At 44.4% G+C, this 143,625-nt stretch overlaps 8 protein-coding genes across 10 annotated transcripts in view; 6 read left to right on the top strand and 2 right to left on the bottom strand.

Moving 5' to 3' along the window:
• Window positions 1-17,169, top strand: part of susd6 (sushi domain containing 6) — a 30,536-nt gene extending 13,367 nt beyond the window's left edge. The window contains exons 3-7 of the mRNA XM_056580670.1: window positions 8,709-8,903; window positions 10,171-10,365; window positions 10,656-10,794; window positions 13,090-13,646; window positions 14,558-17,169. Coding sequence (XP_056436645.1) covers window positions 8,709-8,903; window positions 10,171-10,365; window positions 10,656-10,794; window positions 13,090-13,646; window positions 14,558-14,583 — 1,112 coding nt within the window. The 3' untranslated portion in view covers window positions 14,584-17,169. The remainder of the gene's footprint in view (window positions 1-8,708; window positions 8,904-10,170; window positions 10,366-10,655; window positions 10,795-13,089; window positions 13,647-14,557) is intronic.
• Window positions 17,170-17,260: 91 nt separating this feature from the next.
• Window positions 17,261-24,252, top strand: srsf5b (serine and arginine rich splicing factor 5b). Its single transcript, XM_056580668.1, has 8 exons — window positions 17,261-17,362; window positions 17,651-17,788; window positions 17,905-17,975; window positions 18,159-18,296; window positions 18,790-18,862; window positions 20,478-20,551; window positions 20,725-20,832; window positions 21,206-24,252. The coding sequence occupies exons 2-8, from the start codon at window positions 17,663-17,665 to the stop codon at window positions 22,086-22,088; spliced, it is 1,473 nt and encodes a 490-aa protein (XP_056436643.1). The 5' UTR covers window positions 17,261-17,362; window positions 17,651-17,662; the 3' UTR covers window positions 22,089-24,252.
• Window positions 23,299-28,579, bottom strand: slc10a1 (solute carrier family 10 member 1). The gene is made up of 9 exons (XM_056580671.1): window positions 28,278-28,579; window positions 27,928-28,013; window positions 26,613-26,810; window positions 26,382-26,468; window positions 26,063-26,175; window positions 25,193-25,394; window positions 24,650-24,828; window positions 23,741-23,940; window positions 23,299-23,619 (listed from the first exon to the last, which is right to left on the bottom strand). Exons 3-9 carry the CDS (start codon window positions 26,802-26,804, stop codon window positions 23,522-23,524), a joined length of 1,071 nt encoding a protein of 356 aa, XP_056436646.1. The 5' UTR covers window positions 26,805-26,810; window positions 27,928-28,013; window positions 28,278-28,579; the 3' UTR covers window positions 23,299-23,521.
• Window positions 28,580-44,273: 15,694 nt separating this feature from the next.
• rngtt (RNA guanylyltransferase and 5'-phosphatase) lies at window positions 44,274-111,904 on the top strand. The gene is made up of 16 exons (XM_056581496.1): window positions 44,274-44,697; window positions 45,467-45,576; window positions 45,833-45,936; window positions 46,041-46,129; window positions 48,236-48,311; window positions 49,356-49,611; window positions 50,770-50,879; window positions 51,421-51,522; window positions 64,796-64,931; window positions 68,179-68,250; window positions 74,550-74,714; window positions 88,036-88,104; window positions 98,402-98,502; window positions 103,211-103,277; window positions 109,205-109,328; window positions 109,944-111,904. Exons 1-16 carry the CDS (start codon window positions 44,634-44,636, stop codon window positions 110,114-110,116), a joined length of 1,818 nt encoding a protein of 605 aa, XP_056437471.1. The 5' UTR covers window positions 44,274-44,633; the 3' UTR covers window positions 110,117-111,904.
• A 15,679-nt stretch (window positions 111,905-127,583) lies between these two features.
• LOC130374624 (cannabinoid receptor type 1A) lies at window positions 127,584-130,190 on the top strand. 2 transcript variants are annotated; one of them, XM_056581495.1, is made up of 2 exons: window positions 127,584-127,816; window positions 128,269-130,190. In XM_056581495.1, exon 2 carries the CDS (start codon window positions 128,277-128,279, stop codon window positions 129,687-129,689), a length of 1,413 nt encoding a protein of 470 aa, XP_056437470.1. In that variant the 5' UTR covers window positions 127,584-127,816; window positions 128,269-128,276; the 3' UTR covers window positions 129,690-130,190. The 2 variants fall into 2 exon arrangements, with proteins under 2 accessions (XP_056437470.1, XP_056437469.1); XM_056581494.1 differs by having other exon boundaries at window positions 128,228-130,190.
• Window positions 130,191-132,427: 2,237 nt separating this feature from the next.
• LOC130374623 (akirin-2-like) lies at window positions 132,428-134,862 on the top strand. Its single transcript, XM_056581493.1, has 5 exons — window positions 132,428-132,956; window positions 133,093-133,221; window positions 133,692-133,835; window positions 133,926-133,997; window positions 134,351-134,862. Exons 1-5 carry the CDS (start codon window positions 132,779-132,781, stop codon window positions 134,359-134,361), a joined length of 534 nt encoding a protein of 177 aa, XP_056437468.1. The 5' UTR covers window positions 132,428-132,778; the 3' UTR covers window positions 134,362-134,862.
• Window positions 134,863-135,574: 712 nt separating this feature from the next.
• Window positions 135,575-141,889, top strand: LOC130374620 (probable arginine--tRNA ligase, mitochondrial). The gene is made up of 20 exons (XM_056581489.1): window positions 135,575-135,610; window positions 135,826-135,899; window positions 135,989-136,091; window positions 136,294-136,380; window positions 136,481-136,578; window positions 136,657-136,712; window positions 136,873-136,956; window positions 137,049-137,125; window positions 137,311-137,469; window positions 137,813-137,919; window positions 138,369-138,464; window positions 138,749-138,809; window positions 138,967-139,043; window positions 139,255-139,379; window positions 140,107-140,174; window positions 140,440-140,549; window positions 140,691-140,786; window positions 140,920-140,994; window positions 141,177-141,240; window positions 141,742-141,889. Exons 1-20 carry the CDS (start codon window positions 135,575-135,577, stop codon window positions 141,826-141,828), a joined length of 1,740 nt encoding a protein of 579 aa, XP_056437464.1. The 3' UTR covers window positions 141,829-141,889.
• The window catches only part of LOC130374621 (CMP-sialic acid transporter-like), a 4,207-nt gene continuing 1,718 nt past the window's right edge, over window positions 141,137-143,625 (bottom strand). The window contains exons 4-9 of one of the 2 annotated variants that reach the window (XM_056581491.1): window positions 143,523-143,625; window positions 143,339-143,405; window positions 143,069-143,245; window positions 142,818-142,952; window positions 142,356-142,526; window positions 141,142-141,811 (exon numbers count right to left, since the gene is read on the bottom strand). The exon at window positions 143,523-143,625 is cut by the window's right edge and continues 50 nt beyond it. In XM_056581491.1, the coding sequence (XP_056437466.1) occupies window positions 142,390-142,526; window positions 142,818-142,952; window positions 143,069-143,245; window positions 143,339-143,405; window positions 143,523-143,625 (619 nt within the window). In that variant the 3' untranslated portion in view covers window positions 141,142-141,811; window positions 142,356-142,389. Of the gene's footprint in view, window positions 142,527-142,817; window positions 142,953-143,068; window positions 143,246-143,338; window positions 143,406-143,522 lie in introns of both variants that reach the window. The other variant, XM_056581490.1, reaches the window with a different exon arrangement.

Raw genomic sequence — 143,625 nt, 5'->3', positions numbered from 1 at the left:
TTGCATTAGAAGACGTGTGTGTGTGTGTGTGTGTGTGTGTGTGTGTGTGTGTGTGTGTGTGTGTGTGTGTGTGTGTGTGTGTGTGTGTGTGTGTGTGTGTGTGTGTGTTGAACATGTACACGTGCGTGTGTGTGTGTCTTTGTGTATGCGTGAGTGTCGCCGAGCATGTACACGTGTGTGTGTGTCTGTCTCTTTGTTTTCCTCTGAAAGCTGAGAGGATGGAATGTCTGCCTTCCAGCTGTCCCTGAGAATCAGAGAGAGGGAAACAAGTGGGGGGGTTCTCTGTCCCCCTTTAACGTCCACCCATCTGCTCCCACTGGTTTGTGTGTGTGTGTGTGTGTGTGTGTGTGTGTGTGTGTGTGTGTGTGTGTGTGTGTGTGTGTGTGTAATGGGGGTCACATAATGGCATCCCCCCCATCCACCCACTGTTTGGTCTCGCATTCATATTTATCCCTTCACATGCAAAGTTGCCCTGTTGTTCTTTTCTAGAGGCACGCTGCTTAAATCTGCATCGGTTCCCTCCCCCTGCCCCCCTCCATTAAGTCACAGGAGACAATAGATTGTATTGGCAGCACACGTGGCCGTGTGTTCAATAGATTTTTTGAGTGTGTTGAGAATTCCATCACTTTTCAGTTTTTCAAAGCACACAGGCACTGCAGGCTGGGGTGTGCGAGACAACGGGACAAGAAGATGCCTCTCTCTCTCTGGCTTTTGTTGGAGCAGAGTTTCCTGTTGACTTAACAACATGGTTCTCAGCAGAACGCTACTGGGCATAGCTGGACGGGTGTAGCTGGACAGTGTGTGTATGACGAAATGAATGCCTGAGCTGTGTCTCATGCACGCACACATACATATACACACACACACACACACACACACACACACACACACACACACACAAGAGGCCTTTTCTCGTACATGCATATAAGGTGTTCAAAACACAGATAGAATGTCAGTTCCAGGGACCGAGGCCTGCTGCCTACCAAGGGATATAGATATACACACTCAGGCACTCACTCACACTGTTATGCCTGAGTACTCACTCCCTGTATCTGTGTGTACTAAAGCATTTGCTTTTTGTACAAATGTGTGGGTGACTCCCTACCACAACCACCCCCACCCACCACACACACACTCCACCCATCCTCAGGGCTGTCCGCCTTCCAACCCCCTAGAGGCCCCAGCAGATGGAAGTGTGACGTGTGTCTGTGTGTGGTGTGTATGTGTGTCTGTCTGTGTCTGTGTGTGGTGTGAATGTGTGTGTCTGGTGTGAGTGTGAGTAAGGGCTGGCTGATAAGGCAATAATGCTCAGTCCCAATATACTGTGTTAGTAATAGAATATTTCAATAACCAAATATATCACTATAGAGCCGGTTTTGTGCTAAAGAAATAAATTCATTGTCTTTATAAAATAACTACGGTACACGGTTCTGTCGATTTTTTATACTATTTTATAAATAAAATGTATTTTCCAATTTTAAAAGCTTATTGCAAAATGAACATAACAGCTTTGAGAGAAACCTTAAAAAATGATATATATAGAGGCCTAGTCTGAATGTAAAATATCAAAGCTAAACATGAAACTGTTTAGATTGTAGCTAGCTTTGTGCGATATGTACAAAATCGTGTATCTTATATTCTGACCCGCGATGGGACAATATTGTAGGGATGAAAAAAATATTTACACATTGAGATTTTTGATAAATAATCATCAGCAATGTGGGTATCAGAATGGAGGGGTTAAGGGAAATAATACAACAGCTAGAAAAGCCTATTAGTTTAAAGAAATCACTTCCCTTAATGCAGCCTTTAATACGAGGGAAAGAAAATCCTTATGCCCTATTGCGATATTGCATTATCTAATATCCAAAAGGCCGTATACATATGAACTCCGGATTAACTCAGAGAATCAGGTCTGGAGATGATCAGGAGTTGCCTTATCAAACATGCAACACACAGCAGGAGCTAAGCCGCATCAGACATGTTCAAACATCCTCCGTATACAACTGTAAAAGTAAGAAGCAGCCATGCTCCCTGTTTTGTGTCAGTCCATGGTAGAAACGTCAGCAAAACGCCCACTCTCAAGTTCTCCGGATTTCAGATTCTGGACTTTACGCCAGGGACCTGGCAGGTTTAACTCCGGAGGGTCAGATTCTGACATTTGTGTTCACACAAACAGCCCACTGGGGATTATCCGTAGATGTACGATTTACGTTGCATGTGTGAAAGGCCTATTAGGCGATATCCTGTTTCGTAGGTTGATATCGATTTAATATTAATATACTGCCTAGCCCTAGCTAGTGTGTGTGTGTGTGTGTGTGTGTGTGTGTGTGTGTGTGTGTGTGTGTGTGTGTGTGTGTGTGTGTGTGTGTGTGTGTGTGTGTGTGTGTGTGTGTGTGTGTGTGTGTGTGTGTGTGTGTGTGTGTGTGTGTGTGCATCTAAAATTAGAACATCGCAGCTTGCTGTTGGTTCCCACTATTTTCTCATCAACGTCATCCATTAACGTCATTGACTTGGCATAATATCTTTGCTTCATGTTATACCACAGACTTCTCTTACAACCTTGCATTCCCTCCAGTTCAGTTCTCTGTGTGTCCCCCCTGGACTCTTCTCTCCCTGTCTCTCCGTTCTTCTCCGAGTCTTTCTGTATGCAAAGCAGGTCCTCCGTTGAACTCTGTGCTCAAACAGGCACCAGCTGTTATCTGAGAAGAGTTATACGTAGCTAATCGCACATTGGCTGACGCGGGCCGTGGCCCTGCACACAGGCGCCGTGTTACCATTTCACACGCACGCACGCACACACGGGCAAACACACACAGGCATAACATGAAACTGGTAGTATCACTCCCGCAGACTTCAATCGGCCTGTGTAGCGATTGCATTTCACAGGCTGGCAGCTCGGTGAGGCCAAACCGTGTCACTCTATATAGTGTGAAGGGCTGTGCACCCAGCTCTCCTCCGTGTCCTGTTCACAAGAATGAAAGTGAGTGCAGGCAATAGAACCTCTTTGGCTTGAGCTAAACACACTCACACAAGCCTGCTTTACATATACAAACTGCACGCACACACGCTTTGGCTTTAAAGTGTCGACACGCTGGTGTTTGGTGGATATTTTTACTGACATTGCAGTCGGGACATGCGTTTCAATGCGGTCCCGGGACATGCGTTTCAATATGTCGTTATTATGGATCCACAATGGTCGCCTTTGTGGATTATCCCTCCCTTTTGCGGCTCCGAAGGGTTCCCAAAGCCTTAAGCAACACCCTGTCCTTTTCTTTGTTCCTATGACATTTACGCCTGTCAGCAACTGTCGTTATAATGTTGAAACAACCGACAAAGAGCACGCCTATTTTCAGAAGACAGTTGCCGCATATTTCTCTCACCCACACACACACATGTTCCTAGTGACACACACACATGCATGTCTTTCTAGAATTTGAGCAATTTGTTATAAACATTATCCATTCGACACTGTCACACAAAGAAAAGCTCTGCTGCACTCAAATAATGACAGTTTGTCTTAAACAATCTGCCGGATTAGTGGGAGAGGAAACGGTTGACCCACCCTACTCAAAAAACAAATTTAAATACCCTCAAGTCTATCTCTGCATCGCAAAAACAACAACAACAACAGCAGCAGCAATAACGGCAGCAGTGAAGGATTTAGGGAAGGACCGACAAAGGAACAAAAACATATTTACCAGGCCAGAGAGGGCCTCATCATCCCCTATCGTCTTTACAGTTTAATCCATCCACACGCACACACGCACACACGCACACACAAACATAAGCAGCATCGTCAATACACAAAATGCCACACATCCACAAGCCCCCTCCCTCCCTCCTTCTCTCCCACGGTGATTGTCACACAGTGCAGGTCAGCAGCTGGCAGGCTGCAGTTACGTCGGGCTCTAATGCTATCTGCTTCGGTCGCTTCCCCGTTGCCTATAGAGGATGATGAAAATTGTGTTATGGTGGAAGCCGCGTCATTCCCTGTACGAGTGGCTGCCTCGACAGATGTGAAGGGGGAGATGTTGACAGAAGATTTGAACACCCGTCCCGAACCCCACTCCACCCCCTCCTTCTTTCTAATACCGTGTTGCAATCCGCCTCACGAGGCACACCTATACTCCTGTGAGGACATGAAAGCATACCCCACCTTTTGATAGGAAACCACTGGTTAATTAGACACCACTGGTTGATAGGACGCCACTGGTTTATAGGACGCCACTGGTTGATAGGACGCCACTGGTTTATATGACACCACTGGTTTAGAGGACACAACTGGTTTATAGGACGCCACTGGTTTAAAGGACGCCACTGGTTAATTAGACACCACTGGTTTATAGGACGCCACTGGTTTAGAGGACACCACTGGTTTATAGGACACCACTGGTTTATAGGGCTCCACTGGTTTATAGGACACCACTGGTTTAGAGGGCTCCACTGGTTTATAGGGCTCCACTGGTTTATAGGACACCACTGGTTTATAGGACGCCACTGGTTTAGAGGACGCCACTGGTTTATAGGACGCCAATGGTTAGAGGACACCACTGGTTTATAAGACTCCACTGGTTTATAGGGCTCCACTGGTTTATAGGACACCACTGGTTTAGAGGACACCACTGGTTTATAAGACTCCACTGGTTTATAGGGCTCCACTGGTTTATAGGACACCACTGGTTTAGAGGACAACACTGGTTTATAAGACTCCACTGGTTTATAGGGCTCCACTGGTTTATAGGACGCCACTGGTTTATAGGACGCCACTGGTTTAGAGGGCTCCACTGGTTTATAGGACACCACTGGATTAGAGGACGCCACTGGTTAATAGGACACCACTGGTTTAGAGGACGCCACTGGTTTATAGGACGCCAATGGTTAATAGGACACCACTGGTTTAGAGGACACCACTGGTTAATTAGACACCACTGATTGATAGGACGCCACTGGTTAATTAGACACCACTGGTTTATAGGACTCCACTTGTTTACAGGACAAAACTGGTTTACAGGACACCACTGGTTTATAGGGCAGCACTGGTTTATAGGACACCAGTGGTATTGCCTTGCCTCTCCAAAAACCTAACTGGCTGGGTTTCATTTTGATGTTTTGGAGAAGAATGTTGTCCTATCAGATACACAGGCAGAGAGCTTTTTGAGCAGTAAATAAACAGTTTATTAAGGTTACGGGAAAACAGTACATCCCCATGCACTTGGTGCAATCTCTGTTTTGAGTAAGGATGAATTACCTATGGTGGATTTTCAACCTGAATGGCAATGAACATAGCTGCAAAAGTAGGATGACTGACTTCCCCTCAAACCAGGGACCCTTAGCAGCTGTACACATTGATTGATCTTTTGGCAACTAACCCTAACCCTATTTTCCCAATAGCAACGCAGCGACTCCCTCCACATCATCTCTATAAATGGAAATATATCATGTACCAGACTGTGGTGTCCCCTAGCGCCTTCCACACTTATCTGAACAGACTTCTCACAAAGGATTCACTATTGACTGAGTAGTATCACACCATTCGATCACACTTACTCTGGAAACGCAGCTTCTACTGTGATTGCTGAACAGCCAGTGTGTGTGACCGTGTCTCCCACCGAACTGGCCAGATACACACAGCTAAAGGCTCCCTGGTGTCAATCAGCATGTTCCTTTTTCTACCCTATGAATTAAGGTTTGGGACTTGGTTGGTGTGTGATTTATTAAGAATATTTAGCTAAAGCAGCTGTGCATGCAAACGGATATCCTGGATTTCCCTGTAATAGACTGTGGGTTTCTTGGTAGATTACTGTGTTTGGTAGGGAACTGACTGCGGCCTTCTCCCTGCATGCATACTCAGAAGACACGCCACAACCTGCCTCTCTCGACTTCTCATCGCTTACTCAGAAGCAGACACCACCTTAATTTTCATGTTATTTTCCTTCACCCCCCACCCCCTCTGTCTGTCATTCTCTCTCTCTCTGTCTATCTCACCACACCACTACCTTGATCCCACACTCTTCAGATCTGTCATTTCGTTGTTTTGTCCTTTTGTCAATAGCTGTCTCGCCCTTCAAAAGCCCTCAAATCGTTTGTTTTCCATCCCCTCTCCCTCACGTTTTATCATTCCTTTCAGTGACAGCAGCGTTATGTGGGAAGGAGATAAAAAATAGATATTATTAAGGCTATTCTTTGATGTTGTTTCCTAGTGGGCCTTTGAGAGGACATTGGTTTGGGTTGCATTGCCTCTCCGGGCGTCATTGGCAAGGGTTACAAACGCTTGGACATTGCTACTTCTCATATATTTTGTGTATGGTTATATTTTCTGTACGTTTTTTGGAGCAGATTTAATAAAGGCTTAATGAAGCATCCCGTTATTTAACGTGAGTAGCAGACGCCCCGGCGCACATCTCCGAGACCGACGCCTTCCTCGGCGGAGCAAGGTCAGGAGCCGACGGATTCCACCGACAGCCAGCCGTCACCTACATAGCTCCTCATCGCTCCCACGGGCCCCGCCACAACAGCTCATCAAAGGGCCTGCCAGCCCACCTTCCCAGCAGCAGCTCTCTCAGCCCCCCCAACACCCCCCAACATTAACACCGGCTGCTCCCCGTGCACCTCCATGGAGCGGCCGGGTCAATGTGTCCGCGCAAGGACCATTATGTGTGTGTACGTGTGTGTGTTTGAGCGTGAGGCGAATGGATATTTTTTATTACTGAAACTCTCTGCTGTTTGTGTGTGTGTGTGTGTGTGTGTGTGTGTGTGTGTGTGTGTGTGTGTGTGTGTGTGTGTGTGTGTGTGTGTGTGTGTGTGTGTGTGTGTGTGTGTGTGCGCGTGTGCGTGTGTGTGTGTTCGTCCGCATTAGATTCTACTACAACTCTGTGCGGAAGTGTGTGTGTGTGTGTGTTATATTTTACACTGGGGGTGCATCCATTAGCCTGTGATCTTCAGCTGCCAGCTCAGAGCCGTGCAGTAGATTGGAGTAAGTTGTTAGCTAGTTGCCGTTTAAGCAATCTCTCCTTCATTTCTCTTACTGTTTCTGTAATCTCACAAACACACACACACACATACACACACACACACACACAAAACATCATATATTCCCTGGCTACAACACTCATACCCTGCTTTGTCGATTGCAAACAAGGGTTGCCTGTTTACATACTGATATCAAACAACCAAAACTCTCTGAAATGATCTGAAACAAAGCAAATATTGTCATAAATTCATTCATAGAAAGGTGCAATGAAGCATCCTTAATGGTAAGGTTGAGTTGGTCGAGGTTGAGCAATTACCTCACATGGACACCCATAGTATGTACAAAAACTGTGAAGCATTCAAATGTATTTTAAACTTTTAATTAAATATATAATGGAATCCCCTTAATCCCTTAGATATATTTTACAACCTAAAGGACAACAAGGTCAACACTCAATAACAACACCATCGGCGTCTAGAAAATTCCACGTGACATTTCAGGCCACAAAACGACATCTTCAATCCATTCTCTCTTTGACTTTGCGACAAAGCCCAAAATATTCCTTGTGCCCCCACCCAGACTGATTGGCCAGACCCCCCAACAGTGGGAGTCTTGTAACAAACTGATCTGCCAATGACTCAGCCCACAAAATCAATATCGCTGAGAGACACCAAAGTCAGCCCTTCCTGTTGTCTCTGTTTGGACAGGTGGTGCAATGTTATGTCAGAGCTTGCATCGAAACAAGCCCTGCTGCTCTCAACAGATTGGAACTCCAAGGGTGTGTGTGTGTGTGTGTGTGTGTGTGTGTGTGTGTGTGTGGGGGGGATGATATAGAGTGTGTTTGAGCATTGTGATGCATGTGCAGACGTACTGTGATTTTTCATGAAAAGGTGTGGCAGGCTAAGCTGGCAAGAGTAGTTTGCCACGAAGTCGCGGTGATCCTTCCTCGTACAGGGATAATATTTTTGTTCACACACACAGCCGCCCACACACACAAACACCTCGGTGACATTGCAATGTCAGAGAGGCAGCATGTGAAGTTGCAAATCATTGACTCTGGCAGAACTTTCCTCCATCTCAGCCATTTGGTTCGTGGCTCCTCGTTACGACACAGCGAATCGCCCGGGCCAAGGATCCTCTTCGTTCCTGGAAATGCAATCATGGCGTTCCTCTGAATCAAAAGCGATAATAAGAGGGCCAATGATGCAAGCCAAATGTAAAAAAAAAAAGAAGGTGCCTTTGATGATTCCGTCTGGTGCTTGCAGCTCAGACGGTCTCTCACTCGGCTTTGCAAAGAGTGTCTGCTTCCCTCGTGGTTATCGGAACTTGAAATTTAATCTGGACCTGGTATATGAAAATAAAATAAAAATTCCCGCCATGGCGTTTATCAGAGCCATCAGTGGGGCCGGCGTCACCTCTGGTCTGTCAACGGTGCACAGCAGCCCGGTCCTGATAAACCGCTATTGCTTCTGCCTGGAGGCAACCAATTATCCTCATTGTGTCCACCCTTGTATCTTATTACCGCCCGTTATTAAAATGCGATGTAGGGCTCATAAACGACTGTCACTGGAGCAAATGATAACAATGCCTTTGCTCCTGTCCTGACTCTCCTGGGTCTTTACATTTACACTCATTGCAGAGAGTCCATTAACCGACAACTCGCCCTGCAGCCTTCAGCTCGCCCAACCCCCTCCCACTCACCCTTCACTCACCCCCCTGTGGTTCCCTCCTGCAGGATGTCCCCGTCCGGACGGCATGGCCCACGGGGACCTGGTGAACCAGACGGAGGCCAACCGGGGCTCCTTCCCGCCCGGCACCCTACTGACCTACGGCTGCGAGGTGGGCTACGCCCCGGACGGCCCCCCCACCATCGCCTGCACCGGCACCGGGGCCTGGTCCCACCCGCCCCCGCGCTGCCTCCGCAGTAACGGTGAGCGCCGAGTGTCCCAGGATGCAGTGCTCGCCCATCAACCTACCGCCACCATTGTTTATCAGCTTCGGCAGCAGCATTGATTTAATACCTAGTTAGTTCAACACGCGCAAGAAATTTGTGTTGGAGTCTGGTAAACGTAGTAAAGAAACATTAATATAAAATGGACAAAATCAATTTGACTTGTAAGTCAAGTGTAGTTATTACATTAAAGGTTAATAGGTTCATGAAACTAGAGATAAGAGAGGTTTATGAAAGCCTAGAGTTAAGGGTTATCACCCGAGCAGACTTCCCTATCAAAGAACTTTCAAAGAGATGAATATATAATATAATCTTTACCTTTTTCTTTAAAGCCCCCTCCACTGTTTGAAAGTGTTGTCACCCAACCTTTCATGGGCTAAAAAATGTGACTGATTTGTTTAAGAGACATTTTATATATTTTGTTTGTTGCAAACAGATGGAGCGTATCGGCATTGTAAAATTCAGTTTGATGGTTGCCTTTTTTTGCTTCCTAATCTTGATCTTGAAAGAAGATCTGGTCGTATTTTAAAGAGAACAAATTGGACAATATTTCACGGATCATTCCCCGATTGTCACACACAATGTCCTTGAAATGAGGAAAAGGGTGCTCCTTTGAGTCTGTGTCCTTGTACGATCGAAGCATCGGCAGTAGCGCGGTTCAGAGCACCATATATGTCTATACATGGTGCTGGTTGATAGAGGATGTTTGACAGAGAGATAGGGAGACAAATTGCATGCTTGGAGAAAATACGACACAACACTTCACAAGGTTTTTGTTTTCTTTGTGAGAGTACAGTGAGATATATTCTCCATGCATATGGAGCTAGCGCAGTGCTCGTCACTCTGTAGTCTCAACACACAAAGAGGATGAATGGAGCCTTGTATAGATATGGGAGGCAGCTTGGATGATCCTATATTACTTTTCGCCCACTGAATTCTTTCCTCTGATGCGATTTTCTTTCTTCTGTGCTTTGAGGACAGGCGTAATATTTCATGTTGTATCATCAGACGTTTCAGCTCCTGTGTATATAAAACCTGCAACGGGCAAAAAAGCACAGCTCTGTGGTGTCATGTTCTTTGTCACTTTTACAACTGAATGCCAATCCAATCCCCGGGGCCCCGACCACACGCTGTGATCCAGGGCCCTGATCCAGACATTTGGAGGCCCTTCAGTCATTCAGTGTTGAGCCAGCACCCCGTAGCCTCCATGGTTCTGACGGGCCCCCCCCCTGTGTGTCCTCCGTAGTGTGTTCGCCCCCCACGGAGCCGGAGAACGGGGGCTACCGGTGTCACCCCACACCCTGCCATCGCCTGGCCCAGAAGACCGTCATCGAGTACTTCTGTGACGAGGGGTACGCCCTCAAGGGGGACTACAAGTTCCTCACCTGCCAGAACGGGGAGTGGGACGCGCCCATGCAGATCAGCTGCCGCCTCAGCCAAGGTGAGGCCCTCTGAGGTTCAACCATCAGGCTACATGCACCAACACGCACCCATCTCACCGATGGTTACTCAAGCACCCCGTTCCAATGAGTTGAGTGATAAGTGTGTATTTAAAGGAAGTAATTGCTTCTGTGAAAACTAATCACATACAATAAATCGTAGCATCAGTTCCCTTTCTGGAAAAACAAGTCAGAACTCCCCCTTTTTAACCCGCACTGACGTTCTCCTACTAACTGGGTCAGGACCAGGGTGTGTGTCTGCCTGTGTTAACCGTGTTCTCTCCTGCTGCAGACAGGGAGCCCACCTCTCCGCTGGGCATGCCCGCCCTCTCCATCGTGGCCTCCACCGCCAGCTCTGTGATCCTCATCCTGCTGCTGGTGGTGCTGTTTGTCCTGCTGCAGCCCAAACTCAAGTCCTTCCACCACAGCAGGTGAGACACACACACACACAAATACACACACACACACACACACACACACACACACACACACACACACACACACACACACACACACACACACACACACACACACACACACACACACACACACACACACACACACACACACACACACACATTGTCATGCATACACATACACACGCCAGCAGACATGCACACTTGCACTTTCACTCGTGCACATACCAGGGCTGGAAACCGGTTTAAGGAACAAAAACAAAAACCCGGAAGCAAACAATATTTTAACATAAAACAAAAAATGTAACAAAAAACTAAATCATTCTCACTGTTCCAGAACAGAACCGTTCATTTCTCTAAAAACGGTTAACAGTGTTATTCTTTTGTTTCAATCCCTTTCAGGGTAAGTTGTTTATTTGGGTACATCAAATAAAGGGTCATAAATGGGATGACCTTATCATAACCTTAATCATAGTGGGAGGCTACGACAGCTAAGCTGCAGAAAGGACAGATTTAAGAATACTTTTTTACCTACTGCAATTGCACTTTATAATAACTCCCCTTTTTAGTAAGGCCAGAAGAATTCAATTAAACTTTAGCTTGAGCTGCATGTATCATACTTATATTTACTTATATATTATGCTTATTATATTCCGGTATATGTATTTTTTATTTTATTTTTTTGCACCTGTTTATTGCACACCTGTTTATTTGCACACCTGTATATTTGTACACATTTTGTGCTGTTATCTCTGAGTAACAGCTACTTACACTTATGCACATGGAGCATCGATTCCACTTTTTCTATCCTAGGCTAGGTATTGTGGGCTCATGGTTTTGTTGAGGTGGGATGTGTATCTATACATGTGTTGTTTTGTGTTTTGTGTATGTATGCTGGCTGCTGGAACACCTACATTTCTCTGCTGAGATGAATAAAGTATATCTTATCTTATCTTATAAATGAGGGCACTAAACACTTATTCTATCAGAAGGAACCCTAAGGCGCATTAGACGTGGTCTTGTAGGTGTGGTTTTGTGCACTGGCGCGCACATGTGTTACGGAGGCAGAAGTTTCAGCGAGTTACAACTTTCGAACAGCAATTTAATTTTTTGTCTCAGTTTCACACCGTGGTGAACACAGATCAGGAGCCGATGAGATTCCAGTACAACGCACTGCACCACAGACTGCTATTCATCTGCTCTTTTAGTCCTGTTCAATGGCCGGCGCGAGTCCTTGGTTGATGAGTTGAACTGAGATCATACATGCTGACTGATGTCGACCCATTGGGGATGTGATGAATGTAGATCACAAGCCCGACGAGACACACAATGCTGGATGTTATTCATTCATTTAAGAACATTCAATCATACCGCCATTTGCTGCCAGTGGGTTGACTGGTGTCTGATACGCTCATAGAAACCCTTCAGAATCAAACACATGGATCGAAGGGATCATGGACTTTTTAAACATTAATGTGGTTTATAATCACATTTTAACCAGACGCCCACAGAAACTATTTCACGTTTCCATTCATTTATGGAAACCTTGCTTCAAGGAGATGGATCTGTTTTGACATGCGGCTTTAAGCAAATACAACAGCCATGACTGTTGTATCTGTCGTTTCGAGAACCAATCCAAACACCGGAACAGCTGCGGTGATATCTCGGCAGCCGGTTAGGCGAGTCAACGTTGCGTGACTATTGAAAAACAAAAGTATGAAAAAGTCATTGAACCGGGCCCCGGGTCGCAAGCTGTCTCAAGCACATTTCCCAGCCACCCTTCCGTGATTAAAAAGCTCTAACACTTTGTTCCCGCGCCCGGAGACCTTTAGTCGGGCTGCCACCCGGGGATTGGCTGAGGTGGTAAAGAAGAGCTGCCCACCGGACTCCAATCAAGTGCACCGATAGAGCAGGCAATGTGGAGGCATGCGGCCCTCATAGCCGCTAAAAAGAACAAGAATGCAAAGATGTAAATGCCCGAATAGTCATGCCCAGGCCAGTAGGTGGCGATAATCTGCCCTTTGAACAAATACCACAGAAGAACGTTCATTAAGAAATTATTATTAACAAAAATTAACAAACATATGTTCTCACAAACAAAGAAATCTGCGGTTTAAATAGCTCCAGCTTCATCACACTCCATTTTCAGCCACCGAAAATATTATTTCTTGTAGGCAGGAGGCCAAAACACAGAGAAAATACAATGTTTTCAAATATGTCTGTGTACGTGCGGGCCTAACCTGGTATTCTGTCTGTCTGTCTGTCTGTCTGTCTGTCTGTCTGTCTGTCTGTCTGTCTCTCTCTCTCCAGGAGGGAGCAGGGCGTGTCTGGCCAGTCGTGCTCCATCATGGTGGAGGGCGTGCAGGTGGCGTTGCCCTCCTACGAAGAGGCGGTGTACGGCAGCGACGGCGCTCGCAGCAGCCCTCCGCCCTCTCCTCCTCCTCCTCCTCCTAATCCCCCAGCCCAGCTTCCGTCCGAGTCCCGGGTCCCCATCGTGTTCTCCGAGGGCCCGTTGCCACAGCAACACCAGGGGCCTTCGGAGGCGGGACCCTCTAGAACCCGCCACCAACACCACCAGAACCATCACCACCAACACCAGCTCCACCACAGAGACTTGGACCTCTGCCTCCCCTCCACCTCCTCCTCCTCCTCCTCCTCCGCCTCCTCCTCGTCACGCCGCCACGCGGAGACGGTGCTGGTTCACCAGGCGCCCCACCCCTCCTGCTCCTCCTCCTCTGCCTCGTCCTCCTGGGCTAGAGGGCCCTTGAGGGGGGCGTGCGCGGCGCCACTGCCCCTCCGCAGAGACTCCGACAGCAGCGACCAGCACAGCCTGCTGTCCATGGCCTCGGGTGACGACTACTCTGATGGTGAGTGGTGATGTGGGGGCACGCTGTCTGTGCGCTCCCTCTCATGAAGGCAGCCGTACTGTAGCAGGGGAACAGGGTGTCCTCTGAGCATCTGACTGCTCCACTCAGCAGAGGGAAATCAACTGTTAATTCTACCTTACTGGTCTACCTAGGCAATCTAAGCTAAAGAAAATAAAGTCTAGAAATAATTATCTTCTTCTTGTGGTCAAATTCCAAATATCGTCATGGTTTATGTCGGGACAACGTTTAAGTTCACGAAGTGGTTCATGTTTATGCGTTTTTCCGTTTATCAATATTCGAATTCGGCAATGCTGAAGAGATGTTGGCCAATGGACAGTGCTGGTTGGGCAGGTTCCTTTTTAAAAGGCGTGAGATTGAGCCACAAAAAGTGAAGTGAGAAAAAAAAAGGGAAGGGAAAAATGCTCGAATTATACTGTACTTCCTTTATGTAAACTTCTGAACCACAAATAGAGATCAAGATAATTCAAGAAGAGCACTTAGGAAATAGTATGAACGCTTGGCTTGGGTTATGTTCTTTGACGTTTATCCTCACTTGGGTTGTTTGATGTAGTCTTTCTTTATTACCGAATTCTCCTTCGTAGATCAATAAAGCACTTTTTTGTATACTACTCTAGTCTTGCAAGAAAGGTAACCGGAGAAAGGTATTTAAACTGGAACTGTGTTTAAACAGCTAGTGTCAGAACAGCAGCAATTCCTGGAAGACAATGTCCCTGTAGCATATATCAAGGAGCTTTACAACCGGCACTAAACTCACTCCTCCGTGGTATTACACATGGCCGAGGGAGTGAAATTACAAATAAAGCACTCTGGGGTTATGCCGTCATTTTTGTTAATGTTGTTGTTGTCTAACATATCTGATGGCTATGTTTGTCTCCTCCCCCCCCCAACAGATATTCCTCTGCTGAAGGAAGCATGATGCTTGGAACCCAGAGACCCCCTCTTATCTGTCACCCCGAGCTCTCTTACTGCTGATGAGGCCTGACTGTGGATCTCCACCAGTCCCCACCAACACACACACACACACACACACACACACACACACACACACACACACACACACACACACACACACACACACACACACACACAAACACACAGACCGCAACCAAAAAGAAGAAGAAGCAAACCGCCCGCAAACGTCCTCCTTCTCTCCACCCCGTTAATAGACTCTTGCCTGCTGCCACACAGACATGCATATCGAGTGTGTCCGCCCCAGTATAAACCAAACTCTCCGTCTCTCTCAATGTGTGTGTGATGATATACAAGCAGAACGTACAGGTTGTGTACTTTAGGCTATGCATTGCTTCACCTCATCTATTGCTTCACCCCGACACGCCCCCACCCCGCCCGTATCTGGCCGGTCACATGTGGATCTATCGACTCAAGCGAAGCGCTTCTTCGAAGGCTACGATCGCTGATGTGGCTCTAAATAAACCTGCGTCACTACACACGCAACTACAAAGAGCAAATTAGGAAAAAATACAAATCAACGACTTGTTGATTCATATTTCGTATGAAGAGCTTGGTCATAATGGAAAGTTGGCGTCCTATGGTCTGGGAGATGTGTGTGTGTGTCATGCATGTGTGTGTGGATTTGTATGTGTGTGTGTGTGTGTGTGCGTGCGTGCGTGTGTGTGTGTGTGTGTGTGTGTGTGTGTGTGTGTGTGTGTGTGTGTGTGTGTGTGTGTGTGTGTGTGTGTGTGTGTGTGTGTGTGTGTGTGTGTGTGTGTGTGTGTGACCCCCGGATTTATTTTGGGATTCCTTTTCATTACTTTCTGCACCTGATTGTATTTATTGCTTGGGTTGTGGGGCTCAGTTTGACGTGCGTTGGTAGTTGGGGTTTCCTAGAGTTAAAGGCGTGTGTGAGTGTGTGCTTGAGCATCCAGTCATCTTTTTCGGTCTGTGCCTCAGTAAGGCGAAAAAGAGCAAGCTGTCCACTCGTGTGGCCGGCTGCAAATGGGAAACAACTAATTGGCGTAAGTCCCCAGCAACCGTCTACTGTAGAAATTGAGAAGAGTGTACGATTTGTGTAGTGCTCCCCTTCAAATAAAAATATGGAATATGTCCGTGGCAGTAAGTGGCCGGAGCAGATGGGCTCACTTGAGGACTTCTCAAGGACTTGACTCTCTGTTCTGATGGAGTCTGCATCCTCAGATCCTTATCGACACTACTGCAGCTGGTTGCAGTAAAGACAAAAATGGTAGAGATCAAGATGTCCTTTTTACAGATGCTGAGTGTGTTTGAGAACCATTATCATATTCATTATCAATCACCTTCCTTTTAAAAAAGGTAATAAGTCTTTATTTTAATAACCGCTTGATGCACGTTTTTTGGGTTGACCCGGTCCCTCTGAAAACCACATGACTTTATTGGTGATGTCCATTTCCAAATGAATATCATGTTTTATGATTCTGTTGTCATTTCGCAGTTTTTTTTTCTCTTGACACAGCCCTTCGTCGTCAATGGCTACATTATTGCAGCTAATGTTGCCTTAGACTTGTACATGTTTATTTTTGCCTTTTATTTTTGGTCTGGTTTCTATTGTTAAGCCTTTGTATTTTTTTTTCCTGCAATACAACAATGCAATGTCTTCTGTGTTTCCAATGGCCTTACTTACATTATTTTTTCTATGCATAACAATGTCTTGTTTGTGTTTTGCGGGTTTGCTTTCTTTGTTTCATGTGGTTTTCTTATGTTTCAGAGGCCACTCAGAAAAAGCACCTCTTCCTCCCTTTGTCCACGAGGCTTCCAGACGCTGCAGGGCCCCCATAATCATCTCTAGTCCTTTCTGCTTCTCATTAGCTACAAGGCCATTTAGACTACATGGGAATCCGATATATATATATCTATACATTAAGAAGATTGAATTAAAACTTTGCGTCCAGAAGCACTGTTGTACAGTGCTGCTTTCCAGAGAAACGATGAGAAAAACATGTTCTTAATGATTCTGCTTCTCACTGCTTTTTTGCTTTGGTTTCCTCCTCTGTACCTGACAGTGGGTGTCAAAATAGTAATTTAATATTTGTATAAAGTTTAATTTAATTTTACAGTGTGTATATAACTTTCTAATTAAAGCTTTCTTTTGAAGTGGTGTCATTTATTAAACAGTGTCATTTATTAAACACCCTGCATTAGCTACCAAGTCAGCCGAAACCATGGGCTGAAATAAATATATCATTACACGTATTTCATTCTATTCAGTTGCAGTTTAGTTAAGGTACAGAAGATCCGGGCATGGAAGCATATGATTCACCTGGATAATAACAATGAACCCAACAGCCCATTTCATTCAGCTTATACGTTATTTATTTTTTGAATATGAAAAGGCCAGCTCATTCAGTACGAAATCTGAAAGCTTATGCTTAGCATGGTTGGTATGGTATAAATCGGAAAGCTTATGCTTAGCAGGGGTTGGTATGAATAAATTTCGGTGTATCCAAATATCCCATACGCTCTCACACAAGCTGCAACACGCACTATTTTATTTATTGATCCCTCATCGATTCCATCTCCAACCGCGCATGCGGGCTTGTGTCCGACCGCCCCCCAGCGGCCAGATAAAGACGGTGCACGCGCTGTATTTAAATGACGATTTCTGTTGAATAAAAAAGCGACTCCATTTTGTGGGGAGGTTGTTTGCTGTTTACTCGCGTTCAGACAAGGAAGCGTTTCGTCCTTTCTCCGTAAAACAAAAGGTACGTTGAACACACTGTAGTTGCTCTAAAACGTGTTAATATGACCAGAAGGTCAAGGTCTTTGCTATTTTGTTGGGAAACCGATCTTTAAATCGACTTTGGGTGGAGCTATTAGCTATAATACACGGGCCTTTTTGTTCAGGCCTGTATGGCGGAACCAGGCACGGTCAACCGGGCTCGCCATTCAACTCATTCCCATGATCAACCATATATTACCTCAATTTTAGCCAATACTTTTTTTTAACGATAACTAAACGTGGATGTATATCTCCTTCCTTGGTTTCGCAGAAGACTCTGAACATGAGTGGTTGTCGTATCTTCATCGGTCGCCTGAACCCCTCGGCCCGGGAGAAGGACGTGGAGAGGTTCTTTAAAGGGTACGGCCGCATCCGAGACATCGACCTCAAGAGGGGCTTCGGCTTTGTGGTGAGTCGGGACACTGAATCACGGGGGTCTGGCTCTGGTGCGGCTGCTGCTGCTTTTGTGGTCGTTTTGGGCCTGAACGGAGCTTTAATTGAGCTATGCACCCCCATGATGTGCAGGAATTTGACGACCCCAGGGACGCGGAAGATGCGGTCTATGAGCTTGATGGCAAAGAGCTCTGCAACGAGAGGTGAGACCCAAAGAAGGCCTAGTAAGGTTATACACCGCGTGACCAGATGCGTAGTTAGGCGCAGCCATTGTCTCTAACCATATGTTTAACTCGTTATATATAACGTTATACATGGCAAGATTCGGTCTGTGTTAATTTGTTGGATTGTAAATGCAAGTCAAATTTTGTTTTGTTCATCCCTAGGGTGACCATTGAGCATGCCCGTGTGCGTCTGCGTGGTGGGCGCGGCAGGGGTGGCGGAGGTGGAAGTGGTAGCGATAGAGGAGGCGGAGGAGGACGCTTCCCTGATCGCTATGGCCGGGGTTCCCAGGATGGTCGCAGGTATGCATGAGAGTCAACGTTAGGCCAGAACCACACTACATTAGTATAATTTATTGAGGGTAACCTGCTCGTGGGTATACCGGTATTTGGCATTGAATATTTCCAAGAGGAAGCACTAGTCATTTGTGTTTGCAATTGGCTCTTTGGTGTCTTTGACCTTATGTCTATTGTTATAGTGTGGTGGTGAATTCCTTGCTGTAACAGTCCAATCATTAAAACATTGTTAAAACTGTTGCAATGCCAGTCTGGAATATACTAGTCTTGTGTTGCAGCCCTTCAATCTGACAGGTCTTAAAGTGACTGGTCACAGACAAGCCGTCACCATTACTCGTGTTACACTGCATACTAATCGTCCCAAGTCAATGGGTGATGTTAAACTGTATTTTTATAGAACTGTCGACCTTATTTGTTGTGCTAGTGTAAATTCAGAACGGACAAGCTTCCTGTCTGTAGTTATTCCTTCGCCATTATTCACGTTCATGCTCCCTTTCAGTCGGAATCCTCCTCCGATGCGGACGGAGAACCGTCTGATCGTGGAGAACCTGTCGTCACGGGTCAGCTGGCAGGTGAGCCTTCGCAACACGCAGCTGGTCATGCCCCAGCAACGCACAAACACACTAGACTCCAGGAATGTATCCAGAAATGAGTTATTGTTCATCCAAACTAGTATGGATAATATGGTCATTTTTATTTTCAAAATTGTAAAAGTCCTAAATTGAATGCAAATTTGATAAGCTTCAGTGAAGAGGGCAGATTCAGCAAACACAAAGCACAAAATTTGTTCCAATTGTTTTCCAACGTTTTTAACCAATTCTTCACCCCTTTATTTGCCAGCCTCACTGTTGTGTCGTATGGAAGAACTCGCTTATGGTGACCCTGTCTGTTGGTCCTTCCCTCTGGGGTTGAGCCTATGCTGTCACGCCAATGTGTTCCACTCATGGTTGACGCCCGCTGGCCATTGTGAGCGATCGCTCGCAAGCAGGCACGCGCCAGTCTGTCGCACGGCCCTCCCCGCCGCCCGGTGTGTTCAACTGAGGCCCGGGCAAGGTCGTGTCCCAGGTCGAGAGAGAGAGCGCGAGGTGTGGGGAAAGAGCAAACAGAATGTCGTAGAGAGGAGAGGCAAGAGCAAAAAACACCCACCAAAACAGCTGGTCGATGGCGATGGGTTCCTTTTCGAATCCGAGCGTTGGGTCGATCGATCTCTACCTCAACCTGATCCCGACCGCCCTGCACTGGTGATCCCGCACCCGTGGCAAAGAGAGAGGGAGAAAGAGAGAGAGGGAGGTTCGAGCCTGAGAGAGAGCGAAAGAGAGCGAGAGTCGTGCAGAGCGAGGAGCGAGCGTGCTTGAGTCCCTCGCTGGTGCCCCGGTGGATAGAATCGCCTGTTTGTCCCGAGGTATTGGTGGGCTAGGAGAGCCTGTGGCCTACCCCTCCCCCCACACTGTGGGGTTCGCTCTCAGGTAGTAGTTTACTCTCTTCCACCCTGTTCACTCTCTTTATTTTTATTTTTATATATTTAAATTTCTTTTTTTAAAAACAAACAAAACAAATTTAACGATCTTTTAGTATATCTACATCTTTCTTTGCCTATATATTTTTATATACATAAAAACAAATGATTGAATGTTCTTATAATGCACAAAATGAAAGGCGGGGTGCCAGGTCGGAAGCGGTTCAGGGCGCAGAGCCCTGTAGAACCCTCCCAGTCTGGGGGGGAGAAGGGGGCTCCCCGCGCCACACTGCTGCCCCAGGCGGCGCCTCGGCGTCCTCCTGCCGCTCACCTCTCCTCATAGCCCTCAAAGTGACCGGGTCCACGAAGCTCTCTGGCAACCTAATGCGCCTGGCTCCGTTTTCCATCAACCATTTGGCAATCGATGCATACTGGCATCCGATAAACCAAACCCATTAATCCAGATGTTACTTAAAAAAATTAAATAAAACAATAACAGGCTTACGTTAACATTTTGTTCAGACCTGCTGATGGGACGTTCTTGGACCCTACGTCGTTCCTAATCTGCCTAGTAGCCTATATAGTGCTCTCAAGTCTATCTAACCGCCTCTCTCTTATGTTATGTCCATTGATTTCACTTAGTCAAACATTTTTGCAAACAAATTGAGTGTGGCCATGTCTCTTGGTTGCCCGACTCACTTGCCCCCCTTGGTGTTCATGTTGTGCGGTAGGACTTGAAGGATTTCATGAGACAAGCAGGGGAGGTGACGTTTGCAGACGCCCACCGGCCCAAGCTCAACGAAGGGTAAGGGACCAACGAGGGGCCTCTCGCTCGGGGTCTGGGGGAATTGATACATTTGCAAAAGCAACCCAGTTGTTGGTTAAAGGACTCGAACATGAGCTTGTTAAAACATCTTAATCTCCATTTGCAATGACTCATCTCCTCACCCTCCCACACTTTTTCTTTTCATTGGACAGGGTGGTTGAGTTTGCCTCTTACAGCGACCTGAAAAACGCTCTTGAAAAACTGTCTGGCAAGGAAATCAATGGAAGGAAAATCAAGTTGGTTGAAGCAGCCAAAAAGAGGTTGGTTTCTTTTCCCGTCTGCTGCTGACGTTCAAAGTAATCCTTTATAGGCTTTGATGGCTTGTCTGGTGTCATCATTTTTTTCAGTTCATTTGAAGGTTAAAACTGAAATATCCCGGCCTATGGCTCTTTAGTTAAAGGACGATAACTCTTTGGTGATGAAACCCTCCTCCATCTCTGCCGGCGGCACTGAAACATCCGTCACCCATTTCATTGGTAGAAGGCTGTTTCAGTGAAGCCGTGGTTCAACCAGCAGACCAGTATTGGTGTTTCAGGTCTAGGGCCTCGTATGCACGCCATGCATATTGGGTTTCATAGGGCTGTAGTCGTGGTGTTTCCTCTCCTCCTGTAACACGTGGTTATCCTCCACCAGGTCCCGGAGCCGCTCCCGCTCCAACAGCTCTTCGCGTTCCCGCTCCCGCTCCCGTTCCCACGGGCGCTCCCGCTCCCGCACGCCGCAGGGCTCCCGTTCTCGCTCCCGCTCCCGCACTCCCCGGCCGTACAATCGCTCCCGCTCCGGATCACCTCGAGGTGGGTCCCCGCGGAGGGGTGGGTCCCCGCGGAGAGGTGGGTCCCCACGAGGAGGGTCCCCACGCAGAGCTTCCCCACGAGGAGGGTCCCCACGCAGAGCTTCCCCACGAGGAGGGTCCCCACGCAGAGCGTCCCCACGAGGAGGGTCCCCACGCAGAGCCTCCCCACGGGGAGGGTCCCCACGCAGAGCGTCCCCACGGGGAGGGTCCCCTAGGGCAGGGTCTCCACGGAGAGCGTCCCCACGCGGAGGGTCTCCACGGAGAGCATCACCTAGAGGAGGGTCCCCACGAGGAGGCTCCCCACGCAGAGCGTCCCCTCGGGGAGGGTCCCCACGCAGGGCATCTCCTAGAGGAGGGTCCCCACGGAGAGCGTCCCCTCGGGGAGGGTCCCCACGCAGGGCATCACCTAGAGGAGGGTCCCCACGGAGAGCGTCCCCTCGGGGAGGGTCCCCACGCAGAGCGTCCCCACGGGGTGGATCCCCACGAGGAGGGTCCCCCCGCAGAGCGTCCCCGCGGAGAGGGTCCCCGCCCTCGGCCGTCCGTGCCGCCTCCAAGGAGCCGGCGGTCAAGCGCTCCACCTCCGTCACCAACAACAAGGCCTGCGAGACGGCCGCCCCGCACTCCCCCCCGCCCGCCCAGCGAGCCTCGCGCTCCAGGTCCCGGTCCAGGTCCCGGTCCCACTCTCGATCCCGGTCCAGGTCCCCGTCCCCCGATGGCCGGCGCTGAGCGGACCGGCCTACCCCATACTCGGTCACATGCACACATACGCGCTCCCACTCGTTCACCCCCTGTCCAAGGAATGGTCATCACAGCCTCCTCCAGTCAGTGCGGCTCTTTGTCACAGTTTGTAGTTACTGGCAGCTGTAGCGTTATGGTCTGTTGTGGCGATACGGGGGGAGCAAGGGCGTGGAAGAACACTGAATACACTCACCCATCCCCCTGCAACACATAGAAACTCACACACTCGCGCGCACACACACATTTTTATTGATGGTTCCGCTTTCAGGGACTCTATGAGGCCAGATGTTGATGAGCGATGCGCTTCGGTTACTTAGAATGCAACTTTCTTCCTGTTTTTTGTTCACCCCCCCCCCCCCATTTGTGCTCAGAGGTCCAGTAGAGAAGATGTAGGCTTACATCCCACCTTGTCTCTGCCCCTTCCGTTTAGGTTCTATACAAATGTGTGGGCCTGATTTGACTTTTTTTGTTTCTTTTTCATGATCTATCAATGTATGGTCATGGTGTCATTAAAAGTAGAAACCATGCATTTGCTTTGGATTTTTGTATATTTCTATTTGTACTCTGACATTTTTTTAATTTACGAATACGGTCCGAGCTCTTTCATGTCGAATTCTGTGCATGTTTCCAGTTGTACTTGGCAAAGGTTGGTCTGAAAAAAAAGTGGTTGGATTAAATGTATTTGACTTTTCTATTGACTATTGGACTCATTTAGTTCTTTGGGTGATTTGTATTATGTAATATAGTACATATCTGCACTGCATCAGTCCATTTATTAAATGTATTCATGTGGAGTCTACATAACTCCACTTGTACACATTTTACAACTGGTTATAACTCGATATAAAGGCTGCACCCATCTCTATTGTTATGTTTAGTAAAAGTCCAACCATACGAACTATGAGGGAGTACTTCAGCCACGTTTCAATGACCGTACCTAAATATACCCCAAATTGACAAGAATGCACATGACAGTTTAAGTCAAAGTTGTGCTTTTGAGTGAGAAGTCTCTTTACAAATGCAAGCTTTTTATCAAGTTATGCAATTCATGAACAATACAATAACCGTAATATTCCTTCAGCATTCATGCTGATAATTAGACCAGTTCTTGACAAACCCGATATGGCTTTCTCCATTCTGCCACGGAAAGATGAGGGGCAACTAAAATAGGAAAAGCTCAAGATACATTTTCCTCGGTTTTGAAAAATATTTATTAGGCCTAAAGATCACTTGAATCAAGAGTACATTTACATACCAAAAGTTCCGAGCAACCAAAGCATTGTACTTGCATCTGACTTCTATACACATTAGGAGGTAGTGGACCCAACTGTGACAAATGTCACTAAGGCTAGAGGGAACGTGCTCTCGACAGACGTCACCTTTTCCACTTCAAGCTAACCCTTGTCAACAGGATCTTGCTTCTAGGATTTTAATTTGGGGCGTGTCTCAGGTGAGTGTTCCCTAACCACTTCAACCCCAATGTAGGCGTCTGTTGGCTGGAACAGCTCCTCCGCTCCAGCTGTTAGCAAAGGAGAAAGTTGTGACGGCACACTTTGTCAATAGACGCCCCTCTGAAGAGGTGAAAGCTTGAGGTGTGTGAATGTTTGTGATTTTTAATGAGACAATTAGATTCCTCTTACCTTTATGCTTGGTCTTGTACCTCTGGTAACATCTGGACCCCAGAATGAGCACTCCAGCCTCCATCAGCTGGAATAGGACGTAGACGAAAGGGAATATAGAGAGATTCCCGATGACTCCTGGCGGGAAACCCAACTTCAGAATGGCGTAGGCCAGCTGGATGTTCTGGCAGCCCGTTTCAATGGAGATGGTCCTCCGGGATCTGGGAATAAAAATTGATTAACAACGGGCCTACCTACAAATAAAAGTTATGTGATCACCAGGATAATCAACCATCCCCTAAACCACAACCAATTGACTGATGCTATCAGTGAGTGGTTACCATCACGCGGTGTCAATAATTGACCAGCCTATTTATAACGTTTTGGCCGGTATTGGCCGTCAACTGCTGCGAATAAGGCCACTCCTGTTATGAATTGTCAGTGTCTGAATTATACTTTTGTTCAACACTTCTACTTTGCTTCATCGATGAGGCTTCGACTGGCAATCCACTTGTTTGCTTGATTGATCTTCCATGGTTTACGGTCGGGGTTTATACTTGACCCTTGTGTCACCGGAGGCATTACCGTTGCTATTTTTATTATAATTTATAACCACTTCAGGTTCAGCGTCGGTTTGCATTCATGGACCGACTCCAATGAGCCTGGGAAAGAGCTGCACCTCACTGCCCAATCTGAGGTCAGCGTTATCTAAACAGAAGTCAGCCTGCCGTCTCAAACTCAAAAGGATAACGGCGCCCATGTTTGTGGCATCCAGGGCAAGGGAGGGCTGAGAACTCATGTCCTATACATTCATGTCCCATCTAAAAAAACAAAACATTAAGGTCCTCATTGCGCTCGGTTTGTACCACAGGGCCCTAATGCGACTCACCGTCGTCATCATGGTCATTTATATATATTCAGGGGACTCACGATTCATTGAGCTTGAACAGGGCGGCGAGGCCGTATCCCAGGATGAAGCCGATGAGGGGCATCAGACTGCCGATGGCGATGAGGGAAGGACTCATCTCCAGGAGGATGTGTTTACCCACAGTCATGACCGCCGCAGCGACAATCAGCAGGATGGCTACCGTCAGGACACCCAGGATAATCTGAAGGGTGAGGTAGAGAGAGCATGACACCAGGCAATAGTTAGGTGGTGGGCCGGACGTTTAAATACATTGTAAAGATATTAGAAAGGATTGAATTGATATTATTGTAATGTAAGCTACTTAGACATTTAAGAAGCACTTCCAAAGCTACAGTGAAAATCCAAACTATCCTGTCCCATAATCTGTATGTAGGACCTCTCTCTGTAACTATATCATGAACGATCATGCCTTGCCATCATGTCTTGCCAAACAACTTAGTAAGTCATGTTAAATTTAGCGTTAGGGAGAGCCTCAGGTTTTTAATATCCTTCTAGTTCCATGCAGATCAATCCTGGAGTTTTGATTTAGCGCCGTGCGTACGGACCTTGGAGGTGCGGGTCCACTGCGGCCTGAAGTGGGTGATGAGGATGCCGATGGTGCAGGGGACGATGGTCAGCACCAGGCCGAGAATGATGCGGCCGTAGGGTACCAAGCCCACCAGGCCGGGGAAGCCCTGGCAGTACACGTACAGCAGCAGAGGCATCATGGCCAGAGCCAGCACGGACGAGCAGGACGTCATCACGATGCTGTGCAGCGGGGGGGGGGGGGGGGGGGGTCAGACAGGGCGGGGTGTCTATAGTGTTTTTACCCCTAAGGTCACTTTAAAGGACTCCAGGGCTATCCCAGGAACAATTAAGATTTGTGGTTTTAATATAGGTTATGACCATTGTAGAATTATCACGCCATAATATAATGTGATAACAATTAATAGTTTGAGAACCATTGACACAGCTACAGCTGGACAAAATGGTTCTCCTGTGTGGACTATCTGTATTGCAAATGCTGTCTACCGTCTCGCCTGCTCTGTCATTTTGTCTGTCTCAACTTTTGGACCCCTATTAGCACACCTTGCTGGCTCTAGGCCAGATAAAATATGTATCGACCTGATAAAGATTGGATCAAGGCCAAATGGGATTCAGGCAGGGTGAATGACGTGCGGTTGACCGTAATCATCGGCATGCATCTATACGCTACACAGAAAGTCTGACCTTTGTGCATGGCATTTCCATCTTCCACTTAGTGAAAGTTGAAGTTATTAACAGACATGATGTGTACTAACCCGGGATACAATCACCCCATGTGTCGCCAGAGAGAACAATTTCACAATGGATAAGACCATTGGGTTAATAGACAGTGTAATAGTAATATTAATTATGAATTCATAAATATTACTCCACACACAGCAATAGTATACCTGAGGTTCATGTCGCCCTGAATGGGCAGCGTCAGCATGTTGGACAGGGTTCCCCCCGGGCAGCAGCCACAGATCATCACCGCCACCGCCGGCAACGGCTCCAGTTTGAACGCCTGAAAGAACCGACATCACAATGAACCGCCTGAGACGCTGCTTGGCTGTAGAGCCAATATCTATGATAAATATTAAAATACTATCGCATTATGAATCTTTGGTTTTCCGTCAGACACGTGTGATAGTATTGAAACGTAGTGAATAGTATTGTTATTGTGGTATATAAATAGTAGGTTTATGGTGGTTGTTATCAGCCACTGCCAACCTTGGCTAGGACAAATGCCGAGAGAGGCATGATGCCGAACTGAGCTCCTGCTGCTAGGATCATCCCCCTGGGTCTCTTCATGTGATCCTGGAGGAGAAGTGATTAAAAAAGCTTTATGGCAAGACACCTCTCAGAATGAGAAAAATCACCATGAAGATCAGCACTGAATGGTTCATATCCTTTACATAGTATATGACCTCTAGGAATCCCCCAGGAACAAGAAGACATCACCTTGATCTTGGACCACTGCATGGTACAGCCCAGCGACACCATGGTACAGAACATGGTGATTGGCACAACGATGTTGAGGATTTTGTCATGTAGTTGGAAAAATGATGTTTCCAAAGCACCACTGCTGCTGCCGTTGGAGTAGCTGCCATTTGGCCACAGGTCGTTGTGCTGCCATTCCTCATCGTAATCCATCAGACTCTGCAATCCAATAATTTAATAACACCCTGTTTAACGCAGGTTTGAAAAGATGGCGATTATTCATGTGATCAAATATGGCAATGTATCCCATAATTTGTGCAATTTGAGTTCACCAAATATTAAGGCCTACGTAGGTGTGATACGGATAGAGATGCTGGTCAGTGTCATTATATAAACTATAACTGAACCCAAGGAACATAAACAGTGGAATACATAAGTTAAAAAAAATTCAATCAAAGTACGTTGCCTGCTTAAAAAAATATATGTGCGATTAAAATTAACTCTCTGTTTTAGTCTTTCATCATCCAATTTGGGTTGTGGGTGTGCCTCAAGAACCCTCGGCTCCACCAGTGCTTCTCGTTGCCCCGTGTTGAGCGAGCACCGGGGAGAGCAGAGTTTTCAGTCCCGCCGAGAATGGATGAATTTGGCCTTTGAAATTTTAAATCACTTTTTGCCAAGAATGCTTGCTTTGTACGGTTCTACTTATTCTGATGGTCCGATATTCATAAAGCACTCTCAGTGTACTTCAGTTAGATTGTGTGCACTTTATTGCACCAAACATAAAACAACTACCAGTGTGCAGTTTTTTGTAAGTAAATGTAAGTAAAAAGTAATTGCCGACAAATTAAGGTCCAAAGTATTGTAGCTGTGACAACCATGTGAGAATGTGTGAAAACATTTTGTGTTGATATATATACATTCAAATCTGTCAAAGTGTGAATAATTTGAACACATATATTTAATTTGCTGTTACATTTTTTGTCTGTGAAAACCATTGATGTGCAAAGGTTTGCACATCAAAGGTTTGCACCGACAAAAAAAGTTTGCAGCTGCACATCTAATTATTTGTGGATTAAAAGGTGTATGTGTAAATCCCAAGTTAATTTATGAGTATAAACCAGGGGTTTCCAAACTTTTTCACCTCTAGACTGAAAATAGATGACTTCTGGAGAGAAAACCCAGAAGTCTCTCCCGGGAGAGACCGAGGGGGAAAGAACTTGAACGTTTGAAAGAACACAACCAACCCTGATTTTTAAATGGGAAAAAAATATATATATTTTTTATCTTTTTTAACATCACAGCACTTTGCTGATTGTTATGATAAGTTCCTAATCACCTCATCAGAGACTTTAGTTTAAAGTTGGACACTGAGGAGTAAGATGTATACACTCAGTAGGTCAGCTGGAGTGAGGTCAGGTAGGCCTACATTAAGTACACAGAACACAACCAAATCTCAGCATTAATCACTCCTATAATAACAATCACAACAAACATCAGACACATTTCACTTGCCTGCTTAAAGACTTCCTGTTAAAATACTGTAGGCCTACTGCTGAAAAGTCGCTGGGTGGAAGAGTGTGTTGTTCCTTGTGTTGTTATTGCTGTTTAAAGTGGTATTGCATTAGTCAAAAGCCTTTCCCGTTATGCATGGTGGTTAAAAATGCTGTATTAAATAGGTTGGCTCACCAACGTCTATTGGCTGGCCCGTGTAGGCGTTTAAAAACGATGACCTCCTGCCAGAAACGCCTTGACATCCGAACTGAAAGTTAAATGTAGACCAGGAACAGAACAGAGGTGCTGCGGGGGTGTGCTGGGGCGGCATGTAGCTCAGGTAGAGCGGGTTGGCTGGCTGGTAACTGGAAGGTTGCCAGTAGAAGGTTGCGGTCCCCTGCTCCCACTAACTGAGTGTCAAGGTGTTCCTGAGCAAGGCACTTACCCTACCTGCTCCAGAACAGCTTGCATGGGTCACTCCGCCGTCGGTGTGTAAATGTGTGCATGAATGGGGGAATTTTAAGCAAAGTTGTAAAGCACTTTGAGTGGTAAGAATATCGCTATATAAATACAGTCCATATACTAAAACAACCACCGATCTCAATCCCAGTTGATGCAGTTTTTTGTGGTTGTTAGTTTTTAAGATTTTGGCTATTCAACAGATATGCAAGTCCTCCGGTCCGGTGCAGCCCGCAGCGTCTGAGCTGAAGAGAAAGCGGAGCAGAAAACAATGCTCTCCTGCTTTAATCAGGGCAATTGTTTCACAGAGCATCGTTCATGCATTGCATACCTCTCCTGCTTGGGATAGTGAAATGCATTTCTAAGTCATAAATATTCCCCATATCGATTCGCAAACACGTAGGCTATTATGGAGATGCCAGAGCAAATCAAACATGTTTGCATGTTCGTCTGGTTCCATATATACTCTCAGAAATGAAAAATATATAGGCTACATTAACTAAATTTAACCGCACAAATAATGGTGCGTTCCAGAGCCCATCCAAACCAGTGGGACGTGGGACTTATATCCTACCTCCAACTAAGAAAAGTACACTGGAATGCCTGTGGAAGTGGAACCTCCTACTATCGAACTGGGGGGTGATCGACCTACCCCCACTTCACCAAGTAGGAGCTACAGTTCAGGTAGGAGCTACAGTTCAGGTAGGATAAGTCCCACATCCCATTGCTTTGGATGGGCTCTGGGACGCACCATAATGATTTATTCCCTCGTCAACGATTAGGAACCTACGTGATGTGGTTTTGCGGTGATCCCAAACGTAACCATTGTCTTCCTTAACATAATGAATCATTATAATAAACAACGACAGCAAAACTAGCCAGCCCACTCCATTGATTTGATTTGGATACAGACAAACCTATTGTTCTTCGGTAATGCGTATATCAGACTATGATATACACTTTACTATAATAGACAATAAGTTGACTGGAAAGGAAGCACTGATCTTTTCTAAGAAAGTAGGCTATCTCATGGTTTACTCACCCGTTAGGTTAACTAATGTAAAGACTGCACATGCCACACAAGCATTAGAGCCTAGACAGAATAATAAACAAATTTAGATTGAAATTATTTGCAAAAAGACATTCTGATTACCTGAGAGGAATGAGGATTCTGCAGTTTTAAACTCTGGCACAAATTTGTGTATCCCTGTGTTATGAAGGACGGTGTAGGAATGCATTGTTTTGACTGTCTTGTGTGGGGGGAGGGACCTCAGGCAGGAGCGCGTTGCGTTAATTAATTGTTCGCAGGCTATATAGGTCTGCCGGCAGCGAAGACAGCTCAGCGGGCTACTGTAGATAGGGCAGGGGAATAACAGCGCTGGCGGTGCGGCTTCCAAGTTAGGGGTTCTCCGATTACGCTACTTGTCGGAGGCCTCTGTGTTTGTGTCCATCCATGTTTGTGTGTGTGTGTGTGTGTGTGTGTGTGTGTGTGTGTGTGTGTGTGTGTGTGTGTGTGTGTGTGTGTGTGTGTGTGTGTGTGTGTGTGTGTGTGTGTGTGTGTGTGTGTGTGTGTGTGTGTGTGTGTGTGTGTGTGTGTGTGTGTGTGTGTGTGTGAGTGCGTGTGTGGAGTCCTCAACTCCACATCATTTGGAGTTAGGGACTTCAAGAACCTGACCCAGTCTGACATGTTTGGTAGCTGCATTTAATAAAGATTATTGTTTCTACCTGTGTGGTGCTGCCTGGGTCGTAGATCATATCCTTCTACCCGCAACAGTCCAACCTCACATTCTAGGTTTGTTACACTTGTACATCGAACCTCTGGTTTATACCTGGCTAATTATTACCAGGTGCACTTCGTACTGCCTTGCAATGCGTGTTTATGGAGCCTTTTTGCTTTTATTGTCTCTCAAGAAAATGTGTTAAAGGCCTCTCAACCTGTGCACCCTCAACATGGGCCTGAGGCACTGTCTCTGAACGGCTAATACCAGAGGGACAATAGTAGTTAATAATGAACCCCCCCTAGGAGCAGGAGTGTGTTAATACCGTTTGTGAACGCCGGGGGGACTTATTGTTATGGTGCCAGGGATGTCTGCGGCCCTGAGTTTGGTTATGGGAGAGATTTAGAGATTTTTTTGCGTAATACCTGTGACTGTTGAATGTTTTTGAAAACATTAACACATCAATTTCTGTCCATCAAAATGCCATTGCCCATACATCCGTTCCTGGTATGAATCCTCTACAGATACAATGGCTCTTTTCTGCTAACCTTATGCAGTTATCCCTAGTTCTCATCCTGGCCAGCAGGACCGAGGGGAACTGAGGTCTGCAGACTTGCTGGTGCTACTCTGGGCCACATTCAGAGGGAAGGGCTGTCTGGGGTGACTTGTCTTCTCAATCTTTTCTCAACAATTATTATATTCCTATATAAGTACATATTATCATTGAATGTAAGGGTACATTTCTCCTAGAACCTAACCCAGGCCCACAGACATCCCTGCCACATAACAATAAGTCCCCCCCAGTTCACAAACGGTATTAACACACTCATAACTACACACACAAATTCCGGTCTAGGACCGGAAGCACTCAACCTCCCAGATACTCCTGGGGGGGGTTCATTATTAACTTCTGCCAAGGCATGTCATCATCAGTACATTTCAAAGTAGCATGCTTTAAGTACCACTTAAATAAGCAGCAAGGTGGAGAGAGCTGTGAAGAAGTGGTGCATCGCTGAGGGCACCAACCACCTGCCATCCTGGTGCGGTGGCTCTGGTACTTCCATTCCACCAGTCTTTGTTGCAGAAGAATTGTACCTTCTCCACCCTAAAGGTGGACACGTGTAAGTGGAGATAAAAAAGATGAACAGCTTTTCAGTCAAAAGGTCCCCTAGTCTAAGGGTCTTTTTTTTAGGGGGGGGGGCCAGGTGGTTAAACCCTTCAGATCCAGCAGGGTCGTAAGCAAGCAAATACATGTGTACTGAACACACTTAAAGAAACATATAATGACACACCCCATCAATAACAATGCTTGATGGCCACACAGACTGTCAGACTGACCACGTGACAGCAAGATCTATGGCTGTGGTTCTCAAGCAAGGGGTTGCTTACGTTGGGCATGATGCAAATGCATGCTTTCTACGGTACGGTACGCGATCAGTCCAGGGATAGACCTTGATTTGCCACAATAAAGCCGGATCGCGTCCACTCCAAACAAGGTCTTTGTAACAAGAAAACTCAGGCAAGCCGTTCAGGTTCAATGCATGGCTTCAAATGATTTCACTTCTGATAAATCCAATATGCCCAGTTGGGGCCCTGACAGACCACAGCTATGCCCAAGCTGTACCAGGTTGCTTCTTTTCTTATTATTCGGTGACCCTCTGCAAAGCCAGGTAGTAACTCAGACCTGAGACTGACCTCGATAGATCCAGACATCGCACAATCAGCACCCGTCTCATTAGTCTTATCATTTTATAATAGTAATTAGCCTTTATCAAAAGGTTGTTTGTATTAAATTGTTATGCTTACTGTTTGTCTGTGTGTGTGTGTGTGTGTGTGTATGTGTGTTTGTGTGTGTGTGTGTGTGTGTGTGTGTGTGTGTGTGTGTGTGTGTGTGTGTGTTTGTGTGTGTGTGTGTGTGTGTGTGTGTGTGTGTGTGTGTGTGTGTGTGTGTGTGTGTATGTGTGTTTGTGTGTGTGTGTGTGTGTGTGTGTGTGTGTGTGTGTGTGTGTGTGTGTGTGTGTGTGTGTGTGTGTGTGTGTGTGTGTGTGTGTGTGTGTGTGTGCGTGTGAAAGACAGTTATTCTTCATATTCTCGCTTGCTGTCTGTGTATGTGTGTGTGCGTGTGTATATGAGAAATAAAGTTGTGTTCTTAATGTTCTCACTTGTGTGTATTTGAGGGGCGGCCCCTTGCGTTGTATGAGAGTTGTGTGAGGGATTTTTGCCAGGGGTCTAGTACCCCTTTGTACAGCTGTTAAAAATGTATAATATTATTTTAAGGTAAAATTGTGTCTCCTGCGTAAATTGTGTGTAGCTTAATAGATTGGTCTTATATTACTGTATTTTAACATCATTATGGTGGTACTTGGAGAGTCAAATATTTTCTGAGGTGGTACACGGTATACAAAGTTAGAGAACCACTTGTCTATGCTACACAACTAACCTCTTGAAATATCTCCGCCTTGGATGGCGAAATAACCTTCAAATCACTTTCAAGTCTGTTAAGGAAGGGAAGGGGGGGGGGGGGCGGGGGATTCATCACAGGACAGCCACGTGTCCTTCTGAAAGCAATCATGTTGAATTAAATCACGAACTGACACTAACTGACACTGTACAGGAGGCAAGCTTTGAAACTGCCATCTTACAGCACCATCTAGACTCTAGAGGGAGACTGGGACTCTTGTCGTGGGCTAGGACTTCTCATGTCCTTTCTGGTCACCGTGTTGTCAAACATAACAAAAAGGTTTTCACTTGTTTACCAGGTAAGGAAACGCGTGAGACGATGGAGACATGAATTCAATGCAGTACATTGTAGTACATTGACATCCAACTTGGGATGAAAGATGTCTTTATCATTAATATTCCACTTAGATGTCCTAATAATTGCAACACCAAGAGTAATCATATAAATAAACATTGTACTTGTCAATTATTCACTGGCTTGACTGATACTGTATGCGGTTGTTGGTTCTCTGTATAAATGTATAGCAGCCTTTTAAATGTTTCTCTAGCCCATATTTAACGGTTTAATGAAAACTGAAAAATATTATATTTAATCAAACAACCTATCAATGTCCTTTTATTGTTTGTTGGTGCATATTGTATTCGAATGGAAAGTTGTGTGTAGGCCCATATATATGCCCTGTGTGTAAGTCTGAAATATGCACACACACACACACACACACACACACACACACACACACACACACACACACACACACACACACACACACACACACACACACACACACACACACACACACACACACACACACACACACACACACACACACATACACACAGACAAACTCACTGCCACGGTCGAGAGGTCATCTCCCTTATGACATCACAATGAGCAGCATAAAGTTGATCATCTAGGAATCTTTAACGTTTGCATGACAACTGTTGCTCTCATATTGAAGACGCTTCTGATCTGAAGAGATATTGCTCGACGATTTCCCTCTGATTATTGTTAGCTTCTTTAGTATTCAGTGTTGTTTCTGCTAGCAACGAACGTTCCAGTTGTTGGTTTGATCCGGTGCAAAACAGAGGTACGTTTCCTTGGCTTTTAAAGGAGACATATTATGGTGTTTTCCCAACAAGTAAACGTAGTATTTGAGTTCCAGAAGACATGTGTTTGAAGCTGATTGCTGGAAATAGCTTACAGGAAAAAAAAATACCGCCTACCACTATTCCCTCAATCCCTTCAGAAAGCGCTGTGTCTGGTGTCTGTAGCTTTAATGCAAATGAGCTGCTGCCCATTGACCAATGAGCTGTCAGACTGAATCACAGCATGGAGAATGGATTGTTGCCGTTTGCGGACTCCTGGAGCTCTATAACTGTATAATATGCTATAAAATAATACAATATAATATAATATGGTATATTATATCTAATATCACGGCCAAAAGCTATGTGCGCCTTGGATGATATTATGAATCATAAAGCGTCTGACGTCTCTGGTACTACCTCAATAAGTAAAGACTTGCAGTGGGGGATATCTCGGCCATGGTTTAGAAGAATTGGGGGAAAGGAACTTTGGCCTTGACTCTCTGAAGTGCATGAACCACGACATGGAGGAGAAAGGGATTGTACTCCGGGAGCTGAGCTGCCGGAGATCCTGGATTGCCGCCGACCTCCCCCTCACCGGACCTGCCAGCTTCGGCGGCAGTTCAGCTCCCGCTCGTCCGCTGGTCCACAACATCTTAGCTATGCTCTGATTGGAGGGGATTGGGGAAGTGGGAGGTAATATTCAAGTGTGCCCCCTTCCTACGTAGGAGGGGGCGCCGAAACTGACTCGCTCGTTTGGTAACTGTACGCGGGCTACTTTCAGAAATGGATATCTCACTCAAAAAATCATGTACAGACTTTTTTCAAAGTTTGTATGAGTGTTGGAGAACCAGAGACCAAAAACAACACCCCAAATCCCAGGAAAAGGGTTGTTTTCATAATATGTCCCCTTTAAAAGAAATCAGCACAGACCGATTAAGAAACATCTAATGATTTACTTGGGATTTGGCAGATTAATAGGATAACTTTGTTTGGGAGGTTATAGGCCCTGTCGTATAAATTTAATCTTTCATTTTATGCATAGTTTCTCCGTAATATGAATATATTAATGAATTACTTAATTAATCGAATTAACTCTTGTATTAGTGCTTCGTGACGTAGGACTTGGTCATTGATCAATCCACCTTCTCCAGTCTTTTCTCTATTGCGACACTGAGCGAAAGTAGGGCCTCCACCTGCAGCAGTCCCCGCGCCGCACCTGGTGCAGCCGTGACGGAAGCCTGCCAGGAGCGATACACAGCAAGACCCTGCGAAAAGTACACCCACTCGAAGCGGCCATGAAGGTAAGTCCCTGTTGGTGGTCGTTATTTCCAGCCATGCATCTCCTTCATACTGGTGATGGGTCATTCGCGACCGAATCAGTTCGAATGAACGAATCTTTAAAAAGAACGAACCAAACTGATTCTTCACTCTCGTTCGTCTCGTTCATTCTCAGACTCGACTCCTCCCAGACCCACTAGTCGCTGAGTCGCTGTTCGTTCACCAACTGTGAGTGGTCAAGAGGCTTAGTGAGCGAGCGTACGATAATACGATTCAATATCAGTGAAATGGTAAATGCATGCTGTCTTTGTACTTTCTGTGTCATGCCAGATTAATCAAATATTTGAATGTCTCATCAATCTGTCTCGTTCTTTCATGGTTCGTTCTCCGGCCGGAACCCCCACCATCATTGCTCAATCAAGTATATTATCTTGCTGATATGTTAAACGTCCAATAATCAATTACACCCCCAATCCCGCTGCGTTTTATTAAAGTTGTAATGTTGTGTTGATTGATGACCGACTTCCACGATCGTTTGCGAATGAGAACGATTCGATTCACCGCTACCGGAAACACGACCGAACGAACAAACGAATAAACGATTCTGGCGAACTGACTGACGCGAACTGAATCAAGGAAAATAATCATTGAATCTATCACTACTTCATACTCACTAATTATTTCCTGATCAAATTTAAAATAATGTTTTGATTGCTAGCTTGAAAACCTTTGATGTAAAATTATTGGAGAAATGTGCAAAGAATTTAGGCTAAATCCATACACTAAGATGGCAGGACTGATCCTACACACGAGGTAATTGTAGAACTGCTTTTCAAATGACCGTTGTCTTAGAGTGAGCCGGAGACCCCCAGCCCAGTGGGAGGGAGACCCAGCCCGTCTGAGAGGTTCTATCAAGGACACAAACTGCCCATGTCAGCGGCTGGTAAGGTTATTATATTTATTATGTGTATTGCAAAAAGGTTGACTGAATAAATCTATGTTAAATGAGTGTTGAATATGTGTGTGTGTGTGTGTGTGTGTGTGTGTGTGTGTGTGTGTGTGTGTGTGTGTGTGTGTGTGTGTGTGTGTGTGTGTGTGTGTGTGTGTGTGTGTGTGTGTGTGTGTGTGTGTGTGCGTGCGTGTGCATGTGCGTTTGCGCGTGAGATGACAGAGCTGCTCTTTAACTATTAGAGCAGTGTAGTACGAAATACTTTGGCTTGGTTCTTCAAAAAAAAAATCTTTATAATGATGAACAGAGGCCTTGGAGGCTTTTGGTAACGGCATGACCAAATATGAGCAGAAGGAAATCAAAGGCTACAATGACATCTGGTTCCTTGGTCTGCATGCCATGAAGATCCAGGGCTCAAGACATACCGGGATCTTCAACCATGGGTTTGACAATGAGCAGTATTTCTATGAGCAGGTAACTTTATGTTGACAGCAATATTTATGACCAATGGTTTTGCTTCGTGTGTAAAGAATTTAACTTAGTGAATGAACTTAATGAAGGCACTGAGCAGGAGAACAAACACCTCTCTGTTTCCTTTTGGATTGTGGAATAGGCTTAATGCATCGCAGTTAGTTTAGTGTTTCTGGCAATATACATAATTTAAACTTTTACAACGAATGTGCATTTGCACATACATTACAATAAGGTATACATTTGCAATACAATGTACATTTTGTAATTTTACCTATTCAATAACATCGATTGTGTCAGGTGCACGAAACTGACTTTGTATTATTAAAATAATGACAATAATGACATTTCTTTGTTGAGAATCATAATAATAGAATCAAATTATAATCATAATATTAGTAATATACATAAAATAACCAATAACCTATTTTCTACAGGTCTCTAGGGATCATATTGCTTATCGCTATGAGGTGCTTGGGGTTCTGGGGAAGGGGGCCTATGGACAGGTCCTCAAGTGTTTTGACCACCAGCACAATGAGCTTGTGGCCCTCAAGCTCCTACGCAACCAGCCTAGGTCAAATCATAGAATAAAGAGACACCTGCACAGCACACAACAAATACATAGATAAAGAACGGTCACACTACACCAAAGAAGCTATGATAGAGACGGTACCATTAAATCACAAAGGTCCAACTGGAAACCTCCCCAGAGTCTAAGTTGATGCCATTAACCTTGATCTCCTTACATGGCTTTAACATTCGTATGAAGAACACGGCATCAAGGGGGAAATACACTTCTGCTTAATGTCACCGGCGTGGCCTACAGAGGTCGCCGCCCTGGGTGACGTGCACGACCTTAACCTTTGTGTCGTGTTCGTTTCTCCCCCCCTTACTTTGGTGCTCCCGGCCAATTTTGAGCGGCCTGTTTTAACTGCCCTTACAATAACAAAAAAAACAATGATCATTACCAAATTTTATTGCACTCCCTTTTAACCTGTAAACAATGTCTCAGACTACTGGTTTACATCAATAACTGTGTGTGTGTGTGTGTGTGTGTGTGTGTGTGTGTGTGTGTGTGTGTGTGTGTGTGTGTGTGTGTGTGTGTGTGTGTGTGTGTGGTGTGTGTGTGTGTGTGTGTGTGTGTGTGTGTGTGTGTGTGTGTGTGTGTGTGCGTGTGCGCGTGCGCGTGTGCGTGTGTGTGCGTGTGGTGGTGGTGGATTTGTGGTTGTGTATTATCTGATGGATGAACACAATCTAGGATCACCCATTCATTTCCTATGGCGGTCATTTTTGACCGGGAACACCACAGGTGTTACAAAGTTGACTAAACAACTTAAACTTCAATGAAAGTAGTGATCAGCAGTTAAATATGTTCAAATGCCTAGTGCGGAGGATATCATAACCCCCGAGACAAATAAATGTAAAACACAATATTTATGATTGATTGAAATGGAAATCGGTCAGATTTGACCCGAATACCGCAGGAAGGTTAAATAGGACATATTATACCCCCAAGGGTGAGGGGGATTAGCTTTACAAGCTGTTTGAAAATCTAGTCACTAGTGGGCGTGTCTACCTAGATCTGCACTGGATAGATGAGCAACGTTTACTTCAGTCCACTGGGTAGGCTGGTAGAGTGATCTATCCAGCACAGATCTAGGTGGACAAGCCCACTAGTGATGTCATATGGGGCAGATTTTCGAAACGGCTAGTAAGGCTAATCACACTCACACATGGTGGTATAATATGTCCCCTTTAAAAAACTATGGCTATGTGGGATCTAGGTATCATAGACTGGGGAAAGAGGAAAGGAGGATCCTCCAACTCCTACGGGACAAGGATCCAGAAGATGACCACCACGTGGTCCGCATGAAGGACTTCCTTGTGTTCCGGAAACACATCTGCATTTCCTTTGAACTCCTGGGGTACAAACTGACTTCTTATTTGCGTGTTGGATTCCGTGCAATATGCGCTACAGTTAAAGTCTGACTCTCCCTCGGAACTAATGAATGCATTATTTACAGTTCTGACATGCATGCTATGCAGACTAAAAAGGGTGAGAGTGTCGCATATGTGAGGAAGTGCGCATACCCCATCCTCAAGTGTCTTCAGCTGCTGAAGAGAGAGAACATCATGCACAGTGACCTCAAACTGGTAGGAGTCCTGCTCATCTCCCATCTGCACTGACAGCTAATTATTAGCCCCTGTGAGCCGTTAGCCCAGTTACACACAGAGTCGTCTTCTTCTATGACTGCAGGCTAACATGGTCATGTCAGACAAGGACCCCAACACCCTCAAGGTCATCGACTTTGGATTGAGCCTGGTTCAGGATGAGCCAAGATGTGGGTCTTATTGTTTTTTCTCTTTTGAATCATGAGGAGACGTACAATGTGACAGGATTTCGTTATATGATGGGTTTCATAGAGTTATCTTTATCCTACTGGCTTTGTTTCGTCTTCCAGACTATAGTCGTATCCAGACTCAGTCGATCCGTGCTCCAGAGGTGACTCTGGGTCTTTTGTGCACCACTGCCATTGACATGTGGAGCTTTGGCTGCTGCTTGATAGAGCTCCTCATTGGAAGAGAAGCATTCTATGGAGATGAGGAATATGAACAACTCACTCGCACCATAGAGGTAACTGCTAATTAACCATGAGAATGAATTCTCTCAACATACTTTGATAATGTATTTAATAATAATTTTTAATAAAAATTAGAAGACAAAACTAGGGAAAAAAAGTATAACGATGTGAGTAAAATATGATAATTGATCATTTCTGATTTATATTACAAGGGCGCAGATCTCATTACAACCTGTAGGGGGCATCAATGTCACCAACATATATCAAATTAACTGCTGCTGTAACAAACCGTTCAGACCACTGAGCATGATTAAGTTTAAAAGTGGAGTCGGCTTCTATTGTAACTAGATTTTCAATCACATAATTCAGTTTGAAATCATATATATTGGGTGGACTTTTCACAATTTAGGGTTAGGGTTAGCTTACTTCCCCACCAGGGATCTGCACCCATGACTTTCTATATTTGTAAAAGTTGACTATTGGGTATGGTTGTCTAATTTCAGATACTGGGAATGCCTCCAGAAGAATTAGTGGCTTTGTCATCACAAAGGAATGTGTTTTTTGGTGAGGATTTTACTTTATGGCATATGATCGAGTTTTCAGTTAACATTACTTGTGATAATGTGAACATGTGAAATGAACAATATGAAATCAACAATGTTAAATCAGTGTGATGCTGTATAATGTGCAGACGAGCGGGGCACGCTGAAATATATCAGGGTCAACAACTCGGGGGAGAAGCTCCTGCCAGGCTCCAAGAGGCTGGAGAGTCTTCTGGGCACCAGCGACCCTGACCTGCTGGACTTTATCAAGCGTTGCCTAGAGTGAGTGCACTACCTGGCCACAGTTGAGCTCATCAGATATGTTTGACCCCCTGAATGTTTCTACCAACACTCGGTTAACATGAGACATGGTGAATCAAAGTGTCCCAAGGCTTCTGGGTTCGCAGGCTTTTTATGCTTTAATATTGAGTGTGTGTTTATTTTCTTAAAAGTTGGGACTCATCAAAGAGGATGACTCCAGGTCAGGCACTCGAGCATGCCTGGATGATGAAGACTTCACTTGGATGCATGTCTCCAACCCCAGGAAACCCACCAAAAACTGGTAGAATTTATTTTTGGGGATGGATTTAGAAACTCCTCCATTTCCGATTACTATATCTATGTATAGATTGATCATCAAGCATTAACACTGCTTAACGATCAAAGCAAAACATTTGAATTACTAAGAGTCTGTCAAATCATTTGTAAACCTTAATAAATTATTTGCATCGAGAGCCTCATTTCTTTGTATTCACAGTTATGCTGAAGACCCTGGCTGCAGGAACCACACAGCATCTGAAACCAGACGAGGCCACTGCCAGCCAGCCACAGACCATGGACCAGGGGGAAATGGACAAACTGGGGAAGCATGGAAGGACCCTGAGACCCCTGACTTCAGAGCTCGACCCCCTGCTCCCTCCCATTGGTGCGACTGCACCGGCTTCTCCACCAAGAGGCAAGAGGGTAACTGTTACCCCAGATGGTGGTGCAGACAAGAGGGACGCAGGAGCAACCAAACCAGCTGGCCAAGCGGGATGCTCCCGGGTCTCTCCCATAGGCGCCGCTGCCCCGTCTCCTCCACCGAGAGGCAAGAGGTCAACTGTTACCACAGACGGTGGTGCAGCCAGCTTACTGAAAAACAATTACAATCTTAACCCAACAATGTGAAATCAACAATGTTAAGTCAGTGTGATGCTGTTTAATGTGCAGACGAGGAGGGCACGCTGAAATATATCAGGCGCAACATTTCGGAGAAGAAGATCCTGCCAGGTTCCGATACGCTGGAGAATCTTCTGGGCATCAGAGTCCCTGACCTGCTGGACTTTATGCAGCCTCGCCTACAGTGAGTGCACTACCTGGTCACAGTAGAACTCATCAAATATGTTTGATCAGCGCTTGTGGCAAAATAGTCTACTACAAGGCCGGCGATGTGGCTGAGTTGGCTCACCATCTCCTCTGAATGTTTCCAGCAGCGCTCGGTTAACATGAGACATGGTGAAATGGTCAAAGTCCCAAGGCTTCTGTGTTCATACTTTTTTTTGCTTTAATGTTGAGCCTGTGTTTATTTTCTTTAAAGTTTGGACTCATCAAAGAGGATGACTCCAGGGCCGACTCTTGAGCCTGCCTGGATGAAGAAGACTTTTATGCAGTCCCCGGGACGCCCACCAAAAGCTGGTAGAATGGATTTTTTTGATGGATTTAGAATCCTATAACTCTATTTGTAAAATCTGTACGATTATTTTTAAACCTAAATCTCTTTATTATATTCAAATAAATAATTTGTCATTTCTTTGAATTCACAGTTATGCTGAAGACCCTGGCTGCAAAAAACACACAGCATCTGAAACCAGACGAGGCCACCGGCAGCCAGCCGCATACCATGGACCAGGGGAGATGGACAAACATGGGGAAACTTGGAAGGACCCTGAGACCCCTGACTTCAGAGCTCGACCCCCTGCTCCCTTGCTTTGGTGCGACTGGACCGGCTCCTCCACCAAGAGGCAAGAGGTTAACTGCTATCACAGATGGTGGTGGTGCAGCCAAAAGCGTAAGAGTTACCTCCAAACCTGCTCGCCAAGCGCGATTCTCCCTGCTCCCTCCCTTTCGTGCCACTGCACCGGTTCCTTCCCCAAGCTGCAAGAGGGCAACTGTGACCACACATGGTTTGGCAGCCAGATGCATCGGCAGTCAGATGCATCTGAAACCAAACAAGGCCACTGGCAGTCAGCCTCAGACAACGGATCAGGGGTTAACGGCCAAACTGAGGATACATGGAAGGACCATGAGACCCCTGACTTTAGAGACCTACTCCAAGGTCCTTCCCATTGGTGTGGCGTCACCGGCTCCCCCATCAAGAGGCAAGAGGGAAATTGCTAACGAAGGAACATTCAGAACAGCTGATCGACGGTATTCCCCCTTGTCCCGGCCATTGGTCCAGCTGCACCAGCTCCTCCCCAAAAAACCAAGGGGTCAACTGGTGCCATAGATGGCGGAGCAGCCCAGAGCGACGCAGGGACATCCAGACCAGCTGGCCAAGCAGGATGCTCCCGAGCCCCTCCCATTGGTGCCACTATACCGGCTCCTCCACCATGAGGCAAGAAGTCAACCAGTACCACAGATGATGGTGCAGCCAAAGGCGACATCCAGACCTCAGTGCTGCGGACATATTTAAAAATTGTACTTACTTTTTTTTAAACTTTTTTATTCTGAAACTTTTTATACTTTTATACCCAAAAACTTTTTAACTTTTTAACTTTTTTTAACTTTTACTTAAAAACTCTAATAAAATAATACAATAAAAAATACATAACACGTGTGTTTGATAGGGGTTTAATATGTGAGTGTTTGATATACGACATCAACTCATGATATATTATTCTCATATTTCGTGGATAAGAGTCTCCTCATGATGGAAGTGCAGGAAGTGCTTCCATCCCTTACTTCTGTAATAGGTCCATGATCACTCGTGACTGCAGCAACTAAGCAGCAGAAACGTATTTCAGATTTTTTTTTTCATGTAATATGGCCATGACTCTGCTCAACCAAAAGATGTCAACAACATGATGATGACACTGCGACTTAATCGGCTTCAACGGCTGACACTGTTCAACTGGCTGTTGAATGAATGAATACGTAACTGGAATACGAGACTGAATTCAAAGCGAGCAACGTTATTACACGGTGATTGCAGTCAGCAACGACGTTTGCCATTTCTTCAGTTTTTCAAATAATTTCTTGCCCCGAATCAAATGTTTTATTGGTACGTCTGATCGGTTTGGTTCGAGGCTTAAAAGTAACGTAGTAAATTAACAGTTGAAGTCAATGTTCTTCCAAATCATACTAACATTGCCTGTTCCGACTTGCGACAGTTAGGGTTGTTAGTGGAGGCAGATGTGGCCCGGGCCTCTCAGATAGGAAAGGTGGTGGCTTGGTGTGGAGACAGACGTGACTCAAGGTCTCTCAGCAGGGCTGTGCAGAGGCTGGAGCCTTGAGGCCATTTTGGAGGAGCTTGGAGGCAAAAACTTTCCTGCATCTACTTTTTCCCGAAAAATACTATTAGGGGATACCCCGGTTGAAGAAGGCGGTTGATGCACTGGCCAAGAGAGCGCCATCTTGTTGGTGGATAGCTTGAGCATCTTTTTCACAGACTGTTTGTATGAGGCAGAGTTTCTCTTGCTACTCTTATGAAGATAGTAATTGATTGTGTTCCCAGTGGCTCAGTGTTCATACTATTGCCCTCCTTCATTTCCAAATCAACACCAACCATCTCTTCACCAGTGGAATCTCTTGATTCAAAGTGCTTTAGCAGTAGCACCACTGCCCGCCCGGCTGCAGCTTCAGAGAGCCTTCAAACTTCTGAATACATTTTGATGACCTCCATACCTGAACTGCATTAGGCATGAAGGCTGTAATGGTATTTTTTCATTGCTTCTGCAATTCCCGCTGCATCAATTCCTTCAAAGGCAGTGTTTTCATTATGTTTTCCCTCTTGGTTTTAATGGCCTATTGCTTTGTTATCTTACAATCCATAAACATAATCTGGAAAATTGCCCCATTATTGTCAGCCATAGCCAAGGCAGGTTGTGTTTTACAATAAATGTTCTTAAAAAGGTTCAGCAGGTATTGGCCAGAGGTAATTTGTTTACATGAAGAAGTTATTATTAGGTGTAATGGAGGCTGTCGCTTCTTTCCTATAAAATGGCATTAACAGTCTACTCTACCCCTACTTGGGCAGATTTGCACTATCTTTGCATTTGTAACATTATTGTGTTTTGAATCAGTTAACAGAAGTTCATATTAGTCTCATTAAGAATTCTGTTTAGCTAAATATCTGGTAAATAGTATTTAATGTAGCCTGATAATTAAGGCTCTTATATTTCATTTATTTATCAAGGTTTGTTTGATCAATAACACAAAAATTGTAATTTAAGATAATAGAGCTTATATCAGCAGTTGCTTATATTAGAGTTAGACAATAATATCACAGATATGAGAATAACAGTCAGGGGAATAGTGGGCTGGTACTTTAATTTAATTATAGGAGAGATGGACAAAATATTATTTACATTTTCTTTCTATGGGGGGCAGTAATGAGTCGTCTGCAGTTTAAAGACTCCACATTATCAACATGAAGAAGACTAGCTAGTTGTTAGCCAGCTAGCCGTCGTTACCTTTATCAATGGGCTTACAGTGGCTAGTAGACGTTATGCTATCTAGCTGCTAACATCAGCACAGAAATAAAAACAACTACATAAACAATGCCGTTCGTGGGATGGTGATGGGTTGTAAGACTACATAGGCTTTGCTTTGCGCAGGAATATACAAACTTTGAAGCTCCTCGGTTTACTGCATGACCCTCCAAATAAACCAAAGGCCTCGATCCGCGGTACTCGAGTAACGACAACCGTGATACGTCGCGACCACTGGATCATAATTGCTGATGCTTCGCTGAACCGTGGTACTAAACACTATATCAACGGGTCCGACAGACTCCCCTGTACACAATGTCACACACCGAGCCTCCTCCTCGGTGGAGGAGTTGTCCCAGAAGAGGACAACCTGTGGCAGGTGAGAGTCAACTAAAGGATAACTAGCTAACCTGCCAATATCATGGTGTTTTAAACTGCCCAGTGACACCGGGGAATGCGAGCCATGGCCACCACGAAGCTGACACGATGTGCCTGTTTGGCTTTTGTTTGAAAAAAACATTATTCAGAGAGGTTGTTCTCTCATTATTATTCGTCACTGGCAGAAGCACGGAGAGAATCTCAGCTAGCCATTTTGTCGTGGTGAAATCACGTGTCAAAACAAACCCATTGGATGGTCTTCACACAAGTCTGTAACGGCTGCACTTAACACTCACTGACATCCTAATGTGACCCTTTATGATTGTGCTTGCACGTAGGCACAGTGATGAAGCTTTGTGTCAAAGGGCCAGGCATGGACCCCTTGCATGTTATGGTTTTTAAATCTCCCCCCCCCCCCCCCCCGAATAGTGACAGAACTTAGTTACATCCACATAGGCTATAGCACATAACGTTTGGTCTCGTGTTAACAGTTTATTATTACAATGTCATCTAATGGTGCTTTGTCAGTCATTTCCACATGTTGATTCAATGTAATACCATAATAAAAGAGTACTTCAATAGACAATCATTGCTTCAAGTTGTAATAGTCACTGGAAGTCGTGTAATGTTTTTCCCTGCGAAAGGCCAATAGCTATTAAAAATAGGTATATATTGATATTAATAATACATTTATATTTGAAATGTATTCTTACCTTCTTTGCAGTCTTTGGGATATTTTTTTAACCATATTTATTTCAACTCAATTTTAGCAAAGTTCCTGCCGATGAAAACTATGTTGGGGCCCAAATATGATGACAAAGTTCAAGAGGAGAATAGGTTTCATCCTAGCATGCTGTCAAACTATTTAAAGAGTCTCAAGGTAAGATGAGCAAATGCGCTTGATGACTGCATAGTTATTCTCAAAATACACAGTATACATAAACTGGAGATGAAAAACAATTGAAGGCCAACATGGCTAAAAATGATTAAATGTTCTCTTAAAAGGGGCATTTCACTTGACTTAGGGTCAAGTGTATGAGCATTGTTCATGCAGTGTGGGATTTTATTATTAGTTGGCTTGTTCTTGTTCCTATTTCTGTCTATAAACGATAACACCTTTTTTCACTTTTTTGCAGGTCAAGATGGGTTTGCTTGTGGATTTGACCAACACTACCCGCTTTTATGACCGTAATGACATTGAAAAAGATGGCATAAAATATGTGAAACTTCAGTGTAAAGGGTATGAGAAATAAATGCTCACCAATTCTGGGCAGCTGATTAGTTTTTCCTACTTAATGTATTTATTTTAACATCCTTTTCATCCTTTTAATATATTGTTTTTAGCCATGGAGAAAGTCCGTCAAAGGAGACGACGGAGATGTTTATCACGCTGTGTGAACATTTCCTAACGAAGAACCCCACAGAACTGATTGGTAAGGAAACAATTGGAAACTAAACTGCATAATTATGCCGTTGTACAAATAAATTGATGACTAATATTAGTCATATTATTTATTTAATTTGACCTGCCATGTCTGTACAATGTTGTGTAGTTTATACTTCACTAGAGGGAGCTGCAGGATCACTTTCTCCTTCACCCAGAATGTGACTAATTGCTTTGGCTGCACCCAAAATTGCATACTAGAAAAGTAAAGGGGAGAATAGTATGTATAAGGTACAAAATCCTATGAACACATAGTATGCAAAAAATAGGTATTCTTAAGGTACCTGGATGCCATACGGTTTCTGTCAAAATTCCTTGATTCAGTGCAAGCTATGGATCAGTCCCTTGAATAACCTACAATGCATTGCAACAGGATATGCCTTATCCAAAGAAACCTTTTCAATGTGAATAATAACCATTCAATCCCTTGACCAGCAACCTTGATGACTAATAAGGAAATATGAAATATTATTAGACTTAAATAATTATTTACACATTATTTTAACTTTTGGTATGAAACATTTATGGAGCATTTAAACCCACCACACAGTAGTTTGTCTGCGCACTTTAACTTGCTTACTAATAGTATACCAGAAAACGGTACGCAGATGAAGTATGTATGCCAGTCCAGAAGTGTGATGAGTGAAATTCAATGACCATCCAGATACACTGAAAACTTGTTTTAGTGGGGGTGATGGTTAATCTTTTGTCACACAATATTCATGTTTCGGTGTTTCAGTTTCCCACTCATCGTACCCCATCTGAATGATATGCTACGATCATGGCTTACGGGTTTGACCCTCAGTACATTGAGATCCGTCTTTCTGTATGATTCACACCCATACTGGTAGACTTCACACGTCCTACTGCAGCTGCCTTTCTCTCCGCTGACAGCAGGGCGCTCTCTTTCACTGCGGCTCGCTGTATTCCAGCAAAGACCCTCTCCCATGCTCCACCCAACCCCCTGCAAACCAAAGATGGTTGCTACTCAGCATCGGCTAAATTAAATTACTTTAGCCTCGACACAGAATGTATGGGTGTCATTTTCGCCACAATCCCCCCCCACACCGTCACACACGCATACACACACTAGCCACTCTTATGATCCTTCTCTCATGGTGTGGCAGTCGGATATTAAGACAGCTGGGCCGATCATTTTTGTCCCCAGGCCTGTAAATGTACGCTCAGTCTTCATTTAGCATGGCACTCTGCCAGGCAAACGCCCCGTCCTCCCACTTCCTGCATGGGGGCGGTCAGAGGTGGTTATTATCTTTTATCAGCATAGTTCCAGACCTCGGCTGTGTGTGACGTCGAGGTGCCTTGTGTATGAGGGAGATGTGTTTTGGTTTTCATTAGCTATCCCCCTTTTCCTTCTATACATAGTTATTTATTTTTCTAGGTTTGATTGTATTTTTCAGTTCCACAACAAAAGGGTATATTTATTAGAAGATGGAATATAAGACATTCTGTGTATGTGTGTGTGTGTGTTTGTGTGTGTTTTTGCACATTGGCCCTTCCCTGCACACAGTGCTCAAGGTCTTCTGTTTGTAATACCTTTTTGTTTGTTTCGATTGTTTTTATCATCCTAGCTCGAGGTTCCTAATGTGTCCACAAGCCACTTCTAGACAGTTATTATGGCATGGGCCTTTAACGAGACGCTCAATGGAAGGGGAACTTGGTCTTCCCGTCTTGGACTATTAAGTGTCTAATGAGGCCTAATGGCCAGCGTGCTTGAGGCACTTGCTCAACCTGGTCACGGCGCAAGCACAAGTGTTATCGACTCATTTTTTTGAAGCGGCAAGAAAGAACCACAGGGTTTGTGAGGTAATAATGCCCACTTTTTGTATTGTATCGTGCCATATTGAGTACTAGAAGATGGCGAGTAGATCAGGAAAGGGATTGGATCTTGTGGCTGTCATTGACGCATTTGTAAGTGCTTGTATTTAGCCGCTCAGCACGTAAGGTCTCGAGAGCGACGTGACTAGGAAATTGGGTTTTTGTGAGACCCATGTTGTCCATCTCCTTTGATACTATTCCACCATTTCTCATTGCCCCTTCCTCTTCCTTCTCCGTCTGATTTGTTGCCCTTCCATAGGGGTTCACTGCACGCATGGTTTCAATCGGACGGGTTTCCTGATTTGTGCCTACCTGGTAGAGAAGCTGGACTGGAGGTAAGGTCATTGTAATTGTTCTATAAATCTCTATGTCAGCATAATGAGTTGACTCTTTATCATAGTTGTAGAATGACAAAGCTACAGGGCAGGTGGTGATTATGCATGCATAAAGTAGTAGCATAGTAACCCAATAAACAATTCCATGGGGATCTGTAAGGCAATTATTTTACGCAAAAGCACTGTTTCATGTCTGTGGTAGAATATCACGGACTGCAACATTAACTCTGTTTCTGCAAAATAATCAGGGAGAAGTTGACATCACTAGCCCAGGATTTGTGTTCTCCGAATTGGAACGATGTCAAGGACCACCCTCTCTGTTATTTATTTGTCTTCAGATGCCACCTATTTCCTCCCCTCTCCACATAATCTACTTCAGCACACTCGAGTTTAGAGTGTGGGCCGCCTTGCATTCATCCCATAGTGTCCCCTGTTCCTTTGTGGCAGTACACTTTGATGGGGAGCCAGTCAGCTCCCCTCACTCCCAATATCCGGCATAAGTTGCTCACTCAAAAACACTCCAGCCACAATTCATAGAGAACCCTTTCCTGTTAACGAAAAGGGCCCCACTTCCACTACACACCACGACACCCTAGTCAAACCGCAACAAAGGGCACTAAACAACAGACAGAAAGACACTGAATATGCTGTGTTGCATCGCCATGAGCGTCATGTCAACAAACCCTTTCTTTGTGTGTTGAAAACAATCAATGCATGAAGAATGATGTCATCATTTTTCAGTCAAAGTGGTGAGGCTCGCGTTTGCTTTTGCGAATCAAGGCTTGCGATCTTTTAGTTTTGACATTTAGCAATGGCAAACCTTCGGTTGATTAATACCGTGTATCAACCGATCCCTGCCGGAGGCAAACGTTGGCGATCAAGAGGCGCAACCAATAAAGCCATTAGGTGAATGAGTTCTATCAAATGCACCCAAAATTGGTCTCACCGGATAACCTCTGATAGCATAAGAACAGAAGTCCTCATTAAAAGAGACAATGAGGAGTATTTCAGCTTCCGTCATTCCCGTTTCCCGATCCCTCCTAGTGTGGAGGCCGCCGTGGCGGCGTTCACCCTATCCCGCGCTCCGGGGATCTACAAGGGCGAGTACCTCAAGGAGCTGTTCCGTCGCTACGGCGACGTGGAGGACGCGCCCCCTGCCCCCCAGCTGCCCGAGTGGTGCTTTGAGGAAGACGAAGGCAACGGGGATGTGGACGACGAAGGGAACGCCATCGGCCAGGACCCGGCCGCCTGCTCCTCGGGGTCAGCGCCCGGCAAACGCAAGAAGGAGCGGCTGAAAGTGGTGAGTGACACGCCCAGGTGACCTGTAAGAGGGGGAGGACGGGGAGGATGTCTGTCATTGAGTTTAGATTTGTGCAACCTTTATTTCTGATTGTGACTAACTTGAGTTGGTTGACTAGGGATCTGTTTATCCCAACCGTAGCGTTGTGTTGCTGTTTCAGTTTTCAGGAAAGACTGCTTTCCCATGGACTTTGATCACGAATTATCCCATTAATATCGCTTGTTTAGGTTCACATGCACAGCTGGTTCGGATTGGCTTTCTTTTTTTTTAAGCGCTGTTGCGTCAAGGTTTATATCATATCTCATTTGATTAACATGAAAAATGTCCTTGTGAGGAATTTCTTCTCTTGCCATAATGATTATGTCTTTCCCTCGGTTAATATGTAGACAAAACGCAATTGCTGTATTCAAGGTGCTAGGTTAAAGATATATGATCTAATGGCTATCATTTGATTGTAGTTTGAAATTATTCCTCTTTGCCTGCCTCTGTATGAGACTATTTTGATTTTTGTCCAATCCTGCCAATTTTCTGAACAATCAAGGCATCTCTTTGCTTTCATGCTTGGAAAATCTTGCCTGTAAATCTCATATGTGCACATAGTTTAGCTCCTCCACAGGTGTGGGAGTAACTTTGGGGGGTGTATTTTCATAATCTGTTTCCAACCCACAAGTATAAACACTAGCTCCAAGTCTCTATATCCAGTTATTTTTTCACATTCATTATTTTTAAATGGGTGAGGGTGACAGAATTTGTATCGACAATTCAAATGAAGGCGACAGGCTGGTGCTCTTTCGGGAGCACTTCCCCCTCCACTACACTTTCTTCTCTGGGAAAACCTGATCAATTTGTTTCCTTCCCCTCATTTTTTCCATTATAGTGCTGTATAACTGTTAACACCCACTGGCTCAGGGGGAACTCAGGAAGGTGGCTGGTTTGACCTCCTAGACTGTTTCAGCAGGCATCCCAATACACATTGCATGTGTGCATGCCAGAGGGAAGCAGTGGTGTCTGCAAACATAGGAAGCGGCTAAGGGAAAGACCCCTGGAGAAAGCCTCCCTCTCTGGTGGGCGGACGGGGCAGGGAACCCGGAGGAGGATGAGTTAACGTTTCGTAGGTGCAGCACTGATCCAACCCTGGCTCTGTCCCAACCCCCACAGGGAGCGGTGTTCTTGGAAGGCATCACGGTGAAGGGAGTGACGCAGCTCACCACGCAGCCGAAGCTGGGAGAGGTCCAGAGGAAGTGTCAGGAGTTTGCAGAGTGGGAAAAGTGAGGATCCGCTCCCGTCGACTCCACCAACACTCATAGTTATACAAGTACTTTTCTCATGAATTCGCTCTGCCCGTGCATTCAAATGGGTTTGGGTCATAACAAAGTGCCACACCGGTTGATTGACGTTCAACACATTTTAAATCTGAGATGGATTAACGTGCCATTTTAATCATTGTATTACAAACCGAGTCTGGTGAAACTAAGTTGCAGCTGTTGATGGGTGGCAAGAATTGATTTGGGTTTTGTGCCTGCGAGGCTGTTCTGTAGCACTCCCCAGTGTACACTGCCTACATCAATGGAGATTGCTGCAACAATGCTCTTGACGTTCAATTATTAGCATAAGGCAGTTGTGCGTTTATGTTGGTTACATTTCATCTCGCCCATTGTTTTAATTTGTAATGGCTTATGTAATCGCATCACTCAGCGAGATACAAAAAGATAAAAGCTTTTGAGTCAACGCTGAACTCACAAGCTGCTGTGTGTGTGTGTGTGTGTGTGTGTGTGCTTGTGTGTGTTTGCACATCCTCACGGGTGCCAGGAGCGGGTTTCCGGGTGCTCAGCCAGTTTCCATGGACAGGCGCAACCTTCGCTTTCTGGAGCAGAAACCCTACAAGGTCAGCTGGAAGGCAGACGGCACAAGGTGGGTTGGACTTCACGGCTGGCTGATTGAAAACAGGGCTTGACCAACAACGTGTTTCTGTTCAGCATAAACACTGCTTCCATGTAATATCTTATTGATTGTGTTTATGCTTGTAGGGCTGACTCCTCATACTTGACTCGTCGACTAATTAGTCTCAGGGCTGAGACAGTGGTCTCATTTTGTCTGATGAGGAGCATGTGCTTTCATTGTTATTATAGTCTCCCAGGTTTCTTTGCTGTTGATGCTAAAATGAGTTAGTTTGCCCATGTTGACTGGCTGGCCCGGGAAGGTGGAGCGTTTGTCAAGTTTTACATTCATGGCCGCTCGCAAACATCAGCCTGACGCCAAAACAGAAATTAAAATTCAAAGCAGCAAAGCGTCGGTGTATGGTTGTGCATTTATAGAATTGCGCATCTCCATCGCAGCTTATGTAGTTCAAAGTACTTGGGAAAGTTATCGGATGTTCGACAGATAGGCACACTCCGAATGACAGTGAGCTGACGCTGGGGGCCGTAGACGTGATAAGCGGTGTGAGTCCCAGTGCGTCTAGCGGGGGGGTGTACTTGCCCAGGAGAAGAGTCGGGCAGCAGCACTCCTCTCTATAGAGCCGTCGGTTGGTCACAATCGGCCCATTCCAAAGTGCCCTGCCCTAAACAGCAGCCTCGCTCTAGCTCTGTACCATTAAAATCAGGTGAAGCAATGCTTCCGTGTGGGTGTATTACCAATAGTCTGTATATTATACATATTAAATTTTTGACGCATCTGTTAACTACGAGTGTTTGCATTTTGAGGATTTCATTTGTCAAGGAAGAAAACCAACAACAACCCTACTTTGTTATTTCTGAGTCAGTGGTTTACCTTCGCGCTGCCCAATTGGTTCACTTGATGCCCCCATCAAATCCTATTGCTCTAGTCCTCAGGCGAATGAAAGGCACACTACGTTGGTTTTCCTGCCGTTGGGTTTTTAGGCAATTGTGCTTTGATAGTTTCTCCATGTTGGAGCGATAGTGTTACGACCCTAATTCATTTTGTCTGTGGTAAATGGGACATGAATGTTAAACCTGCAGATGGTAAACAATCTCAACAAGACTATGGTAGAAACAGTTGAAGGTGTATCAAAATGTTATGTGACAATTGAATATGAACAACATTAGCAACACTGGGGAAGGGAAGAACCGGGGGTGCCAAATCAATTCACTTAAAGAACAAAACCAGACTCCCTATAGCAGGATCTTATCTTGGAAGTAAATGAAATAAAAAGAGTTGACGATAACATACACCGGCTATGCCGGTGACTAAAGCTCTGGTACAAAGGTATGTGCTGTTCAGTAATTAAGAGCGTGGATTGAAACGGGCTGGCTTGAAGGGTGGTGTCCAATCGTCCAGCTGGCGTCCAGATCCCCAATCTGCATGCCCGGGGACCCCCGACAAAGCCACCCATCAAGGGGATGGATCTGGACTGAGAGCTGGAGGGGAAGAAGTGCAACAACAACAACAACGACAACCAGAACAGTTGGAGTGCTAACGACGCCGTTCCTAACCCAGGGACTCTTGGCTGCACTGCTCAGTCAGTCTACTGCGAGCCACTGTCTGCCCGGGCAGGAAGAAAAACGCTTGGCACTGCTGAATATTTAATGATTGCAGTCAATTTGTGTATTTTTACACTCAGTTCTTTAATGTCTAGTGATGGCAGGGCAGGACGCGGAGAGTGCACATCTGGCTCCTGTCCAAGATTGAACATTTGCATTAATGATAATTTTCTGCAAACCTGCCGTTAGAAAACGAAACTAAAGTACAATTTCCCCCCTTCTACCTCACCCATGGCAGCCCATCTTCCCTTCCTGCTATTTCGAGTGTTATGTGGCAAGAAAGGCTTGTTATCGCCGTCAAGAGATGGGTAGGAGCAGGAGGAATGAGAGCCAACCACAGACAAAGAGAGGGAGAGACAGACAGTGTAAGTGGCCCGGAGAACAAGCGCAAGAAAAAAGATTTTGAGAGGTTGTGAAAACACCAGGCAGAGCAAGGGATGGTGCAGGAAAGATGACGGCATGAAACTCCAGAGTGTGAGAAAGAATTAGATTAGAGAGGGAAATGCTTTTCAGGCTGCAAGTAACGGATTGCTGTATGGACATGAAGCCATTTTGTCTCACTCATGCCGGGCCGCGACTCACCAGAATCCCCCTGATAAGCTCAGATGGGATTCGTTTGATAAACACTGTGGGATCCGGATGAATGAGCAGGGCTCGCTATCACTTGACGGCACACTCGGGATATGCCCTTTTGTGCCACCTATTTGAATAATTCCGACTCCCTTGAACAATTTGTGTTGAAAGCTATGGAGCAAGGCTAATTTGTTGTGCCTTGGTAAAATGTGCACATGGTTATTTCGTGTGTGGGACTGTGCAAGTATTCTTAATATAATTGTTTTTCTTCAGAGCACTGGGGTTCATGTTCTAAAGGTCCGCTGTCATTATTTTAATGAATATTTAACAGAACATGCAGATTAACTATTAGTCTAGGACGGTAGCATTATTAGGCTTCCAATCAGATAACAATGCCATTTTGGGTGCCGATCGTCGAACCTCAGATTGAAGAGGAACAATGCGGGTTTTCGCCCCGGACGTGGAACTACGGACCAGCTCTTCACTCTCGCAAGGATCCTGGAGGGGGCCTGGGAGTATGCCCATCCGGTCTACATGTGTTTTGTGGATCTGGAGAAGGCGTATGACCGGGTCCCCCGGGAGAAACTGTGGGAGGTGCTGCGGGAGTATGGGGTAAGGGGGTCTATCCTCAGGGCTATCCAATCTTTGTACTCCCAAAGCGAGAGCTGTGTTCGCGTCCTCGGCAGCCAGTCAGTTTCGTTCTCAGTGGGTGCTGGTCTCCGCCAGGGCTGCGCCTTGTCACCAATCCTGTTTGTGATATACATGGACAGGATATCGAGGCGTAGTCGTGGTGGGGAGGGGTTGCAGTTCGGTGGTCTGAGGATCTCGTCACTGCTTTTTGCAGATTATGTGGTCCTCATTGGATCATCGGCCTGTGACCTTCAGCACTCACTGGATCGGCTGGCGGCCGAGTGTGAAGCGGCTGGGATGAGGATCAGCACCGCTAAATCTGAGGCCATGACACTTAGCAGGAAACCGGTGGATTGCTTACTCCGGGTAGGAAATGAGTCCTTAGCCCAAGTGAAGGAGTTCAAGTACCTCGGGGTCTTGTTCGCGAGTGAGGGTACTATGGAGCGTGAGATTGGCCGGAGAATCGGAGCAGCGGGGGCGGTATTGCGTTCGCTTTACCGCACCGTTGTAACGAAAAGAGAGCTGAGCCGCAAGGCAAAGCTCTCGATCTACCGGTCGATTCGTTCCTATCCTCACCTATGGTCATGAGGGCTGGGTGATGACCGAAAGGACGAGATCGCGGGTACAAGCGGCCGAGATGAGTTTTCTCAGAAGGGTGGCTGGCGTCTCCCTTAGAGATAGGGTGAGAAGCTCAGCCATCCGTGAGGAACTCGGATTAGAGCCGCTGCTCCTTTACTTAGAAAGGAGTCAGCTGAGGTGGTTCGGGCATCTGGTAAGGATGCCCACTGGGCGCCTTCCTTGGGAGGTGTTTCAGGCACGTCCAGTGGGGAGGAGACCTCGGGGAAGACCCAGGACTAGGTGGAGAGATTATATCTCAACACTGGCCTGGGAACGCCTCGGGATCCCCCCGTCAGAGCTGGTCAATGTGGACCGGGAAAGGGAAGTCTGGGGCCCCCTGCTTGAGCTGCTCCCCCCACGACCCGACCCCGGATAAGCGGATGACGATGAGGATGAGGATGAGGATTATTTTCTGGAAGCAAAGAATCCTGATTCCTATATGACTATTTCTTTCCCCCCATCCCTTATGTGATATATCAGTGACCTCATCTAAGAAATCCTCAGAAAATGGCAAACATGAAATTTGCTGTCAGGTATAACTAAATAACATAGTTTCTCGCCATATAATAATCTCGCTATAATTTGGTGCTGTCAATCTACCTCACTCCCTTTGTGCAAATCACTTTCTTGATTAGTAGTTGTTTTCCCTCTGCAGTTTCATTGATGGGAAAATAACACGTAATCATCTATCTGTGATTCATTTCAGAATTGAGCATTTAATGACCATCCGCCTTCACTTTCCACAATGAAGACAATGAATATACAGAATATAGGCCTTATATAATATACTATAATATAGGCTAATAACACAGTGTTTCCCACACATTGACGAGACTATGGCGGCCCGCCATAGTCTAATTTCGGCCGCCATAGTCTCTGCGTGCACATGAATTATTATTATTATTAAAAAAAAAAAAAAAATTTTTTTTTTTTTTCTTTTTTTGCTCAGGCGAAGTTTGAAGACATACACCCCCCCCCCCCCCCCCGTCAACAATCGCTCCATACCCCCCCCCGTCAACAATCGCTCCATACCCCCCCCCCCCCCCCCCGTCAACAATCGCGCCATTACCCCCCCCCCCCCCCCCCCCCCCCCCCCCCCGGTCAACAATCGCTCCATACCCCCCGTACCCCGTCAACAATCAACAATCGCCCCATACCAGCCCCCCCCCCCCCCCCATAGTCTCCAAAATTTCTGTGGGAAACACTGTAACATATATGTCATGATTATAATACATCTATGAAATCAAAGCGTGACCAGTCTCTCTGGAGGCGGAGAGCTGTACAAAACACGTGAATGATGCTGATCAGTTTATAATACAAATGTAGCACCATTCAGTTTAACTGATCTGCAAAAATCTATCTAAAGCGGTCTAAAGCGGGCAGCTTAACTGTGCGTTCACATCAGAAGCGAATTGCGCTGCAAAGACGCTTTGGTCGCTCATAAAGTATCTGCCCGAATATTTCTGTTCGTTTTTGTCGCTCATGTCGTACAATTCAATTTTGCAGACGCATTTAAAGGAGACGTATGCTTTTAGTACAGACAGCCATATCAAAGAGTGAACTCCAATACACTTTGGCCATATTGCAGAGACGGTTCTGCTTGTTGGATAAAGTGCTTCGACAGCAAGTAGGACAGTGATTCCCCTCCAATATATAAAAAAACCTCCTAAAATGTGATTACAACCGAGAACAAAAAACGTTGCGTGCTGTAGTAGGTTAGTTAAAATATGTTTCACTGATCTGCATCTGCAAATCATGATCTGCACTCATTTGTCGCTCACTGAAACAAATTGACATTGGCGCACATGGCTAATTTGCATAAATGCACAGGACTGGCTGGCTCCGCAAGGCAAATAATGGAACATATTTATCTATCTATCTAGGCCTATCTGTCTATCTACCTATCTATCTATCAACACGTGTCTAGTTTTAATGTGATGTATTTTGTGTATGTCCAGTCAGACTTGTCTCCCTTGTTCTGTGTGCATGGTCTTGTAGGCTACTGTCCTGTGTGAGCCGAATTACCTAAATGAATTCCCGACGATTTGTGAGATTGTCCCATTCATCTCCCACTGAAGATCCTTTCATCACAGAGCCTGTATCTAGTCCGCTTGGAGCTCAGCAAAGTGTCACACTTTTCTCCTGATTCGGCCGGGAACAGGCAGAGGGTTTTGTTTATTCTTCAACAGCCACGATTGCAAGCGTAGGGTACACAGAACTGTGAATTCAGCTAAGGAATACGTTTCTGTTGGTAAATACATTTGGTTGTTGTGTTAGTGCTTTTGTTTACCTTTTGTCTCATTGGAACATTTGGTATGATGAACGTTCATGGGAGTTTTGTATGCTTGTAAAAACCTGTTGCCGTAAATGGGCACATTAAAAAAAGCACTAAAGTAAAAGGGTTGAGAGCAAGTGTTAATTACAGGCAAACAAAACAGCCTTTTTAGGCTAGACACCCGCATACATCCCCACTAGACACCATACTTTTTCATTCACACTTTCGCTAGCTCCTTACAATCAGATTTGGTGGGTGTAATAAAGCTACCCGGTAACCCGAAACTGCCAGTAACAACTTCTGAAAGCAATTTGTGTCCATAGTTACATCTTACACAACATTCTCTATTTGTGAAAAAAGCAGCACCATTGACAGGAGGTCGTGCAGTAGATATGTTGATGAATGTAGCTGAGAAGTTGAGTGTGTTTGCAGGGTGTGCTGTGTGAGGATCTTCGTTTTAAATTCTCACCCCAATCCTGGCCCATATGGATTATACAAAGAATTTCCATTTAGGAATTATCCATTATGGAGGCGGCTTCAGACATGAAATGACATTTTTATAGAAGTCTTTTCTTCAAGGTGGTCGAGCAAGATTTTCTCTTTGCAAACTTGCATTTTTCATTTTGCTAAAACGCTTTTTCTATTGTCATTCTTGAGATAATAATGCTTTCCACTTTTCCATAATTTTGTTTTACGTTAAGCTCTTTGGTATTTCCTTTAATTCCTCCGAATTGTAGGACTTATTATACATGAAAGATTACACGCCTTATGTATGAATTATTTCAGACTCACCACATTTCAGGCTATTTGTGTTGGTTATCTGCTGGAGAACCAACCGATGCCAGTGGTAAATATTATCTTGGATCTACTTTCTGCTCAACATCCATACTACATCCAAATCTTTCATCTTTAAATCTTTCCACATCCCACCTCAGATTCATATTGGGATCTGAATCCTTCTTTCCGTGCAAGCATGGTACACCCAGACCCCTTGAATGCTATGCTAAAAGGCAGTGTTCTACTGTCTCTTGTGTGCCAGCCAAACTCCCACCGGAGGGATTTCCATAGGCTTCCTATAGAACAGCTAAGACGATTGCCTTGCTGAGAGTAATAATCACAACTGAGGGAGCCTGAAGTCTAGGCAAATTATTTGCCAAAGTAACTTACTATCTCAAACTGAAAAACAAATGCCCTTATGGTGTGCCCAAGGGGATAATCCTATTCAATAGAATATGCTCAAGCACAGTTATCTCTGTAAAGTCGGTCCCATTTCATCCACGGGATCATTAACAATCTTTAAGATCATTTATAATTATTTGTGATAATCGTTTTGCATTCTACAACCTTGACTTGTTGAACATTAAGCTACCATTAAGCTCTTGCCCATTTTAAGAAGGGACCTGATTCATTACGGATATTAACCATGAGGCACTTCTTAATGTGGCCTCGGCACTAATGATGTGCACCGCCGGTGGATTTGATCTTGGGCGGGGGGGACGGACGCCCCAAGGAGCTTAACGGGCTGTCAGTCAGGCTGCTGGGCTGCAGTCCAGCCGAGCAGCCACAATGGCTGCTCCCACTCCTCATTAGGACCAAGGTGCATGTGCAGACGGGGAATTGTGGATAATGGCAAATGAAAGGCTGGCCGCACCCTTCTGAGGAAAGGGGTGGATCAGCAGGAGGACGGGCACTCGTATTAATCAAGGGGCACGCCGGAGGAGTCGTTTTGATGGAAGCGGAGGCGGCTCTTTGGTGGCCACCATTTTCTTCTACGTCTCAGAAGTAGATGTAAAGATGGCACGAGGGGGATTTGTCCCTTGCTGATCAAAAGGCGCTCTACTGGGAGTTGGACAGCACTTACTGTCTTCCTGCACTTTGTATGCCAATGCAATTGACAGTGTTAGCCATGGGTATCTAGCCAATTAAACCGCGGGGGACCGTTTTGCATTGACAAACCTAGTTGATCATCAGCATGTGACTCCCAGAAGAGGGGCCCTTCAAGATTAATATTATTTGAACCAAGTTCACTTTGTAAAAGTCAATTCTTCCGCCTTCCTAAATCTTTCTTTCACTAGCAATTTTTACTTTCAGATTTATTTTTTGCTGATGAAACTGCTGACCTGAAATCACCCTGATCATGCGTAAAATGTCTCACGGGACAAAAGACACATGCATCCATCTGTGCCTACAACTGTGAACTCGGCACGTGCCAAGTAATCGAGCATGATGTCGGAGCCCACAAAGTCTGCCTGACCGCCACCCCAACCCACTTCTGTCTGTTTCAAGAGTCACACCGAGATGCAGTTAAAAGCACAACGCTGGGCTTTTAGTTTGACGAAAGCTGCCTTTTTTTTGCTGGCAGAACAAAATGGCTTGTGGAAAAAAAATATTTCTTTCAGATTAGTCTTGTCCAAAACTGGACATTGACTTTTTTTTAGTAGTGAGTAGTAGTTCACACTTCAAGCCTAAGAGCTTAATTAGGAGTTATTGCTGAGATCCTTAAATAATACTTTCTACTATTTTAGCCGTCTTCCATATTTGTATTCAATGAGTGACTCTCGCCGGTGCAGGGACGAATGTTAGGAATCCAAACATTGGTAATTATCGGATGTCAAACTAAATTAGTCCTGAAGTAGGATTAATCTAAACCAAATCGAGTACAATAATTGTGTATGCCATTCGCACAGAGTAGAATTCTCAACTGCATGATTTGTTATTTGTTTATATAATTATAATGCCTGTTGTCTCTCAACAAAAGTGTTTTGTGCAAGAGTTTTACTTCTGAAACACAACGCATCACAGCAGCTGCTGTTTCTCTTTGGTATCTGCACCGGGTCATGGAACTAAGCTTGGCATGCCTAATTATCTTAATCATGTTTGATTTGATTTCCATGTTTTAAACATGGTTTGTCTGGTGTTTTAAATTACCAATTTGATTTCTGTTGGTTTTCTCTCATTGAATAATATCCAAATTGCAATTCTAATGTTCCTTGAGTCTGTTCCGCTGTGGCACTGCAGAGTCTGACTCACACAGCCAACAGTGTCGTTCTGGGGGGGGTTCTGCAGTCTCCGTAGGCCACGCCCCATCGTGTGCGTACGATCTAAGCACCTGTACTTGCACGGTAGCAGCACCATTGCGCCTTGTAGTCCCCACGACGTTGGGTGACCACACACACCCGCCCCTGGGAAAGGGCTCGGTCTCCCCTCCTACAATGTTTAATCCTGAATTATTTCTGTGAGCACCTATTTCAAGACGGGTGGGCCGGGAGCGAGGTGAGAAAAGGGTCACGGTCATAGCTCTCTGTTGAGCCGCTCCCTGGGTGTGGAGGGGACGCACTCGAAGCACCTCACAATAATGAAAAAAATAGATTTTCGGCCTGGACTCCATTCAGCTTGTGTCTCCATGTAATGAAAGCTCTCTGTTATGTGTGTTTGTGTCCTACACACTACCAACTGGACAGGCCCGCCCTTAAAGGGGGATAAAGGGGAAGGCTTTTAGGGGCCCATTTAGCCCCCTCTCAAAGGGAAGGTTTATCCTAAATAATTATCCTAATAATGTAAGATAATTGGCTAACAACGAGATAACCACCTATTATCAATCAAAACATTAATAGATGTAATACAATTTGAATTTGGTTATGGTATCTCTTTGTTGCAAGTAATAACGTTCACAACATTTTTGCAAAACATTGACAAAAAACCTTTGTTGCATATGTTGTGTGGTGATGGATGGCACGCTTTTATTGTCTCGGAGCACTTGCGTCCGATGCATGCTGTCGACTTGCTCCATAAATGCTTAATTGTATCGGTGGCTAATTGTGTTGTGAGTTCTATACCGTCGAGCACCCCTTTAGCACCAGAAAGAAATCATCTCTGGAAAAAAGGGAAATGGTGAAAAGCACAAACAAAATTAATAGAAAAACTAATTAAGGGTTGGAATTTCTGTTATTGTATCTTTGTAGCGCATTGATTTGGAACCATTGTAAGACGGCGTCATCCCATTATTCAAAAAGAATGCGCACCCTTGTAAATGTATTCAGTTATACTCAATTAACATTAATCATTTCACACATTGCGTTTAGAAGGGCCAATCCACTGGATTGGCCCGTCATTTGTCTCTTTTGGTTTTGGTCTTATTCCAGCGTAAATGTTTTGCTTAACCTTGGGGAGGGGAACTGATTGGCCTTTGTCAGGGGATGAGCTAGGCAGGATCAAATAATTCCTCTAGAAGATTCGAACAATGGCTCTTCGTTGGCTCTTATAGTATCGATTTGGCAATTAATGCCGAGGCTCACTAACCATCTGCCTTGCATACATGCCTGCAATATCGACACCGTGACCACACCTCAATCCAAGCTATCAATCATTTTCATTCAATATCAAAGCTTTTGCTCGGCAAATAAACTAAATTCATTTAAATCCTGTTTGGCTGTGCTAGATCAACCAAGAGATCAACACTGATCTTCTACATGCTGGATCCAATCCAGATGGGACACTCTTAAAGTGGACCCAGTTAATACTGGCACATCATAACAGTTGGTAGAATTATGTAGTCCCGTCTGTGTTCATCGGCTCACCACACAATTAGGCTTTTCCATCACGTTGGAATCCAAAATGAAGCCTTCATACGCAAAGGGAGCATGGGTACTATGACCTAGATACAGGGTTTTGATTGGTTGAAGTGATTTATTTGCAGGCTAGAGCCCTGAAAAATCGACCTTGGTGATGAATAATAAATAATGCTTTTTTGCTGAAAAGAGATACCTACTTGCACCCCAAAGAATAGCTGTACAAAATACTGGCATTCTATTTGTTCCAATATGAAAGTAGTTGCTATCAAATTCTTCACATATAACCTTTAAGGTCGAGGGAAAAGGTGAAAGTATGCACTGGAGTATTCACTCATCTTAGTCTTCTTAAGCTTCATCATTCGCCCTCTCACAGCGTTGAGGATATAATCTGAGGGGGTTAAAATTTGAGTGATTTTATTTGATATATAATCTAACATCCAACTTGGAAATAAGTGGTAAATGTCGACAGAAGCTCATAAAATACAAAGAACAGTCAATACTCAGGCTTATGTGCAGATTTGGCAAAGGGGGAAATAGAAAATAGCCATTTTCTGCAATCAAACGTGTCTTAAAGTATTGCATAGCGAACACAGTCATATCGGTGAGTTAAGAACTCTGTTTCTAATCCAGCTGCCCACTCTAACTGAAGCTGAAAAAAGTATTTTAAAATACATGTACAATTCAACAACTGGGGGGGGGTCCATTTAGTCCAGGCGGGCTTGAAATACACTGAGGGGAAACCTTTTGTACAAAGGTATCAGCGATCCACTATTTTAAGCTTAAGCTCAATCAAATATATAGATATAGTAACATTTGTAGTATGGCACTGGCCGCTCATAATGAGGTGGCAGGCTAACGTCTCTTAATTTTACGCTGTGTGGATGAGGATGCTTAACCTTTAGTAATGGAGCTACAAGCATGTTCCACATTCCGCCATCCTTTTCCACTCGGCATATATTTTGTGATAAAGAGCCAGACTGCCTGAAAGGTATCATTGGGTTCAGAACCAGAGGCTTGCAATCGTGCTCAACACATTCCTGAGCATGTGTAATCGTCAATGATGACATTTATTAATTTGTGGCTATTAATGTATTGTCCTCAGGGTCACAGACCTCAGGGTCTGTGACATGAAGTACATCTCTCTGTCAGCAGTAGATCTCATGGTGAATGAATTCACAATAACTTCAAGGATCTGTTTACTTTGCCTCAGTGAAAAACAGTCTTGTGTTTAGACCAAAACAAATTGGTTAGAAATAACCTGCTTATTAAATGGAATGCATTTTCTATCGCTGCTCAAATCACTCATTCATTCGACCAATCTGGTACATTTCTATCTTTAAAGCCGAATTTTTTGGTCACAGGCACTTTGTTTGCCTGCAGACTGTAAATCATTATTATTAAAGCTAAGTTGGCAATGTGGGGATACCAGCCAGAGAATTCTAGATTTTTGAAGGTAACCAACCGAAAACATCCCACCCCTCCCTTCAGGCGTACCTCGCCTTCCCTGAACCACATCCCTGGTCTGCCTTGTCTTGTGGATTAATCTGATCCTGTGCAATGAGTTCACGGCAGAGTACGTGGAGGTAGACTTCACTTGACCTGAATGAAATGAGTTGACAGGCTTAATACAGTACTGCGACAGCCACAGTTACCTATTATAATTGTGGCATAAATTTCGGATTATAATCTTTCGGTGTGAACATTTGTGTCATTGAGTGCTGTCTAGGTTGTAAAGAGAATTTTAATAAATATGACATTTAAAATAATTAAATAAATTGCCTACCCTTGCTTTGACATAAAAAACAATTTTTATTCTTACATAATTCCCTATTTTAATTAAATTTTAGATTTATTTATCCATCTCATACGTCATGTCTGATAAAGTGGTATATAGTTTACATTTTTCATTGAAACTTATTTTTCAACATAATTTCAGATGATTACATTGAGGGAATAACAAACAGCCTGTTTTATCTTTAGTGCTGTCAACTGGAGTCTGGCCTTGACTGGAATTATATCTATATTGATGAGGAATTGGTATTGAATCACAGGTATTGGTAACAGTATTGAAAATATTCAAACAAGCCCTGCACGCTAGTGATTGATCAGGGAGGAATACATTGCAGTACTCAATATGTGTAAACACCCACCTCTTGATATGGGCTTCTAATCAGAATAATGAAATCAAATGAAATATGAAAATGGTTGAACAGGAAAATGTATTTTGTTTTTAGATAAAAAAAATAATACTGACAAAGCCCGTACCTGTATTTCTTCTCTTTTTCCGTTCAAAAACATTAATTTCAGACCCTTTCATATTATCCATTATATTGTCTCAAACAAATGAAATACCTATATGTGTTCCAGAAATGAGAAGTAGGTGATGCATCTTTAAGTGCCGTGAACCCATGTAGCAACGCCTGCTACCTCCACGTTTTAAAGCTATTTTAAGAGATGGGGGGGAAACTGAAGTTTGTGTTGCAGCATGTGACCTGTCTGTTTATTCCCTTTTACATCACCCCCAGTTGTATATCTTAAATTGTTGTTTCCTCAATAACAACAACAGATCAAAACAGAAAGTCCCAATCATGAATTGTTTATTTTCTATCTCTGCTGCAGTTCATTACAATTGTCAGACATGGCAACTGAAAAATATACGAGGGGCGAGTAACCCTCTTGACAATAGGAGCCGTCGCTAACGAGACCACGCTAGCAGAAGGCGTGGGAGTGACATTTCAAAGCGCCTCTTCTACTGTCTCCAAGGCTCATACTAAACCCTCAGTTTCTGCATCTCATCATGGGTGGTCTTCGCTTTAGAGAGCCCACCGACGAATGGGTAGAACCACATTGGATCAAATCTCAATATGCATGGTCTCTGGTTTCCTCTTGTTTGTATCAAAAGGGAGGAAGGTGGTTGAAGTACTTTGACACCAAATCTTCCTGGGTTTGTGTCATCACTGGCAGCAGCAGTAGCTGTCTGATTTTGTAACCATGTGTTATGTTCTGTGCCACGACAGATACATGATGCTGATCAACGGCAAGAACGACGTACACATGATAGACCGAGACAACACCATCTTCCACATTGCCAACCTCGAGTTCCCCCTCCGGAAGGACCCCCGCCACCACTTAGGCAAAACCTTACTAGATGGGGTAAGTTTATTTTCCATACATTTGTGTTAACTCCCCTCTTTCTCTTGGGACCCTTTTTAAATGGTGGTCTTAAAGGTACAATATATAAAAAATTGACAATACTAAATCATAGAATGACCATGCTCCATGACCACGTGTCATCAGGTTAAGGCGACATGAGTCGAAATACTGGCTCCTCCGATCAGGATGCTACAGACAATGCTGGCTGTTCTCTTTGGAGATTTCCGTTCCGGGTCAGAATGTTTGTTTTTGTTTTGGTCTGTGTGTTATGATTCAACCTGGCAACCCACCTGAGCTTTGAGTCTGGGGGGGAGGGGGGGGAGGAGGAGGAGGAGGAGGAGGAGGGTTGGGGGGGGGGGGGGGGGGGGGGGGGGGGGGGGGGGGGGGGGGCGGGGGGGGGTGGAGACGACTCTCTCCTTTAATGTGGTTTAATTCACCATAATTACATGGTGCCTCAATAATTAATTCCATACCCAAGGTTAAACACTGTCAATGTTTCATGTTGTACCTGTGGGATCTCAGGCTACTTTCATGAAACTTCTTATTGTATGTCCCATGCCCCCTTTGGCCTTGGGAACCCCATTCTTTACTTTTCCCACCTACTTTTCATCACAGTAATTGACACCTCTTGAAGTAATGTTTGGCATTTCTTGTACAATATGCACTTTTCTGTAGCTGTAAATGCTGTAAGAGTTTCGTCAACCTTTTACTCTGCAGTTTTTACCTCGATATCGTGTGTTTGCCGTGTGAGACCGCAGTGCTGAAGTAGTCCCCAGATATTCAGGAGTCGACAGAATGATTTAAAATAAATATTGCATCATCCGGCAAGGTTGCGGACGAAACGGGATAAAAAACCGACAGTAGGCATGTTCAATATAAAATATAGATTCTGCCGTGGTATGCACGATGTTCAGCTTATTAAAGTTTCTGTACGTATCAACATATGCCCTAGGAGACAGGTTTTGGTTTACTTCCTGCGACTGGGTCAAGATTGGGTTCAAATTTGTAAGTGAGACCGATCGAACCACACTAGAGTTAGATTGTTTTAGACTGCACCTGATTGCTGCGTTCACAAGTGCTAGCCGAACCGCATGCTAGCGGCTCCGACGTACTAGGGTTAGCCTAAACAGATCTATTTCTGTGCTTATTAAAGCAGCCTTGAACACATTCAGTCATTTAGGCGCTAACTTTAAGGCTCAGCGGATCTTTGGGAGCCACCATGCATCAGTATGGAGGAATCCCACTGGCTTGAAATTCACAAATCTGATCTGATGATCATTGGCTTTGTAGTTTTGAATAAATTTCCAATTTTTACATCAGCCTTTTAGCAGGAATATGACGCATACCTGAATCAGTTTATAATGTACCCATTGGTGACAATTCTCTAGCTTTGTGGATGTCAGTGATCTGTATGGTCCGGTTCAAACAAATATTATTTTGCATATATATATTATCCTTTTCATTTAAGAACTCCCTTCCAGAGTCTGATTCTGCCGTAGTCACAGTGTTAGTCTGTGACAGCAATGTTTGGTCGTGCCAAGGAGCAGGCTTAACTGTTTACTACAGACACCAGCCCGCTGCTACAAAGCTACGGGGGTGTGACCATATCATACTATCAGGAATAGTTTTCTATGGAAAATTAGATTGTGAAACGCGTTCTTGGCTTGTTCAAGGCTGTGGCCAAACGAAACCATTGGACACATTTTTTTTCATATTACCTTTATGCAAGGTAGGGAAATGGATTTGAAGCCAAATGCAAAAGAGGTGAGATGTTGCTTCAAGGCTGATAAACATCGTACTGAATAATTTTTACCAAGGGGAAATCGTATTTCGTGCTTGGTCGCCCTGGTATAACACATAGGCTACACAGGCTACTCCCCCTGGTATTAATACATGTGTATTAATAACTTGTTTCCTGCTCAGGCAGACTGTGTAATGGCGAAGCATGCATTGTCTTTTGAAGTGATGGGGTGGAAAAGTGTGTGTAATTAGCCGCAGGGGGGATGCTGTGACTAACACTGTTTCACTTGTGGACATTCACGGCTTGCTGTTCAGGTGCAACTCTGCTCTTCCCTGTCCTCCTCGTGGCCCCTTGCTATAAGGAAGACCCACGATGCTCCCTGTCGCATGGCCCACACCAGCCAACGGGAGACCTTTTGTCCTCCTGTTTGTTTGACCATCTTCTGTCCGAGATGTCAACGTAAACCGCAGGGCCATCGCCACGGTAGATCAGCCCTGTGTTTGGGTGCGTCGTCAAGGGTCACACGGGCCGCCGGGGTCGGTGGGTGTCGGCCTGTCGACCCCATAGTAGTGCAACGAGACCCATTGAGCGCCCTGACGTGTGCAGGACGGAGGGTGGCTACGTAGGCCAGGGAGAGCTCCACGGTAATGCAGCCAACAGGCGGTATAGGCATCGGTGTGCTGCCCGTCTCTGCCGCGCCCCACAGCTTGCATAACAGTTGCGCAGGATGTTGAAACACATCCCACAGGGTTGTGATTGAGACCTCCTGCCGCATCTGGTGAAGACATGGGGGGGGGGGGGGGGGGGGGAGGGGCGAATGAGGGGACGGAAAGTGGGGGGGGAGGGGAAACGGGAGGTGGTTGTTGCATAATACATGCAGTGCTATTTCTGCTTGCCATCTTCCCCTGCCGACCTCACCTGCCGCAGGCATCTTCAGACTACCCCCCCCCCCCCCCCCCCCCCCCCCCCGTGAGTGCGTTCAGCCCCTACTGATTCCTGTCGGTTTCCATTCTGTAAGACCGCTCTCTGAGACGGAGGGATGGATGGAGCTCTCAGTGCATCGTGACGTGATCACGCCTGATATTGTGGATCATCTAGGAATTATATTATGTGTTTTTAACTCATGCTGCCTCATCTGTTTGTGTGCATGTGTATAGTGTTGTTTTTTTTTGTAGTTCACATGATGAATTCATTCATGGAAAGTGTTTTTTACACGTGTAAAAAATGTGTTATTTCAGGACTGTATATATAAGAGGCACTCCAAGACACCAAAGAGGCAATGAGTTTGTTTTCCTACTGAATAATTAAACTAGGCACATGAATAATAATGCTTCATAATAAGATTGAATATTTTCATGCTTGTATCACATAATACGAGCAGGGCACTTTAACTCTTGTGAAGTTACTCATAACCTTAAGTTTAGGAATTTTACAGGAAAATGGAAATGTCTGTGTGTGTACATGGCAAATGCTGATGGGTGTTTTCTCTCCCCTTTCCTCCTGCAGGAGATGATCATTGATAAAGTCAACGGACAGCCCGTCCCCCGCTACCTGATATATGACATCATCAAATTTAATGTGAGTAACCAAGTTGATGCAGAGCCCGCTGCTGCTGGTCGTCACACACTGTTCCTCAACAAACTGAAACACCTGCATTAACCACTCGTACAGTCCATTCAATGTATATACACCGCATGCACACCGTTACAACGTACTGCCGAGCTCTGGGGCTGGCCGCCTTTCAGAGGGGGCGCTCTCTTGACACTCAAGCTCCCTCAGTGCAAATGGTAATCCACGTTTGCCGAGGCGGTCTGCCGTGAGCAGCAGAGGGGATTACACCGTTTTGTAAAGTGCTGCAATAGGGAAATGCTTTATCCGTCCAAATGTGCCCTCAAAGAAATTAGCATATAATTGGGTTTCTGAAATAATATTATTGGCCCCAGCATCTTAAAAATGGCGGTGGTGACCTGCGTCCCGTAGCCATTCAGATTGTTCACCTCAGCGGGTTGCTATTGTAAATATGTCTTTGCTAAAATAATATTAAGTCCTTAATAGTCCATATGTTTTTCATGTTTGTATGTTTGTATGTTTATGTTTAATCAAACATTTGAGGGTATTTAGAGGATGGCAGTGTTAAATTGTTTAAACCGCATTCCAAATGTTGGTCACCAGTGGGCCTGGTATCAGAGCGCCTGGGCATTGGGCACCTTTTAATGCACAACCCTCGACTAGAGCCTCAGAGCGGGAGGCTTTGGTTGTGTCGGTGAGGTCGTTAAGTTTGTCTGCTGCCTTCTTTCGCCATCAACGGCAGAGTCGCACAAGAAAGCTGCACAATAATTGCCCCGGTGGTCAAGCGAGTGTCGCTGTAGCACTGGGCAGAGGTTAGCAACTCTGCAGGGTTCCCATCGCCAAAGCACTGCAGTATTGATCCTGGTCAGCAATTATTGGCCTTGTCCTTCATCGGTTGCAGGCCACCCCATGGACCGGCTACACAGGCTTCAGCCTGAGACACGGGTTGGACTTGAATAAAAGCTTCTTAGAAATACACAAAGAATAAGAAACCTGGCGATATCACAACACGGTTTGTTGGTGACGGTTTTACTTTCTTTGGTGCAGTTGAACATTTTGCCACCACCAGGGTTGATGTGTGTACATTATCATTGCCAAGGTCTGTTTTATATTGGTATGCATCATACAGACTGGTATCATGGTAAGCATATGGCCCTTGGCCAAACATGAAATTGGTTGACCTGGGCTGTCACCAGTCTGACAGGGGAAGTGTGTAAAATAGGAGTTATTTTAGTCCCCCAGGAAAATGTGGCTGTTTGATGTTTGATGAAAGCCTGTAAGAAACGGCTTGTCATGAAGCATCGGATCAGCATCATGCCTCTATATGCACCCTTATGCAATGCCCTGCTGTGTAGGGCTAGAGGCCTGTGTAAATATGTTAAATACTTATGCTTAAATATTATCCTATATAAAAATATAGGACGATTTGAACCAACCTATCTTCTGTTTGATCTGTCTTTCATCTGAAAGGCTCTAAACAATTACTATGTAGTTATTCACTTCAGCACTTTTGACACTTGAAGCCTAATGATGTAATGATGTGATGTGCCCTTGTCAAACAACACACACAAATTTAACTTCAGTTTGTGTGGATTTCACCTTTTACTTACTTTCATGGGGTAGAAGTGTCAGAGTTGGGTCGTCTGAATTTCCGTTAGCAGTGACAGACGAGTGCGAGGTGAAATGAGCGTCACCGTGGGCCCGGGAGCATATGGCGGTGGTCGTAAGGCGGCTCTCCCTGTCGCTGCACTGGCAGGACTTTATCGGTTTACCTTCCTGTGGATTTGCGAGGGCTGTCTTGAGCGAGTGAGATACATCCACATAAACACTTGGCCTCTTCCAAAGTATTTATCCCTGTTCCAGGCTGAGCTCCAATGCACGCCACCATGTTGTTTACCCCGGGCTGCAACAGACATTTCATAAGATTTTCTATATTATGTGAAAGGTTTTTGGTTTGATAAAAGTGCTACAAGTCATTTTTCGTTTGTTTATTTCTTTCTGCTAAACGCATTTGTTAAAGAACAGTTAGTTTGTTATACTAGGAAACCAGGTACTAGAGTATGAGCGGTAGCAGGGGTGCCACTAAGACAAAGAAGCTGTTTGGGCACATGTGATCTCTGCGGGGGTCGATGTCGTCATTGTATTCACTATGTGCTTTGTGGATCCACCGCCATCGTGTGCAAAGCGTCTCGCGGGACAAAAGCCGTGAGCTCCCAACTGTGCCCCTTTGATTGCACACGCACCAAAAAGCGCGGCGCAGCCCATGTCCGACTACTCCAGGGCCAGACAATGACACCAGCACAAAGATGGAGGCGCACCGTGGGGGTCTGAGTAAGACCAGATCTGCTTGTAAAACAACATGGCTTGTTGCAAAAGGGTCGATTTCTCTCAGATGCGTCTTGTTCTACGACTGAATGTTGGGCAATATTTCACCCTTTTTGGATTGCTGATATTGATGTATTTTAGGCATGTTTTACTAATAAAACATCAAAAATGTTTGTGTCACTCTGGGAACCATATTTTAAGCATTGTCCAATGGGTACTTTAAATCGAGAACAATCTTAAAGCGATTCCAACAGACCAACAAAATATTACGATTATAAACTTGTTACGATTAAAAATACTGTATATTTATGTTTTCTTATAGAAATGATCATTATTATCAGTGTTTTTTATACACAATTGATAATTCTAGCATTGTCAAATGCAGCTTTAGTCCTGCGTCATCCAACACAGAAATAGCCTGAGCCGGGTTGGGGTGGCGGTTCTTCAGACTTCTCCGCGGTAGTCGGGTCCTTTCGTGAGGTCTAGCCCTTGTGGTGTTGGGTGACAATGTGGCTTACCCCTTAATTAACCTTCCTTAAGAGCTAGGAACCTCTGCTTGAAATGCCAGGGGGCAGCTCCAGCTACCTCCTTGTTCCCGGCAGACACTGCCTCTCGCTCTCCTTAGACTGCTCTGTAACTTCCAGCAGTCCCGTCTGAGCGTGGGAGGGACAAGCTTCCGGCTGCGCGCCATACCATCGGCTTTTCTGTCTGGTCCCTTGCCTACTAATAGTGTCGGATGTTTTGTAGCCTCAAACTAATAACATTGTAAGCATAATGTGATCGGAAAAAATGTAATCATTTGTGTCTTCCTGTTAACAAACTTAAAGCAGAATATTTATCCTTGAATCCAGTGAATAACGTTTGGGGTGCATTTCGAGGATGATCATAAAAATGACCGATATTTAGAGAATAAAAGTCTGATTAAATTTTAAATTGTAGCAGAATCAAAACGCTTAAACTGTCCCAACATTATACTATTGCACAGGATGTGTCCATGTCCAATGTCCATGATGCAGCAAACCACTCTGAATATGACCTAATGTAATGTCTATAAACCTTCACATGATATCATGTCTAATGGTTGTATATCTCTAGTCAGGGGGGCGATATTGTTATTGCTTCCTTAAATGAGTCCCGTTCACTTCCTCAGTCATGGCTCTATTGTGTTTACTTACACACTTAATGGATGTTTATATAGAAATGTTTCCACATCCAAAGACATTTTGCCCTGCAATCTATCACGAGTGGCTTAATTGTAGCTTGATGCTTGCACACATTCAACGCTTTTGTTTCCTGGTTATTTTTTGGCGGCTATTTATGCTTCCACACATTTTACGCCGCCCCGTCCCTTTAGGAAGCTGGCATACGAGGGGCTGTTTTTACACCGCACAGCTTCCAGGGAGATTAGTCATGTCTTGGGAAATGCATTGATGTCATATTTCAAATTAGACCTGTTCTATGATACCGTGCATCATTCCACAGAAAGGGACATTAGGAACATAATTTCTTTCTCTGCATCATACTGAATGAAACAAACGAGAGCTTATTTTCTTCCACCTCAATTTATTAAGGTAGTAAATACTTCTTCATGGCAGAATCCCCATACAGACTTTGCCATTTATGTTTCTTGAGGTGAGGCTTGAGCTATGGTAATTTATATTTGATCAAGCCCACAATCTGCTCGCAACTGTAATAATAATAAATAAACATTAATAATGCCAAAACAGTTGAGCACAAGCTTCTCACGACCGCCCAGCAAAGACTAATACAAATAACAAAATGTGTTGGGCTATGATTGAGGTTACCTGAGCATTTGGTTGTTTCACTAGGTATACAATCGCCACAGATCTTGATTTACCAGACCGGCAATTTTGTTTCTCCATGCTGTTACAGCAATGCATTTGATCATTCACACTTACATCTTGTTCTGTTCCGATGACACGACTGACAGATGGTGCAGAATGTGTGGGACACGATGCCAGTTGTTCCAGGAACATCAAGTTGTCTTGGAAGCCAACAATAAACAAGCAGAGTGTGACCCTTCCCCCACCACTCATCATGACCACTAGGAGTAGCCTCAAGAGTTTTTTTTCTGGCTTAGTAATATATATATGTGACAATGAAGATCTTGAGGATCTTGTTTGCCGAAATGGATATTTCATGGCATGCTCACGGTTGAGAAGCAGTCATCTTTTCTGTTATGTAAAATATAAAAAAATATATGTAAAAATGTATTATATTTGAAGTGCAGCCTTATGTATGTGACAAGTGTCTGAAAAAGAGGAAATCTTCTTAGGACAAACAAGTCTCATTATAGCTCAGGTTATCCCATTGCATCATCGTCTCAATGTGGCTTTAATTATGATGCCTTCTTAATCCCTTTCTTATAATGCGCTTGTAAACACAAGGATTATGAGTCAAGGGAGTGGCCCTTTAGTTTGTGAGAATTCAATTGGAGTTGAAGTAATAGTTTGGGCGCACACCACAGATGAGCATGTCTGCAGGCTCATTGCTAGATAACGAATCCCATTAGATTCAAATCAAGACTTTTGTTCCCATTCCCACTAATAAATTCAAAATCGTGTCATGTGATTGAAACGACATCAGTGACCCCATAGCCACTCAGAGGTGTTGATTTTAAACCACAGCGTGCCTGTTTTTTTATAATTACAATAGCTTTTATCGCAAGATGAACGTACTCTGAACCTTTTATCCAAACTGGGAGCTTTAAAATTGTAGGGGGTGGCCCTGTGAAATAAGGATTCCTTGATCAAACTGAATAAATCATCATCCTAGCTAGCCTTCCCTTCAATTCGTCGAATCACACCTAACCAGATTGATCATTGTTTCTTTCGCCAATGCTTGTTACTTTCAAAGAAATATTGTGCTGATGTATTATATTTTCTTACTTGAAATACCATATTGTATAACAACTTAAATATATATAAATGCCCTCAGGGCAAAGATTGTCTCAAACTTCCTCCTCTTTTCTTGAGAAATATTTGTCTGCTGTTGTGGGTCACCTAAGATGCAATTCTGTCACCAAATACAATCTACTACAATCTGTCAAATAGTTCCTCTGGCTATAGCTCCTGTTTGCTTGATGCTTTCTATATGAACACAATTGTTGTGTCTGATGGCCATTCATTGTCACTGGTGGATTTTATAGCATGCATTAGTGGCATAATCTTAAACTCCATCTGAATTTACATTTTTTCCACTCAATTTATTTCCAGTTTCAAAGTGCTTTCTTTAATTTATAAAAAGGTTCTGCCCCGGTAAAAACATGTTTGTACAAGATGAGCATTTAATCTCTATTCACTGCTATCTCATTTTGGAACCAGTAAGATCCGGTTTATCTTCATACTCACTTGGAGAACAAAGCGATGTCCTCAAGGCATCTGATTCCGGTTTAACTTGAACGCAGTGCGATTACAGACGGTATCTTTTAATGTAGCAGCATGGCTGGGGTCTGATCAGCACTGGCCAGCATTCCTTTAAAGAGAAACCATGCCTCTAGTGACTGGCTCTGTGAAAATACAGATGGGCCCGGTGGCTCTTTGCCTCTGTCGCTGTGTACAGTAGTGAGGGCTTGGGAGTGTGTGCGCGTGCATGTGTGTGTGAGCTTAGGAAACAGAAATAACCTGTTGCCATGACAACATCAAAGACTTTGTTATTGCAATGTTCAGGTAACCTTTAGGTTTGATACGTTGGCCCCCCGGTGAGGACTCCAGGGTCATCCTGCTACCGGCCTTGTAGATGTTGCTGTGGTCTGATAGAATATTAGTCCTTCTTTATAGTGGTGTCAATCTCTTTCCATAGGGATCGTCAACATTTGTAATTGATAACCTCTTGGAAATGGTCCTCATTGTATTTGGTGATTGAATGTTTTATAGGTTGCACTTCACAGCTTTGTGAACTAACCAGTCTAAAGTATGTTTGGAAATAGTTTCTGACGAGTCCCTTTTTGTTCTGCTTTTCAGGGGCAGCCTGTTGGACTCTGTGATTTCAACATCAGACTGCTATGCATAGAAAAGGAAATAATATCTCCGCGGATGGAGAAGATGAAAAATGGACAGATTGACAAGACCAAAGAGCCGTTCAGCGTCCGAAACAAGCCCTTCTTTGACATCCATGCTTCTCGCAAGGTAACGTTACTCCTGATTTCTATCTCTGAAATAAAACAAACTTTCTGTTTGACTTGAATATTAGTACCCTTATCCCAATAGTTTGTCATTTTCAAAAGCCCACCCTATTGTACGATGTGTTTTTTGAACATCGTTTGAACTACAGTCGAACGATGGCAGATTAAAGATGAGATGAGGCAGGTTTTATCCATCCTATCGCTACAGTCATGGTGTTCACATCTATCGTCACTGGGCTAGGCTTAGTTTTTGGTTTGTTTTGCCTCTTCGGTTTTAAAGTGGCGTTATAGAGGCCATTTGGGACCAATAACAATATGGAGGAGCTGTTTGATTACCACTAATACTTAATTGGCTAGAACTTAATGAGGGAAAAAAGAGCTAAATAAACATATTATTTTGACATTGGATTGATGTACTTTGAAGGTTGTGGTTCGAACATTTAAAAAAAATATTTTCTTGACTCCGCTGGGCACTGCCAGCGGACCAGTGACCAGATTTAATTCTGGGCTATGTAGAAATACAGCCTCCTAGGTAAATAATAATATCAAGCTTGTGCTGATTGGACATTTACCTTGTTTTATGTCAACTTTGTCTCAAAGATATTGGCATACCTCAATATTACTAAAACATGAAGTATAACATGTTGACTACGCTCATACATTTATGTTGAATCATCTACCGGCGTTTAATTTTTTAATAATTTAATAATTAAGTTATTTTTGTGCCCCAAAGGCTACACGCCACTTTCCAGGCCATCTTGGGAGGGTTGGTGGGGTGGAGGCAGTTGCATGTGGATGTAAATATCATATTAGTGAAGTCATTGGAACTGGCTCAGGTTCTTCAATGGCCCATTGTTCTATACAGTGGCCATCTGCTCTCGCCACAGTCGTAGCTCTGTTGTAGGGGAACACTCAAGGGGGAATCAAACTAATTTATTTATGGGCACACCCAGCCTTTATTTCATGGCATGCTACTCATAAATTAAAAAAAAGAACATTTCGATGCAGTCTGAGACGGTACTTATATGCTGCCTTTGGTCAGATGCTGCCATTTTCAATGCTGTCCTTCTATGGTTTCGGTTTCTTCAGAACTTGGCAGGGCTCTCTGGCTATTCTTTATGCGGTTTTATTACTGGAAAGCCGAATATTGGTGTATTTAATCAGAGCAGAATTGTCAATAATACATTTATGACAAATAACTGAGCAAATATGAACATAGCAAACTGTTGGTGACTCCAAATGATTCCAACCTTAAACAATGGACCATTTCCATTTGAAGAGGGAGAGGAGACTAACGGTCAATGTGTAGGTGAACCCTCGCCTGGTCCTACCAGACTCTCGTACTTCATTTAATTTGTACAGAGAGTCTGGACCTACTCAATTGACAAACGTTACCTTACTTGAAGGCGGGTGTCTGTTGTAGTTTCAAACTATTGGATCTGCCCAGTGGCACTCTGGATCTGCCATAACCAATCGCTACCGTTTAGCCGGGAATCGCGTTGCGCGCAGACTGTAAACAAACCAAACAGCGTGCGACGTGCGCGTTTGGTTGATGTCCGTCAACGAGAGCTGACTTTCACGTCATTGATCTCAGCCACTCAGATAGATAGATAGATACTTTATTGTTATTGCACATGTCACAAGTACAGAGCAAAGAAATTACCAGTTGCATCCCGTGTGGGGAGACAGGAAGGAGAGACTGTCAGGGCTCACATGCGCTCCCTCGTTAGATAAGAAAAAGGTAAACAAGAGGGTAAACAAGGGAAAAAAAAAGTTCATTCCCAAACTATGTTCCCCTTAGGGGGGCACAGTGTAGGGATTAGCAAAAAAACACCTCAACACGTAAGCAACATATCAAAAACATCACAAACACATGTGGGAGGGGGGAAGGGTGTCGGGGAGGTGTCACAGCTCTGTTCGCTGATTGGACGCAGCAAATTTAGACGGAGAAAACCCACTAACATACCGCAGACCCAGACCTAGTAGTGAAGGGAAATTCTAATTGAGCAGAAGTACTTGGGCGGGCGGAGCCACGCTAGGTGAACCCCTTATTTCAGCTCAAAATGTAACTAAAATGTAAAATTTAAAATGCAGTAACTTTTTGCCATGAGTTCTAGGAAGGAGGGGGAGGTGTTGTCACCTTGGTTACGATGCAAGGAAACTTTCTGATAATTTTTTTCTGAGCTAGCATGCGTCATTGAGTTTGAGTGTTATAATGAGTAATGTATATGAAATGCGCCACACACAGTGGAGTGTCAGAGAAGCCTAACCCGCTCTCAAATGACACATCAACATGAGCCGCTGCCCAGAAAGTTCTCCACACTCCACACCACTGTGGCGATAGCCTGTAACTGAGCTCCGAGCAAAGCAGCATCTTCAGTCTACTTACGACTCACTAGTTTGGGTAGATGATAAAAAAATTAAGGATTTTACACCTATTTTTCCCAAACGAACATGATTATTTCAGTAACAGTGACGACATAGCTAATATGTTTAAAGCTATTAATTATTAATGATTCTAAGGCGATATGAGTGCCAGAAGCTGCACATGTCCATTATCTAATTAATTATTGTGCATGTTCTCAAAGGTCAGGAACGGCTGGGGGTTGAGAAAATGTGCCGCAATCGTCTGCAAAGTGCAGGTCTTCCCATGATGACTGACTTGTAGTCAGTCTTCATGGGAAGAGGTGCGGTAGAGCAGAAATAAATGAATCACTAAGAAGATTCCATGCTTGATTACTCAATCAAGCATGGCAATGTAGCAATAAAGCTTAATTTAACTTGAAGCATGGTGTTCAGCCAATGTACTCAGACTAAGTCTTTGGCTAAATTGTATTAACCCCCCCCCCACACACACACACACACACACACACACACACACACACACACTCCTCCATCTGACACCTCTTTCATCCAAATTCCAGAAAGTTATTTCACCTCTGCTTATGAATATTCTAATATCCGCTTCCAATTGATCAAATAGGAAAAGCAATCAGACCCCTACTTCCAAACAATTTCCATATATGTTACCATCATTTCAATCAAGGACATTAACCCTTTACATTCAGGATTCAATATCAATGTGAAAGTCATAGTAAGTGGAAAGCAGATCTTTCTTTTTTGCACAACATATGCATCTCAGGTTTAAGATGTAGATTTGTAAAGACATATACATGTGTAGATGTACATTATTGCAATGCAATAATTTCTCACATTATACATCTAAAATTAAATATAAAAATTCCATAGGAACCAACAACTGATCTTGAATAGCTACATGTTTGTTTTGTTACTGAGAAAAAGCTCTGTATTATCTCATTGTCATGGTTACAGTTGGATCTGGATACAATGAATCTCAAATGGATGTATTCAGTATTATTGTCACCTGTTGCTGCTATTTCTAAAAGCCAGGCTGAGTAACCATGGCTACTACCTGTCACGATGGCTCTCTTTCACTCACCTCCTGTCTGTTAACCTTCATTAAATTGCCAGATAGTACTGCAACTGCCCTTCTTATAACTCCCTCCATTATTAAATCCAGACAAATGTGCCTCTACTAATGTAATGGTTTCAGATTTTCAGGATGGGATTAGGAGTGGAACACTAGGAGTGTAAATCCCCCAGCTAAAGTGTTTTTGTTATTAGCCTAGCCTGGGCTTCGCGTGGGCTCGCTGACCTCACACCCCAACACTGTCTCGTCTCCGGCAGCTCCCAATGTGTGAAGGCTGTGGATAGAGAAGTGACAGGCTGAGGTGTCTGTTCCTCCATCTCCATCCCTCACTCCTTTATCATTCGGTTGGAAAATGCAAGCTTAGTTTGGAAAAAAAGCCCAATCCTCAGGACAACTTGACCCATAGGAATACCAAGCCGTGAAAACAGCTATAAAGGCATCTTTAAGAAGTAAACGCTTGACGATATCAGGGTTTCCCACAGCTGTCTATAGGCGAGACTCAGCCCCTTTGATCCATTACCTCCCGCCTCTACAAACGAATGAGGTTTTCACGATAAAAGACAATATATGACAGCCCCCCGCGTCTCGTTTCTGGCTCTCCGTCTCTCTATCATTCAGTGTGTGAACATGCAAGCTCAGTGTGGACCAAAAGTACAATAATTGGGAAGTAGTGACCTTTAGGGAAACCAACCCTTGAAAAGTAAGATAACTACACATTAGGGCTGCACGGTTATTGCCAAAATGATTATCATGATTATTTTGATCAATATCGATATCACGATTATTTAACACAATTATTCATTGAAAGAAAAATCTTTTGAATTTCTACCACCCCCTAGTGGTAGGAGCCACACACTGTGCTCGGCGGCAAATTGCCGCCAGGCCACGCCCCCCCCCCCTTTTTTAGGCTTTGCGCCGCTGTGTGCAGGATGGACTCACGCAGTCGCAGACAGGTGTACAGGGTTTGCTTTGCAGTGGAGGTAGAGCGTATAATGCATGGGCGGGGCTCGTTTCTTTTTTGGTTTTAATTTTTTTGCGGATGCATTATTTAAAAAAAATATCGCGGAAATATCGCGAGGACCCTACGTGTCATCGTGGGACGCCAATATCGTCATCGCGATAAAAATTCGATATTTTGTCCAGCCCTACTACACATAAACCTATAATGACGTTGGCAGTTTTTTTTCCAGGACGCTCAACCAAAACACAACATGAAAAAAATACAAGGTCCTCAGCCTCGCAAAAGCAGCCAGCAAAACACTCTGTTCCCATTTATTACAATTACCTAATCTGCCCCGAGCTATTAAAAAGTGTATGGTTTCATCGAGGGCCGATATCTCTATGAAATCAAACCGTGGCCAGTCTCGGTGGAGATGGATTGCTCAGACGGAGAGCTAGATTGTCTGGCGACTCTTGAGCCACTGCCAGCCTCTAAAATGAATCTATATCTTTCATCAGAACAATGTGGATTGTGGACACACATTTGGCCCTCTAAGGAAATAGTCCACAAACGATGGTTCTCTCCAGCACCGCTGTGTTCTCTCCCCTGCCTGGGCCCACTCACAGCGGGAGAGCAACGCCGTCTGTTGCGTCAGGGCTCGAGCTCGCTGGAAGAAGGAAAACTCTATCCACGGATCAGATGACTAACATCATTTGCGTACCTCAGTTGCTTTGAGATGCATTTATTTATATATTTAGCTCTCCTTCAAAGTCTCTGAACTGTTACGCAAGCGGCGATGATGCACACAATATTGGTTCAGTGGGCATTGCATAAGAGAGAGCATCTGTTTGTTTCCTTTAGATCCTTTCCGTCACAATGCCACATTCACGTAGAGGTGCAAACATAATGCCACTTGAAAGCTCCTTAAAAACACTCATACTCTCTCGCTTTTGAAATTAAGAAGAACCAGAGGTGCAAATTTACCACTACAATGCAAGTGCAAGATGGCACTTTTGCAGTCTAGACCCCAGACACCCGTGATGTTCAGAGGTGTCTAGCGTAGCGGTTCGGAGCGATGTCATGAATTAAACATTTCTACCTTTACTTTATGAGTTTATGGATGGCATCCTGACGAAGATATCAGAGACCTCATTTACCAAGGTGGAAGAAAATATACTGAATGCTAGCCCTACAAACTACGTTTAGGGGCACAGTTTCCTTTGATAAATGCTGGCTGTCCTAAATCCTTATGCCTATCCCCGGCAGAGAACTAATAAAAATTATAAAGAAGCTCAAAAGGTAAAAATCTCCTATGGAAATGTTGCAAATGCTAGTTACTCCTTATATCTGTGATGATATAGGGAAACTGTGCATAAAGTGATAACACCTTCAAAGGACTGCAGGCGTTAAACGGCTTAGCGCGGGCGGGGAAATGCCAGCTATATCTCCTAGTTTGGCTGAAACATACCAGTAGCCAGAACCCAGAGGGTCGAGAGGACTTTGATGCTTCCAGAAAGTTAGTGCGAAAGTTAGACGAAAGGCTACATCTGCCATTTGAAGCGCCCAACTCCTACTGTACACATGGTTTGCGCAGAGAGTTGTTTGTACGCAAAATGTATAAATGAAGGACTAGGACAGTGGTTGGTCGGCTCATGTATTGACAAAGGCCTAAAATAGAATTATTCACACGCACATGTGCATTGCAACAAACACTGTTGCCAGAAATGCAGAAGCCCTCATTCTTAGGCTTCTAGATAGCTACGATTTGTGCTTGTCACAGAACCCAAAATGTACTGAATGGAGCCGAGTTTCTCAGTTTTCTCCGTAAAAAGATGATATGACACCTGCACCAGCTTATGTCCATATTTCTAACACAGAATCGGCAGAATCCCAAGAAAATTGATAGTAGCCATCTTTTATATTGATGGCGGTTACAAGGCCTTATTGGTATTGGAAGGAATTGTTAGCTTGAGGATCAAATTCACTGTCTAGATTGAGCTGTCTAGATATTTCATAAAAACTATAAAATGTGATCAGTGGAGCAAAGAGCAACCACCAAGTAGGTTTGTCCATCAAATGTGGCCATATTAATAGATGTAACATTCTTTCCAATCCTTAATGTATAGAGTTACAATTAAGGCATTGATCCCAAGGTGCTTAGTGAGGACCTCTCTTTAAAGTCTGCATTTAAAGCAGACTTAATTTAAAGCAGATACGGGACCTACCAAACAATTGGCTTTTCTGAGCTGAGTTCCCTGAGTCCCGAAGGCCCCCCGTAGAGGAATGCCAGAAAACGGGGCTGCTCCCATACGCCAAACATGTTTTGAGCCCATAATTGAAATGTACTTTCAAAGGGAATTCTTCCTTTGACATTGTTTAATTGCATATGTTATTCTTAATATATTCAGTTTGACAAAATATATTTTGCCCAGAGCAAACATTATTTCACCTCTCTAAATAAAACCTACACACTTTCTTTCCGCGGCCTGTCAGCTGATTTGACTAAATACCACCAAAGCAGTTGAGCAAACACACTCCATCCTCCTCAACACATGTTAACGGCAACATGGAGCCGGGGAACTGCGGGCTGGCTTCTAAAGGCCTTTAATATTAGGCATGAAAAGTGCTAGAGGCAACGCGCACACACACCGCCACCTGACTAGAATAACAATCACTCTCCTCCACATTTGATTAAGCATTTGAACGCGATGCTACACTTGTGGCCGTGGAAGGCTGTATAATCCAGTTTTGTGGAATGAAAACTGAATAATTTCGCTCCATGTGTGCTGAGGCAGAAAGGATAACATTGAGGGATTACATTTGCTGAAATATTTTGCGATGTCTGTTCTGCCAGACCTGTGCGAGTCACCATGCATAATAGAGAAGAGATGATCCTTGTATGCCTGGGCCAAGATGGAGAATGTCTAATAACGGAATGTGTAAAGGGTGAATAAGGCGCTCCTGAAGTATTACTGGTTTATTTATGACCTTTGTTGCAGTTTATCATTGTGTACCCTATCTTGTGGAAGGTTTTGTATTATCCAGAGTAGAGAGCACAGTTGCATCGGACTCTCTTAGACAATCCCTTTTTCCGCTACTTGCGCTGCGTCATATCGGGCGGCGGTCTGACGGTGATGCTTGCATTGCTCAAAATATCTGAATTCCAAAGCTTTCCTTGCCAACACGACGAGACATATAATCATTTGTTTGGGTATAGGTGCATACCCTAAACAAGACAGTCAGCAACCACATGAAATAAGAGGCAAAGATATGCAGAAGAAGTGCAAAGATATGCAGAAAAAGACAACCGTGAAAGGAGTCTGTAAGATTGCAGCAGGTGAAAAAGAGTTGTAGTGCACAAACAGGGGATTCAGCTTGCAGCGGCTGTTTACTAGCTGGAGCGCTTCAGGAAATAAGCTTCAGAGGTGATGGGTGGTGCCGGTGGCAGTAGACCTGCCGCCCTTCCAAGACGGCATCCTTCTGAGGAAGTGGGAGCAGGGGTTGAGAGAGGTCTCTGGGCTTGGCAGCTGGTGATCTTTTCCCCGCAGTACCGAAGATATGTGCCTTGCTGCCGCTTTTCAGTTATTCAAACATGATGGGGAAATAAATGATGTAGCCCTCGGGTTAAAGCAGTGGAATGTACGTTTTGAGAGTTTGCAGTTTTTCAGTAGCACAGAATTTTGTAGCTCAGAAAAGGCCATTCCTATTAGTTCCTCATGGCCTCGCTGGGCTCAGCCTGTTAATCCTCTCTCCCCCCTTGCTCTGCCTACATGCATGCGCAGCAGGAGATGCCTCTGAGAAGTTGGCGGACTGTCAACGGACTGCTAAAAACAGCCCACACACGTCTGTCTAATTGTAGACTTCATGGCATACATGCGAGACCGCTTCTGTTGTTATTGTATGCCGGTGTTTAAACAGTGACACCTATTCATTGAATGAAGCGTTTTGACTATATGGGTTTACTCTTAACAAAATGGAATCTCGATGATGGATGTATTTAAAGGTAAAGTATGTGAAATTACGGCATTCAAATATCTCAAAATGACTTGATTAAAACATTTTTAGTAGTTACATTATTATGTAGTTCAATAAATGTTTCCAACGATGTCAACGAAAAAAATCAAGGTAACAGTGCTATCCATTGGGTGGACTGTTACATACCTGCGACATGCGACATACCCCCTTTACCCGGTAACCTCAGGCGAACCCATAATCCCCAGTAGTTGTAATTTCGGAAATTATATTTCAATATAGATCTATCTTACTTTGATGTGCTTCCGTGACAAATGTCTCATGCCAGCCACAAAGCTTATGATACAATAACAATGTAACATCACAACATTCATAACACGTTCTTAGATATTTTGTGTACGATGGTTTTGACCCTGGATGACAGCGCAGATACTATGCACGGTTAATTCAGCCAGATAGCGTGAGCTATAGCTTTATGGGTGTTTGACTCATCTAATGGCAAGTTAGATATGTTACGTCACTCTTGTTCACACGCTACTCTGTAACGCTACTCAATAACGCTACTCAATAAATAACTTTTGTAATGGTTTTGATTGAGAGACCCCCATGCGACAGACATTGGATTTAATCTTTTTTAGAGGTTGGTGTAAATATAGGTTTGCCATGAAACACAACATCTCTTATTGATGATGATTTTCTGCAATAACATCCAAATAATCTCACAACGGTAAAGGGAAATTACATTGCATTTGGGTGGATGTTTGCATTCTGCAATAAATCATTCTGAAGCAGGGGGTGAAAGGACAATCAGCGGTCTCTCCTCAGTGGTCTCAGACAGGCCTGTCTAGCGGCTTTACCTGAAGAGGAGAGGTTTTCAGAGGAGAGGCTGCCAGGCAAACTTCCTGCGTTGCTTACTGTGACAGCCAACACAAACATTGGTGCTGGCTGCATGCATATAAACAGCCATCATGTATTCATTGGATGAAACGCTAAAACTGCACCAGTAAACTTAAACAAAGTTAAGGAGTTTCTGCATTGAAATCTGCTTTGTTTTTCTCATTGTTGTGTCAGTTCTCAAAAAATAATAGAAGGGGGGGGGGGGGGGATTTACTTGTCTTGCGTCTGTGATTTATTTCATGGTTTTGGCTCTGGCTTTGGCAGCAACAAAAGCCACGGTACGATTCACGGCTCACTATTCTATAGGCCGTGTGCAATGAGCCTCCGACATAAAAATGGATGAGGCAGGAAAATTGCCCCCATTATATCATCCTCAACATTTATTCCCTCCCTTCTGGTGGGAAGAAGGGCCACTCATTGCTATGCAGTGTTTGGGCTCGTAGGCGTTTTTCACCTGCCTGCCTGATGTCTGTAGCTCCCTCTGCTCCCTAAGGGACCTTGGGAAGTGTGTTCTCTTAATAAGGGTCTGTGTATTCGCCTTCCACATGACCCCTACATTACTGACCAACCGCCTCATTTGTCCTTTTCCAAACGGGCTTTCATATGAAAGAAGTGTCTTGGCTTATCACTGCACACTTCGACATCTGTAGAAGATGTGTGTCTCTTCGCAGCCTAATAACTCTCTCCCGAGCTTCCTGGGTGCACGGAGAAATGGTGGGTGGATGTTGTGAGATGGCAGGGGAACTGAAATGGAACTCCATCTCTCTGCCTACTCTCCATCGCCTCGTGAAGCCGTAGTTCTTTTAAGTTTGGCTCTCAGCCTTCTCTATGTCAGCGAGATCGTCAAGCTTTCATGTGTGAAATGCTTTGACTCATTGATCATTATTGAAAATGATGTTGTGATGGCTTCTTTTGGATAAAGGACTCACTCGGATGCCGGAGTCCTTGTTCCTAAATTCTTCATTTTCTACTTGATTTCACCATAGTTGGTTGATAGGCATAAAACTACTGATTGATATTGACTTGAGCTAAAAAAAAAAAAATCTTGATACCTTACTTACATGGTGGCCAAAGGATAAATAAAATGTTTATAACGGTTGTTTTTGTTAAGAGTCTTCGGCCTCATCAAAAGGATGGGCTGAAGATCTATGGGCTCTTAACAACTACCAGCTTGTTGTATGAGGGTCTGTTATCCCCTCTGTTATGTTGAACCATTTATCTACTCCTGACACTTTGTTCAGTTAAAGGTCCCTGCCACCAAAATCCCCAAAAAACACAGGTTTCATAATTAATTTGTTCATTCAAGGGTGAAGGGCTATCAAAAAACCTTAGAAACATGACAATCATTTTTTACCCAAATGCAAAAATGGGTGGCAAGGCCCCCCGCCCCCACCCAAAACACAAAGTTTAGTTTTTGTACGGTACATGTGTACGTGCATGTCTAACACACAAGTAAACATTAACAGTGAATGGTGTCCAGATTGTCAATAGGAAAACAAATGGTCTATCTGTAATTATTGTTGAGTTTATCATCATAAGTAGCAATCATTTAATCAATTGCTGCTACCTCAATAAGTCACATTTGCATACGCCAGCTACATTGCTAATCGGAAAGGTGTTTAATATCCACTGATGCTTACGGACATTTCATGAATTTTATAGTTAAAGCATGAAATATAAACAATGGCAAGGACTTTAATGAAAGAGTAAATTCAGTTATGTCACATATTGCCAATATTTCCCCCTGAGTTGTTATTGTGGTAAATAAACCACAAGGCTTTAACACATTCTTGACTATATGCATGGATCACAAGCATGTCTGAAAAATGCGGAATGATTCTGCTCTTGGGCTTCTACTTCTAAGTGGAATTTCTTAAAGATCCAGTGAGCCCACTGATTCAGAAGGAATTCGAACACTGTGTGATTTAAGAAAATGCGAGTAAAATATGAGAATTTTAGGAAAGAGGGGGGCGTCTTATTCCAATGGTTACGATCCAAGGCGTGTTACGCCAGACTCCCTCGGTAAAGGTACTCGGAAAAGAACGCCACCTTTGTTTGCAGCGAGTGAAACGTTTGTATTGCTTAAGGCGGGAGAACATAGGATTTTACTAATTTTTTCCCTATATTGGGTACTTATTTCAGTAACAGTGATAAAATGGCATGTATTCATGATATGTTTAAGATCATAAAGGACAAATGACCATGTTTAAAACAAAGAAAATGTGATTTTGGGTTCAATGGCTCTTTAAGGTTGCAATGGAGCTCCACCTGGCCCTAGTCTTTTCCTGTGAGGGTTGAGTTGGTATTTGCTGCCAGCTTCCTTATTTCCAAACGTTCCCTCTGTTTACAGGGCTGGTCATCTCCCTCTGTCACACTGCCAAATGTCAGCTCATTTGAAATGGTTTGAAGAATAAAGTTCAGGGGCTTTGTGGCATTTGGCCGGTGCTATTTTATGAATGTTACCAAAAGAGGATATGGAGAAGTTCTTAGGGCCTGAGATATGCTTCTACCTTGTGTAATTTGTCTGTGATCGTCTGGCATAAATGCGTTGCTCTCTGCCTTTTTTCGTCTCAATGGGCTGAGTAGGTTACCTGATCTTTACTCTAGTGCACATTTGCATTAGTGTTCCACATTATTGACTGAAGCCATTTCCTGCCTGCCAAACCTGTGTCTCATTTCAACATGGAGCCTATAGAAAATATCAGTTACTGTGTTTCTACCCAAAGGAAATCTAAGATGAGGAGAGGGAGAACTATTTTCCCGTGTGTGTTGGCGTGATACTTCAACATGTCTCTGTATCATGGGATGAGTCATCCCCTTCATCCCTGCTCAGTGCCTGCACCAGAGACTAGTATTAACTGATCCTTGGATTGCTGCTCATCTTTACTGTTGACAGAACGGTTCATTTCTCAGATTTTTACTTACCATTACTTACTTGTTGCCTCCAGCACTGCAATCACGCATTCCTCACAGGGAAGAATAAAATTGGTCTCTGACCATGACTTTTAACTGGTAAAGTTGAGGACAAATATCCTAGCAATTTTCTTTTCTCCTTTTATGACTTGAATCTTTTTTGTTAACCTGTTAAAATAAATAATCAATAAATTCTTTGGCTGAATTGGATGCTTGTCGAAAGCCATGTGTAATTTACTTCTCTTCTCGCAGAGGACAATAATGACCATATTTGATCATTTTCTTCATGTATAATGATTTTCATTGTTATTTAGTTTAATATTTAATAATATTAAATAATAATAGTAATAATCGTTTAATAATGGTTTTGGCAAAGGAAATGACTGTTAACTGTTCAAATCAGAAAGAGAATGATACAAAGAAAATACACTGTGCACTGTGTGCATGCTTTCTGAGCGCACAAAAGATGCGTAATAAACCATATTTCTGGGATCCTGCTGCACGTCAACCCTGTCATTGAAATAGGATCAACGTCAGAATATTTGTTCTCAAATATTCTCTGAATTTCCAGGAACTGTCCTGGTTGTATTATCATCACAGCTGTCCCTCTGTGGCTGTTGTAAACCTGTAATTAAATGCAATTTCACAGGACAAAATTCCGGCTATTTCTCCTGAGAACGGTGCAATATGGCACGGCTGGTTTGGTTCCCCTGCAGCAGCAGTTATTTCGGTCATTGGTAATGAATGAGCCAAACACCCTCTGATTATTGCAATCATAACGAATCCCCCAATGCCGGATGAGCAATTGCAGTCTTGTCTGTCAAAACACTGCATTGATGTTTCTGCCATGCTTGAATCAATTAAAAGAGGTCATTGTCCGGTTATGGGTCCTGGCAAATTAAATGGATCAGGCCAGGTATCAAAATATTTTCTTTAATCTCTGCGGGATGCGTTTGGCCCCAAAGCTTTCAGTGTGGAAACTCGATCCATAAATGGCTTTTAGAGTTCCAGGTATGAGAAGTGCTTGCCAACGTACTAAATAGATGTACTCAACCAGATTTTCAGCCATGCTTTATTGACCTTTGTTTTTTGCTTTATGTATTTGTTTTGGTATAAGTTAACCTCTGTTGTTTTTCTATTCTTATTTTTCAGTTACTGGAAGGCAGCTTCACTTCGCAGGTCAGCCACGAGGTTGATGGTCTCATCTTCCAGCCATGTGGGGTATGTTATCTTTTTGCTTTTCGGGGTCATCACAGTCAAAACTAGCTAACTAAGTGCATAATTGGATGTTAAAATTCAAATGATCATAGAATATGTAGTTGTTGACACTCTTGCTCCTTGTTCTTATCTGCTGATATAAAGAAATCAATTGAGATACAGGGCAGTGCTGGGGATCATCTAAAGCCAAACCTGAACCCCTAAGGTCATTCTTGGGTACATGGGAGGTTCTGGTTGTTTAGCTTGATTGGAGCCGCCCTCCTCAGTGTCAGGATAACAGCTTGCCACCGCCACCCACTGTTTGTTTGTCCCACTCTGTGGTCACCTTCACTCGCTCTCCAATGTGGTGCATGAGACGCACATGGCCTGGTTGTTTTCCTCAGAGAAAGGAAGGTCCTTCTGTGTTAGAATATCAATGTGCTTGGGTGTCTGAGGTGTTTCTTCTTTTCTTTCTTACTATTTTTTCTTGCAAACTTAGAGGTTGTTTTCGAAGATTCCTCTTCGAACACTAAATCTTTTGAATAACGTACTTTCTTTTCCAAACAACTTATTGCTCATCCTTTCCTATAACTGACATTAGCACATTTCTAATGTCAAGACTGAACAATGACAAAACGCAAGGCTGCCCCTAAAGAGACCTTCCTCATTCAGTTTTCGGGTCTGGGAAACACTTTGAATTCCTTGTAAAGTGCAATGTCGTCGTAGATCATGAGTGTCCCATGAACGTTTTATTCTGGTCCATGTATAAATACTGTATGTACATATTCACTAGTTGGTGAACTGCTATCAATAAGAAATGGCACAGGATTCAATTGAATATGGGCACTTTTTTTAACAACAGCAAATTGAAAATAACCAATTGAGATGACGTAGGTTTAATGTAAGCCTCTTTCTTCTACTATTCCCACCCTAACCCTCACTTCAAAATCCCACTGGCCATTATGGCTTGGAGTCTGGCTCAGTTAGTATCCGTTGCCCTGTAGGCAACCTGAAGACCGTGAGATTTTGCAATGGCTTATGGCAATTAATACTAATCTGCAGATCAAATGGGCGACTGCAGATCTTTGAGTGACGGATGTTTATTTAAGCCAGCATATACTGAAGAGGAAATACAGTGGGTCACCTGGCAGTGTGTTCAGAGTCCTGCTGTTTTAGTGCCCCAATCAAGTTATAAAGTAATGCTGCGCGGATGGAACGGCTATGTTTACGTTTGCGAATTCCAATTACCAAAGAACTATGCCTTTCAGCATCTCATTCAAGGAATACATGCTTGTTTAAATGCCGCACAAAAGTTTGACGAGAGGTTTATTGCAATGTTCATCTATATTTATTCTATATACTGTAAAACCAACCACGGAACAATGAGACGACATGATGTTAACCACATAGTCGATAAATATTATTATATACAATATTGGGAGACCTCATATCTGCCCCTTGAGTTGCTCACACCCGGACATAAACAAGTTCCCATTGGCAGACCCAGCCATGCACCACGGAGGGTTAGGGAAATTGACAATATCGAACAATTGGCTTCATGCTGTTCATGCTTCAGTAAGATTATCTTTCTTTGGATTATTGGAGCAGTTCATTCTATTTGTTTGACTTTATTCTTTATTCATCATCTCCAGCCTAATTATGAACATGATTACTGGGCTCATTAAGAATTCATACCATACATTTTTGCGTAAAGAGACCAAGAGTTTCATAAATGCATACTTTCCTTTTTGATTGAGTGTTCGAAATCGTGACTCAGCCTCTCACTTGCATGGTAATGGTAGTGCTAGTGTGACCCCAGCTGTTTGAAAAACCTGCTTTCTTTTGTTTGTTACATTCTGAGATGAATTGTTGATTATTGCTGGTTGTGTTCTTGTTGTACTTGATGCGTCAATTAACGCTAAGCTTTCAGTCATGGCAATGATTGATTACGTGCCTATCGCAGAATGGTGATTAAGGAAAATCCTCTGCTCTAGCGATGACAGAATTCACCTAGGCAATTCATTTACACCGGCTAATGCCTTTTTACACAGTCAATTAAAGCCACTTGGCAATAGCCCAGTGGTGGTAGAAGTGTAATAAACGTTCAATTTAAACATAATGCAGATGTGTAATTAGTAGTATCTGTGTAGCTTTTGTATTTCAATATTTTGGTGACTTGTACAAGGTGTATAAAAAAAACTATATTCTATTAATAATAAACCCAAGTCAAGAACACTATAAGTAGGGCTGATTGATTGCGGGAAATAATTGAATTGCGATATTTTGACCATTATTTTTCCTTATGTTGGTATTATTCACAAAAAAATAAATAACTAAATCATTTTTTTAGTATGACCAACACAACATTGGAAGCAGTCAACATAAAAAGTTGTCTATCCTTTAGCCAGGCCTAAAGGATTTATATCATAAACTTCTTAATTAATTATTGAATGTAAAATAAAAAAATTTAAAAAAATATCGATCTGATTTCCAGTCAGTCAAAGTATCAACAAATCACTTTTTTCTATTACATCGCGATTTCAATTTGAATTTGATTAATCGTTCAGCCCTAACTGTGTAATTTAAAAGTGTAATTTACTGCAGAGAGTAAAAGGATAAAGATACGACTTTAACAGAGAAAGAACAAAAGGAATTGATACGCACAAGTCTACGTGCCAATATTTCTTATCCAAGCCCTCTTTATCTACAAATCAGAGGCATTTCCTTACCTTCCATCAACCGGTTGTGTAACATTAATATTTGTATTGATTGCCATGGCCTCTTGCGAACATCACAGGAGAACTCAGTGTTGTTTTTTTTCCAAGCCAAATAATCAGAACCTAGACAAGGCATTTCACGAAGGCCTTGATCAATATTGCCAAAAATTGGCTTGAGAGCTTTGTGCTAAGCTAACATGGAGATTATGAAGGACAGGCACGTCAAACATCTCATACGTTTACTCCCCAACTAATTTGATGCTGGAGGGTGTGAGAGCTTAAAATAAAATAAAAAACTTCATAAAAATATTTTAATGATACATTGTCCTTTTGCATGAATTTAGACTGACATGATTAGTTGTCTCTAGTCGGTTTGACCCTTTGAATGGCTTCCGCCAGTAGGACTACAGTAAAGCCCCTAAACTAGCAGCAACCCTATTTGTATTGTGTTTGAACTTTGTTCTGTTTTCTCTCTTTATATTTTCGAAATCAGATAATTTACAAAGCAATTACCAAAGAGGTTATACTTACAGCGTGATCCATCAGGTCCGGGAAAGCTCCAAAAGAAAATTGACTAACAATGAAATGAGCAGATGCATGGATTATAGCGCTGCTGTCTGCCCCACCACCACATCACAATTGAAACGCTACAACCACCCCATTGATGTGTCACTTAACTCAATCAATGTGCCAACACTAGCTGCTCAATTGCTTCTGAAATATGCTGGTGGTTGCTGCTTTTCAAATATATACATTTATATACATCTAATTTTTTTAGCATTTTCTGGGTTGCTCCATTGCACTGCTTCACCAACCTGGGCACAACTTATTTATAGCTTAATTTTCTACTGGGCCTCAATGTAAAAACGGTAGACCACCCTAGATCAAAAGCTAGGGTGGCCTTGAAGTCACCATCCTTAATGTATACACTTGTGTACTGTATATATTAGTGGTCAATTCTTCACGTAGAGTCAGGCACCTTGTTCCGAAAATGTATGTTCTGTGTTATTGCAATGGCATGAAAGCAACAAGGTCAAAGGGAGGCTATTGATAACTGTACTGTGTTTAGCCATCCACAGTGACTTGCTGGTTATGCATGCCAATTTGCAGAAAGCCATTTAGGAAGGGGGGAGGGGTCTCATCAATGAGCCTTTTTCCAGCAGTTGCAGTGGCAGTGAACTCGTACCCGAAGATGAGCAGAATCTTTAAGGTTGTGTGATGGGGAAGCCAGGTTATGTCATGCAATAGCTTTTTTAGTCTTTTTCATTGTCAGACGTGTGTTTGGGAGCTTAGGTGAGCTTATACGCCTCGGCAAGCTGGTCAGTTTCAATCAAACTCTGGAGCACGGATCCCACTACACTTTTCGAGCAAAGTAAATGAAAAAAAAAACACCTTCAATAATCAATTCCTTGAACTCGGGTTTGACTTTCCTTTTAGACGGATATTAATACCTCATGAGTCAACAACACCTGCGGATATGCTTGTCAACAAGGCCATTTTGCATTGCTTCTCTGTTAACTGTAGATTAAGAAAAAACCCTCTTGGCTCTCTGGCTCCCTGCAGGCCCCCAGGGGCACATCATCCTCCCCCCCCCCCCCAGCCCTCAGGGGGACGGCTGTACCTCCATTCCTCTCTCCTGGTGTCCCAGACTAGGTGTACAACCTTTAAAGATGTAGAGGATACCATTACATTCACAAGAAAAAAACAAAAAAAATCACAATCTTTGATTATGATGAATGATCTACGGATCATCAACACTACGGATGTTTAAAATCACTTGAGCATTCTTTAAATAGAGGTTCTGTTGTATTTTCCCCACGACATTATTTTGTCGCATACATTTTTGTCCATTTCAATTATCTAATTTTATAAAAGAAGTAGAGAAAAGCCTCTACTATAATTTTTTGGTTGTTTGTTTCCACTTTCAATTTCCCAACACTAGCTTCTCAATTGCCTCTTGAAATTGGCTGGTGTTTGTTTTGTCTGCTGTGTGCTGCTTTTCACATATATTTTATTTTATTTTCTTTCTTTAAATTTGTAGGTTGCTCAGTTGCACTGCTTAAACCAACCTGGGCAAAACTTTATCCATAACTTACTCTTTCTAGGGCCTCATTGTGAAACCTTTAGAACAAAAGTTGCAAACAATATAAGTATGTTGAGGAATCTCTTATGGAAAGATTGTATAAATTCTATAATGAGTGTGTGAACGGCTTCCTCAGTCATTCCTTGAAGGCCTCATCCTCAATGTTCAGATACTAGTGGTCAATGCTTCACGTAGTCACACACATTGTTCGACAACATTTAGGTTTCGTTGTTGCATGGCTTGAAGGCAACAAGCCATTGATTACATTGTAAAAATCAAAGAATGGAATTGATGCAGGTGTTATTAATCACTGCACTTACATCCCATGGAATAGTGCTGGAAGTCGACGTTGGCGTTACAAGCAAACGTTTACTTTTTTTGATTTCATGGTGTGCAAGGATGTGTGGTTGTATCCCAACTGTTTAGTTTTGGCCAACTTTCTAAAAGAGAGAGCTTATTTAACGTTTCCAAAACTCCCCTCACTCCATCATAATCCGCCTCATCCGCCAACAGCCAGTTGCTACACTAGCTTATCCGGTGTAATTGAAACCTCTGAATACATTGGATATTTTGTTGAAAGGCTCCTCTTCTCTAGGCTTACACGATTATATAGGAATATGGAGTATAGTCGCACCGCGGCCATTTTCGCATTGTTTATTTTCCACACGTCTGCTGTGAAAGCACTTTAAGCCAACAATTTTCTCTTTTGTTATGTTTCGAAAACTGCTTTGCATAGAAAAAATAATGCACCAATGTCCCTTTTTGAGAGTGAGACCAGACACACGGTGTAGCAACGGCTTTATGGTTTCAAAACGTAGACGTTTAATAGCGCTTTCAATAGTGGGACGAGGGATAGTGCATCCATCAACTCATCGTAACTGTTTTACTACCCCGTTCTGATGATTTTGATGATGAAACAACACAATCACCCATCTAATCCTCTCATCTCATTGGAGGGAGTTAAGCTCATCAACTACTCTGTGTTTATACGCTTGGGTGTTAATAGTACAATTTTCATAATCATGAGTGGCATTATAAGTATAAATTATTGTGAATTATCTTAAGGAAAGAGAGCAAATGTGGATGCAAGTTGAGGAAAGTGAATGTTACTCATACTGACTGTTAAGTGACTTCATAGTGATTAACAAACAGGATTGACTGAAATTAAATGGAAAGTGGTGGTGTTCAAACAGACAAACTGGCCAGTTTGCGACTAAACACCAGGCGACACATCTGGCCTTTAAGTGTGCAGGGTGCTCTATCTGAACAGTACAACCTTTCCCACATGCCCCCAATACACAGCTGCCTACATTGGGTCAGAAACACAATGTGAAGGACTATGTTAGTACCTAGTGTCTGTAATTATTTGTTATCTATAATATGGATTGTGAGGTATGATGCACATTGTATGACATTGAGGGGCAAGGGAAACTCCTGTCCATATTAAACAAACGGCCCATACAGCGCAATGCCGATATTGTTCCCTGTCCATAATTGCTGTTGGTGAACATACATAAGAGTTTGTGTATATCAGGGCCTCAAGTATATCCCAGCTTTCAGTCAAGGCCCCCAAATACTATATAAGGAGGTGTTCCGCCCAATCTCTCAAGCCTCTTTCATAGAAACGCCACCAAAGGCCAAGGTGGAGCTTTAATTCCTCCATCAGAAATCTATTAAAAGGAAACCCAAACGTGGGATAAAATAACAGTATGCTGTTAACGCGTTGCCCACCAAAGCCTGCCGTTTGACAGTGACTTCTGACTGAAATCCAACAGTATAATATTTAGAACACACATAGAACACATTTATTTATTTCATTTAAATGTTAATTATGTGAATTAATAATATTGGCCCAAACAACCATTTTCCTTTTTTCCAATTCTCCAGAGCATTTTGTGTGTACTTAAAGCTTGGCAAACACTCCATGACTTTTTCCACGACTTTTCAGATCCTTGGCATCGGAGGCCATTTAACATTTATCTATCTTGATTCCCCTGGTGGGTTCCCTGGACCAATCAGTTAAGGGATGCCCTGATTGGTTTGAAATAAGCCAGTAGTGGTCTAAAATATGAATCGTCACATACAGAGGTAGGCAGCCCTTCAGATATGTCTGTTATGGCACCATTGGCAAGACACGAGACAAGATTATTGCCTGTAATTAGCCAACATGTTTGGCAACTTTTATTTTCCCGTCATCACATCATTTGTGCAGACATGTCGTGCCATGAAGACTGATCTATGTTTGATTTTGATTCGTGGTTGTAATGGGGTTCCACATCATTAGTTTGCAAATTACTAGTGTACATTATTATATTCCACAGTATGTGTGGGTCCTGCCTAAATGAGAATGTTCTTGAGAGGACAATTTAAACACAAAAACACATCATCAAACAGAAAGGAGCTTGGTTGGATGGATGGACATATATCTGTATTAAGGATCAGTTTTTCTACTTCATTAATGAAAACATTGTTCTGCATGCGAATGCTTACCTGAAAAGACAAACAGAAATTAGGTAAAGCAGGAGGAAGACAAAGGGTTGTTGGGTGGTATGTCTGCGTGACATCTCTGCAAGCTTTATTAATTTAGCAGGCAGTAAACAAGCTGTTATCATATAACGTTCACTGAGGGCAGCATTCCATGTTATCTGTTGTGTCGCATCAATTTCTTAAGTTATCTTTTTCATGTTAAAGAAGGTATATTAAAGGTTTCATACAGGTTGTATGATTGAACTGTGCTCATTCAAAGATAGTTGTTGGACTTAAAACAGTTATTTTTATATTGAAGATTTCTATGTTTCCCTGGCCGAATAGAGGGTGTTCATTTCAATGCAAAATAAACAAACAGTAAAAAAAAATCATTAGCTATTTGCAAATTTATTTGTAACCATGGCCCCAGAAATTTCCCAATCGGTCGAGCCTGACATTGAATGGAGTCGGACATGGCTGGCACGCTGGGCACCAAAGGGCTAGCCAGTCATTGAGTGTCAATCTACCTTGAACATCTTGAATATACTATCCAGAGGTTTGTTTGAATGTGTACTATTATCCCATGAAAATTAGAAATGTATTTTCAAACACGTTAGAGTGGAGTGTATCTACATAGGGAACAGGTCCTCTTCCACAGAGTCCGCCATGATGATACTCCATGTTTCTACAGTAGTCCAGAATGGACAAACGGCTCTGGAGAGAATGGGATTTCCTTAGTTGCAACCTCAAGCTAGATACCACTAAGTACTGCACCTTTAAGTTCCTTCCGGTTATGAAAGTGCACAGAACAATACACAAAATCCACTTAGGGAAATCTGCAATAGTTTGTTTTGTGTGTAACCCTGCTTTTAAAGTATATTTCTGATCGTCTTTTATTCAAAACACTTTTAATTGCCTCGTTGTTTTTATCCACTGTCTTAGATGAGCTAGAAATGCAAAATAAGTCAAATATGCCAAGGTTCAGGTGTCTCTCCCATTACTTGCTTGCCTTTATCCAAGATGCAGGCAAGTGGAATGTTGTGAATGTTCTGTACTCCCACGTCCTCAAGAGAAATATTTTTTTTGGAGAGTAAAGAGGTATAACATCAAAGAATGTTGACCTCTTGTGTTGCACCAAAGCTGTCTGTGCTGAATAGCCTTTGTAAGGCAGGAGTATTTCAAAAGGCCCTTGAAGGCCATCTCCCACTCATGCAGCTCCATCAGGAACAAAGGAGTTGGCTTATTTTGCATCTCTCTACATTTGAGTGGAGAAGTCAATTTCTCGCTGATTAAATCTGTAATAGGTATTTTTCTGAAGTAACAGCAAGGCCATTATTAACTTTAATTTTAAGTGAATTGGTTTGACTTTTTTAAAAGACAACGAATTAGTTCCGAATTAGGAGGTCAATTTAAGAGTTTAAGAAGTTAGAACAATGTAATTTATACCACAAGCTTTACAATCGAAGAATGGATTTATCATTTATTGCTCAAATAGGTCTTATTTATTAATTCCCCATAATCCACAACATTTAAGAAAGGGTTAGGTACCGAACTCAAAACTCGAACCCCTTCCTTTAGGCCGCCCTGCTAAACACCTCCAACCAAACACGGGAATGGCTCCCTAGCTTTAGCAACAGGTGTGCCTAGCCTTGTGTAGGAGGATTCTGGGAGCGGTGTGTGCACGGGCCACGCAGGTAGCCTGCTAGGTAGGTGTAGAGTAGCTAGGCCATCCGGCAATTTTTGTGCGGGTCAAATGCTCAGCTTCGACGGGCTGGTTACAGGCATGCTACAGCCAGAGATACCAGATCTATATTTTTGTCTGAGCATTTGATTTATTAATACCAGACGGACAGCATGGTATGAGAATTTCACCAATTATGATAAAGAATGCTTCTAAAATACATTGCTTACCCTATCGTAAGCATATCAAATACGTGGGCAAAAATATCTGAAGTATTTGACTGAAAGATATAGGCGTATGTATACATTTGATTTTAGAACAAAATAAATACATACTGACAGCCTGTTTGGTGGCATAGTTGAGTTGGTAGCACGGGTGGCGGTGAAAAGAGATTATTATACAAACAGTGCTTCCTCTTTTGGCCACAGCTTCCATTTTGTTTTAGTATAGACTGGGGTATATTTGAGGATCAGGACTTTGTTTGTTTCTCACTCTGATCCTCATATCCGTATTTGTTATTCTTTGTAGATTTTGTGGTTCAGCAAGGCTATTTGTGATTAAGTGTGAGTGTGTGTGTGCGTGCGTGCGTGTGCATAAAGAGCATGTGGATTGTCAACATGGAACCTGCAGTCAGTCATGTTGCTGCATGACAATGTTCTCGAGAGCCTGCACACATCCCCTCTCAGTAGACTTCACTGTTACCCGGGGCAACCTGACGGAGATGGCATTCGCTCGTCTATGCCCGCCCCCTCCCTCCGAGCCTCTCCGTGGCTCACGTTCCAGTGCACTTGTTCCATGTCCTCTTCAAATGTCACATATGCATAAATGATGAGCATGATTAAGGCAAGCATGTTGCGGGGGTACATGCTTACTCTATCGCCGTGGTGAGACACACAAACATGGCGTTGTGGTGTTGTGTTTATCAGGAGGCTATGACGACTTTGTATAGTCTGATATTAATCTCTTCCCCCCCCTTTGTCATTGGACTTAAGTGTAATATACAATTACATGTCGTTCCGTATGTTTTGTTTGGATTGTAAAGCACTGAATTGTACCGTCTTTCTTCAATCGTATCTGTATTCACTTCAATGATGTTATTTTCCTGCGCGCGTTTGCTTTTTGACTCTCAGGAAATTGTGAACGTAACATCACTAATCTTTCTCCATCCACAAATAATCAAATCAAGCCCATAATGGCACCGGCAGACTGGGCCAAATGGCATTTTACGTTTGCATCCTATTAACCCTGTGCCTGGGGGGGGGGATAGGTTTTCACTCCACGTTAATAAGTACAGCTCCCGCTCAGGCGTGCGCTCCCGGCTGCACGGTGAGGTGGAAGGCCCCCTGACGGACTCCTCTGCTTGTTCTCTTACAGAGATACAAGGCCGGCCGCTGTGACGACATCCTCAAGTGGAAGCCTCCCAGCCACAACTCGGTGGACTTTCGCCTCAAGATCACCAAGGTCGGCGGAGAGGGGTGAGTCTCACTGTTGCCGGGCAAACTAAAAGTGGGGTTCTTAACAGCGTCGATTCTCAGTGTAGTGAAAGCCCTCGAAGCGCCTCCATTCAGTCCCCAGGTTCTCCACCGTTAGAACCTGATGAATGGCTGTCAGAGCGTGCTAGAGTGTGTGTGTATCCGCAGGCGTGTACTGTTTGTGCGGACGTGTCGTGTCTGCCAAACAGACAGGACCTCCGAGCTGTGTTCACCAAGGGTAACGCATCGCGTGCGCGTCAATATGCGTGTGACATTTACATTCAGCTTAAAGTGAAAGTGAACTCCCTGTTTCTGCTCGATTTCGACCACTATACCGATTAAAAAAATGTGTATATCTTTTGTTTATTTTTTGGTGTTTGCATAATTCAGGTCCCCAGTGTCTTTTGTTTTGATACAGCATTAATAATGAAAGAGGATTTATTGTGAAATAATGCCACCACCACTTCAACGCACTCCATTTCTCAGCCCTTTCTCAGCCCTCAGTCAGTTTTGAACAAAAATGTATCAACACCTAACTTAGATCTAATTAGACACAAGAAATACAACCCTATAACACGACATTGGTCCTGGGCCCCGTGCGCATTACTTGTGCCAGCAGAAACAAGCTAAATGGTGTGCAAGCGTTGCTCCAGTGGTAGGCAACACCTCAGCGGTGATGGGCTTAGTGGACGCGGTTGGCTTCCTTCCAGACAGAGGACCGTGTCAACTGGAATGCCACAGGTCACACGCAGCCAGACTGAATGGACCGGGCGCGAAGACGAGATAAGAAGCTCCCGCCTTGCAACCAGAGGGCCGGCCGGCGGAGCCTTCGCCCGCTCCTCTTGTGTCCAGCAGTCCCATTGTTTCCGTCTGAGAGCGATCAGATATTGTGTGGAAGGGGGAGAAACGAGGCAGCTGTGTGCAAGCGCCCTGCCGGATGTATAGTGTGTTGGCGTGGGCCTACAAATCTCTCTTGGTTTCTTTGTAAAAAAAAAAGAGAGTGGGAGTAGTGGAATAAAGAGGGAAGCAGTCGCAGAGGGAAGTCTGCATTCATCTGCCCACACAGCGCTTCTTCCAGAGCGTCTCTTAAGGGTGTGCACGTAGCACCGGGAGGCAAGAGGCTTCAGCTGCTGCCATCACACTGAAGCATATGCTTCTCCCACCCTCTGATTCATATCGGAAATCTGAATTGTTGGACGACATGACACGCATCCACTGACCCTGACCAACCCCTTTTAAATGTCACTCATACCAGACTTCCTAGATGGAGAGGGGGGTATTTCTATCAATGTGTCACGCTTGCTGCAAAATATACTTTCCTGTCTAACAATTCTATGTTTTATACATACATTTACATTTTAAATGTAGGGTATTTCACTTTTATCCAAAGTGGCTTTCAACGGTTCATACGCACATTCGCACACCGAAGGCAGAATCAACCATGCAAGGGTAACAGCCAGCTTGTCGGGAGCAGTGAGGGTCAGGTGACTTGTCAGGGACACTCAGCTAGGAGGAGCCGGGAATCAAACTAGCAACCTTCCAAACTCCAACATATATGGAGAATGTGTAATACACATAGCTTCAACTCTTTTCCAATCCATTAGTTCACATGCAGCTGTATTGCAATTGCACCTTGTTAAGTGTTAATTGTTGTGCATATTTCCTTGATTACCAACTGTTCAAATGCATCACATGTAAATCACATCACATGTCGCATGTTTAGCATTAAAGACTGGAACGAAAGTCACCATGACCTCGCTGTCCTTTTTTTAGAAAAATGTGTTGGCTTTCACCGCATGGTTGTTAACGGTAATTATACCCCCTTCCAAAAACAACCGAGCGTGCACATCGGGCTCCTCTCGCACCCCAGTTACACAGAGACCCCTTATCAACACAGTGCAACACAAAGCTAATGTTTGTGTTCACAGAATCCTGCTTCAACCTTGAGCCATGAGAGCCGGTCCCTGAATCCCAAGATGGGGCAAAATAATAATGCTAATCTACGTAGTGGTGGTAGTTATTCGGGGAATCGTGGCAGGTTCAACTGATCATGCTACTCCCTAATATGGCAGGATATTGATGATGACCTGATAAGAATTTAAAGGGAGTGTTCAATATTGTTTACAAATCCAAATCACCTTGTTTCTATAGAGCACCCGCTCTATTTCAATGCATCCAGTATTGAGAGTCAGGTCAGGTGTGGTGGACTACTTGGTAAATATCCGATAAGCTGTTGGCTGATGTGTTTCCATTGTGCTAGACCCATAGGAAATGATCCAAGTGATTGAATCCTGTCATCCAGCCCCATGCTCTGCCACCATGGTTTAGGACTTGGAGGGTGCGGGGAGACAATGCTCCACCAAAGCCTTTTTGTCACTTGAGCTTATCTTACCAGAGGCTTTCGGCAACTACCACTTCCTGCGACGACGCCTGATCAATGCCGACCGCCTGTCCTCCCTGACATTGTCATTGAAATGCAGCACCTGCCAGCACCGGCGTCTCCACACGCTATTGATTTTGCCTGGAAAAGGGACAAAAAAAACGATTTTCAAGCCATTACGGCGGCAGCCCGTGGCGACGGGGCGTTTCGGCGCGAGCAAATAGAATTGTTTCTGAAGCGAACATTCCGTTATGCGATGGGGGGAGGAAACCCACGCTTTTATATCTACCGGCCTTTTTTTTTTTTTCTCTCCTTCAATTTATTTAGACCTCAGCTTAGCGTCAGGTTGTAGCCCAGAGCCAGCGTGGCCGAGGGGTTGAAAGGCATCGGCCCCCCGCCTTCCGCTGTGACGGGAGGCCGGTTCCCCCTGGTAGGTATGAGGGGCCGTGTAGTCCATCGGCTCCGTTTGAGCGCGTAAGCCTCCCTGGCCCAGTTGTCACATCAAACCCCCCCCCCCCCCCCCCCCCCCTTCCCCACTGGTGACCCTACACCCTCGTTTTGCCCTTTTAAACAGAGGCAGAGTTTTATTTGAATTAGTTTATAATGGGCCACCCTTTGAACTTGTTTACCCAGCTCTGCTTGGTCAAATGTAACAACTCGCGCTGTTAAAAAAAAAATGCCGCTCTTCCCCGGTTGTTTCCCCCACAACAGACAGTCACTCACAAAGATCGATGTCTGCTTCATCACACACACACCCCCACCCCCCCTCCCACCCCCTCCCACCTCCCAGGTCGTATCTCACCGTCACCCCGCTTGTTATTTTCGGATACTGGCTTCAACCGGCTTTCCTTCTGTTTAGGCCGCGGCGGATTTTAATTGAGAGGCTTTTGGGCGTTGTCTTCTTTTTGCACAGAACCAATCAAAGTGTGCCTTTACACGGCATGCCCCGCTCCGTGATCCGAGGCGGGCGTGTCACACAGCGGTGTCAGCGTCTTGTGGTTTGACAGGCGCGTCGTCGAGGTGCGTTCACTAGACGTGCACGTCAGTACCACTCTTCAAGCCCAGGCAATGTTGCTGTGCATCGCATGCAACATGTCGATAACGCTAAAATGGTACGATACCGCTCTATTAGATCTATCTGTCGTCTTAAGAAGAAACCATATCGACCCCTCACTCCATGTTAGTACGTTTTATACCGAAGGCGAGGTCGAATAACGCCACACCATGCCCGGCTTGAACAGACTGGGTAAAAGTGTGTAAAAGGGGCTATTTACACACTTAGCCTGCACCCACCCCCCCCACACACTTCCTTCCTCCGTCCGAGGGAAGGGAAACCCCAGTGTGGAGGCAGCGGTGGGTGTCGGACGCGTCCATGTGAACACTGCCCTGCACCCCTGGGGCGTCCATCGGTGCACGGGTGGTTGGCCCTGCTAATGGTGGGCCGCTTCCTCCCTCCCGCCTCACTTTAACCGCTGGCCCCCTGCGTGCATCTGTGACCATTGGGGGGTAGGGCCTTCTTATTTTAACCCCGTCAGACTCTGGATGAGGGCTCCTCTGACTTAACTCGAACGTGTCAGGAAAGCCTCCGCTGTCGTTAAGCTGCCAATTCATCTCAGTGTCAATGCTCCCCCACCCCGCGACACACACACACGCGCACACGCGCACACACCAAACCCCTGGACCGGGGTGTAATGGAACAAAAAGGAAATGCTATGCCTAATGTCAGAGCGAGCATCCAGAAAGACTGTGCAGCATTTGCAGTGGGTGTTTCAGCTTGGGAGAGGGGAGGGAAGGGGGAGCAGTATGTGTGATTGGGGCCATCTGTGGGCCGTGCTCCCCAGTGTTTCATAGAAAGTGTTGCTTGGAAACACACGCATGCTTCTCCATTTGCACCCAAGCTCACGCACACGCACGCACACGCACACACACCGAACACACACCTGATTCTGTCCCCTGGCACCGTGGATAAACTGTTCGGAGACGTGGCCGACCGTCTGTCGAGCAATTATCCTGGCAGCATCCGTTGATGATGAAACCATGTGCTGTGGTAACTAGCGGTTTAAACTAACTAGCTGCAGTCGTACTCTCTCCACCGCCTGTGCCTCCTCAACCATGTCGAAGAAGCACACAATGTTCATGTCGAGATCCCCTAGGTTGGCAGCTGGTGGATGTAAAAAGTGAATTTGATTGTTTTGTCACCTGTGAATCATTGAGGATGGCAGCATGCTAATAGGCTCTGCCAAGGAATCGGTCTTGGAAAATGTGAAGGCTGCACCTGTGGCGGTGAGGGCTTCCGCTGGTGTTAACCTGTGTCTTTTTCCCCCTACTCAGGCTGCTCCCCCAGACGGTGGGCTTGCTGTTCGTCGGCAGCTATGAAAGGCCATTCGCCCAGATGAAGGTGAGCGACAATTAATGAGGATGTGCTGCCAAATCAGCTGCCTAACGCCGAAAAACACCCAGGCCTGCAGTTGCCTGCCTCCACCCTAATGCATCCGAATATTTTCATGATTAATACAGCAAAAGGGTTTCTACTTGGGACAATTAGGAGATTTGGCCGCATCTGCAACCTCTAGATGGCAACACTCCTTGGGCCGCCGCCATTGTTTGTTTCAATTAGAAACTCTCTCCTCCGAGCACTGATGGTAAGACCAGGAAGGTCTCACGAAGCTTAGGAGATTATCCAAGCTAGCTCGCGCAACATTCAAATGTGGTTCGGTTTTGTCGTTAATGAGGTTCACCATTATTTTACCTGGCATATTTTTTCAGTAAAAAATGTTACCTGGCCAAGGAAGCAGCCTTAAAAACACTATTGTACACATATTATGAGACATTGCAATTATTCTATTTTGACCATGACAAATGTTGAGTCGTACACTGTAGGGTCATCAGCTACGGTATAGGTTTGCGATTTATTTATGTTTCCAAATGATAAACCAGCTCACCTGGCATCCATCTGGAAACCCTTCTGGGCTGGGCTCTTAGCCTTCTCTATTTTCAAACACCACACCACGAGATGTACCGGGGTTTTAGCAAGGCTCGGTATGTTGTTCTGTTTCCAAAGAGGACGAGTCTTTGTAGGTTGGGTAAAGTCGAGTACAGTCTCAGTTCTTCCAGCTTGTTTGCTTGCCTCCATGGCTGCGGCCCGCTGTGTTTGTGGGCCAATCTGTTTAATCTCTGGCAACCCGGTTTACTCGGAGAAGAGTGAAACAAAACACACGGGCCAAAACAAAAACATACGTTCCGACCCAGGATGGATATTTCAAAGGAGAGAACACTGGTTATGCCTTTGCTGCCAGTACTTCGATTTAGCAAGTTTTTCTTTATCTCTGAAGACACATCATACTCATTTGATGTGTATATTAGTCAATACTATACAGTCTCTTTGCTTAAAATTGACGGTTGTGTACTGGCCCAAATCGGCTACATGGTTGTTCGGTCATACTTTGGAAGAGTGTTGAAGGAAACTTGATCCAAGATGGTAGTGTGGTCTGCAGAACATGAAGAAGAAGAAGATTCATAAGTTTACATAAGGTATTGGATGTATGACGGGATTTTCATTCCTTTTTCACCTCAATGTTGTTAATTTTTTGCAAAGCTTTCATTTTTGTGCGAAGGTCATGTGACTCATGTCCCTTCTCTAAGTCTTAAGACACAAACACCGTATTCAAGGTGCTTTCCATCGGAAAACCCTCGGCTGTCATCCCGCATAACCTTAAGAACCACAGAGAGTTTGGCAAGGTTAGGATAAAATGGGCGTCCTTGTGTACCGTGAATCACCGATATTCTTCAACAGATGCCCGTTGTTGGTTCTGGCCTCAGACTCCAGGTCACAGCAGATGGGAGGAGTGGTATCCACGCGCGTGGGATAATGATGAGCATTACGCTGGCCCTCCAGGGACGCTTGACGTCACATAATGATAGCATGAGGGCTCGCAGAGAGACATCCAACTCTTTGGCTGCGTCCGCGCTCCCGCGTGCCAGTCACCCAAAACCAAGTGGTTGGTTCCTGGTTCCAAATCCAGCGCTCGCAACAGATAATTTAGCTGCGGCGTCAGAGTGCTAAATTTGTAGCGCTGCAAATGCATTAGCCAAAATTGTGTTAATTGGCTTAAAAGGGAATTGTTCGAGCGGAGCCAAACCCCAACACAACTCGATTTGTTGAGTGTGAGAGCACTCGGATGACTCTTGGTGAAGCGTGTTCTGTTTGAAGGTATAACCTCTCTGTGCTCTGATGTGTGCAGCCCGGCCCCAAAGGGAATCAAAAACCTGAAATAATTTGGTTCTCGGTTGGAGAAAGGTTGAAGGTTTTTTTTTTTGTTTCACCGTTTCCTCACCGGAGATCGACAGAACCGGTGCGCTACTGAGACAACTTCTAGTTCTGCCCCCGCCGGCTGCTGCATTTCCTGTAATCTCGCCTCTCATCACCCCGGTCTATATTCCATCATATAGTTCCTCCTGATTAAAATGGACCCATGCAGAGAATTCTCCCCAGACCTCTCGGCCCGCTTCTGATTACGTCTGAAATTAAACCACGGTTCCGCGCTCCCTTGTGAAGCAAAGTACGGAGGATATTACAATCTGATTTGTTTACGCCTCAGCGTCAAGTTGCCATCAATCTTAGAATAAGTATATTGAGGCCCATTGATGAGGTTGAGGGGGGGCCGGGCACAATGTGGAGCTAATGCTCATGGGGATCTACCTTCTCTGTTGATCTCTATGTCGCTCTCCCCCACATTGTTTAGTATTCAAGCGCAACGCTTTCATTTTGAACGAAGCACGTCAGCGGTGCTGGAGCTTGCCCGGGTTAGTTTTTGTGGTTTCAGTTGCGTGTTTGAATATGTTGTTTTGTTCATTTGTTTCTCATTTTCTCCGACAGTGAATTTCATTACAGCGCACCTCTGGTGAATGAAAATGCAATTGTGTGCTCTGTACCCCAAATATTATTTCACAGTACCTGGCCCTGGTTGATATCAGACTTTGTTATTGTTCAATATCGAAAGAGAGGATGTAAAATAATAGTTTAAAGTGGGAAAATATGTATTTTTAGGAATATTAAAAAGTTTGTGTTTTCAATGTTCTCAAGGAAGTAAAAACCTCCGGTGTAACAGATTTCTTATTGAATGTATATAGCAGATGGATAGATAGATACCAACAAACTTGAAAATGAACGATTTACAGCTCTGGGGGTCTGCACTAGCAACACACTTCTTGACTGAAAGGACTCACGGAGGGTCTTTGCCAAAACGCACCCAGAGACTCCGGCTGTACAAGGCCCTCGCCTGCTGCCTAATCAGGCGGATCAGGGCGGATAAACACCAAGGTGCTGTGGCACAACCTTTGTGAGGCAGGAAGGGGTTCCTAGCCATGCCTGCTGCCACCAGTGCTGCTCAGCAGCAGGGCAGCCTGTTGTGTCATGTGCTATTTCCGAAGCTCTTCATGGCTACCTGTCTTTACACCGCCCAAACTCGCCTCAGGGTTCTTGTTCAATTGTCTGAACAGCTCAACCTCACTCAAACCAACCCCTATTTGTTAGTAATGCATGATTTAGTAAATAATGGTGAATGCGCTCGCAGGGAGTTTCTGTGACGTCGTAGTACACGTAGCTCCTCCCGGTCGTCATCTCCTGGTGCTGAAAGGAACCCGTCACCTCCCCCCAGTCTGCTCACTTCCACTCTCCCTCAAACACTTCCTCGAGGAACCAGGCCCCCCACTAAGTACCCAGATGCACCCTGCACTCCAGGATCCGACACGCCTCCTCACGGATCGCCTTTGTGCCAGTGCTCTCCCCCCAATCTCGCTGGCGTCTGTGGGTCCCCCCCCCCCCCGCTCCCCCCATTGGCCCGGGCATCTCTCCCTGGCCAAAAGCACTGGCGGCCTCTTCTCTCCGTCTGCAAAGCCTTCAGGCGCCAAACTCTCTAATGCATGGATTGATTGGCCCGGCACTGTCTACCAAGGGGGTGTCTCTCTTGAGCTCACCAGGGTTCAATTTCCGATAAAGAATCATTATAAAAGGATTCAATAGCATCATGAGATCTCATAATTGCATCATGGTTGGATTGCTTTTGATGCTATTCTAGCCTTTAAGTGGGGATGCGTCAATATAGCAGAGTACAGCCTCACGCAGACGCACAGTGAACGAATCACGGTCTGCAACGTCAACCACACATTTTGGGGGAAAATGTTGGACCGTGCTGCAATGGGTTCCGTCTGAAAAGTGACGTCAATAGTCAACCTCTTTTCGAGGAATCTGAGTTTATGTCGCAGACTCCGATTTTGTCAGAACAATGTTATGAAGCAGTATTCCCTTATGTTGAAAAACACAATTCCATCAGTGGAAGATAATCCTTGCTTCAGGCCATCAACATATTATGACTGTCGTACAATATTTGATTTTAAATTGGAAATATATTCATAACAGGGCTGTCAATCAGCCGTCCAATTTACATGATGGTGACCTTCACTTTGCAGCTTATGCTGCATCATAAATCAAATATATATATATGAGTCCCTGTATGTCCCATCGCATCGGGATAGATTGTATAGGATATTTATGAGCTCAAATTAAAACCCCACTTTCCGCCTCCTACTTTTCAGCTACACAGAGGAGGACGGTAATGAAACGGGCGTCGGCTTCTTAAAGGTCTGCGTTGACTCACGCCCCCCCCCATGCGTTATTAATACATATGTAAGCCGTAACCAGCATTCTGTCAGCATGTCGGGACCCCCACGGGCCACGCAAAGCTGTCATGATTGATCTGCGTTTGTGCGGTGCGATTTGCGTGCAGGAGTGTGTATTGTCTGGTTTAGATTAGGGGTGACCTCAAACCTCTGATGGAGGCGTTAACCGGGGGTGGTCTTTAATAGTCGAAGCAGCGTTCTGAAGACGGTGTGCGTCTTGACAGCAGGGGCGTTTCATTGTGGGGACGGGGGCTGCTTAATTGATTGACTCAGTCTTCTATGCGTAATCTTAAGCTTTCAATAAATGTCCTTATCGTTTGTTTGATAAACCCTTTGTTTAATGGCAGTGGCATCATCCAATCACTTTTTTTCTTTAAGTAGAGCCCAATGGAGTTAGTCTAGAGAAGGTGACACAATTTTATCGTGTTTGGCAGCAGTTTGAAACCATTAAAAATGTTCAAGAGTCATGAATGAAATGATGAAAACAGCCATGATGAAATCATGATGATAACAACAGGTGTCATACTCTGTGCTCCCTTCTTCATTGTTTGCACTTCTGCCTCATTTTATGGTGCTGCGCTTCTGTTCTATGCGCTCAAACACATCATTTTTATGTAATAACATTTTTAATGCTTTATACATTTTTCATGACCGGATGTGAATACTGTGCATATTCAGAAAAAAGGGAGCTCTCTGTCTCCATAGATACTGGCCACTGTTGGATCCATAGATATTCCCTATTAATGACGGTATATTATATAAGCCTACGCCACACTATAGCATATCAGGCTAAACGCAGCCTGGTGCTTTCTGTCAAATTGAATGCAGATGCTTCATTTTTTCGTCCCACATTGAAAGGTTGATTTGTTTGCGGAGGCGGTTCGTCCTTTAACAGAGATCCTAGGCCTCGCCTACAGACAGCTGCAGCAAACTAAGATTGAAGGACATTGAGGCGCATATGTAAAATAATATCTACAATATATGATTTAACGTTCGGTCCACAATGGGTCTGGCCTAATGAATCACATTCGACCATGCAAGGTCTTCAGACATAGTCGATTATATATATAAAAAAAATTAATGAAGTCCCTGTGCACAGCCTTTGGATTCTTAGGTGCTGGTGATGTGCAGTCAACAATTGTATATCAAGTCAAAGAAGTGTATAATCACCGCACACTGGTATAAGCTTTTTTTGTTTTGCTGTTGCTTCGTTGAATTAACAGCAAAATGCATTGTTCACAACGTGATTTTACACTTCTTTGACTTGATAGATTATACATACACATATATATATATATATATATATATATATATATATATAGATATATATAGATATATATAGATATATATAGATATATATAGATATATATAGATATATATAGATATATATATATATAGATATATATATAGAAGTAGTGAATAAGTGGATTATTATAAATGAACGCAGTCGTTCTTGCTTGGCACGATTGTAATACTGTATTGGGACATCGGCATGTTTCTATGGATCATTGTATAAAGACATTGATAGTAATTTAGTATTCACTATTCTCACAGTACCAGTGATTAATCACGGCACATACGCAGCAAAGTACCATAAAATGTGAGGATGACGGAGCCATCTGTCCCCCTCTCTCCCTCTCTGTGCAGGCCACCAAGGATCTGAAGCAGTACGACAACAAGATCATCGAGTGCACGTTTACCAACAACACCTGGGTTTTCATGAAGCAGAGAATAGACAAGAGCTTCCCCAACTCCTACGACACAGCCATGGGTGAGACCTGATTCTCCCCTCATCATTGTCTTAATGTCCCGTTGGAGCGGGTTATCTGCCCAGGCTGCGAGCGGTGTCTTCGCTGTATTCTGTAACGTAGCGTCTGATTGGTTTCCCGTCAGAGGACCTTGTTTTGTTTGGATTATGTCTGGAAGGTTCTAGTTTGGACAGTAGAAGAATCATGGCCAACTGTTGTGTTCTCAGCGTTTGTTTGCCTCTTCGTGTTTACCGCCAGAACTCTGCTACTGATCGCTCCTCTGTCGCTTTAAGTATCTTCAAACAAGTGGCTAGCGAGGAATCTGTCAAACGTTGCTTATCTAATGTTTTACACCCCTGGAAGAAGCAATCGCAGAGTCTAGACTAACTTTCTTTCCCCTGTGTGTGTGTGTGTGTGTGTGTGTGTGTGTGTGTGTGTGTGTGTGTGTGTGTGTGTGTGTGTGTGTGTGTGTGTGTGTGTGTGTGTGTGTGTGTGTGTGTGTGTGTGTGTGTGTGACCCTTTGTTTGTCCTTGTGTGTGTGTGTGTGTGTCCCTCCGTCCGTCCGTCCGTGGGTGTGTGTGTGTGTATATGTCCATCCATGTGTATGTGTGTGTGTGTGTGTGTGTGTGTGCGTCCAGCCGTGTGTAACAGCATCCAGCACCCCGTCACCAAGGAGATCCTGCTGGACCTGGTGGACCGCAGCACCCAGGGGGTGCAGCAACCGGCGCAGGGGCGCAAGCACCCCCCCGACCCGGACGCCCAGCTCATGCCCCCGCCGCCCTCCAAGAAGACCAACCACGCCGAGCCGTAGGCCCGCCGGCCCCCCGCCCGCGCTCCGTCACGCTTTGGGACAAACGACGGGACAAATTGCGCATTGCAAGAATTTAAAAAAGCACCAGCGCCATCGTGTCCACCCTCGCCCGGTCGCCTGCAGCAGGACGGACGGCTCCGTCTCGGCCCTGGACATTAGTCTAATCAGCGCCACGTGGGCGCCAGCATCCACAAGGCTGTGGAACCCCTCTGATCGACGGCCACGAGCGCCATTCGCTTTATTGTGTAGCGTGTAGCTTAAATTGCAATTGTTCTTATCGAAGTGAGACTAAAAAAACAAACAAAAAATGAAGACGGCGCCATCCCGGTTTTCCCCTTATTTATGTTTTTGTGTTCGTTTTTTTGTTTTCTTTTGCGTCTGAGCTTATGACAGCGTGGTTTGTGATGGCTACACGATCATCTATGCAGACGATGTGTTTCCATGATGTCAAGGAGAGGCTCGTGTTTGTGTTACGCTCCGAGAAAGAGTAAACATCAACACTTCACCCACAATCTGATCACAGGGAGGTAATTAGAGATTAATTGAAGATCCTGCAGATCAACAGATTCCTATTATCTCCCCTCTCTGGTACACGAGCCTCGAGAAGCGTCCTCACACATCCAGCTCCCAGTGTGTAGCAGTGTGTATCGTACCAGTCCTCCACCGCCACATCTCTCCCCAGGTGTCACAGAACACTTGTAACACGCTGTTCTATCTCTGTCCTCCCCCCCACTCTCACGCTCACAAAAACCAACCCGTTCACAAACTACAAGGAAGGGAGCTCATTCGTTTGTTCTGTTTTTGTTGAGCTTTCACTACAGTTATAATGGGTTGTCTGATTCTCCAATGCTTGCAGGGGGGGGGGGGGGGGGTTGTTTCCTGTCGACTGTCCATAGGCAGTGGTTCTCAAGGGGGTCCCACGGGAGGCCCAAAGCCCACTTGGAACTCCAGCTAAGCCCCCGTATGCATGTGTGAGTGAGCGGGGTTCAACACATTAGCATGCACTCATCACACAGATACACTCTTCCTCATGTTTGAGGATCAATACGCAGTCAAATTGAAGCGGCTTGATCCTACCGTCTTCGTCTCATATTATCGCCCGGTTGCAGAGATACGACTCCCAATAGGAATACATTTAGTGACCTTCGGCTTTGCGTTGGTTTGGCAGGTCTTTGTCCTAAAGCTGCGGTTTGACAGTGAAGAGTTATGTTTTTATTAAAATGGGCGTTTTGTTCAGCCTGTGCAAAGAGTTAACAGAGCACGGTGGGGAAGAAAACAGCCCTGTAAATACTGTTGTGCGTTTAGGAGTTATTGTTAATTTGTCAGTTTGGTTGTTATTTGCTTTTGTTTTGTTCTTGTGTGTTTGTCTTCTTCACAACAGCAGGGACCGGTTCAATCCATATGAAAAATGTAAAGATTGATAAAAGTTCAATATCTCTGCCTCTTGTCTGACTAAATATGCTAATTTCACTATTATGCGTTGTTGTTTTTTCTTCGTTTTCCCCCAATTCAGAGAAATTATCCTCTTACGCGCGGATCATTTGAAAAGATTGGCCAATTGGTATAATCACACCTAATCGTGAGTGTGTTTACTTGTGTTTTGCGACGTTTTCTCCCCATAGTGCGAGTAGCTCAGCCGTGCTCCTCTCCCCTCTGGCATAAGATGAAAGCCGGCTCAATCCCATCAAAGCGGCCCCCGCACCTTTCTGTGGAGAGCTGGCTGCAGCCAGGACCCAGGTGCGGGCGACGTCACAAACAAACTGGCAGACACACAAACACGCAAACACGCCCGAGCAGAGAACCACGTGGTCGGTCGCACTCTGCTTCGGAATGACCGGACGGAATATCAAAGGTTTCATCTCGCCCCGTTTCGGCAGCTACAAAGAAACCGTGTTAATAACATTTCTCTGTGGGCATCGCTGCGTTCGCCGTCGGCCTGCCAGTTCAATAAGGAGCCCGCCCGCATCGACGCACACAGGCGCAGCGATGCGGCCACATTAATAATGCGTTGTTTTCTCCGAGTCTGTTTGTGCCCCGGAGGGGAAGCAGCAGTCAGGAGTGGGGGCCGTGCCGCTGCACGGAGCTGACCTCGTGAACCCGTACAAGCCTGTACACGTGTCCTTGCACACATACGCACGCACGCTCACACGCACGCACGCGCGAACGCTTCTGAGCAGGTCGTGAGGATCCCTTTCGTCTCCGGTGCTAAACCCCCAGGCGGCCATGCAGGAGGATACTTGCATGACAATTTGCACTTAATACCAGCTCTTGCCTTGAATATGAATTCCTGCCAGTCAGTGTTTTGTACAGCAGGTGGGAGTTGTTATTTGTGTGCGTGTGTACGGTATGTGTGTGTGTGTGTGTGTGTGTGTGTGTGTCCATCTGTGGTGGGTATGTGCTGAAGTTACAGTGAAATATGATGCCACGATAAGGAGATTCAGAGCAAGGACCAGAGGACCACCAGGCTCACAAACACAAGCCATGGCCTGTGGGAACCAATAAACAATGGATTAATATTACATAGCTAGTGGAGGCCGTGCTTCACACCTATTTATACCTGGCGTGCGCGCTGATATGGATAGTAGGGCTCGCTCTGGTAATGAAGCCGGGCAGGGCAGCCGACCCCACTGCCGTCTCTTGAATCAGAAATGTAATTGCATGTGGCTGCAGCGCGAGGGAGGGCCCGGTGCCACAAATCTATTACCACAAATGTACCGAGCCTCGGGGGCAGCCAGGGGGAAAGAAGACTTCCATTTCAGGGGTGGGGGGACATTGTTTGTCAGAAACGGCAGTCGTCTGCTTGGCATCTGTTGCCATGAGGGAGACATCAGAGTGGTCATTAGCACAGCCCCATCCAACCCCCTGCTCTGCTCCTCTCTCTGCTTCTCCTCCCCTCCCTCTGTTCAGTCTCTGAATAACCAGGTGGTCTCAAGCTGCCTGCTCACTGGAGCAGTTGTCAAATATCAAGCGATAACACCTGGAAGGCGCCGCTGCTCTCTTCAGTCGGGTCCTCTCGACCACCGAACCCAAATGTTCTGCACGCGGCTTAGCCAGGTTTGAATTTAATCTAAAAACCGGTGGAATCCGGACTGTGCGTCACCGTCCCGGCATTGCAGTGAGCACCAGAGTGGTCTCGCACCCAGTGGGCCACACTGCAGGCCCATTGATTGATACACTTTATACATGGAAGTGTTGCACACACGAGTCACAGGGGAACGCCACAGACAGACCAGTAGATAGATAGATAGGAGCACACCGGTGGTGCAAGGGTATGTTTACGCTCTGCCAATATCGAACGCATCGTAAAGCATAACAAAGAACCTGTGCGTCGCTTCTATTGTTTGGCCACCTGCACTTTCTGTGTGTTGAGGTACAGCGGTTTAAGGGGCATCGCTCGATTTCCACGCGGTAATGTTCTGAAAGGTATTATGGCCAGGATATAACCTAATGTACCTTAAGAAAGAAAATCTCATTTAAATGAGAAAGTCTCTAGGCCAATGTTTGTGAACCAGCAAATGAAAAGTAAAATGCCCCTTCATGCTTTGTCATCATATAGGTCCCATACTGCGATGCACGCCTCTTAATAGAACAGCTCGACCCCGTCTAGCTAACGGCCATTGCGCTCATTTTATCGATCAATGAGACCCTCAACGTTCGGTAATAAAATAACACAAAGATCTTGATGTAAAAACGAAAGCGGGCTTCTTGAAACGTTAAGAGGCGTGATGGGTGGAGGATTACAGTCTGATGCTAACCCATTGCCACTGGGGCTTTATGATGGGAGCCCTCTCTGTTCCTAATGGTGTCCTAATGGGAAGGATGATATAGATGATACATAAAGTACCAGCTCGACCAGAGTACCGAGAACACCGCTGTGTGTGTGTGTGTGTGTGTGTGTGTGTGTGTGTGTGTGTGTGTGTGTGTGTGTGTGTGTGTGTGTGTGTGTGTGTGTGTGTGTGTGTGTGTGTGTGTGTGTGTGTGTGTGTGTGTGTGTGTGTGAGAGAGTGAGAGTGAGCGCTCTGAAAGCTTTTCTATTTTCCTGTGAGAGACACGCAAACACTGACCCCTTGAAAGCCTATTTTCTCCTATGTGAAAATCCACGTGAACCGTGCAACCTTTAAATTGGCTTCATGGTGAAGTAGACTGGAATAACCCATGCAAATCATGTTGGAGCTTCAAGGGCGTTAAATAGTATCAATCTCTATAAAATTCCTAAATCTATATGATTTAGCATGACAATCGTTCCAAGACAGCGCCCGGGATGACTGGATGTATTTTGGGAAATGCTAATTGGCTTCTGCAGAATAAATGTAATTTCTGTGAATCCGCCATGCTCCGTTAAATATTCAGCGGAATAGTGGGACAAGAATGGAGGGAACATTCTTCAGTACCTAGCAGTCAGTGGCTCGTGTACTCAATAGACTTTTCTGGAAGTTGAAATCTTTCATGTTAATAAATGTCTGTTGAGTCACTGTCTACGGCCGAATGAGGTAACAAAGTGGTGATGGTGATTGGTCCACTGACCCTTGCATTTGCAGCAGTATGAATGTTATGAGCAATGTGTCTATACCAGGGTCAACGAGAACGAAGCGGAAATCGACGAGACATTACCGGTTTGGGAGGTTAAACAATCATAACTGACTTCCCCAAATCCTCCGTTACCAATATAATTAGTCAATATTAAACAAAGCCTGTTCCCTTTACACAGCTCTTCGGCTGAAACACACAACAAAGTGATTTGGGAACACGTTTTCCTTTTTCATTGCCTAATAAGCAACTAACTAATTTCTGAGTAGTCTGCTTGTCACCCTTGAAGCTGTAGTGTGCCGCGGGTCAGAATGGATCTGGCCCTCATGTTTTCAACGACGTGGGCTTTAGAGGGAAGCGTTCTACCGTCGATCCAATCATGCAACCGCTGTAAAGCTACACAATATTAAAAGTCGACCTTGACAAAGGCAATTAAAATGTACTCGGCGACGGTGATCTGGATATGTCATTTCTCCCTTCTAATTGCTAAATTACTGTTCTGGAATGATATCCGTCTGGAACGATACACACCCACTCATCCCAGCTTAAAAACCACAGCAGGCAGCTGGTCTCTCTACTATTTTCCTTATGCATATTACAATGAGTGGCAATTAAGAACCAATGGCATACATTAACCACACAATGCTGTCACAGTGTCCATCCGCTTGGATGAACCACCTGCCGCCTGCTCGCTTCACTAACACTTTGCCATGAAATCATCCAATAGCAATGAGGCCAAGCTACTTTTACTGCATCGATGGCTGCAGTTAACCACAAAGACATCATCACAAGTAATTACAGTTGGCAACACAACTTATTAGGGTCATTCATTAATGATGTTTGTGGTAGTGGTGAAACTACCGAAACAGTAATTAGTTCATTGTAACATGGATAAGTGGTTTATCAACCAATGTCAATAAGATTGCCTGTCCAAAATAAATGACATACTTTTGCAATACATTGTAGTTGACAGATGTGTAGAGTATATAGTCGTATGCTTCATAACTCAAAGAGGTAAAAGGCATTTATTGGAACAAATTTACACGCAACAATGTGCCCATTGCATATCTTAATTATGCATTGTATTAAGCACGCAGCTGTGCGTTATGTTATTGTGTAAACAAACAATTAATTTATGCCCATTCAAATTCAATTCAAACAATAATTTCACATTTAACCACTTTTATGTGTCGTTTTCCTCCATGTTGAAATCCTATTACTGGTCATACTTTGCTATAGTGAAGTCAAAGGACATCCCTAAATGACCTAGGAAGGAATCTTCAGAAACAATGCAGAATGGGAGCTACAGGAATACTTTCTGAGGTTCTGCTGCCGACCCAGCCCTGTAAATGAATGGACGTACACATCTTGCTTGTGCGTGGGAGTGGGTCAGGAAATGTGTGTGTGTGTGTGTGGCGGCATTCCCCTTGGCGTGGTCGTGTCGGTCAGTATGTCTGGTGGTCTGGTGAGCAGCAGCAGTAGATGGATCTCTGCAACCGGAAGAAGTGGAGCAGGAAACGCGTGCTTTGAGCATTATACTGGTGTGATCCTGGATGCCATTCGGGAAATGTTAAGCACGTCTTTAGTTTCGCCCTCAATTACGACTCCTTCACCTGAATGGAGTCTTCTAATGAGGCGCTTTGTCTTCCAGCGCCTGGATCAGCCTCCCCACTTCCAAGCCCTATGAACAATATCCCCTCGCAGCGAGTCATGGTGTTATTCATACTGGCTCTGGGGCGAGTGTCACCATCATGATCTATGACTGTGACAGAGACGTCTTCAGGCTCCAAATCAGTCATCGCTCCCTGCTGGGGTTAACAGGATCACAACCGCTCTGACACAGAGACGCTGCACTGTATCTCAGTCATGCCCTTTGGTCTGACTACGAATACCTTCTGCCTGTCCACACTGTTAATAAACAAACCTGAAAACAAACATCTTTCAAATCTTTAGCTGTCAATCCTGCTTGGTAAAAGGATAGATTTAGCTTAGATTGGCGACAAAGAGCAGAATTGATGTTTGAAATTGCATCTTTTGGCTTTGCTTTTAATTATGTATTTGGGATATGGGATATGGAGTGGAGAACGGCGTCTGTATTGTAGTTGAGTTTTTTTTTTTCATTTATATAATGGAGGAGTGGGAGGTACAAGGGCTTTGAGATGAGGACCGGTCTAAATGAAAGGCAGAGAGGTGTCTTTGTAGCGCTGCGGAACAAGCCTTTTGTCTATGTCTGTAAAGAACTGATCCGAATCGCTGGCCGTTTGACTTTAACATTCCATCACAAACGATTCAGGGCGCAGCCTCAGCCACGTCATCTCGCCCCTGAGACACATCAAAGAACCGCCTCTGACTCATAACCCCGACCAACACAAGACATGAGGAACAGCCCAGGGTTGATGGTCAGAGTCCAGTGAATGTCTCCTTGTCTGGAAGGGGGCCTGCCCAGCTCCGTAGCCGGGCCTCTTACTCAAACCCCTAACTCAAACCCCTCCGCCCTTCAACCGGCCACCAGTGTTCATTTTCTACATTTAACGTCAGAGCCTTTTGAGGCTGAACAATGCGTTCATGGATCCAGTATGTATTTCCAACCTCAGTACTGTGTTTCTGTATACAGTGGTTGTTACATCTTTCTTGTGAAGGTCCTATAGGAATGTGTGAACATAAAAACCCATGCTTGATGTTCTTCATATCCATTCATGATCCATTTTCTCCCTGTTCACAGTTTCTCTATTGAATTCTGCCATCCATTTGACCAAATCCTGTCCCATTCAACCCTTCAAGAAGCTGACACAGGGTATTTTAGTCATTAAGTACAGTCATCTTGGTAATGTTGTAGACTGTGGATGGCAGTACAGTACTTATCAAGAGCGAGTACATCTATGTGATGGACGGGTTAAGAGGGTGAAGTGCATGCAGAAAACTCCACTAAGCAATTAAATGGTTCAAATGCCAGGCAGGGGAATCATACGCACTGCTCTCGATACGAGATGCATGTCAACGCAAAGTGTGAGAGCTCGCTGGTGTGAAAGGCTGCCCTCACTTTACAGCCCTTTACATTGGACTCTCACTGCGGCTTGAGAGCGGAACAGGACCTGAGGGTCTATTCTGGACTCCAACTGGGTAGCCTTGTAGAGTTGTATTAAGTGAACAGCAGCTTTTAAATACACAGTCCGCCCTGGGACTGACCTATCGGCAAATATGAACTCAGGCCGATCGTCTGACCTTTAAATCTTTTTCCTTTGGCCTGCCCTTTGCCGTTGTCGATTTACGCTGCACATGACCGCCCCCCTGGGGAGTCTTTGATCGATCCGAAAAAGACCACTGCGCTTCCAACTAACTCAGATTTGCATTTTCGTGTTAATCTACCGTATCGTTAGCCTCATAGGCAATTATGCTATGTCATATTTTAAGGTTCATCTTGTTTTGAGTCAAATAGATGACTTTAGCAGATAGTGTTTATGGAATGTAAAAATCACTCTGATTGGGTTAGGATATATCCAATGAGGAACAGGGAATCAGCAGCGTTAGGGGAGTAGCATTAACCTGACTTCGTCTGATGGATTGATTCGCGTTTGCTCAGCATATCCATCTGGGAACCTTCCGTTGGAGAACTTTTGGGAAGGGGCAAACATACTGGTTAGCTGATTGGATAAACCATCTGTCCATCACCACCTATGCCATGTTGTTAGACTGAACAGTCGCTTCTCGTTGCGTCACACCTAAAACCGCCTCAAAACCGACGCTGATTGGCCGGTCGTTTAGCGAACGGCTCCAAATTTTCTCCATCGCAGGTTACCAGACTGATCTGCGAGTAAATACAATGGAGCTCGCGAGATCAGGATGGCACAGGGAATCAGCAGCGTTAGGGGAGTAGAGTTAGTTAGGATATCAAAATTTGGCCAAAATATGACTTAATATTAATGACACGCTTCTGGCACAAGAAACTTGCATTGATGGATTTATGCATTTTATCAAGACCCGGGCTGGAGGAAGACTGAAAACATTAAGGATCCAGCCTAGGAACCTTGGTACTGTTAGCCAAACACCAAATTACACCCCACTATCGTGGGTCAGGATGTGGCCGCTGCAGGACCAGCTTACGCTAGCTACTCTAACACCTTCCTGGCTTGGAGCAACAGAAAGCCTTGCTCCGGCACCACTAAGGCCCATCTAAGAGGAGGAATCTGGCCCATTAGTCCGTCCTTCATCTCAGTGGGCTCTCTTGGTGATGTGGGATCGGTACTTCACTTCCACATAAGTCCTGAAGCCCTCTTTCTCTGTAATGAAGTAACGGGAACATCTTATTTCAAAGCATCCTGTTGCCATGACGCCGGAGCTCATAGCCTTGCTCGCCGTGTGACAGATGTTCAGGGTTGTTTGTGAGGGAGCGTTTATTCTTACCCGTTTCCCTTCCCTCCTTCTGCTCCTTATATTCCTTATTCATGTTGGTGACACATGTCACGATTCCATGCAGCGGATTAGACCAAGACCTCCGCCCACTCCCCGAGGTTTAACAGAGAGTGCACTGGCCATGTCCCCAAAATAATTGGCTTCTTCTTCTTGTTACGGCCTCTTTGTTTGCGGCGCTGCGCTGCGTAATAAAGGACTTCTACTCCCCTTGGTAACAATGGATCATGAACGCCCGTTATAGTCGGGGCAAAAATACCTTGGCCGTGTGACGTGATGAGTCGTCTCTCTGTGCCCTGTGCGGTTGTCATGTCAACGATACATCTGAGCGAAGCAGCTGTGGCTGCTGATTGGTTGCAAATGGGCTGTTCACACCTCAGAGACAGGCAGATTGGCGGGACAGCCTAGAGAAGGTGCTCCCGCTGTCTCCCTGCAGCCGTCCTAATGCGCTGCCGCTTATATGGGCCGCTAATGACACACACTGCTCACACTCACGCATACACGCACGCACACACACACACACACACACACACACACACACACACACACACACACACACACACACACACACACACACACACTCTAAATAATCCCGGACCTTCAACCACAGACAGATGGTTGTTGAAACCAGTCTATATGAATTGTATCCTGTTCTATGAAGTAGTGCCAGACTATATACGTTCCAATATGTACGCACTGTGGTGTGGGGGTCATAAGACGGGGGGCACGTCCTTGAGTTCGGGCCTAGGGAGGACCACATTGAATTTGGACTAAAGTACCCATTTTATATGCTCTGTGTCAAAGTTACATGTACATTTACGCATTATTTTAATTTCAATACTGAAATTCATCTCAAAATGGGTCTCAAAATGGGCATTTCAGTGAGGATTCCTCTAATCACTTTAGGGCTAAGCCCTCGATGGTTTCATGTGCCAAAAAAGTTCCTGATCTAGCTAAATATGTCCATCCAAAGGTGTGATATATCATACCGCCGTACAGATGTGCACAACATGCCTGATCCAATGTTAGGTGATGACACATGAGTTCCCAGAGTTTCTACATCACAAAAAATATTCACAGATCACAAGATATGTATGCAAACTAACCTCTTGTTCTCACACATAAATAAGGTCTCTCCTTCCTTCGGATCCTAACCTCTAAACTCATGCCCATCTTGTGCTTTTGGATCATTTTGTAAATGTGCTCCAACTTAATTTGCCCGTCGTCCACTTTCTCAGAGTTTGCATCGGTAAGTGGCTGTTCTGCCTTCGTAACAAAGGCACATCTTCTTGGCACCTAATGTGTTTAGGTGTGTGTAATGGTGTTATGCCTTAACAGGTATTTCCAAGGCTAGCGTACCTCTACTTTACGGTTGTCATTAGTGCTTGGTGCTACACAGCCGATAACTGTTCCTTGAGATCCATTAAGGCCATTAAGATACATTGGAATTCATAGTGAGGATCATTGGATATCAGATAATTGGTTGGTTTTTTGTACAGAAATGTACAGAAAAGAGATAACATTACGAATAATTACCCATTAGTGCAAACCTGTATATATGTATATATGTATATATATATATATATATTATATATATATATATATATATATATAGGGCTTTTGTACTCATTGGTGTTGACATGATGGATAGCGCAATCGGTATGCGATACAACAATAGCACAATGCCCATGTGCACGGCAGAGATGCGGATAGGAGCTACACAACAACTTTTCTGTTTAATAGCGGCATGAACACAACTCTATAAAGACAACGTTGATCGGAGGAAGTACATTCTCTGCCTTTGACGGCACAGATGGGCGGGCTATTGCTGTGAGGAAACACTACCTATAAGTTAGCTTAATAGCGCTGTAATCTCAGCGCAATGACCACATTACTCATGTTGACTGAGGAGATCAAAGAGGATATTAAAAGGGAAGGGGGTGTGTGCGTCTGCCATGTGCAGGCGTTGGGGCTTATTTCTTATTTGATTCACTCCAGTTCTCCACACTGCCGGTTCACAGTTAGAAAGGCTACACATAAGCTGACTTGCATCATTCCTTCCTGCATCTGTCGATCTAACAGCCAAACAATCCACCACATGAAGTCCTTTCTTTAGGATGATGTTATGGTTAGATCGGTCTGTTGTTTGCTTGGGACGTTGAGTATAAATCACTGGCAGAGACCACTCAACAGAGCTCCAAGTCCTGCTCTGGTTTGTTTGTTAAAATGCTATCTACACTGTACAGTCTTTTTACTTGTTAGCTTGGATGCATTAGGGTTTCAACTTACCCTCAAACTTATCACCTTAGTTTACAGGTTAGGATGTGTCAGTTAATCGGAGCAATGTTAAAACTAAATTATATTTTTGAACATTCACTGAGGCCACACTGACTATATTGAAAAAGGATTTGGTAAATTTGCTGTTAAATTGTGATTTAATTGAACTCATTAAGAAGTATAGTATCTTTTATCTGTATTGACTGATACAAGGCCCATTTTCTGCATTGCGTCTTTTTCTGGCAGAAATGCGATGGGGAGGCACACAGATTTGGACGCTACTGGAATACAATAAATATAACATTTATTAAGATTGTTGCTTACCAACCAATTTTATGCATGCAAATACTCTTGAAGACCTATCTTAATTTGTCAGATTGTCATGCACTATCAGCCAATAAAACAGCTTTTGTTTTCTACCAGTGCTGTTGGCTGACGTTTGGGGTTAGTGTTTCCGATTGCTCTACAACTGCAATCTGAAACTTTAATGCAAAACCAGACTCCCCCTCTAACTCTTTGACTCTTTGAAATGAACACGATTGCCCGTTTAATACGTCTCAATTGATCCTCTTTCACTCCTGCGTCCAGCTTCATGTAAACCCGGCTGGTCGTCATTCCAGAGGTCAACATCCTCAGCACACTAGTCAAGTGTCAGCGCTGATCACGAGCGGCTGCCTGGATACCAACGCCTCTGCTGTCACTTCAACAAGTATATCAGCATTGAGCTCCACACCTCCACACAAGATGTACCGTTATTGTGTTGCTCTCCATAAAGAAAGGCACTGAGCACAGTTCTTTCTATTGACCTTGATTTCAGTCTGCCACGTTCTCTTGTAAAGCCGGTGGATGGGAGTGAGAGAACATCTCTCTTGTCAACAGCCTCCCAAGTGTATCAGAACATCTTTTGTGTGAAGGCAAAGTGGAAATAGCAAATATGTTGTTGTTTTTTTAAATCGTTGTGCGTATGGATCAGATGGGATGGCTTGGAGATCCGGATGAAGAGGACTTAGTTTACGTTTATATTCACATTTAGCAGAAGCTTTCATCCAAAGCGACTTACAACGGGTCACACACACATTCACACGTCGACGGCAGAGTCAACCATGCAAGGCGACAGCCAGCTCGTCGGGAGCAGTTCGGGTCAGGTGTCTTGTTCAGGGACACCCGACAATCGGCTAGGAGGAGCCGGGGATCGAACTAGAAACCTTCTGGTTACAAGTCAATCCGCTCTAGCGCTGACACACTTAGCGCAGCGATACCAAAGTGACCCGTCCATTCAAGTGGACCACCGTAAACAGGACCACCTTGTTGTTTTTAATGCTGGGGAGAAGTGAGTCAGTGTAGGGACCATGAGATGAGCTATGAAATGCAGATGGCCGCTAGAACTGCTGTGATGAGCCATGGCTCGCCGCTCACGAGTGGGTTCCTAAACTGAGGACCAAGACGTAGCAGTGTGTGCTGATGCAACAGGTCCAGCTGTCCTGTGTGTCAGATTTGATGAAGTGGGCAAGGTGTAAGAGAAACGGAGTTCCACCAGCCTGTTGCTTAATACATAGAGCTTATACTCCGCTCTGTCACTCAAATTGGAATTAATAGTCAACATGGAGGGACTTAATTCAGACGGTATTACACAGGCGTATATTAGATTTATCTTGAAAACAGGTCATTGGTGCAGGAATGTTGAGAAAATGTGATGATTTGGGATTTATTGGATAGGGCAGAAGTGACAAAACATGCTAGAAAGATAATTGTTAGTGGGTTGCAAGCTTGATGAGAAACATTTTATGGTATTGGTTGAGCTGTTAATCCTGCCGGCAGGGAAATGTGTTCCGTTATCATTTGCTTTTTATATGTTGGCATACTTTGTTGAAAAATGACCAGAAATTAGCAAGCAGGGTGAAAAAGTAGCATTTCAGTTCATGGTAGCTTAAAAGCACTATCAATGTGAAAAAAAGTATATTATTTTGAATGGTGAATGATTTGGACGATTTCCTCTTAAAATAACCATGACATGAAAAGCTTTTATTTAATAAGCTGTCTAAACAACAGAGGACACACAGACGCTTTTATAAAACCTGGAACCCTTTCCTCAATGGGAAACCAATAGGATTGGGTCCAGGTATGGGGGGGATTAGCTTGGAAGTAAAGCAGGGTTGACCGTAGGTGAGGTGCTGAGGTGTAACGTTACCGTGGAAACAGGGCCCATTTCAGGCTTGCACACGCCGCATTATGTCCACAGAGGGTGTTTGGGGGGTGGGGAAAGCGTTGTGTAACCTTCCCCAGGACCCAGCTCTGGACCTGGGCTCTGGGTCTGCCGGGCCTGGGGGGCGTGTGAGTGGACCGGGCGCTGGGTGGGAGAGCCTGTGATCACTGCTCTTATCTTCACAGGGGTTCGGGGCTGTTGTAGCGCGGCAGCTGGGGATGCGTTGAGTCATTTGAACTGAATAAATCAGGACGTCTTATTGTTATCCATAAAAAACTAAAACTTCTGCCAAAGCCAAGGTTATATTTTGCAAATGGAATGAAAAGTTCACATCTCTTCAAGGTCTGGCATTTAGCTAGCATCCTTTGTGGGCTGTCTGTGGCTTTGGGACAACCATTCATTTTAATATTCGAGAACATTTTGTCCAATTTCTGTCAAAGGGCCATAGCTGGGTGATATTATAATTTGTAAGCGAACCATAACCTCCAATATGTGGGTAGTAAACAGACCTCCACAAACAATCAAGCCCAAGCTGCAAAATAGCTATTGAGTCTTTGGTTACCATACATGGTTAGTGCATGATTATTCTCCACTAGATTCCTGGAAAATATGGGGCTTTTATATTCAGTTATTTATTCAGTTACTATCAGTGTACACGAAGCGGTCAGCGGTGCATCTGCTGAATTATCTGTGTGTTTGTAGACAAACTACAGGGTTGTGTTCTTACTGCTGTTCTGAATAAGTGACTAACGAGAACACATTGAGAATCTTTCTAAGCTAAAAAGTGTATTCCCCTCACATGAACAGAAATCAAGGCTACTCTAACACTGCAAGTCAATGGAAGCGTCTCACGGAGAGCAAAAAAAAAAAGCAGACTGCACTGCTGAATATTCACTTTTCATCGCTGAAAGCTGAATGTCTTCCCCCGTTTTGACCATATATGGACCAACTATTCTGTACCCCTCCCTCCATGCCTGATCCGACACAACCATAAAAACGCTTTATTAAACATCTACCCTACGCTTGTCAAGAGGTCGGACTGAATCCTTACGCAACAGTTCACACACACAGTCCATGTGACGCACTAATGGACCTGGACCAGGGGAGATCCGCTGGCACCTGCCAGGGCCCTCAGCGCTGATGACTCAGGAGGTCTGCAGCGGTGCGCTCCACTGCATGTAAATACATGTTGCACGGTGAACACGGCTCTTAAGTCCACAGGGGTCTTCCGTTCTAATCGCCGGCTTACGTGATTGGCCGTCGCAACGGGATGTCGGTTGCGTTTCTCCAAAAGTGGATTCCTATTCTACCTTTCGCCAGAGGCTGCTGCTGCAGGTTTTTTTCGTAGCCCGGTGTGCCCCCCCCCCCCCCCCCCCCCCCCCCCCTTAAATGTACTGGCTTGATTCAGATAAATGGTTGGACTGGCGTTTTCGCCTCAACCCCTTGTTTGCAATACAGGTCCCCTAGAGTACTTCTTCACTCTCTTCTTCAATCCCTGACTGAGCAGCCGCCGTGATGTATTAGGGGGTCTCCCCAGAGAGCCAACCTCCCGTTCCCAGACCCCTCTGAAGCGGGGGGCTGAGGGGTTCACCTGAAAATGCGTAGCTGTGCAGGAGGTAGGTCAGCCATTTTGTGGACGGCAGATCTGCCTTTCCATCTTTGACTTTATGTGCCGGTGTTCTGGGAACAACAAATGGCTTTTTCCTCATGTGCTGAATCCAGATGCAACCACCCTCTCTGTGGCAGGATGACACAGGAGTCCGTGGTCTGGATCAGAAGCCTGGTAGGTGACGGAAGTCTAGGCCTATAGTGTGCTTCGTAGCCGGGTCTATGAGTGACGCCCCTCTTGGTTGTCGGTGGGGTCTTGGATTGATGCTTTCAGACCATCCCTTATCGTCTGCAGGACGGTCCATGTACCGGGCCATGCTCCCCAGGTAGCCCTCCTCCTTCCCGGACTGAGGATGCTCTCTTTGGGCTCTTGGGGTTTGCGTTAAGCCTTTCTCTGGCTCGAGTGCTCCCGCACTGTGTTGGCCATCGAGGACCCTAATGGACCGTCTACCTTGGCAGTATTCTTGTTTGGGAGCTGACTTCTCACTTTCTTTCTCTTTCAGTGAGCAGAACCCAGTCGTAACCTTGGCACCAGGACTCGTACTGGAGCCACTCCGAGCACTCTAGGAGGGCGTGTGTCTTTCCTGGTCAAAGAAGGGCACTGTGGTTGGAGTCTGCCTGTGGCTCTGGCTGTGGCCTGCTCAGTAAGGTGGACCACAGGAGATCCACACCGGGATTCATCTGAGCCCAGGGTCTTCAGTCATCCCCCCAGGGCTTGGAGAACACGGTGACAGACAGGTCTCCGTGACGTCCTTAATCTTCTTAAGAGCCACCTGGTGGCTTTGAAGGCAGCCATTGTTGTCAGTGTAGGGAGTCTAGGAATGGAGGTAGGACTGCAACCTCTGCAGACATGATGAAGGCTGAGGAGGGGACAGGGGGTTGTTTGACTGTGGCGGGCTCAGATACACCTGAGGCCTGGAGATAGGGGCTGCTGGCCGGGCTGGCAGTGGGAGCGAGACACAACGTTGTGCTGGTGGTGTCAGTGTCTGTCCTGTTTTCGTCACACAGACATTTGTAAATACAGGGCAGCCTTATGCTAAGATTAGCCAACTGTCCAAACGTTTCTGGTCGTGCTGCTAAGCTCAGACAAATATGAAATAAACAATTGACAGACTGCTGTTCAGTTTTAGGATGCAAACCAATGATTCACCGATAGAAACTATGACCCAACACTGTAATTATACCTTTTTTTTTATATTGTTTCTTGGTCACAGAAACGGCAAGAAGACGTGATTTTACCTACTTGGGGCCTAATAGGCTTTTAAGGCTGGTGATCTGCATGTATGTCCTTATCTCGTGCGGTGGGTATCAGAGGTGAAATAAACTTTAGATCCACATAATATCCACGTCTGTCGGGTTTTGATGAAAGCTGGTCTCCTCGCTGCCAGCACAGCTGTTACCGCAGATTAATCATTTTATTTTCAGAGATCTACCTAATGTGCCTGCTCGCGTTTTCGTGAATGTTTTGAAGAATTTACTACAGACTGTCCTGAGAATTTAATTTCATGGGTTTTGCTGAAAGATTGAAAAGCTGCTAGGGGCCGTGTCATAATATCCTATTAACAGATCGTGCCATACTAAATGAGGGTGAAGCTTGGGGGTGGAGTTGCATGTTAACACTTTTATGTTCCGTAGGGAGTTTGGCTAAAGAATTACCTCACAAGTACATTTATTGAACAAAGATTATTGTTAATGATTTCAACAGCACAAGTAACAGATCTTGCATTTTATGTGGGGAAAATGTTTGCATTCGTTAGCAATCCCATTATAGGTAAGATATCCAAAAAATGCTGAACCTTTCTTTTAATGTAGCCTAAATACCAAGTACCAGGAACACCACAATTCCATTCAATTCATATACTTTATGGTAATGAATAGGCTAATGCACATTGAATACAAAACTTGGATCTCAAACTCACCTGTTCTGACTGCTTCAGACGTAATAATTATCTTTTTTGTGATTCTAAAATATGCAGCCTTTTAGTAATTCGTTTTTTAATAAGGATTACGATTCATTTGGTCTATTTGGTTGCAGGTAACACTTGTTTAAGGTAGACATTGACCGTTTAGGTGGGGGAAATGTGATCATATTGTCATATTGTAGGCCTATAGCAATGCCAATTACCACAATAAATCGAAAATATTGACAGCGAATAATTAAAGCAGCCCAGACTTCTGGCTTGGATATATAAAGCCTAGGTTTTTGTCCTGCAGTTATATTCCCTACATCTTGATGGCCTTACTTTTGGAGGGCTTTAAGAATTCAAATCTGTTAATTTACTCCTGTTTCGCCTCCCTCGGTTATTCTCCATCGCAGTAGACACCAGCGTCGTGGGTTGGGCCGATCTGTGGAGACGAGCGCTGTGGAGCACGTGACCAGGGTAGAAAAAAGGCTCGGTTGATAAGTGCGCTCCTGCTCCCGAGCAGCGAGACTCGGCCAGCTGCTGTCCACGCAAGGTGCGCTCACTGCAGGAGGAGAGGCGCAACAAGACAGGGACCGGCCACTTTGTTTCGCTTTGTCGTGCTGTTTAACATTTTGTTTATAATTGGGAAAATTACAATTGGAAATGTTTCTACAACATTTCACTCACTCAAATCGTTTTAGCGCCAGAGTTGGAGTGAAGGATAGTCCGCTGTTCGTTTGAGGAGTTTCTGTGGATCTGGGAAGATAATGTGAGGTAGATAACCTTTAGTTTTAAATCCTTTGTTTGGGATTGTGCTTTGTTTTTTTATTAAGCTATGGTTTACTGTCTTTTGCTTTTGTTTGTTATGTTCAATTCATTTTGGCGACTCAATGGATCTATTATTTTCTAAATGTAAGTAATTTTCAATTTTTTTGGGTTGTTGATAGTGGTAAGTAGCTCATTATTATTTTCCAGTTTAATTGAAAAAAAAAAAGGGGTGGTATTTATCTTTTATCGTGAAATGCATCTTGCTTGCCAATTTAGATATGGTTTATAAAATGGATTTCTTTTTCTGTTTTTAGTATTTTTACCCCAGAAATGTATTGCTTGATAATGTGATTTCTGAGGTTTTTTCTGTACAATGAGAAAGGTCTCAATAAATATTTTTCTTATATCCATTTGTAGGTACACCAAACATCAAATTTGACTGCAATATCCTCCCCCAGACACAGCCATGAAATCTGTGCTTGATGGTGTGGCAGACACCACCTTCCGGACTATCACCTCGGGTTTGCAATATCTGGGCTCCAACGACGCCAAGTATGACGACCCCACCATCCACGCCGACTTCATTAAGGGCGCCTTCGGTATGCAGAAACCCTCGTCCGCCTTCCGCAGCCACACGTTCCCCGACAAAGTACCTGCGGATGAAGATCTCATCCTCAAGGGCATGTTGCCCTACCCTACCAACGCCACGGAGCTCCTTGGCAACAGGAGCGCCTTCGGCGAGGATGGCGACACCATGCGCTGCAGCGAGAACTTCATGGACATGGAGTGCTTCATGATCCTGACGCCCAGCCAGCAGCTGGCCGTGGCCGTCATGTCTCTGACGCTGGGCACCTTCACCGTTCTGGAGAACCTGGTGGTGCTCTGCGTCATCTTCCAGTCCCGCACCCTCCGCTGCCGGCCCTCCTACCACTTCATCGGCAGCCTGGCCGTGGCCGACCTGCTGGGCAGCGTCATCTTCGTCTACAGCTTCCTGGACTTCCACGTGTTCCACCGGAAGGACAGCACCAACGTGTTCCTCTTCAAGCTGGGCGGGGTCATCGCCTCCTTCACGGCCTCCGTGGGGAGCCTGTTCCTTACGGCCATCGACCGCTACATCTCCATCCACCGGCCGCTGTCCTACCGGCGCATCGTGACGCGCACCAAGGCGGTGATCGCCTTCTGCGTGATGTGGACCATCTCCATCGTCATCGCCGTGCTGCCCCTGCTGGGCTGGAACTGCAAGCGGCTCAACACCGTGTGCTCCAACATCTTCCCCCTGATCGACAAGAACTACCTGATGTTCTGGATCGGCGTGACCAGCGTGCTGGTGCTCTTCATCATCTACGCCTACATGTTCATCCTGTGGAAGGCGCACAACCACGCCGTGCGCATGCTGAGCCGCAGCTCCCAGAAGAGCCTGGTGGTGTACTCGGCCGACGGGACTAAGGTGCAGAGCACCCGGCCCGAGCAGACCCGCATGGACATCCGGCTGGCCAAGACGCTGGTGCTCATCCTGGCCGTGCTGGTGATCTGCTGGGGGCCCGTGCTGGCCATCATGGTGTACGACCTCTTCTGGAAGATGGACGACGACTTTAAGACGGTGTTTGCGTTTGCCACCATGCTGTGCCTGCTCAACTCCATGGTCAACCCGGTGATCTACGCGCTGAGGAGCAAGGACCTGCGCCACGCCTTCCTCAGCTCCTGCCACGCCTGCAGGGGCACCGGGCAGCAGCTGGACAACAGCCTGGAGTCCGACTGCCAGAGCCGCAACACACACTTGGCCGCCCACAGGGCGGCCGAGAGTTGCGTGAAGAGCACTGTGAAAATAGCCAAAGTGACCATCTCGGTGTCGAGTGAGACTTCCGCCGCACCTGTCTAGTCGGGCTCTCTGATGGGATGTATGGGTGAAGGGTGGTCGGCACCTCCAACCATTGAGGCATTGAGCACGCACTTAGAAAAGAACGATCCAGAAGAAAGGTTTGACAGAATTTCCTCTCCTGCGTCTAGCTATAGTGGTGAACTAATTATTTATGTTATGTTAATGTGCCAGTGTATTGTGTAGTGTTTCAGTGCCAAAGTGCCAAATGGTAGTGAGAGGAATTGGTAAGGACGGAGGATATGAAGAACTACAAGACAACCATTAGTCTTTTTCTACCACAGACGTCATGGATTCCGATTAATGAAGGCATATTATATTTTTGTATTGTAAATTCTAAATCAATATATCTTCATTTATGGGATAAGGGGCTACTGACATTTTTATTCGTGGATATTCGATTCTGTCACTCATGTCGATGTGCACAAGAAGGAGAGCAGATTATTGCCCCTTGTTGCTTGAGGATATGTGAGAGTCATATCATTTCTTGGGAAAAACGACAACAAATTTGAGTCTGTTTTTCTTTAATTATTGTATTATTCACGTATCTTCTTTATTTTTATTTTATTCAACACAATCATTCGTCCCTTGATTATTGTCAACTGTATGAAGATAATTGAAGGGTCACTATGCTGGTGAACAATCTGTAGAATAGCTTTTTTCTAAACTTTGCTGAATAAAACTGATTATGTTCTCTGCATAAAATTTAACGGCAGGAGAAAACAAAAAGATTCACATCTTTAAAGTAAGGTGCAACTATAACAACCCAAAAAATATACAGAAAAATCCTACATCTATGTTAAGATTCTATATTGTCCACTTCTTTACTCTCTAGTAGGTGGAACATTCTAGTAATGTGTCTTTGTTCAAATGTTTAGCTAAAAATTGTACAGTGTTTCTTGTGATAAGAAAAACGTGAAACAATAAAAACAAATGTTACATTTGAACGGCACATTAAATAATATTGCTAGCTTTCGCCTTAAGGCTGGACTCAGAGTGCTGGACACTGCTGTTGAATAAAGAGGTTTTGTCTGAATATAGCTGCTTTCTTCAAGTGTTTTGACTTGGATTAAGCCTTATCTGTTTGTGAAACTATGTGACTTAAGTAATTCCCCCACAAGCCTTTTGACAATTGCAGTTGAGTTGTTTTTGTGGTAGCCTCCTCTCAATGGTTGGGATAAATGAAACAACCAATTCACAAAGGTTTAGTGAAATGCTTTTTATGTAACTTCAAATAAGGCACGTCTGCTGTGAAATTGAAAGCAAAGCAAAGCCAATTCATTAGCTTGTAAGCGGATGTTCATTATGTGTGCATTTATTGAAATCAACTGATGATCCCATTGAAGCAATTGGGGAATAGTGATTTTCTAGTTGATTGTGTAATACTTTTGATCTGTACATCTCACAGCACAATTGTTCTGTAGTCAATTATCTTGATGTAAGCTAACCAGACAGCTATCTATCAGTATGCTTCGCTGCCTCTTGTATTATTGAGTATTCAAGATCAAAATGTCGATTGTCAAGTGGCTTCTGTGCAATGGTGGCATAACAAAGGACTACAATAAAAGAAACGAGTCTCTTTTGTCTTGATGTTTTTGAGATCGTGAAAATAAAGACAAAGATGGTTGACTTTATGAACGTATTTTTTTGCATCGGAAATATGTCAAATTGCGGGTAAAACCAAAACGCACAGTGTATATTCGTTTTACATAATATAATTATGAAAGAACAGAAGGGAAGCTGAGCAGCCACCGCAAAACATGTGGAACATCTTTGGCGCCCCCATGTGGACAGTTCTCTCTAAAATATGTGGCCGATGGATCAACTAGCGAACTTAGCGAATGTGAAACACATGTCACAGATTTTGCAATACACACTGCCGGTGTGTCACTTTGGTCACATTCGGCCAACTTGTATCCATTTAGTATTAAATACTACCAAAACAATCTGACTGATAATTGCACGCGTGTGTTTACAGTTGAGGAAAATATATAGTAATGTCGTAGAGACTTTTTCCTCTTTCCGACCCATGACAGAAGAACAAGTATTTCAGGCTACCTGTTTGTAGGCATACATTGGTAAAGGTAGGCCTTTGTGAAATGATACATTTTTACATGTAAACGATGGGCTAGGCCATTACAAACTGTGAAATAAATAATCTTGTCTTGACTTTTCAGTGTGTTTATTGTATAAACTGCGTGATTATGCTGCTAAAAATATGTTATTATTTAATCATTGACATGGCTACAAGCATTAGGTGTTTGTAATTTGAATTTATGATTAAAGACATGTTGTTTATTACCAACTAAATATGTGTTATCAGGCGATCTTTGAACATAAGGATACATAATTGTAAGGCCAGTTAGTATAACAAATGACAGCGATCAATAAATTCAAACAATAATAACGATAATAATCATAATCATAAAAGTAGCCAAATAAAAATGTATCCATAATAATAACAATAGCTCAACATTTGTTCTGTCTATGTTACCTAAATGAATATAAAAAAAATACAGTACCTATATAAGCTATAGTACTGCCTTTACAATAGCATTCTCGAAAGAAAACCGGTGACGACACAAACGTTTAGAGAAACTTTTGTTTTTGTTTTGTTTCAAACAGACCCAATTTAAAAGGCCCAGCAATGAATTGTGGGATGTGTAGTTCGTTTTCTAGAACCAAGCGCAAGTGACCATAATGGTTATAACAAAAAAACATCAAGTACCGACACGACTTCCGTGTTTGCGCATGCCCAGTACAAGTTAACCGAAAAGGCTTGTCTATGTTTGGACGGTCGTTTTGAATCGGTAGCACGGCATCTGCTGTCATCTAATTCCATACGCTATTTCTACAAAGTCAACCAGCACAGACAGTTAAATCTTAAACTTAGCAATCTGTGTACTGCAACATTAGTTGTCGGAAAGATAGTACAAGGCGAGAAAAACTGGTATCGCGCTGACGCCGGAAGCTCTGTATCTTTACCAAGCTAACGCTAGCTCGTAAAAGAGCAACAACTCGGCCTAGATTAGGGACAGCAGTTGGCTCACAGCATTCTCTGTTGATCATATTTTAGGATAATTCTCGATACAATGGCTTGTGGTGCTACTCTGAAGAGGACCATGGATTTCGATCCACTAATGAGCCCGGCATCACCCAAAAGGAGGAGATGCGTCCCGATCACAGCTGCTTCCACTTCATCGCCACAGAAGTATCTGCGTATGGAGCCTTCGCCATTTGGAGAAGTGGTTTCCTCCAGACTTACAACCGGTAGGGAGCATTTCATACAAAACATCATGCTTATAACTAATTATCCCATGGTATTAGACGTTGCTTTGCCCGATCGCGTTATCTGCCAGATGGACAGGCGACTAATTGATATGTCTACGATGACTTGATTTCTCAGAACAAATCCTACACAACATCAAGCAGGAGTACAAGCGGCTGCAGAAGCGCCGACACCTGGACAGCCTTCCGCAGCAGGCGGACGGCTGCTGTCCCGTGGACCTCCAGAGTGCTCCGAGTGGATCGTCAGGTAACGACAGACCGCTGAGGGCCATGAAGACCTACCTCAGCCTGGGTTGGGCTGTGGGATGTAACAAAATGTCTGATGTTGTGACCTAATCAAACTATGTTGGTCACACAGATTCCATTGCAACAGAATATCTCTTCTGCCAATGGTCGACGAGATCCTCTTAACTAATGGTTGTCTCGGATATAATCATTTACAACGATTTTTTTTTCGCAACTCCTAGTATGTCTGGTTCCTTTTAGTGTACATGATACATCTGCACATTATCCTGTAGATGCACACAGTACAAACCAAATAAATCCCATGTAACATACAATTAAATACATAGACGGGACATTAATATTTAGGGAGACGGACCATGGAGGTCTTGATATGAAATCATCTTGGCAAAACGACATTGATTTTTATCCAGCCGATGTTGCACGAAGTGAAGCCACACACCTGTAGTGACCCTGTCCATTGGCTGTGTGCAGGGAGCTGCTCCACGTCCCCCAGCAGGAGAGAGCAGCCGCTGTTCTCCCTCAGGCAGGTGGGCATGATCTGCGAACGGCTTCTGAAGGAGCGGGAGGAGAAGATCCGTGAGGAGTACAACGAGATCCTTACCTCCAAGCTCGCAGGTATACTTGGCACGCCACTTGAGAAACCAAGATGCGTAAAGCGCTGGAGCTTGAACGAGTTTTATTCACATGTTGTGTTTTTTTTTCCAGAGCAATATGACGCCTTTGTCAAGTTCACACATGACCAGCTGATGCGACGGTTTGGAGAGCAGCCTGCTAGCTGTAAGTAGTTATGTGATAAACACAATTCTGGGTAGACAACAGTATGTCGAAAACAACAAATGTTACATTAACAAAAGTTAAATGCAGATTGTGACACTCGATGATAATGATTTTATTTCTGCTAGGGAAATGTAGCCTGTACATTACACCTATTTAATTGAATGTAAGACCTTGAAGAATGGATGCTGGATCCTTAGTATCGTGATAATAAAAATAATGATTTACTTTTCTTTATTGCCATAATATTAAAGTCAAATTGTGCAATAAATTAAGCTAACACCTTAAATTAAATGAGACGTACCAAGGTATCAACACTGACCTGTGCTATGCTCCTCTTCTGTCTTGTCCCTCAGATGTTTCCTGAGGTCGCTGTGTGACGGCGGATCACCTTACCTATTGCTGCGAGCTACTCCAGGGAACTGGGTCTGCTTGGACGTGCCTCCTACCTGTGCCATATTGCCTGTATGTGGACGCACTGTCTGCAGCCTCAGACAGTGGCATCCACATCTGCTATCGCAGCTAGTGTGAGGAGGGCTTCCCGCTGTCTACCCGTTGAATGGACCTTTGACTCTCTAACCGATGGCCTCTTTTACTGCCGTGTTGCTATTTATTTGGCTTTGTTTCGATGCCTCTTATAAGGCCACCTGCTACATGCATTGCTTTTTTTCCCTGACAAAGTTGATTGTTTTGCAGAAGTGATCTTACCTGTATAGCTACTCTTAATGTACATTTTAAAGAAGGGATTGGTCACCCATGGGTGGTCGGATCAATAAACCCCTCAGACTGGACAAGAGAAATGTTTTTTCTTTTCAAGAATTGTTTCATTATGTATGGAAATTACTGGAATTCAGTTTTGTATACACTGTATTCATTTGTTTTGGTTATCAAAATATCAATTTATTTGCTAAATGTGTTGAGACATTGGTTCAAGTTAAATAAATTCTTTTCACAAATGTGTTAGTTAAGTAGTGTCATGTTTACTTGCTCTTTAGTTTAGTGACTTTAATGAGATTAGTTGGCAAGATGTTTAGGTGTACATTTTATTTTGTGACGGTACCAAAGCACACTATTTGAAGGATTACTTAAGTCAATTTTCTTTATTGAAAAATAATACTACCGTATAGGCTCATTCCTGAACGTAGCGACCCGGGTTTGATTCCGGCCCTCGGTCATAGCCTGCATACCTTCCTCTTGATTACTCTAAACATACTAATGGGAAAAATATATCCCAAAAAATGTTTTTTAAAATAATCTGAGCTGATCGTTAGGGCTACGTCTTTTTTTTTTTTTTGATGGTTACAATAAGTGAAAATGGATGGTATGATTGTTAGTCACTAGATGGCATAAAGTGGTGTGGATGTGGGGGTTCACTTCAGCTGCGGCGGAGCCCATTTCAAGCGAACCCTTTTTTATGTCTTGGTGTCGTCAGCAAACGAAGCCTTCTAATTGGCTGGGGGAGAAGGAGGCGCAGTTAACAAGGAAGTAGAGGAAATATCACGTTGAAGCTGAGCCGGTTGCCTTTCATAGTCAAACAAGCTACATTAAAATGTGTGATTATTAATGTAGTTTTTGCGCAAATGGCTTGTTTCTTTAGAAGAAGCATTGCTGCAAAGGTATTTACTTGGGGACGTTGCTGTGAAATAGTGTGGTGCATGTGCACGTTTGCAATAGGTGTCCGAAACTCAATAAAGCCCTATGATTAGATTGTATGAGGCTTATGTTGTCACGAATAACTATTGTACTTTGTCTAATTGTATCTATTCAACAAAGATCCTTAATATTCTGGTAGTAGTTATAGTTTATAATAATCGTTGATATCTATCAATAGCTGGCAAGGACATTGCATCAACCAGAAGATGTCTTCATTCCAGCCCTTCATGCTGCTCCCGTTTCAAAGAAACGGTAATGTTTGTGTATGTGCTATCTCGCCGAATCAGCTCAGCTTATTATAACCATGTTCCCTAAAGTTAAATATCTATTATATTTTTCAGTCAATCTCCTGATTTCAGAGTGCCGGTCAGTACGCTCCGGATGAAAGGCATCCTACCGTCACACGGAGATGCGCAGTTGCAGGCAGAAGCGCTGGCCAATGAGGTTCGAGCATATAGCCTACGAGTAGCAGGTTGACTACATTATCCCACGGATGAACATACATACCCCCGCATAATTTTTTGTAGTATATTACTAAAATGTACCCTCTAATATATAGGCCTAACACCATATAATCTTAGTAGGCTAGACATTCTCATTTTCAATAACTATTATCGAACTTAACTATTTATACTTTCCTGCACAGTTGAATAAGGACAATGTAGTGGAAGAAATATCGACAGGACCTGGTGGGATGATCACCTTCAAAGTCCACCGTAAACTTCTGGTGGAGGTATACTGCATTTGTTTACCTTTCATATAAAACTGAAACAAATATACTCTCACTTCTGTTTCACACTGAAAACTTTTCATGCCCTTAATATTGGTGTTAGAAAATGTTGGAGCCCTTTGGAGAAGAGGATGCAAAGTTCGGCTTTAATAGTGAACTTTTCAATACTGTCAAGAAAGGAAAAACGCTGGTGGAATTTAGGTATACCTTGCACACACACACACACACGAACACACACACCCTTAGATGTTTAACCCATATTTGTATTTCATGCTACAGTTCTCCAAATATTGCAAAGAAATTTCATGCTGGACACTTGCGGTCAACTATCATAGGTGAGCAATTTTCTTTTATTTGTACAATATATCAGTTGTAGGTAACATTATTGAAATCTTCAGAACTGACTACAGATCTATCCGGGTTTTGTAAGTATTACACATTGTGAATTTAAAGTGGATAGTAAATTCATATTAATCTGCTATACTGTATGTCCAGGTAACTTCATCGCCAACCTCAAGGAGTCTCTTGGGAACCATGTTATTCGAATGAACTACCTTGGAGACTGGGGCATGCAGTTTGGTGAGGGAATAACACAAATGCCTGCTTTGATATATTTCTATATCCTCAAAGCCGGAACCATAATTATAACGGTCTCCTTTGTCGTGCTTCAGGTCTGCTTGGGGCTGGCTTTGAACAATTTGGAAGCCAAGAAAAATTGAATGTGAATCCCTTGCAACATCTATTTGATGTGAGTTGAACATGGCTTTACTGAGCATTTGACACCCTCAGTATTGAATGTTAGTGTTTTATGTATTTGTTATTAATGTGTTATCATATATACTGCAAAAATCCTACTTGAATGGATATTTCCCAGTAAGGACAATGTGGCAGTTAGGTGTCTTGCGTGTGAGTGACGTGTCCTTTACCATCAAGGTCTATGTTCAAGCAAACAAAGAAGCAGAGGACGATAAGGAAATCCAGCTGGCCGCCAGAGAATTCTTTCAGAAGTTGGAGCAGCATGACAGCCAGGCCATGTCACTATGGCAACAATTCAGGGAAATTACAGTGAAGGAGTACCAGCAGGTTTACAAGGTACATGTCCAACGCACAAGGTCTGGGGTCAATTAAGGGTTTATAACCGATCTGGAAAGGCAGGTGGAGAGTGGTTTAACACACCCTGCAAAATTACTTCCTTACTTCCTTGATAGGATGCCTTTCCAAGTGAAACCTGAATCTATTAAAATGCCCTGACCGCCTTTTCCCTTGAAGTAAAACTACGATGAAACATTCCCTCAGTATTTGTGTTGAATCAGTTGTGACCCATGTATTGTTTAGAAGTGAAGCAGAGAGGCGAGATAACATCATTATAGCAAATACAGTCAAATGTGTTCTTCTTCCCCCCCTTGAATGGAGTTGTGACCTTAACACCTTTCAGCGGTTGGGCGTCCCCTTCGACGTCTACTCCGGGGAGTCCTTCCACCAGGAGCAGGCCCGGGAGGTGGTGCAGCTGCTCCAGACCCGCGGCCTGCTGAAGACCACAGAGTAGGTTCATGTGGAACCGTTCACAGGCACACAGAGTCGTTCCTAACTAAATACAAGAATGAATGAGGCCCAGGGCTTAGAGGATAGTACATTGTTGCTGGTTTATCAGCGGCAGATATATTATGGGATTTCTTTTAAAGGCTGTTGAAGGGTACGGCCCCGATACACAAACAGACTGCCTTAGACACCGAACTACTTGACTGGGTTGTTGATATTACGGGAGGATATCGACGGGGTGTGGGTAATCAAACGCACAAAAATCAAGAACTTGGTGTTGCATGATGTTACTGGCCTGAAAATGGGATGATAGACCAGAGGACGCAACAGGCTTTGATCAGATCTGTTATCAGAATTGATCTTACAAAAGATGAAATCCCTCCCATCCTTCCCGTAGACTCCTAGACGATTCACAGACGGCCTATGCCGGGTTCATATTGTGTGTTTTGCAGGAGGGGAACTAGTGTGGTCGACGTCTCCGCAGAGGGTGACATGTCCAGCTGCTCTACCGTGTTACGTAGTGACGGCACCTCGCTCTACATCACCAGGTCGGTGGCGGTCCCCCAATGATGGGAGAGCATGCGCGCACACACGCACGCACGCACACTTTTGAGAATGCGGTTTATGTTCACTTTTTACTTCACTCAAGTATAAAGCAGTCACAAAGTTTAATGTTCAACAACCCGCTCACTTAATTTATGCAAAACAACCAAAGCCAATGAGAGATAAGTCTGTATTGAAAGTATCCTTGGACATAGACATGTGCTTATGAGGTTGTGCTCTTGATGATTTGGTTTAATTATATTGGAATTTGTTTGTTTTGTATTTGCAGAGATATTGCTGCAGCTATAGACCGCAAGGAAAAGTTCAATTTTGATGAGATGATTTATGTGGTAAGCATGCATGTGTGCTTGAATGTCCAGTAGGTGCGGTTGTGTGTGTGTGTGTGTTTGTATGTGTTTTTTTTCGAAGGCTAAAATGTCCACAATGTGGTTTGAAACATAAACATAATTAGATTGTATTTTTATTGTTCTCTTTTTCCCTTTGAAGACAGACAAAAGCCAACAGAATCACTTTCTGCATTTGTTCCACATCCTACGCCTCATGGGACATCCTTGGGCTGAGAGGTAGAGAGAAAACACACTGTCATGTCCCCACACCACACCGCTACAAAACAAGCCTCTACCAAGCTAATGCTGACCAGCAGACCATCAGGGTTAGTGTGACCTGTGTGTGTGTGTGTGTGTGTGGTGTGTGTGTGTGTGTGTGTGTGTGTGTGTGTGTGTGTGTGTGTGTGTGTGTGTGTGTGTGTGTGTGTGTGTGTGTGTGTGCGCACAGCTGTCGGCACGTGTCCTTCGGCCTGGTCCAGGGCATGAGCACCAGGAGAGGAGAGGTGGTGTTTCTGGAGGACGTCCTTGACGAGGCTCGCGCCCGGATGCTCCACAACATGCAGCAGGCAACGAGTAAAAATTATATTTCCTTGGATAGAAAACGAAACAAAAAAAAACAGTTTATAGCAGAGTTTAGTTATAGAACAGTCCAAGCAGGTGTTCAGTACCAGCGTGTCAGAACTCTCCCTCGGTGTGTGTGGTGATGGCGGGCTGCCCCCCACCAGCCCTCCACCACACACACTCCACACGGAGTAAACAAGATTTCGCACAATGTAGAAGTGATACAATGATTCTAGTCACTAATGGTAGTTAGTTATTTAGAAAGAAACATGGGGTTTCCAGGGACATCTCAAAATAAAGTAGCCTAGTCCTTCTGGAAAGATAAACTGTTTAGAAGGATAACCAGACTGTTTACCACCTCAAGTGAATTAACCTAAACTATCCCCAGTCAGATCCATCTATCTATCTATCCATCCATCCATATGTATATATATGTATATATATATATAGTCTGTCTCCCTTGTATTTATTATACTCTGAAATAACTGGAATGGATCTTTAGATGTTTGGGGATAATCAGTACAGCAGTCAGGTAGCTATTTAAAGCTATAATAAACAGCGTATTTTGTTTATTTTGGTTAAGCATTATGAAAAATTTGGCATGCACAATAAAGCAGACAAAAAATATATAATTTTTTGGTATGCCCAGAGGGATAATTTCCTTTTCCCTCTGGGCTAAGCCCCGGATGTTAACCTAGAATCATCCCTGTCCCTCACCGTCTCCAAATGTATCCACCAGCCACCAAGGAAATGGCCGACCCCGGGGACACGGCGGAGAAGGTTGGGATGAGCGCCCTCATAGTTCAAGTAGGTTCACACACCGTCAAATAAGTGGGATGAATATTGTGGATGCTTTTAAATTGTGGTCGTCCTTTACATATGCGCTGAGCTCGACTGCTCATGATCACTTCTCAAACCCCCACATGTAGTGCCACCTGACTCGCCTCCCGCGTCGTCATTGGTCAACAGGGTTGTCGTTGATATTGCTCGTAGGTTGTTCAGGCAATAGGTCAGAGATCTGTGGTGTGCGTCTTGTGTTGGGCTCTGGTTGATTAGGTGTCGTTCCATTCAGGACTTTAGAGGCCCGCTGGAGGCAGACTACAGGTTTGACTGGGACCGAATTCTCCAGGCCCAGGGAGACACCGGAGTCTTCCTGCAGTACACACACGCACGCCTACGAAGGTAGCAGCCACCTCTGAAACACCTAAACAGTACTTGTGCACAAAAGTTTGTCCCCAACTGGTTGTTGATAAGGATGCAGGTGTTCATAAACCAGTTACTGTTGGATCAGTTATGTGTGATTTGTGACAATGTGTCTTTCAGTTTGATACGGACTAATAGCACTATGGCAGCCAAGGAAATTGATCCTTCGCTCCTATTGGAGCACAGAAGCATTGCTATCCTGCAGCATCTTCTCCGGTAAGTAAGTGTGTGTGCTCATGGGCCAAGAACATTCAAGCCCCTCAATGGGAGTTTGATGATCTGCGAATCATTCAATGATCTATAGATGCATCTCTATTCATTAGTGTATTTTGGTGTCTCTTTCCTTCAGTTTTGATGAGGTGTTATACCAGTCTAATCGAGACCTGCAACCCAGACACCTTGTCACCTTCCTAACCAAGCTCAGGTGAGCGTACATGCTGTTGAACCCGTTCTCCGGGTTTCCATTGTGCATTGTATTTGATAGAAGACTACAGATGGTGTCATCTTATGATGGAAATCTTGTCAATGGTGTCATCTTATGATGGATGTGATTGCAAAATGTACCCATCTACACTCCCTGAATGGATCTGTGCTCCGTCTGTCCAGTCACCTGGTGGCCTCTGCCCTCAGGGAGCTGCCAGTCAAAGGAAGCCCTGACGACGTGGCTCAGGTGAGCTTGTCTATTGCATACCTTATTGTACACTTATATGGGAGTGGTTGAACAAAGGGTCGGGTTCAGTGTCATTCATGAGTCATCTTTTCTCACGATCAATTTGGTCCGTTGAGAAAAATGCACTATATACAAAAGTTTACTTTTGAAGTTTGTTTCCATTTATTTGTACACATTATCGAATTTGCTAACAATTCTTGATATTTTCCCAGCATAAATGTAGCTACCAACCAATTGTTTTAATTAAATATTATATATTTATTAAATATTATATATTTATTAAATATTAATATATAAATAAATATTCTCTATTATTCTTAAAAGGGACACCATAGGCCAGCACTATTACAGAGATTCCAGATGGAACAACTAAATAGGAATATATTGTTCAGTAACAGATGGCAGAGACGCTTACTGTCCCCATCGTCCCATTGGGACAAAACACGAGAGGGACACCGAGCCACAGTGACTCAACGTTGGCGTTTGTTTGTATTTCAACAGGCCCGGTTAAGACTGTTCAGCGGTGCCTGCTCAGTCCTAGCCAGTGGAATGAGGATCCTGGGCATTAAGCCTGTGGAGAAAATGTGAATCTATTCAGACTGAACCTTCAAAGATCATTGTAAATAAAAATGTTACATTCAAAACATATTCCTCCGTTCATTCATTTATTTAAGTGTAACAAAAGGACTCCTTTCTTTCTGGTGGTTATATACTTTAATCAAAGCTTTGATTTGCTCTACGTTTAAAAAAGAAAGGAAATCGATCTTGACAAAACATTAAGAAATCACAGAATCAAAGTAGACAAAAGGTACAATAGAAATATGAGCCGACATGCAGTCCGTTGTGATTGGGCACTCGTTAACAGTCTGGTAGAATGAAAGCCTTGATTCAACAGTAGTGATTCAACAATAGTGTTCAGCTTTATCGTGAAGTGGCTGAGTCCCAGCTAACCTTTCAACACATGGACCCTCTAAATCGACTGCAGTGGCCTGGCATTAAGCCAGTGTATTTACAAGTCACCACAAATCAATGTAATTTTAACATTAGCCTCCATCTGTTGTACGTGACCATCGGCCTGAACGTTGACGCAAATAGAATACAAATCAAGAAAATACCATTCCTTTGGAGGCCCTCCAAGGCCCAACCCCTTCAGACAGTGATCAACTTCTGTTTGACCTCTGTGTCGTCAGCGTTGTACTGGGGCAGCTTGGCTGCTTCTTGCTTGGGCAGGCCATACAGGTAGATGGACACGCACACCATCATGGCTCCAGAAGCAAAGGTCACCGCTGGGAGAGAGCACAGTAAGAGATGCTAGTTTAATCCACACACGATTAAACAACTTTTTTTAAGTCAAAAGTATGCCTTGATAATCCAGGCATCTATTACTTAAATACACAATCCCACCATTTAAGTGCCACATACTTAAGAACCCCTTTACATTTGCACTTGATATTTTACATATAGAAGTACATTAAGTCTTATTATTTGCATTTATTCCAAGGCCGTTCAAATGGTGATGAAAAGCCCCATTGGATGGCATTGGCGCGTGGTGCCGTGCTGCGCTTAGGAGGACTTACTGATCTGCAGACCGAACAGGAGGACCGACGCCACCGTGGAGATAACGATGGCGGCGGCGGCAGAGAAGCCCTTCATGATGTTGTCCGTGTACTTCACCACAACCGAGGTATATAGACCCCCCACACTGGCCAGGACTGGGGGCGGGAGGGGGGTTATAGTTAAAAATATATATATATAAAACACAAAAAAGGAGAAGACAAGGATAGGTACATCCTCAAACACATCCCTGTGTGTGTAGTGGGCCACTTACACACGACAAAGCATACCCAGGGGGTGTAGCCGAAGAAGAAGCCCTTTTCCATGACATTGGCGCCGTCTGTCACACACACTCCGAACAGCGTGACCGCGATGCCAGAGATGTACATCTGGATGTTCCTCACCCACAGGGACGTGTCGGAGCTCTTCAGGACCTTCTCAAAGTAAACACCTGGACCACACAAGCACAAGACCCCGACGCGCAAACGTGTTAATGCGATATATTCCAGATCAGAAAGCAGGTTCCGTCGGTGTGGTATTTTACCTGCAAACCCAGAACAAATGACGGCGATCGCGATGGCTACAAAACCCAGAAAGGGGTTTTGTTCGATCTGAAAGGTTGGACCACAAGTCAAAAACCCGGGCAGGAATTATATAATTGAAACGTTAGCAATAACAATGAAATTCCGGCGTTTCTTTTACCCTTTCTTGTACCCATTTCATCCTACCTGGACTTTAGTGGCTTCTGCAGGCTTCCATTGAACCAGGGTGACCCCGGCGCATAGCATTAGGACTGAGAACCACTGCATCCTGCTGAGGGAGCGGTTCAGC

The sequence above is a fragment of the Gadus chalcogrammus genome, chromosome 21 (assembly GCF_026213295.1).
Source record: "Gadus chalcogrammus isolate NIFS_2021 chromosome 21, NIFS_Gcha_1.0, whole genome shotgun sequence".
NCBI lineage: Eukaryota > Metazoa > Chordata > Actinopteri > Gadiformes > Gadidae > Gadus > Gadus chalcogrammus.
This window is presented reverse-complemented; position numbering and strand designations above follow the sequence as displayed.

Coding starts and splice junctions, on each gene's coding strand:
- LOC130374620 (XM_056581489.1), top strand. CDS start 135,575: ATGGCTTGTTTCTTTAGAAGAAGCATTGCTGCAAAG. Junction 135,900..135,988: donor GCTCCCGTTTCAAAGAAACG/GTAATGTTTGTG, acceptor TATATTTTTCAG/TCAATCTCCTGATTTCAGAG. Junction 140,995..141,176: donor ACCTTCCTAACCAAGCTCAG/GTGAGCGTACAT, acceptor CCGTCTGTCCAG/TCACCTGGTGGCCTCTGCCC.
- srsf5b (XM_056580668.1), top strand. CDS start 17,663: ATGAGTGGTTGTCGTATCTTCATCGGTCGCCTGAACCCCTCGGCCCGG. Junction 20,552..20,724: donor CGGCCCAAGCTCAACGAAGG/GTAAGGGACCAA, acceptor TTCATTGGACAG/GGTGGTTGAGTTTGCCTCTT. Junction 20,833..21,205: donor GTTGAAGCAGCCAAAAAGAG/GTTGGTTTCTTT, acceptor ATCCTCCACCAG/GTCCCGGAGCCGCTCCCGCT.
- slc10a1 (XM_056580671.1), bottom strand. CDS start 26,804: ATGGATTACGATGAGGAATGGCAGCACAACGACCTGTGGCCAAATGGC. Junction 25,395..26,062: donor CAGGGCGACATGAACCTCAG/GTATACTATTGC, acceptor CCCGCTGCACAG/CATCGTGATGACGTCCTGCT. Junction 24,829..25,192: donor AGTGGACCCGCACCTCCAAG/GTCCGTACGCAC, acceptor CTCACCCTTCAG/ATTATCCTGGGTGTCCTGAC.
- LOC130374624 (XM_056581495.1), top strand. CDS start 128,277: ATGAAATCTGTGCTTGATGGTGTGGCAGACACCACCTTCCGGACTATC.
- rngtt (XM_056581496.1), top strand. CDS start 44,634: ATGTCACACACCGAGCCTCCTCCTCGGTGGAGGAGTTGTCCCAGAAGA. Junction 45,937..46,040: donor GTGAAACTTCAGTGTAAAGG/GTATGAGAAATA, acceptor TATTGTTTTTAG/CCATGGAGAAAGTCCGTCAA. Junction 88,105..98,401: donor TCATCTTCCAGCCATGTGGG/GTATGTTATCTT, acceptor GTTCTCTTACAG/AGATACAAGGCCGGCCGCTG.
- LOC130374623 (XM_056581493.1), top strand. CDS start 132,779: ATGGCTTGTGGTGCTACTCTGAAGAGGACCATGGATTTCGATCCACTA. Junction 132,957..133,092: donor TTCCTCCAGACTTACAACCG/GTAGGGAGCATT, acceptor TTGATTTCTCAG/AACAAATCCTACACAACATC. Junction 133,222..133,691: donor TGCTCCGAGTGGATCGTCAG/GTAACGACAGAC, acceptor GGCTGTGTGCAG/GGAGCTGCTCCACGTCCCCC.